Raw genomic sequence first — 141,194 nt, 5'->3', positions numbered from 1 at the left:
TTTCAGATCACCAGCCCTTTCTTCCAAGATGCCCCTGGGTAGACTCAAACCTCCAGCCTTTTGGTTAGCAGGCCAGTGCATTAACTGTTTGCACCACCCAGGGACTCCATATCACAAACAAGCCCCACTGATTGGATAAGGAAGTGTGATGGTTAAGGTTCTGGGTCAACTTGGCTGGGGCATGATTCTCAGTGGTTTAGAAGTTATGATATAGTTTGGCAGCTATGTGATGATGTAATAATCTCCATAATGAAATCTGATGTAATCACCTCCATGATGAGATCTGTCATAAGCAGCCAATCAGTTGAAAGACAGTTTGCTTGGGGGCATGGCCTGCATCCAAGGTGAACTTTCTGGCAAAGCTCATGGGCTTTTGCTTGCTTTGGATCCTGCAGCTGTCTCATGTTCATCTGACCTCCAGTTCTTGGGACCTGAGCTAGCAGCTTATCCACCAATCTTGGGATTTATCAGCCTCTGCAGCCTGTGAGCCAATGGCCTGCTGTCTGACCTGCTGCTCTTGAGTTCACCAGCCCCTGCAGCTACATGAGTCAGGAGAAGCCTCCAGCCTAACCCACGGACTTGGGACTTTCCAGCCTCTACAACCATGTGAGCAATTTCCTTGGTCTAAATCTCTCTCTCTATATATGTATGTTTATATGCTTCACTGGTTTTGCTTTTCTAGAGAACCCTGCCTAAGACAGGCAGGATGCCCCAACATAGGGATCAGGACTTGTCTTGCCTTCAACATGGCAGCAGTCCTTCATTGCCCCCCATACTGGGAGAGGTAGAGTGACTTCAGTAGAAAATCACTCATTTGGCTGTAGCCCATCTCCTAGGGCTACACTCTTGTCCCACCTCACCAATTCCACACCCAGACTGGATAGATTTGCCCTACTCCAGCTTTGCCATGGCTCCAGGCACCTTACAGCTGCCCTAGCCAGGGACAAGCAAAAAAGAGGTCGGAGAAAGAATGGAGCTGACTGCCTTCAGCAGTCCAAGACCTCAACTCCCACCAGTCCCAGGCCACCCCCTGCTGAACTAGTTAGGGCCCATCCATCACACTTCGGAGAATCATAAGGTCTCTGGGTCCCTGTCCTTGCCCTGGTTTGTGGAAAGCTTTGTCCTTCCACCCCCACAGGTTGTCATGGTGCCAGCTGCTCAAACTCTCAATTGGACAGAGCAGCAGAGTGTTTCCATGGCAATAAAAAGAACCTGTGGAGAAACAAATCACCAATTTCATATGGAAGGGAAAGAAACCCCGGATAAGCAAAGCACTACTGAAAAAGAAGAAGAAAGTGGGAGGCCTCACTGTACCTGACTTCAGAACCGATTATACAGCCACAGTAGTCAAAACAGCCTGGTACTGGTACAACAACAGGCACATAGACCAATGGAACAGAATTGAGAACCCAGACATAGATCCATCCACGTATGAGCACCTGATATTTGACAAAGGACCAGTGTCAATTAATTGGGGAAAAGATAGCCTTTTTAACAAATGGTGCTGGCATAACTGGATATCCATTTGCAAAAAAATGAAACAGGACCCATACCTCACACCATGCACAAAAACTAACTCCAAGTGGATCAAAGACCTAAACATAAAGACTAAAACGATAAAGATCATGGAAGAAAAAATTGGGACAACCTTAGGAGCCCTAATACAAGGTATAAACAGAATACAAAACATTACCAAAAATGATGAAGAGAAACCCGATAACTGGGAGCTCCTAAAAATCAAACACCTATGCTCATCTAAAGACTTCTCCAAAAGAGTAAAAAGACCACCTACAGACTGGGAATGAATTTTCAGCTATGACATCTCCGACCAGAGCCTGATCTCTAAAATCTACATGATTCTGTCAAAACTCAACCACAAAAAGACAAACAACCCAATCAAGAAGTGGGCAAAGGATATGAACACACATTTCACTAAAGAAGATATTCAGGCAGCCAACAGATACATGAGAAAATGCTCTCAATCATTAGCCATTAGAGAAATGCAAATTAAAACTACGATGAGATTCCATCTCACACCAGCAAGACTGGCATTAATCCAAAAAACACAAAATAATAAATGTTGGAGAGGCTGTGGAGAGATTGGAACTCTCATACACTGCTGGTGGGAATGTAAAATGGTACAACCACTTTGGAAATCTATCTGGCGTTATCTTAAACAGTTAGAAATAGAACTACCATACAACCCAGAAATCCCACTCCTCAGAATATACCCTAGAGATACAAGAGCCTTCACACAAACAGATATATGCACACCCATGTTTGTTGCAGCTCTGTTTACAATAGCAAAAAGTTGGAAGCAACCAAGGTGTCCATCAACAGATGAATGGGTAAATAAATTGTGGTATATTCACACAATGGAATACTACGCATCGATAAAGAACAGTGACAAATCTGTGAAACATTTCATAACATGGAGGAACCTGGAAGGCATTATGCTGAGCGAAATGAGTCAGAGGCAAAAGAACAAATATTGTATAAGACCACTATTATAAGATCTTGAGAAATAGTAAACCTGAGAAGAACACATACTTTTGTGGTTACGAGGGGGTGAGGGAGGGAGGGTGGGAGAGGGTTTTTTATTGATTAATCAGTAGATAAGAACTGCTTTAGGTGAAGGGAAAGACAACACTCAATACATGGAAGGTCAGCTCAATTGGACTGGACCAAAAGCAAAGAAGTTTCCGGGATAAAATGAATGCTTCAAAGGTCAGCGGAGAAAGGGCGGGGGTCTGGGGAACATGGTTTGCGGTGACTTCTAAGTCAATTGGCAAAATAATTCTATTATGAAATCATTCTGCATCCCACTTTGAAATGTGGCATCTGGGGTCTTAAATGCTAACAAGCAGCCATCTAAGATGCATCAATTGGTCTCAACCCACCTGGAGCAAAGGAAAATGAAGAACACCAAGGCCACACGACAACTAAGAGCCCAAGAGACAGAAAGGGCCACATGAACCAGAGACCTACATCATCCTGAGACCAGAAGAACTAGTTGGTGCCCGGCCACAATCGATGACTGCCCTGACAGGGAGCACAGCAGAGGACCCCTGAGGGAGCAGGAGATCAGTGGGATACAGACCCCAAATTCTCATAAAAAGACCAAACTTAATGGTCTGACTGAGACTAGAGGAATCCCGGCAGCCATGGTCCCCAGACCTTCTGTTGACACAGGACAGGAACCATCCCCGAAGACAACTCATCAGACATGAAAGGGACTGGTCATCGGGTGGGAGAGAGACACTGATGAAGAGTGAGCTAATTATATCAGGTGGACACTTGAGATTGTGTTGGCAACTCTTGTCTGGAGGGGGGATGGGAGGATAGAGAGAGAGGGAAGCCGTCAAAATTGTCAAGAAAGGAGAGACTGAAAGGGCTGACTCAAGAGGGGGAGAGCAAGTGGGAGTAGGGAGTGAGATGTATGTAAACTTATATGTGACAGACTGATTGGATTTGTAAACGTTCAGTTGAAGCTTAATAAAAGTTATTAAAAAAAAAAAAAAGAACCTGTGGAGAAAGGATGTTTGGCCTTGGAAATGAACTTATGGGAACACCCTTGAGAAATGAGTCTCCTCTCTATAGATTCAGTTCCTTAGCCATTCCACTAGACTGCGAAGCCCAGCTTTGTAACAGGTAGTACCAGCTTTCTAACAGCCACAACACAGAGGGTGCCTATTCTAGATCCCTGGCTACATGAGTAAAACTTGCAAGTCAGGAAAGGCTAGTTGAAATACCCATCACCTGTCCTCTTAGTGCTCCACACAGACACCTCTGCCCACCCCCCACACCACACTGCTTCTCCTGGTATCCCTCCTTGCCCTTTCCCCCAGTCTCTAGAGCCTAGCTTCTCTACCACCCTAACAGGGCCCTGGCCTAACTCCTCCCTGTTAAGTTTGAACTGATACAGCCAAAAACAACGCCCCTTGTCCACTCCAAGCAAAATATTTGTGTGTTATTACAGGGCTTTGATAACAAAACAAATGGATTTCTACTGGTCCCCGCAGTCTTTGGTAGACAATTCTCTGCCTCCTATATGTGTCTTTCCCTTCTTCCTTTCATACTACAAAGCTTGGCTTTTGCACAGTTAAGGTTCTTGAAAACTCCTGGTCCCTTTCTAAACCAACACTTGGATACCTACAATTAGGTTGAGCTAGGTTAAGAACGATGGACTATTGTACTCTTGCCTCCTAGCTGGAACTGTTTCCCCATCTACCCCAAGCATTCAGCAACCCGTTATGTTTCCCTATTAATACCAAAAAAAAAAAAAAAACCCACAACCATTGCTGTCAACCCAATTTGGGCTCATGGCAATCCCAGACATTGCAGAATAGAACTTCAGCTTCATAGTGTTTTTGTAGCTGTAATATTTACAGAAGCAGATTGCCAGGACTTTCTTCCATGGTGCCCCCGGGCAGGTTCGAACCCAAACTGTCAACTTTTACGTTAGTAGCTAAGTGTACGTGTCCTCAGGGAGATGAGAAGTTAAACTGTCAGGGACAAGTTCATACACAGAATTTCAGTCACCAGTTCAAGGAGCAGTGCTATAAGAGTAGAGTTTGTCCTTCACTCTTAAGTACAGAAAGAGAGAGGCAATGTGGGTCTGCTTTTCTCTAAAGCGTTTCATTACATTTGCTGATTCCCTTTGACAGTACAGAAAGTTTGTTTGGTTTCAGTTCCTATTTCTAAAGCCTAGGAACGTAATTTCTTATAAAATCCTGCTACACTAAAGATAGGTGTGGCACGCACCATAAAAGATTTTACCTTCGCTACCCTGGGCCACAGCTTCACCCTTCCCAGCGTCCCCAGAGCGCAAAGCTTGCCAATGCTCACCACCATGTTCTAATAGAGCAGCTTGCAGCGGGTGGCAGCCCAGTCCTACTCTCAGTGACACTGGGTCTCTCTTGGGACTTTGCACTTACTAAAAATGAATCAAAGGTCTTTATCAGATACACCTGAGTTCGAGAACAAACTTTGCCATTTATTTCACTGCGTAACTGTCTTAGCTTGAGTTTCTCCAAAAGTAGAGCCCAAGACAAGCACTTGTGGGCAGGTAAATTCTTGGGGATGTCATGTTCATTGCAGCATTGTTCACCATAGCAAAAAGATGGAAACAACCTAGATGCCCATCAGCAGATGAATGGATAAACAAACTGCTGTACATAAACACAATGGAGTATTACCCAATGATAAAGAACAACGATGAATCTGTGAAGCAACTCATAACTTGAATGAATCTGGAGGGCATTATGCTGAGTGAAACAAGTCAATCACAAAAGGACAAATATTGTATGAGCCCACTACTGTAAAAACTCGTGAAAAGGTTTACACACAAAAAGAAACAATCTTTGACAGTTATTAGGTGGGGAGGGGTGGGGATGGAAAAACACTAAATAGACAATCGATCAGTAGTAACTTTGGTGAAGGGTTAGACAGTACACAATACTGGAGAAGCCAGCACAAAGCAAGGTCATGGAAGCTCCATAGACACACCCAAATTTCCTGAGGGATTAAATTGCAGGGCTGAGGGCTGTGGGAACCATGGTCTCAGAAAACATCTAGCTCGATTGGCATAACATAGTTTATAAAGAAAATGTTCTATATTCTACTTTGGTGAGTAGCGTCTGGGATCTTAAAAGCCTGTGAGCAGCCATGTAGGATACTCCACTGGTCTCACTCCTTCAGGAGCAAGGAAGAATGAAGAAAACTGAAGATACAAGGGTAAGATTAGTCCAAAGGACTAATGGATAACATCTACCACGTCCTCCACCAGACTGAGTCCAGTACAACTAGATGGTGTACAGCTACCGCCACCAACTGCTCTGACAGGGATCACAAGAGAAGGTCCCAGACAGAGCTGGAGAAAAATGTAGAACAGAATTCTAACTCAAAGGCCAGACTTGCTGGCCTGACAGAGATTAGAGAAACCCTGGGAGTATGGCCCCCAGGCACTCTTTCAGCTCAGTAATGAAGTCCCTCCTGAGGTTCACCCTTTAGCCAAAGATTGGACAGGACCATAAAACAAAATAAGACTAAAGGGGCATGCCACCCCAGGGGCAAGGACTAAAAGTCAGGAGCGAACAGGAAAGCTGGTAATAGGAAACCCAAGGTTGAGAAGGGAGAGTGTTGACATGTTGTGGGGTTGTTAACCAATGTCATAAAACAGTATGTGTACTAACTGTTTAATGAGAAATTAGTTTGTTCTGTAAACCTTCATCTAAAGTACAATAAAAAAATAAAAATAAAAACAAAACAGAAAAAAAAGTCCTTTGGGATGTGATCTAAGGGGGCAGGAGTGAGGGAGCAGGGAAAGTGAAATGGGAAAGGAAGAAGAGCCAGTTTAAGAATGCATTATGAAGGTCCCTGCTGTGGGAACCACCACTGCCAGTAGCCCTCGAGTTGATTCTGACTCATGGCGACCCCATACATGTCACAGTAGAACTGTGCTCCATAGGGCTTTCAACGGCTGGTTTATTGGAAGTAGATAACCAGGCCTTTCTTCTGAGGCACCTCTGAGTAGACTCAAACCTCCAACCTTTTGGCTAGTAGCCAAGCAAATTAATTGCTTCCACCACAAAGGAACTGCTGCTGTGGGCAAGAGGGGTCAATTCCAAAGGGACTGTAAAAATGTCAGTGTGACATCAGACCTCCTCGTCTAACTTCTGGAGGAGGAGAGAGAAAATCCATCAACCCAAGGCTGAATCCCATGAGGTGGGGGTTAGACATACCTCTGCTCTCCAGCCCGTTTTACCAATTCTGACACCAGCCGTCCCTCCCATGGCATGCTCTACTTCTTTCCTGAGTTTGACAATTTGTTCCAGTGGCCACACAGAAGTCACAGATCATACTCACAATTATGGGGCTTATTAGGGAAGTAACAGGTCACCACTCAGGGTCAGGATCAACTTCGAAGCAACAAGAAGAACTCAGGATACAATTGTTTGATCAGACCGTGCCCACAGGCAGGCCTCTCTGTCAGCCCTTGGCCCTCACACTTGGCTTTTAGCCCTCAGCCCTCGGCCCTCAGCCTGACCTCTGCTCTTCTTGGACAATTATTATGAAGCTCTTTAGCATCCCCAAAAAGAGCCCAGAGGCACTCCACTCAGCCAGAAAGCCTAAGGTGCTCAGCTTTCTCACTCCTTGGGTCAGGAGAGCCTAGCTCCACCAAGTGGCTGGAGGCACCCCTCTCTACCAGCAAGCTTCCTGCCCAAAGGCTCTATCGCATAGACAGTTTAACTTCTTATCTCCCGGAGGAGGAATACACTTGTCTACTATCTTAAAGGAAACCCTGGTGGCATAGTGGTTAAGTGCTATGGCTGCTAACCAAAGGGTCAGCAGTTCAAATCCACCAGGCATTCCTTGGAAACTCTATGGAGCAGTTCTACTCTGTCCTATAGGGTCGCTATGAGTAGGAATCGACTCGATGGCACTGGGTTTGGTTTTTTGGTTTACTAACTTAAAGTTTAGTAGGCTAGACTGATAAAGACCTTTGATTAGTTTCTAGTAAGTGCAAAGTCCCAGGAGAAACCCAGCGTCACTGTGAGTAGGACTGGGCGCTGTCGCTCAGCTGCAAGCTGCTCTAGTAGAACATGGTAGTGAGCGTTGGCAAGGCTCGCACTCTGGGGCCACTGGAAAGATAGAAGCCATGACCCAGGGCAGCGAAGGTAAAATCCTTTATGGTGAGCGCCACACCTAACTTTAGTGTAGCAGGACTTCATAAGAAATCACATTCCTAGGCTTTAGAAATAGGAGCTGAAACCAAACTCCCTTTATCTTCAAAGGGAATCAGTAAGTGTAATGAAATGCTTTAGAGAAAAGAAGACCCACATTGCCTCTCTCCCAAGAGTGAAGGCCAAACTCTACTCTTGTAGTGCTGCTCCTTGAACTGGTAACCGAAATTCTATGTATCAGTGCCAGTCCCATGCCACTACCGTATCACACTGTCTTTAGTGTTACAGCTTTCTCTGTATCTTGGGTCTATGAGGGACCCCAGGTCCAAAGGACATGCTCCACTCCTGGCTATTCTTGATGGTAATAAGGTCTCCCTCTGTCTCTGGGATTGGCTCCCTTTGAACCTAGCAGGATGGCAAAATTGACCAATCCCCTACAAGGGTTTAATGTACCTTATTTGCATAGTCCCACCCCCACAAGGATTCCATGAACCTTATTTGCTTTTATTAGTCAGCTGTCCAATCCTCTTGGTGGGTCACAAGCACCTTATTTTCATAGTCCCACCCAATCATTTTGTGGGAGTCACAAGACCATGGCTAGAAGGGTCATATAAAGTAATCCACCGCACTGTAAGGACCTACCAAGAATCCTATGGAATGTCTTCCAGATTTTTCTACCCAGAGAACAGGAGGCTGGAGCTAGTATCCACTGGCTCCTGTCCCTCATAACATTAACCCTGCACATGTGGACCGTCTTTGTACACAGCCCAGGGAGGCTTTTGCAGAGTCAAACAAGCAAAAAGAGAAAGGACGCAGAATTTCTGAGCCATGAAAGATGGATGAATCCCTGAGACTATTGCCCCAAGATAATCTTTAAACCTTAAGCCAAAAATATGCCCTGAAGCCATCTTTAAACCAAACAATAGTTTAGCTTAAGTAGTGGGGGAAAAAAGAAAGTCTGCCTTGAGCATTACTCTTTTAAGAGCTATCTATATGGAATCAAATTGACAACAGCAACTTGAAAGATTAGATAAGAACCTTAGGGGGCGGTGAATTTATGTTAATGGATGAGGAAAAACTGGGAAAAGGAGGGTGAGAAGGATTGCACAACTCAGAATGTAATCAACGTCACTGAATTGTACTTGTAGAAACTGTTGAATTTGTGAATGTTCTGCTGTGTATATTCTCAACAAAATAAATAAAATTTTTAAAAAAAGAGAGACAGAAACTGATTTGTGAGAGTGTTTGAGGTGAGTCTGAGCTCACAGGGAACTGTCTAGTGGGCTGCCACTGACGTCTGAGGTGGGCCAAGAGGATGTGACGGCACTGGGGCAAGTTACTGAACCTCTCTGGAATCCCAGGTTCTACACAGATAAAATGGGGGGTTTTACTCTCTTACTGTGAAGGCAGACATTGCGGAGCACCTCTGCTGGGCTGTAAAGCTCTGACAGTTGATTTCACCACCCATATTCTCCACCTGACTCCCGTGTCTTTGGCAGGACCCAGATCGGATGGAACTGGAAACCACACAGGAAATGGCTCCTGAGGAACAGGCTTGAGTTCCTAGTCTAGAATACTCTGCCATTTCTCAAACAAAAGACAAGTCTGGGAGCCTGGAGTGCATGAAACTTAGAGAGTAGCTCTAGGGTGGCCCAGGGGGCAATTCCTCTGCTTGTTTTAACCCACTGTCGTTGAGTGGATTCAGACTCATAGCGACTCTATAGGACAGAGTAGGCTGCCCTATAGGGTTTCCAACACTGTAATCTTTACAGGAGCAGACTGCCACATCATTCTGTGGCAGAGCAGCTGGTGGTTTCAAACCACCAATCTTTTGGTTAGCAGCCAAGTGCTTTAACCACTGCGCCGCTGGCTCCTTTTTGTAGAAGGAACAGTTTTCCTATGTGGCTTCTCACTCTGCTTTCCATGAATGTAGAGTCTGAGGAGGGGTTCCCCATAGGCAAGAAGAGCTGGACACACTGGTCTGTCACTTGAAAAAAGGAATCACTCATTCAGAACTCACTCATCCCTCCTAAAAGGACCAGACTTAATGGCCTGACTGAGACTAGAGGGACCCTGGAGGTCGTGGTCCCCAGGCCTTCTGTTGGTCCAAGATTGGAACCATTCCCAAAACCAGCTCTTCAGACAGGGATTGGACTGGACTATAAGACAGAAAATGATAGTGGTAAGGAATGAGCTTCTTGGCTCAAGTAGACACACCAGGCTATGTGGGCAGCTCCTGTCTGGAGGCGAGATAAGAAGGCAGAGGGGAACAGGAACTGGTTGAATGGACAGAGGGAATACAGGGTGGAGAGGAGGAGTATGCTGTCTCATTACGGGGAGAGCAGCTGGGAGTACATAGCAAGGTGTGTATAACTTTTTGTATGAGAGACTGACTTGATTTGTAAACTTTCACTTAAAGCACAATAAAAAAAATTAAAAAAAAAAACCAGAATTCACTCATCCAGTCAACAAACCTTTGTTAAGGACTTTCCAAGTGCCCAGCCCCCTACTGGAGGTTGGAGCTTCAGAGGTGAAAGACAGGCCCGGAACCCAAGGAGCTCAGGTATAGTGGAAAAAACAGAAAAGCCCAACAACACCCAGGCACTGTGATCTGTGCCATGCTAAAGGCTGCTTTGGAGGGTGCGTTCCAGCGAAGAAGACAGCGTGGGCAGAGGCCCTGAGAAAGGGCCCAGCCTGAGGCACTTCTGGGGAAGCTGTAACACATTCAGTAGGCAGGAGGGCAAGTGGTGGTAAACAAATAAATAAAAATCCTGACAAGGGAAGCAGAGGTTAGGATATGAGGGGCCTTGTGTCCACGCAAAAGAACTTGGCCCTCAGATGAAAAGCCATACCAAAGGGCTTATTCTATATGCCTAGGTCCATCCTCGTCATTGTAGAAGCTTTACATCGACAGTGATATTCAGAAGGGAGAATCAAAACTAAACTACTGTGTAGAACCCTCTGTAAATATAATGTTGGCAGCTGCTTAAAATCACCACTAAAAACCAAGCCCTTTACTTCCCCTGGCTTAAAAGCTTGTTGAAAATCATCCACACATTTTCCTGAGTTACCGGGGGATGCTCTTCTCTTTCTCAGTGACTTCACTGACAGAGAAAGTTCATAGCATTGCTGCGGAGTCACAGGTGTACAGTAAATACTGGGTGGACAGACAGACGGAAGGCAGGATAAACAACAGTAATGCTGAGTGAGATGAGCACCTGAGGACGTAAACATACACAGACGCGTGTGCAAGCAGAGACTATCTTTGGAAACAGTGACTGCCTCTGGGGAGGAGAACTGGATTCTAGGGTTCAAAGGTAGAAGAGAGAACTTACCTTTCACTTTTCTTCCTATTGAAATATTTAAGTTTATTTAAAAGTGTTTGTTAAAATAAATGTAAGTGCTATCAATACTCTCCAGGCAAAGACCATCAGGAACACACCTGAAGTGAAATAAAATGGGGTTTATTGACTTGTTTCAATGAGGGAGAACACATGTCATAGGGAACTGTGGGGTGTCTTAGTAAGAGAAATTACCAGTACCAATCGCTATCAATTCCAACTCATGGCGACCCCACGTGTGTCAGAGTAAAACTGTACTCGGTAGGGTTTTCAATGGTTGAATTTTTTCCCCCAGTGGTAGATTTCCAGGCCTTTCTTCTGAGGTGCCTTTGGGTGGACTCAAACCTCCAACCTTTTGGTTAGTAGCCAAGCGCTTGACCTTTTGTGCCTACAGAGACTCCAAAAGACATTAGAAAGGACTTATTATAGGATTTGGGTTTGTGTTAGGTGATTTTGAAGAGGGTTCAGGAAACAAGGCTTTGCTCTGGATTGGATGCTGCCGGGAACCAGGGGTGATTCTATGATTGGGTACTTTAACAATCTGTATCTAGAAGGTGAGAAGAGAGGAACTAAGCTAAAGGTGTGATTGACAAAGCAGCTGCAGTCACTCTTGTTATCCAGGATGGGGGCGGGGGGCGAATGTTCCATCATTTTTACAGTTTGCACAATATTTGTTTCTTTGTCTGTATTCAGGCATGATTACAGAGTGGTCTTGTTTTTTTCTCTATGCTTCAGGGTCACAGAGTGACCTTGTCTGATGTTAGTGTTTCAAGACATTGTTTATGTTCAATAAAGAATACCACACTGTGAGGACCAACCAGCTCCCGGCTGCCAGGGCCTGCTTTTTTCTTTCTCAGTGACTTTCAAACAAAACTGTATAGGTATTATTCAGTTAATTACTTATACCGTACCCTGCATTAGTAGCACAGAAATGAAGTTTTTTTTTTTTTTTGTCTTGATTCAACTCTCGTAAGGATCACTTCAGCGACTTATTGCAAGACACCGAGTCCTTTAATAAATTATGTTAAAGCTGGAGCTGCTGTTGCCTGGGATGCTGGCGGGGCGGGGGCCCGTTGGCCAGCTCTCTGGCCACTCATCGACACTGCAGTGAGGTCATCCAGACATGGGTTCATCAGTGGGCTGGCAGTGCTGGCTCAGCAGTCCTGTGCTGTGGGGTCTTCCTATTCAAGTCCAGAAGCTCCTGCCTTGGCAAAGAGAACTTCTTAGGGGAAGTTCATGTAGAAGGTCAAGGGGGCAGGGCAACCTACCGTGGGACTTTCTCATGAACAAACCCAGACTCAGGATCAACGAATCTGATTTGGGGACCAAGTGTCCCATAAGCACACCCCATTGTAAAATCCCTGCCTACCATGGGCCTCAGTTTCTTCATCTGCAAAACGGCAGGGGAGAGGGAAAGTGAGGCTAAACTAGATCCTTTGTACAATCCCTTCCAGTTCTCTTTTCCTTGATTCTGGGGTGCAGCTGCTTCCAAGGCAAGGCTGTGACAGGCAGGTTTCAACCTCTTCTGGAAAAGGCTAGAGAGACCAGGTGCACTGGAGAGGGACTCAGCAAATGTGGCAGGGAAAAACACAGTTGTCATGACAAGCAAGTGGGCCTGGATCTTATAAATCCTCAGGGGGCTACACCTCCCCACACCTGCATCAGTTCTTCAACACCCACAAATGGAGCAAGGCAGGCAGGGAGCTGAGCCTTGCTGAAAGGCTGCCATTGAGTCAGCTAGTAAATTCAGGAGGATGCAGAAGAGAAGATAGGAGTTAGAGGAAGATTCTGGAAATGGCATATCTGATGTCAGCTGTTGGGATATGTTTTGTCCACGGGTGGTGGATGTGACAGTTCCTTTTGCTTGCCATCTCATGCTCCCTGTCTTCTGCTTGTTAAAAGAAGCTCTCCAGATGTGGACCAATTGTGCACTCAGTGAGCTATTTAATTGGCTGAGGTGACCATGTGCTTTAGATGGAAGGACAGTTCATTTTCTTGATAAAATCTGATTCAGAATGTTCAAGACCCAAAACACCTGGTGTTCCAGTCATGGAGCTTCTATGGTATCAGTCCCAAAGCCCCCACATCTCAGTCTCACACCCAGGGTGCTTGAGGTCATCAGGGACCCAACATCACCACCAGTATCTTTTCTCAATTGTCTCTGGAGCTGGGCTCCCAGAAACAGGGCAAAAGGAGGCCCTGCGTTTTTCCTCTTCTATGTCCTCACGTTGAAAACAGTCCTTGTACTTAGGGGAAACTCAAGGGAATTTTTTAATTAAGTGTATAAATTTTATGGTATTAATTATTACATGTAAATAATTCTATTTTCCTTAAAGGTCCCTAGGTGGCACAAATGGTTTGTACTCGAGCTGGTGGTACAGTAGTTAAGGGCTCAGCTGCTAACCAAAAGTTGGCAGTTCAAATCCACCAGGTGCTCCTTGGAAACCCTATGGGTAGTTCTACTCTGTCCTATAGGGTTGCTATGAGTTGGAATCTACTCAACCACAACAGATTTGGTTTTGGGTTTTTACCAACCTAAAGATTGGCTGTTCTAACCCACCCAGCAGTGCCACAGAACAAAGGCCTGGAGATCTGCTTCCTTAAAAGAGTACAGCCAAGAAAACTGTATGGAGCAGTTCTACTCTACAACACAGGGGTTCACCATAAGTCAGAATAGACTCAACAGCAACAATTTTGGTTTTTTGGGTTTTTTTCTTTGCAAGTAGAACATTCCATTGTTGAAAGGTCTCGGCTCTTTTTTGTGTAATCAGGGTTTCCTCTCTGATCCTCCTTTCCTACCTTCCCATCCTTTTAAGTCCTGTGGTTTCTTCTAGGAACCATATGGGACAGTCAAGTGGACCGATCAAACCGGTCACCAGAGATTTGAGATCAGGCTGTTGCTGACAGTCACCATGGAAGATGTCTTAAGAGTACCCCTTGAGGGAAGAAGGTTGTTATTTAGAGGAAAGAGAGGATTCGTTTCTTCCTGGAGCCTCACAGGAGCAATGGGTTGAGTATTTTCTAGAGACCTTGTAGTGGGCACATTTGGTGCCCTGACTCACGCCTCTTGCCCTCATCTCAGATGTGGCTGGACTGGGCGTGTAGTCATGGAAGAGGAGAGTCCCTGGATAAATGTTCTACCTGCCAGCCTTAGGGTGGACATGTCACTTCTGGGAGGCATTCTGTGATCTTCTTAGAAGATCCTGGGGGAACGGAACCCTGTGGCATGCAGTGACGACATCCATAGCACGCACCTATGTTGGCTTTCTCTGCTTCTCTGACTCACTATTCACTGCCCACTCCCTCGCTCCTGCGCCCTGGGATCTCCTGTCCACCAGACCTTGTCTTAGGCTCTGCTTTCAAGAGAACTAAGAACTAACCAAACTAAGAAAGACCTGCCAGAGAGACTTGGGCTGATAGACTCCTACCTACCGCTTTGTCACGGAAGGTGTTTGGGAAATAGACTTGGATTTAAATCCTATCCTTGCCTCCTACAAGCTGTATTAAAAAACCCACAAGCTGTATATATGTAGGCAAATCAGCGTCTCTGGAGCAGGGAGCAATAGAAGACATCAAAGATTACTAATGACCAGCAATGGAGTCATTTTACCCACTGGGACAGCATCTTTTGGCCTTCAAGGGCTAAAAGGGCGAAAGTCTAAATTTGAGCTCACTCCATGCATACAAACAGCCCAGCCCTGCACAGCCCCTTCAAGTCCCCACACGACCCCAACAGTGTCCCAGCCCTACATGTGAGGAGGCCCAAGGGCACACCTGTGGCTGGTGGCCTCAGTTATGAACCTCTCTCCACAGTCACTCCTTTCCTCCACTTTCGCCCTATTCCCAATCTTTCATTCATTCTGTCAGCCAACAAATGTGTACCTAGTGCCCACTGGTGAAATAGGCAGTGAGCAAGCATAACCATGGGCATTCACCCATTGTCCTCCTCTGCGTACCCCACAGTAATTTTTTTATTGTACTTTAGACGAAAGTTTACAGAGAAAACTAGCTTCTCATTAAATAATATACATATTGTTTTGTGACATTGGTTGCCAACCTCACGACATGTCAACATCTCGCCTTCTCGACCTGGGATTCCCCATTACTAGCTTTCCTTTCCCCTTCTGCCTTCTAGTCCTTGCCCCAGGCCTGGTGTGTCCATTTAGTCTCATTTTGTTTTATGGGCCTGTCTAATCTTTAGTTGAAGGCTAAACCTCAGAAGTGACTTCATTACTGAGCTAAAAGGGTGACCGTGGGCTGTAATCTCGGAGTTTCTCCAATTCATTAAGTCTAGTCTTTTTTTTTTTTTCCTTCATTAGATTTTTGTTCTACATTTTTCTCCAGCTCTGTTCAGGACCCTCTATTGTGACCCCCGTCAGAGCAGTTGGTTGTGGTAGCCGGGCACCATCTCGTTGTGCTTGACTCAGTCTGGTGGAAGTTGTGGTAGATATGGTCCATTAGTCCTTTGAACTAATCTTTCCCTTGTGTCTTTGACTTTCTTCATTCTCCCTTGCTCCCAAAGGGATGAGACCAGTGGAGTATCTTAGATAGCCGCTCACAAGCTTTTAAGACCCCAAATGCTACACACCAAAGTAGAATGTAGAACATTTTCTTTATAAACTATGTTATGCCAATTGAGCTAGATGTTCCCTGAGACCATGGTCCCCACAACCCTCAGCCCAGTAATTTGGTCCCTCAGGGAGTTTGAATGTGTCTATGGAGCTTCCATGACTTTGTCTTGGATGAGTTGTGCTGGCTTTCCCAGTATTATGTACTGTCTTACCCTTCACCAAAGTTACCACTTATCTATTGCCAATTTTGTGTTTTTCCCTCCTCATCCCTTCCCTCCCTCGTAACCATCAAAGATTGTTTCTTTTTGTGTGTAAACCTTTCATGAATTTTTGTAGTAGTAGTCTCATACAATATTTGTCCTTTCGTGATTGACTTATTTCACTCAGCGTAATGCCCCCCGGATCCATCCATATTGTGAGGTTCTTCTCAGATTCATCAGTGTTCTTTATTGTTCCATAGTATTTCATTGTGTATATGTACCATAGTTTGTTTATCCGTTCATCTGTTGATGAGCACCTAGGTTGTTTCTATCTTTTTGCTATTGTGAACAATGCTGCAATAAACATAGGTGTACATATGTCTATTTATGTGACGGCTCTTATTTCTGTAGGATATATTCCTAGGAGTAGGATTGCTGGATCATGTGGTATTCCTATTGCTAACCTTGTGTGTGTGTGTGTGTGTGTGTGTGTGTGCCTGAGATGAAAGTTTACAGCTCAGGTTAGTTTCTCATACAAAAATTTATACACACTTTGTTATGTGACCCTAGTTGCTATCCCTATAGTGTGACTGCACATTCCTCCTTTCCACCCCAGATTTCCTGTGTCCATTCAGTCAGCTCCTATCCCTTTCTGCCTTCTCATCTCGCCTGCAGACAGGAGCTGCCCACTTAGTCTCATTGTGTGATCTACTTGAGCTAAGAAGCACACTCTTCACAAGTATCATTTTATGTCTTACAGTCCAATCTATTCTTTGTCTGAAGAATTGGCTTCAGGAGTGGTTTTAGTTCTGGGTTAACGGAGAGTCCAGCGGCCATGTGTTCTGGGGTTTCTCCAGTCTCAGTCAGACCATTAAGTCTGGTCTTTTTACTAGAATTTGAGTTCTGCACCCTACTTTTCTCCTTCTCTGTTAGGAACTCACTGTTATGTTCCCTGTCAGAGCAGTCTTTGGTGGTAGCCAGGCACCACCTAGTTCTTCTGGTCTCAGGCTGATAGAGTCTCTGGTTTATGTGCCCTCTTTTGTCTCTTGGGCTAATATTTTCCTTGTGCCTTTGGTGTTCTTCATTTTCCTTTGCTCCAGGTGGGTTGGGACCAATTGATGCATCTTAGATGGCCACTCGCAAGCTTTTAAGACCCCAGGCACTGCTCACCAAAGTAGGATGCAGAACATTTTCATAATAAATTTTATTATGCCAATTGACCTAGATGTTCCCTAAAACCATGGTCTCCAGACCCCCACCCCTGCTACACTGTCCCTCAAATTATTTGGTTGTGTTCAGGAATAAACCTTGCACTTGACTCAATCATAGCTACACTGTCTCAGGCCACCCCAGGACATACCTTTGGTTTCAATTCACCACCAGGACCCTCCACCCTGGCCCTCCTGCCAGGGAAGCCCAGCCCCATAGTGGATCCGGTGCAGATACAGCCCAGAGATTTAGTGCAGAGTCACGTCTTTCTCCCACAGAGCGGCTAGGTTCAAACCGTTGACCTTTTAGTCAGCAGCCAAGCGCTTTAACCACTCTACCATCAGGGATCCTTTCCAGATCACTTATCTGGAAAAATAAGAAAAAGCTAGCTCAGGGGCTGCAGTTGGTACCAATTTTTATTCTTAAACCCATTTCACTGAGTCAATTCCAACTCCTGCGACCCCATGTGTTACAGAGTAGAACTGGTTTGTAGGGTTTTCTTGGCTGTCATCTTTACAAAAGCATATCATCAGACCTTTTTTCCACGCAGCTGCTGAATGGGTTCGAACCACCAACCTTTTAGTAGTCAAGTGCAAACCACTTTTGCCACCTGGGGACCTCTTTTATTCCCAGGGGGCCACAATATCTAAACAGGCTAGAAGATTACATGATAGAAAACACTCAGGCTGGAATGCCATCACCCCAGTTTATCATAATGCTGGCTTACTGCTGTCTCTGGGAAACCCTAGAGTTCCTCGTTGCCTCCAGACCTCATTCGAGATCTTTCTTATGGGATCAGATACAAAGGGGTTAACTTGAAATGTATAAATACAAACAAAGGGCTTCCACTGTAGAGTCAGATGTTTGAGTCCCCCACGCCCAACACACACACACACACACACGCACACGAGTCTGGTCATCGTAGTGAGGATCGTCCCTCCCCTACCTGAGAGAACTGTAAGCTATCATTAATATGGGCTCATTTCCTCCTCCTCCAGTCCTTCCCAGGACATAAATATCTCCAAGCCACCAGAAACTCTCTGATATGCCAAACTTGGTTGTGTTTTTGTTCTTTATTTTTCAGTCATTAGTCCAGGTGAAAGAATCTCAGTGCAGCCCCAGGGCTGCTGGGAGCCAAGTAAACACGGAGGGTATTTGTCCTGAGTGGAGCCCTGGGGGCACAGTGGTTAAGAGCTGGGCTGCTAGCCAAAAAGGGTGGAGGTGCAAATCCACCAGCTGCTCCTTCAGAACCCCATGGAGCAGTTCTACTCTGTCCTATAGGGTCACTATGAATCAGAATCTACTCAACAACAGTGGGTTTGTTTACTTGTTCTAAGGAAGTGCTTGTGTCAGGTTCTCCACAATCTAAGGCCCCTGGGCTGGAAACTTGGCCTGACAAAGGCATGGGGGAAAGGGACAGGGATCTCAATCAGCCCTGGTGGTCTCCTTACCCCAGCATAGTCTGGCCGTATGTGCCAGAGCTCTCAGTCCACTTGTAAGGCAGGAGGGTGGCCCAAGGGTAGTGCAGGGTAGAGGGCCCTGTGCAGAGCTGGAGAGCAAAGGCCTCAGGCAGACCCTTCCAGTGAGCACTCTGGCCCTGAGCCTGTGGCCTGGACAAGTCCCAGCCCCAGGGAGACCTAGCTGTCTGTTTCCTCTACCCCCACTCCTGGGTCGCCAAGCTTGGCTAGAAATATCATGTAGCTATGTTGCCTGGTTCCACTATAAATTTACCCTGTGGAACCTGTGTAGGCTCTAGGCAGCTCTTAGATACGCTTCTGTTCAGCCCCGTTTCTTTCTACATTGTGTCTAGCCCAGCAGCTGGTCAAGTCCCCCTTGGACTCCAGTATGCCCGCAGCATTCTGTCATAGGATGACTCATGCCCATTTGACGTATGAGGTGAAGCTGTGCACTGAATATCAAGTCAGAGTCACACGCTTTACAGTCAGAAAGGACTTTGGGGAAACTCCCATTTCTCAGATGTGAAAACTGAGGCTCCTAGATCTTACCACCCAGTCAGTGGCAGATTTGGGACAAGGACTCTATCAGAAGACCTTACTCCAAATTGTGGGATGCCACTCCATCAGTCTTCCCACCAGCAGTGTGCTCCCTGAGGGGCTGTTGGGTGTAGATCACAGCCTCTTCCTGTATTCCTCTAAAAGCCACAGCAGGCTTTACCTCAGGCTCTGCTTTCCGGGAACTCAGGCTAAGAAGGGCACGTGCTTCTGTAAGAATGCATCCCCTGAGCAGCCTAGGAAAGAAGGTGGGTCCATGAGGCTGCCCTGATAGCAGCTGCCCTTCCAGGGCAATCTTTCTTCAAGGGAGTAGTCGGGGTAAAGTCCGTATATGACACCACTGTCCACACAGAAGGGAGAGCTGGCTTCAGGGCGGCTCAGCACAGGAGCTGCAAGCAGACCAATTTCATGAGGAAGAAGGAAGGAAAGAACTCAGAGAGTGAAAAGGGAAGGAGAAGCAGGAAAGGCCAAGACTGTGCTGTCAGAAGACCTTCCTTCACCATCCAGAGGGGTGTCCAGAAGCAGGCACACAGGGGTGTTAGCAAAATTAATCTGTGCTCTTCAGTGAGCAGAGGTCACTGCATACTCTAAGTTACCTTGCTCTTCCTAGCGTCCCTGGGTTCTTGGAAAGGAATGCGAGCCTGGCTACCAGAAGGCCATACCAGGAAGCTCAGGTTCTGGGGCAAGCCATAGACGCCTGTGGGTGTGGGTGTGGGTGTGGGTGTGGGTGTGGGTGTGGGTGTGGGTGTGGGTGTGGGTGTGGGTGTGGGTGTGGGTGTGGGTGTGGGTGTGGGTGTGGGTGTGGGTGTGGGTGCAGTTATCACTCCTCTGCCTGCAGAGCACTGGGCCCTGGCGGAGCAGTATCCAACAGTTGCCTGCTGTGCCAGCCATGAATAATGGGAAGGCCCAGGGGATTCCAAGAGAGAAGCCAGGGCAGCCGGGCCTGGGGGAGTTGGGGGCAGAGTAGGGTAAAATCTTGTTACCACCTGGTATGGAAATATATCCATAGTTAAACCTCGCGGGGCTGCCTCACTCTTGTCTCATTCTGGATGTGGCTCCCCTGTCACGACCACTTGCAAGGGAGTAATTGAAGAGGGTTTAATAAAGGAATAGAAATGTGTGCAAGATTAAAGGAACCAGCAGGGAGTAGTGAAGCAGCTGGGAACTCACACCAGTGGTTCCTAGCTTTTGGGCTAGGGGAGGGGGTTATGACTGGGACCAGGCAGGAGCTGTTTTGTGGGGAGGGGGCAATGCCTAACAGGAGCTGTGGCCTTATATAGGGGACACAGCCACTGCCAAATGCAGCCCTTCAGAGAGGGGACCAGGGAAACGCCTGGCCTCATGCATACCTCCTGCCCCCAGCTGGAAGCCTGAGGTAGGGACCCCATGGTGCAGTATAGAGGTCAGCCTCCCCGGGCAAAGAGCAGGGCAGAGAAGAGGAGAGTGGGTCAGAGTTGGGTACAGGAGAGAATATGCAGACACTGCTCTTGTTCATCACCGACTCTGCTTATTTATGGGGGAGCCCAGATCTGTGCTTACCCCTTCACCATTAACATCAGTCCCACCTGCTCAGATCTTGGCCTTCCCATTGAAAGATGCTTTCCTGGGGCTGCCATACAAAATCCACAAACTGGGTGGCTTAAACAACAGAAATGTATTCTCTCATAGTTCTGGAGGCTAGAAGTCCAAATTCAGGGTGTCAGGAGGACCATGCTCTCTCTGAAGCATCTAGGGGAAGATCTTTCCTTGTCTTTTCCAACTTCTGGTAGCTCCGGACATTCCTTGGCTTGTGGCAGCATCACTCCCCCATCTTCACATGGCCGTCTTCTCTCGGCCTCTCTCAGGCTCTCCATCTCTTCTCCTCTTCTTATAGGACAGCAGTCAATTGGATTAGGGCCCATTATACTCCAGTATGACTACATATTAACTAATCACACCTGCAAAGACTCTATTCCACATAAGATCATATTCGCAGGTCCCAGGAATTAGGACTTCAGCATATCTTTTTGGAGGACACAGTTCAACCCATAGCAGATAGCATTCCAGCAACCCTAATTTTCATCACGTTTAGTTTATTATTAGGCCTAAACTCAAATGACACCTCCTTCAGCCTCGTGGGAATCCATGGTCCTCTGCATGCTAATGACGCTTTGCTTAGGCAACTGCTTACCCCAACTGGATTTCTCATCTTCTCAATGGCACCTGCTTTGACCACCCACTCCTGCTCTCCAAAACCCCTCACCCTACTCTTGGCCTTTTTTCTTTTATATCTATGTATTTACTAACATACTATATGATTTTCTTTTTTAGCATGTTTGTGGTTTATTGTATTTCTCCCCCGACTAGACAGTAAGCTAAGGCAGAGATCTTGGGCTGTTTTGTTCACTGTTGTATCCTAAGGTTCTAGAATAGTGCCTGGCATAGAGTGCCGTTGTTGTTGTTGTTGTTAGGTGCCATCAAGTCAATTCTGATTCCTGGTGACCCTGTGTACAACAGAACAAAACACTGCCGGGTCCTCCATCATCCTCACAATCATTGTTATGTTTGAGCCCATTGTTGCAGCCACTGTGTCAACAGATCTCGTTGAGGGTCTTCCTCTTTTTCACTGACCGTCTACTTTACCAAGCACTATGTTCTATAAAATAAATGTGTTGAATGAATGAACGCACCCTACCTCATTTATTAATATGTATTTTAGATGCTAAGGAGCCCTGGTGGTGCCTTGGTTAAGCACTCGGCTGCTAACCAAAAGGTCAGCATTTCAAACCCACCAGCCACTCCAAGAGAGAAAGATGTGGCAGTCTGCTTCCGTAAAGATTTATAGCCTTGGAAACCCTACGGGGCAGTTCTATTCTGTCCTACAGTGTTGCTATGAGTCGGAATTAACTCAACAGTAGGTGAGTTTTGGTTTGGTTATTTCACTTGCTGAGGACAGTGGTGGTTCAGCGGTAGAATTCCTTCCCTGCAGGAGACCCAGGTTTGATTCCCAGGTGATGCATCTCATGAGCAGCCACCACTCGTCCCTCAGCAGAGGCTTGTGTGTTGCGATGATGCTGAACAGGTTTCAGCAGAGCTTCCAGACTAAGACCAGGAGGAAAGGCCAGGCAATCTACTCCCGAAAATCAACCAATGAAGATCCGATTGATCACAATAATTTAATCTGCAACTGATCCTGGGGATGGCACAGGACTAGGCAGAGTTTTGTCCCATTGTAAATGGGGTCACCATGAGTCGGGGGCTGAACTGATGATAGCTAACAACAATAAGAACAACACTTTACTTGCTGTTTCCCCATCACATGGAAGGAATTGAGGGAGGATGGGTCTGTGTTCTAAGGTGCCTGGCACAGTGCATGGCTTATAGTAATGAATGTTTTTTAACTGAATTATTCTCACAACAGGGATCCATCCCTGGAGGTCCAGAGAGGAGGCATTGGTGGAGGCTTCAGTGAGACAAAGGCCAATGGTCAGGTTGGAAGCCTTGTCTCAAACTTCTCTTTGGGCCTATTCATGAGAGAATATCTGGGCAAGACTTATGGATGGCAACAGAGGCGTCCTCAGGGCTACAGGTGACTGTGCTAAGCCTTGGACATGTACACGCACAGATGGGTGGTGTCCCCAAATATGACTCAAGTCAATACAAGGGGTCTTTTCCAAAAGGATTCTCCTCTTGACCGACCCCCAAGAGGAACTTCAATGCTGGTTACTCCCTTCTATCTGAATTATGAGCTCTTAACCTAGAATTATAAGCAAGATTTGGCATGGCGATTTTACTTCACATTCTCAAAGGTCTGTGTGGTCCAGAAAACTTTAAGAATTACTAGTCTTTGCAAGCAGCTCTCCAAGACACAATAAATGGTCTCTATTCGCCTGAAGCAGCAGAGGAAAGGGACCCAGGAATCAGAGAAGGAAGTAGGCTTCAGGCCTGACTGCCTCCATAAACTACTGCTTCCTTTGCCGTGAGATCAGAAGAACTGGATGGTGCCTGGCTACCATTGCTGAATGATTTGATCAGGGTCTCAGTAGATGGATCCTGATAAAAAGGGGGAGAAATGTGGAACATAATTTCCAATTCTTAGGGAATCCAGAATTAGTAGACCCATTGAGAGTGGAAGAACCCCTGAATTAAATGCCTTGAGATAATCTTTAAACTTTGAACCAACACTATCCCCCGAAGTCATCATCAAACCAGTTTGGTTCAATTATTAAAAAATGTTTACCTTGAATATGGTCCTCTCTTAAGAATTATCTATATGAGATCAAAATGACAAAAATAACTCTAAGCATAGATGAGAAGTTGGGGGGGGGCACTGAATCTTATTCAAAATTGGTGAAATAATTTGGGTAGAATTAACAAAAATTATGACACAATATGAAGAATGTAACCTAAGTCAATGAATTGTACATGTTGAATAAGTGTATGTTTTGCTGTGTATTTTTTCACAATAAATATTAAAAAAAAGAAAAATTACTAGCCTAGAAAATCCCAAGGAGAGCTCCAGGGTCCTTTCACTTCTTTCTGCCACCCCCTACAGCCTCGCTTAGCCTTTGCCAGACCCATCTCAGAGAAAAAAAAAAAAAAAAAAAACAGAGAAATGCTTGCAAAAAGCCTCCTGTGACACAACCGACTCATATCCCCACCACTACCAGTCTATATTGGGCTCAGGGCAGCAAAACAAGGCAAGAGACACTAGAGGCTATATCCTTGGTCATGTTCCACCCTTGCCAGAGGTTTCCAGACTTGAGGATAAATTCTAGTTTATTTTAGGAAAGAAATTTTTAAGGTCCAAATTACAGACAGAAGAAGTCGTGATCCTTCAGAGGCCTGGGCTTCTCCTAAGGTTCCTCAAATGCACCAAGTCCCTGAAGTCCTTAAGTCCATAAGCACCATAACCCCACACTAAGAACCCCACAAGTTGGTAAGGCCACAGCAACTGTATCTACAACAGTCATACAAAATTGAAATTTTTTTTAATTAGAAAGGTTTTATTGTTATTTTTTTTTATTGTGCTTTAGATGAAGGTTTACACAGGAAATCAGATTCTCCTTAAAAAAAACATATTGTTTTGTGACGTTGGTTGCCAACTCCACAGCATGTCCACACTACCCTTCTCAACCCCGAGTTCCCCACTATCAGCCTTCCTGTCCCCTCCTGTTTCCTCATCCTTGCCCCTGGGTTGGTGTGCCCACTTAGTGTTTTTTCGTTTTATGGGCCTGTCTAATCTTTGGCTAAAAGGTGAACCTCAGGAGTGACCTCAGTACTGAGTTAAAAGGGTATCCAGGAGTAATGCTCTAGGGGTTTCTCCACTGTCTGTCAGACCAGTAAGTCTGGTCTTTTTTTTGTGAGTTTGAATTTTGTTCTACATTTTTCTCCAGCTCTGTTTGGGACCCCCTACTGTGATCCCTGTCAGAACAGTCAGTGGTGATGGCCAGGCACCATCCAGTTGTGCTGGACTTAAGCCTGGTAAAGGCTGTGGCAGTTGTGGTCCATTAGTCCTATGGACTAATCTTTCTCTTGTTTCTTTGGTTTTCTTCATTCTCCCTTGCTCCAGATGGGGTGGGACCAGTGGATTATCGTAGATGGCCACTCACAAGCTTTTAAGAACCCAGACTCTACTCATCAAAGTAGGGTGTAGAACAATTTCTTTTTAAACTACGTTATGCTAATTGAGCTAGACGTCCCCGAGACCACGGTCCTTTGCCCTCCGCCTGGTAACTCAGTCCCTCAAGGAATTCGGATGTGTCTGTGAAGCTTCTATGACTGGCTTTGACTTGGTCAAGCTGTGCTAACTTCCTCAATGTTGTATGCTATCCTACCCTTCACCAAAGTTACCACTTATCTCATGTCTAGTTGGTGTTTTTCCCTCCCCATCCCTCAATATTGAGATTATTAAAGGATTTCTCTTCAAGCCTGGCATAAATGAGCCCCCAAATTACTTGCCTGGCATTTCTGAGCTGAAGTTCTAGTTTCAAACTTTGCCCCCAGTGACTTCCTAGACCACCCACCCTCAGTCTTCTAGGCCCAGACCTGCAGCCCCACAGTCCCAGCCTCCTCAGAGCCGAGGGGAGAAGCCAGCCACAATGATGCTCTCCCCAGTGATGTAGCTGGCATCTGAAGAGCACAGGAAGGACACAATCAGTGCATAGTCCTCAGGCCACCCATTCCTGGATGGAAGAACAGAACACAGCACTGATGGTCCTGGGCTCTGGTTCTGCCGCTCCAGAGGGAGCCAGCACACCCTCCACCCCACTTTAGGATTTCTAGAGCACACAGCCACAGGTGAGGTGGGCTCCATGGAGGGACACAGACTCAGAAGAGCTACATGCACCCTCCAGGGCTGTGCTGACCCCCAACTTCAGCAAAAGGAATGGTCAGTAGGAGGAGGTCTGCTCTGAGACAAGCACAGCCTCCTCGACCCACCTGTATCCAGGCCATTGAAGGGTCAAACCCCACTTGCCTCCGCACTTGGTGGTCTTCCTTAAAGTGTTTCCAGGCAGCCTCATCCTTGTGGAGCTGGGCAAAGGGAAGAAATGAAAGAGTCAGTGCAATCTGAAACAAAGAGATGGGCAGGGTCCCGTGGGGCCACCCGCCTGAGCAGCCATGGCAGCTTTGCCTTCCTCAGGAGAAGCATCATATTCTCAGGGCTATCAGACTGGGTCATGGCTGACTTCAGAGGAGAGTGAGGACCTCAGAGGTAAGGATGCTGCTCTGGGACTTTGGTCACCCCTTGACCCCTTAGCCATTTGGGAGGGCTTCCACTCAGCCAAACTGAGGAACAGGGTCACCTCTAGTCCTCACTATTTTGCTGAAGTCAGTCTTGATGATTCCTGGCACCAGGCAGTTCACCCAGATGTCCTTTGGGGCCAGCTCCAATGCCAAGGTCCTGGTGAGACCTAGCAGGGCTGTCTTACGTCATTGTAGGCACCCAGCTCCTGGAAAGGGAGTCAAGAGCATGTTAGGATGGGGGCAGGCAACAAAATGTTATTCGTATTTTTAAGAGTGTATCTGAGGCTTTTGCCCTCACCTACAGAGGGTCACGCCTGCCCCAAGCCCAGAGCTCAGACACACTCTCCCCTAGCCTTCTCTAGGAACTGAAGCTGAATCTGAGGGAACCACATGGACACAAGCCATCCCAGGGCAACAGGAATAAGGCAGAGGTCTGTCCTGGGCACTGTCCCTATGAGCCCCTCCCCCTGTCCCAAACAGGGCAAGAGACCAAGCACACACCACATGTGGTATGTAAGCCAAAACGGAAGAGACCAGAATGACAGCACCACTCCTGAGAGGAGACAGACAGAAACAAGAGAGATGAAGCTGATAGCTTATGATTTATTGAGGTGCTACAAACCAGTCGTTAAGTTAGGCAATCCTCACAATCACAATGCAGGTCCTATTATTATCCCCATTTTACAGCTGAGGAAACTGAGGCTCAGAGAGGCTTAGGAACACAACCAATAAATGGCAAATATGGAATTTCAACTCTATCTCTCTGACCCTGAAGTCCATGCTCATAACCATTATACTCTGGGGCCTCTCTGGGGAAGAGATGAGCAGAAGAAAGCCAAGTGCTTGGGGGGAAGGGCAGGGTGGGCTTGGTGAGAGGAGCTCAGGGCTGAAGGTGAATGCTTGTTAGTGGGCAACCTCCAGGAAGAAGATGAGGCAGGGGAAAATAAGAAACGACAGTCAGGAACTTTTGCTTCTACCCAGGACAGCCCCCCAGATAGTTCCTAAAGGCTGTGTCTATAAAGAAGAGGCCAAGGATATGCTGTGTTCCATGGGAGACAGTGACCCAAGTCCCTAGGGACACATGTGGAGCACAGTCAGGTCTGTAGCATCTGGGAAGAAGCAGGGCCCCTGGAGATCAAGATGCAGGGAATTAGGAGGGGTCCCAGAGAGTTATGGGTGGGGGGCTTAGCCAGTCTGAGATGGGGCTCTTCCTGTGGGGAGAAATGAGGCAAACCGTGTCATAGGATGCAAGCTGGTGAGGGGGTTGTCCAGCTCTGAGAGGTCCAGAGAGTAGGGGAGGGTGAGACTGACCAGCCCACAAGCTAAAGCACAGCCTCTTCCCAATCTGCTGATGTCAAGGCCAAGGCGGGTATGCCTGGGCCCCTGGAACATCCCTCTCATCTCACAACCACTAGATTTCAAAACTGTAGCCACCCAAAGGCTGAGGCTGAGCAGAGGGAGAAGTGGGGATGTAGAGATCCCTAGGGAGATTTCTGTCCTCCACGCCCTCTCAGCTGTGCCCCTGTCCTCTCCAGGTACAACTCCTGCACCTCTGTCTCCCCACATCCGATAGCCCTGAGAACATGATGCTTCTCCTGAGGAAGGCAAAGCTGCCATGGCTGCTCAGGCGGGTGGCCCCACGGGACCCTGCCCATCTCTTTGTTTCAGATTGCACTGACTCTTTCATTTCTTCCCTTTGCCCAGCTCCACAAGGATGAGGCTGCCTGGAAACACTTTAAGGAAGACCACCAAGTGCGGAGGCAAGTGGGGTTTGACGCTTCAATGGCCTGGATACAGGTGGGTCGAGGAGGCTGTGCTTGTCTCAGAGCAGACCTCCTCCTACTGACCATTCCTTTTGCTGAAGTTGGGGGTCAGCACAGCCCTGGAGGGTGCATGTAGCTCTTCTGAGTCTGTGTCCCTCCATGGAGCCCACCTCACCTGTGGCTTGTGTGCTCTAGAAATCCTAAAGTGGGGTGGAGGGTGTGCTGGCTCCCTCTGGAGCCCTAATCCAGGAGATGTAGAGAATCTCAGCAGCAGGTATGGGTCACCAAGGAGGAACACAACTACCAATATATGTCCCTGCAAAAGGACGTAAAAAATTTGGATTCTTGACCCTTATAGAGCGCAAGGACCTAACTGCATGTTCACTGCTAAATACCCAGAAGTTGGGACAGTGCCTGGCACATAGCAAGCACTCAATAAATACTTGCTGAATGAATAAATACAAACAGATGGGAAGAGAAAAGAATGAAGAAAGGCAGTAGGAACCAGTTTTAAAAACACACACCTGAAAGTGGCCTTCGGGGGATGAGTGAGTGGGCAGGCCTGCCGTCCAGTGCCTGCTTTTACAGTAATACCAGGAGGGGAGAGGAGAGTTGTTTGGGTTTTTTTTTTTTGTTTTTTTTGTTTTTTTTTTGCGGGGGGGTGGGTGGTGGAGGCCTCACCTTGTCCCACACCTGCTCACTGGCTCCCAGGGTGCTCCCCACCAGAGGGTTGACCTCTGCATAGCACACCAGGAAGTCAACTCCGCCACAGTGCTCCAGGGCCTGTAGGGAGAGGCCAGCAGGAGGGGTTGGGTGAATGTGGAGATGGCCTGAGAAGGCCTCGCCTACCCAGAGTAGCTCAGGTATGTGGGAAACTCAGGCAGAGCTTGCTGACCAGACGCTGCCTTTGGCTGGGGATGGTCACGTAGCTTCTGAAAAAAACAAACTCAGAGATTAAGGAAAGTGTACCTGACAGGCCCAAGGGCAAGTTCTCCAGTCCTGAGGCCTCGGGGAAGGAAAGCCTTTTGCAGGAATCCCTCTGGGGGCTTCCCTCAACCCTTTAGACCCCTCTGCAACCATGGTTCTCCCAGAGTGTGGGGTGGGGATGTGTGTCCTACCAAAAACAGGCCACTGTCCAGAAAGCCACTGTGAGCAACCAGGTCTGCTCAATTAGACTGTGAGCTATCATGGTCATGGGACTTATTCTAGAGCCTTCCAGCCCCCATGCCCATCCTTTTCTCTCCCAGGGCTGAGCAGTGAGGGAGAGGCTTTGTATGTTCTCTTCTCTGTGTCCTTCCACCCCCTTGGCCCCTCACTGTGGCCACCAGCTGCTCCTGGTCCTCTGCCTTTCCCACATGGCACACGGTGCCTGTCACACTCAGCCCCTCCCCCCAGAGGGTGGCCATCGCACAGTCCACATTCTGCTGCTTCTGGCTGCTGACAACCACATGGGCGCCGTCCTGGGCCAGACACCGGGGCACAGCAAAGCCAATCCTGTGGGCAGAGATGGAGAAGGTGAGACAACCTTAACCCTTCCCCACCACTCTTCCTCTACCCAGCCCCAGAAATCAACAAGGAAGGCTGTGTCCTGCTCTCACAACCAAGAGGTCCTTCTATGAAAGTCAGGGTCAGTGTGAGAGAGTCAAGACACAATCAGGGCACTCATCCTTCAGTGGTCTCTGAGACCACAGCTACTTTATTGGCCAGAAGACCCCGCTGGTCTGTCCCACTGCTGTATCTCCTCACAGAGATCCCTACAAAGGGATGAAACAGGGCCCCATGGACCCTGGCCACCACTTGGAGCATGGAGGCCAGCACCTGGTCTCCTTCCTGCAGAACTCAGCCCTGGGGGAAAGAATCAACTTCACTTACCAGTGACACAATGATTCAGTGAGCATGGTGATAATTATCCCCCAACTCTTCCAGACAGACAAGGCCAGCAGCAGAAAGGGAGACAAAGTCAGGCTGGCCATGGTAAATTCCAAACACATAAGCCCCAGGTCAAGAACTATCTCCAGGAAAATCCCCTAGTTACAAAATGGACAAATTAGAATGTGAGACCCACCAGTCAGTAGACAAGGATCATTTTTCCATTAATCCCATAAGCAAGCTTTGAGTGCTTATAACATGCGAGAAACTGGGCAGTAGATGCTGGAACACAGTGGTGAACTACAGACCCAGCCCCATCATGGAGCTTCCCTGTCCAGTGCGTGTGCCAGCCACCAAACGAATAATTACAAGAAATTTTAGTTTTAATTAATAGTTTCTAGTTGAAAAAATAATAATCAGTACAAACTCTCATTCACTGCTGGTAGGGGTGTAAGCACAACCACTTTGGAACACAGTTTGGCATTCTCTGGGAAGGAGAAATTGAGAATACAGCCTTCTGACTGCAATTTCCCACCCTGCAGAGTAGCGGTCACGTGTGCATGAGAGACAGTACAGAAGTGTTCACAGCAGTATCCTTTATAAGAGTCCCAAACAGGAACAAGCCCACATATCCTTTAAGATTGACGGGATAAATAAATAGGGTTACAAGTATATAATGGGATGCTTTACAGCAATGAAAAAGAATGAAGTGCAGCTATACTGCACAACATAGATAAATCTAAAAAAGCAATTGTTGAGTGAAGGAAGCCAGACACAAAAGAATCCATATTGTGTGATTTCTGCTTTTAACCAAAAAACCAAACCTGTTGCCATCGAGCTGATTCTGACTCATGGCAACCCTATGTGTCACAGAGCAGAACTGAGCTTGGCTGTAATCTTTACCAAAGCAGATTGCCAGGATTTTCCTCCAAGACACCACTGTGTGAGTTTGAACCGTCAACCGTTTTTAGTAGTGGTGCAAATCTGGTGGCGCAGTGGTTAAGAGCTTGGCTGCTAACCAAAAGGTCAGCAGTTCAAATCCACCAGCTGCTCCTTGGAAACCCTCTGGGGCAGTTCTACTCTGTCCTAGAGCGTCACTATGAGTCAGAATCAACTTGACGGCAATGGGTTTGGTTTTTGGCTTTTTGGTATCTTAACCATGTGGTGGGCAAAGCAGAAGACAAGGCACGAGGAGGTCACCAATACCAGAGTGAGCTTTTCTCTCCCTTTTGGGCCCAGAGCCCTCCCAGTGCCTGAAGTCCATGGGCGCTCAATAAAGTTCAGATCCAGTGGGCTGGGGGGAGTCATGGCTAAGGAAGTCATGTATACGAAGTACCCGGAAGGTTGAGGAGGGTTTCGACAGGGAAAGCAGCAGATGCTTAGTCTAAGGGGACAGAATGAGGGAGGCTCTGAGCGGTGTGTGAATGCCCTGGGTGTTTGGGAGAGAGCAGGGACACCAGTGTGCCTGGAGTGAGGAGAATGGGGACTCATCCCTGAGAAAGCAGACTGTGGCTCCACATGCCAGGACAGTGCCCAGGCCCACACTGGAGTGAAGCTACCTGACCTGAGGCCTCATGGAGCCCAGGCCAGGCAGCTACTGTGGGAACCATGTCCTCACAACTGCCCTCGAGAAGAGAAAGGTGGGCTGCTGTAGATAGTGTGAAGGCAGGATGAGGACCTGCTATGCGAGACTCGATATTAAGACGTTTCCCTGTGACTGGAAAAATCTGAGGTGCTTCTTGAGGGGGGCATCTTACACCCAAACCCCAGGTTTATCAGTGCCACATCAACGTTAGCCCAGAAGCTCCTGCACCCCCCAGTGTGAGATTCCAGTTTGCTCACTACCCCCCGACCGGGAACCCTGCTCACTCCTGAGCCTAGGAATCGGATCAGCTTCCTGCCTGAGGGGTCAGGGAGAGAGTGGTTGGAGCAAGGGGTTAGCCAGGACACTCAGGAGCCTAGGGTTCACATTTCATGTGGTGCAGTCCCTGGGAGATGGAAGAGAGGCTGGCTCTGGCAGCTCTGGGTCTAGAGACCAAGAGACAGGAGCTTCCAGGAGGCTCTGTGTGGGATGACTCTGTCCACAGGCCCCTCATCAGTCCCAGACCGGCTCTGGCCACTCCATCACCAAGGGACTCCTGGTTACTAAGCAACCCCTGCCTTACCTTCTGCATCTCCCCTCGTTCCTTAGCAACCCTTGCGTAACCCAGTTCCTTCCAGTTAGGAGTCGGTATCTACGAAGTATAAGAGCATGAGTGCTGCTCAGGAATTGTGGAGCAATTTTAGATTAAATGTTAGTCTGCACTCAGCACCAAAATGGAGCTGACCAAGCATTCTGCTTTGGGATGGGCAGCCTGGGTTTCCAATTTATGTCTCTCCTGGTATTGTATTTCCAAAAACACCCTTAGTAGGCCCTAGCCCTCCTCCCTTTTCTCTCCTAGTTGCTTTCACCCTGCTCATTCTCGCTCTCTTGCTCACTCGCTTGTTTGCTCTTTTACACGCAAGCACTTCTTTCCACAAGGTCAAATTTACAGTCTTACATTTCAAGGGGATGGGGGCTTTCAGCTCCTAATTGATCTACTTTTCCTAAACAGGACACCAGATTGTAAACACTATTATGCCTCCCTGGGGACCCTCTCTCCCCAGCTGCAAGCACAGATTAACCCCGTCGGTGTCAAGGGAATCCGGTCTCCTTGGCCAGGCGGGCGTCAGGAAGAAGAGGACTTGCATTTTTCCGGGACAGAGCACCACCTGCCGGAAAGCCAGGGTTATAGCACTGCAAGAAGCTGTTCCCATCTCTTGGGACATGCTTGGCTGCCCCCTCCCTGGACCACAGCAATTCTCACCAAGACTTGCTTGTGTAAACTGGGCAGGAGACCGTTTGCAGTGAAGCTGCCCTACTTGGTGGTGAAGTGAGGAGAGACCAGTCAGACCTCATCCTTGTCTCCCTGCTTCCCCTTTTTCCCATAAAAAAAAAAAAATTTTTATGAGGCCCTTTTTCCAGGACTCAGGATTGAGCAGCTTCCAAGGTCCCAGGTTCGGGCTCACTCTCCCTGCACTCTCGGTACTGAAGGTCCTGGGGCCTTACAGTGTCCCCACCCGCCCCCTCCCCCATGCCCTGGAGCCTGGCACTGCCCAGTCTGACATCTCTTTCCGTGTTGATCCCCAGCCGAACTGACACTCAAGAGTCCCATGGTCTCAGCACTGGGTCCAAAGAGAGAAGAGGAGGGAGAAGGAAGCGGAAAGAAAACAAAGATTAGGGGAGCAACTGAGAGACATGGAAAAGTTAGAAACACTGAAAATCAGGAAAGAGGGAGACTAAAGAAATGGTAACAGAAGCTGAGTGATCTTGGGCAAGTCTATTGCTCTCTCTGGCTTCTAAGTGCTGCCCAGTGAGATGAGGGACTGGGCTGGGCTATCCTAAGGGCTCTGTTACAAGCAGCAGAGAAGAAATAAAGCCTGAGGTGCAGACATGGAGCCCGGGAGAAAAAAACATTAACACAAAAATTAAAGAGGAAAGGTGGGCAGTTCTAGCTGGCTGGGTCCCAGCCTTAAACCCAGTGTGAGGCAGCCTCACCTGAGCTGAGATGACTCCAGCTCACCCTCACCTGGCTGTGCTCCTGTCTTTCATCCATCCAGGTCAGGAGCCCTCCAATGTGTGGGGCCTGCAGCTGGAGTGTGAGGATATGAGGAAACAGGTTTCAGACACTGCTGGTTATATCTGACAAACTCAGAGATTTATGAAATTTGATGTCCCAGAATTTAAAAAAAAAAAAAAAAGAGGTGGGAGGGGAGAGGCCTCACCTCAGCTGTGGAGAAAGCTTGGGAGGGAGGAGCCTGGGGGAAAGGGCATGACTTACACTCCAACTAATATTCTACGGAATGCTGCACTCACACCATTTACCAGAACCTCAGTCCTGTCGATCTGGCTGTCCCCAAAGACACTCGCACACACAGAAACAGACAGGCCCATGGGTCCAAAGCCCCAGACTCAGGGGGCTCCAGAACTCACATGGTGGAAGGGGATGGGTGGTGGGACAGGCAGTCTAGAAGCACAGCTGGCTGGGGAGGCAGAACTGGATCTGTAGCCAGAAAGACATTGACACCAGCAGCTGGGAAGAGACCTCAGACCTCAGTCCCAAACCTAGTGAGGCAGCCCCTCCCCCTGGGTCAGGCCCATGGCACTGGCTCCTGAAGAACCACAGCTGTAGAGTTCCAGGCTCCCTTCTGCAGCTAGGTGTCCACTCACCACCCACCTAGACCCAAATATTTCATGAGCACCTACTCCCACTAGGTACTGTGCAAGTTCTGTGAACACCAAAATTAAGCATCAATCAGCTTAGAGTCTAGTGGAGGAATTAAATGAATGCAGTGTAGGGTGATACATGTTGTCTTAGTCATCTAGTGCTGCTATAACAGAAATACCACAAGTGGATGACTATAACAAACAGTAATTTATTCTCCACAGTCTAGGAGGCTAGAAGTCCAAATTCAGGGCACCAACTTCCAGAAAAGGCTCTCTCTCTGTGTCAGTTCTAGGGGAATGTCCGTGTCATCAATCTTGCCCTGGTCTAGGAGTTTCTCAGGACAGGGACCTCAGGTCCAAAGGACACCCTCTGCTCCTGGCTCTTGTTTCTTGGTAATATGAAGTCCCTCTCTCTGCTTGCTTCTGTCTCCTTTTATCTCTCGTAAGATAAAAGGTGATATGCAGCCCATACCTCAGGGAAACCCTCCTTATATTGGATCAGGGCTGTGATTTGAGTACCTGTATTGCATCTCACTTTAATCCTCTTTAACATAACCTAATCTTGCCTCCTTAACCATAGGCAGAGATTAGGATTTACAACATAAGGCTGTGTGTCAACTTGGTTGGGCCATGATTCTCAGTGGTTTGGCAGTTATAATGTCGTTTGGCAGTTGTATAATGATGTGATCACCTCCATGATGGGATCTGCTGTGAGTAGCCAAACAGTTGAAAGGGAGTTTCCTTGAGGACTGTGGCCTTCATCCAACATAGGTGGACTTTCTGGCAAGGCTCATGGGGTTTTTGTTCTCACTGGATCCTGCAGCTGGCCCCTGTTCATCTGACCTCAAATTCTTGGAACTTGATCTAGCAGCTTACCTGCCATCTTGCCTGCTGATCTTGGGGTTTGTCCACCTCCACAGCATATGAGCCAGAGCCCTGCTGTCTGCCTTGCCGATCTTGGGTTCTCCAGCCCCTGCAACTACATGAATCAGGAGAAGCCTCCAGCCTGACCCACAGACTTGGAACATTCCAGGCTCTACAACTACATGAGCCATTTTCTTATTATAAATCTATAGAGAGAGAGAGAGAGAGAGATTTATAAGCTTTACTGGTTTTGTTTCTCTAGAGAACCCAGCCTAGGATGGAAAATTACATCAGATCACAAAATGGAGGACAACCATACAATACTGGGAATCATGGCCCAGCCAAATTGATACACATTTGGGGGGACGTAATTCAATCCATAACACATGTCTAAATGGAAATAGGTGTGAGGCTCAGGAGGCACCCAAAGCGAACACAGTAAAGGCCATGTTGAGATGCCTATGGGATATTTTAGAGGAGGAATCCATGCAGTTGGATAATTCTAGATCTCAGGAGAGGGAATTAGCAACCAGGAGGATGATTTGGGAATTATTACTCATAGATAGAAGCAGCCTCACAAAGTGGCTGAGATCTCCAAGAAAGAGTAAATAAAGTGAAAAAAGAGGAGAGGCGAAACTGGAACTTGGTCCCTGAGCAAAACCAACAACTTGTCTGAACTGCTAACTAGGTGGCACCAAGCAGTTTGCACTTGACTACTAATCTATAGGTTGATGGTTCCAACCCACCCAGCAGCACCATGGAAGTAAAGGTCAGGCCCATGGCACTGGCTGCTTCTGTAAATATTATAGCCAAGAAAACCCTATGGAATGGTTCTTCTCTGTAACACATGGCCTCACAGCAAGTTGAAATGTTTTTGTTTTTTTAGCCAGTCTCCAAGATGATCCCCAATATTTCTGCCTGCTGGCCCCTCACATCATAACAGGATTGGTGGAAATGATGGTGTGTCACTTCTGAGATTACATTATAAAAGACTGAGTGTTCTGTCTTTTGGGCTCTTTCTTTTTCTCTCTCGGATCACTCCCTGCTGTTATATTGAAAGGCCCAGATGCTAAGGAACTAAAGTCTCCAGCCTACAGGCAACACAAGATCTGAGGCCTGTGGGTCTGGGGAAGCAAATCCCTCCTCCCCAGTCAAGTCTTGAAATGGCTGCAGTCCTAGCAGACAGCTTGATCACAACCTCGTGAGAGAATCTGAGCCAGAGTCACCTAGCTAAGCTGCTCCCAGATTCCTGACCCTCAGAAACTGTGAGATAATAAATGCTTGTTGTTTTAAGCTGCTAAGTTTTAGGGTAACTTCTTATGCAGCAATAGGTAACTAATACAGGAATTGAGAGAATTAGCCCATTTAAAAGATAGAGAGGAAAATCCTAAAAAGTAAGATTTTTTTTTTTCAATAAAGAAGCCATAATTAAAGCAGTATTGTATTGCCGCATGAACAAATAAACAAACTGAAGGAACAGTAGGAAAAGTCCAGAAATAGACTCAAAAGCCTTTAGGAATTTAATGTATGATAAAGGTAGCATTTCAAATCAGTAGAAAAAAAGATTTATCAATAAATGATTTTGGGACAATCGAGTAGCTCTCTGGGGAAAAAGAAATGAAATTAGACCTATGCCTCTCACATCACACACCAAAATAAATTTCCAATGGGGCTAAGATTTAAATGTAAAAAATGAAATTGTAAAACAACTACAATATTTACTTCTGCATGGAAAAAGGCTACATAAGCAAAGTCAAAAGAAAAGGACGATTTAAATAAAATTCGAGAATATACAAAACAATTTTATAGTGATAGAAATCAGATCAATGGTTGCTTGGAGTTCAGGGACACAAGGAAACTTTCTTGAGTGATGGAAATGTTCTACGCCTTAGTTGGGCTGTGGATGCACAGGTCCCTACATTTGTTAAAACTCAAGAAACTAAACTTACACTGTGTACATTTTACTGTATGTACAGTATACCTCCCACCACCCATCTGTCAGTTTGTCATACTGTGGTGGCTTGCATGTTGCTGTCATGCTAGAAGCTATGCCACCAGTATTTCAAATACCAGCATGGTTACCCATGGTGGACAGGTTTCAACAAAGCTTCCAGACTAAGACAGACTAGGAAGAAAGGCCTGGGGATCTACTTCTGAAAATCATCCAATGAAAGCCTTATGGATCACAACAAAACATTGTCCAACTCACTTGCTTTGGACATGTCATCAAGAGGAAGACATCATGTTTGGTGAAGTAAAGGGCCCGTGAAGGTGAGGGAGACACTTGCTGAGATGGGTTGGCACAATAGTCCCAACAATAGACTCAAACATGCCAGTAATCATGAGGACGACACAGGACTAGGCAAAGTTTTGTTCTGTTGTACACGAGGTCACCCAGAGTCACAGTCAACTTAATAGCAGCTGTCTATCTAACTGTATATCTCAACAGAGTTGGCTTTTTTAAAAAACTACAAACCAAGGGCAAATGCAAGTAGAATTTCTGTTTAAAAAAAAAAGGAAGATCTCTCCATCCATCAGGGTTGATAGCCCTGGATCCTGACCTGTACCCAATCACTTTCTTCTCCCATGGTGATCCTCCAGTCTCTCAGCGGCTCTCTTAAGCCTAGAAAAGTGTGTAATGAAGGACTATCTTCACAGAGTTGAGATTTATACAAAGTACAGCATCACTTTGCTTTTTTTTTTACCTAATTTTTTTAACTAATTGAAGCATTCTCCAATCTTTGTTTCTAAATGAGTTAGTTGGTTGAGTAGTTGATTGGTTCATAAATTGGAGAGATATAAAAAAATGAGAGAGATTTGCCTATAGGCAAAATCTGGAAGAGTGAAGAAAAAAGGAAGAAATATGATATGGGTTTATATATTTGAGGAAGATACTGACAATGGTGAAATTTTGTAAAACAAACATGGGGGCAAGTGTGGGGCCAAGATGACAGAGTAGTCAGATGCTTCCAGTGGTCCCTCTTACAACAAAGACCCAAAAAAACAAGTGAATTGATTACATATATGACAAGTAGGAGCCCTGAACATCAAAGGCAAAGTTAAGAAATCCAACTGAGCAGAAGGGGGAGGACAAGATGGTTCAGAAGCAGTGAGGAGTTCACAGACCTGACTTGGAGGGAACCGGCGCCCTGCAGGCCCCATTCCCTGGCACAACCACAACGGGCTGGTGGTAGCATTTGGGATGCATTTTACACAGTGAGACAGAGCAAGTGGCACAGTCTACTCACGCCTCCAGAATCAGCAAAGGACAGTGCTTTCGGCAAAAGATAAGTACTTGCGTCTAACTTCCTAAGTGGACTAAAAAGCACCCATTTTGAAAGAACTCTCTCCCATTTATCTGATCCCTCCTCCCTCTGCTCCAGGCCCTGAGCTGGCTTCAGTGCTGGTTACTTTCCCTGGGCCTGAGATAGGGTCCTCCTGCGCACGCCCTGAGCTATTCTCCAAGCCTTGGAAAACCAAACCCACTGCCGCCAAGCCGATTCCGACTGATAGCAACATTATAGGACAGAGTAGAACTGCCCCATAGCGTTTCCAAGGACCACCTGGTGGATTTGAACTGCTGACCTCTTGATTCGCAGTCATAGCACTTAACCACTACGCCACCAGGGTTTCCCCAAGCTTTGGAGAAAGAACAAATTAACAAATGGGGAAAAAATAATTTGCTGGCTAAAAAAAAAAAAAACTCTGTCGGCTCTGGAGGAAGGTCCTTGTCATAAGTCTTCCCTTGGTCCGGGAGCATCTCAGTGCAGGAACCTCAGGTCCAAAGGACATACTCTGTTCCCAGCACTACTTTCTTGGTGGTATGAAGTTCCCAACTCTCTGCTTACTTCCCTTTCCTTTTATCTCCTGAGAAATAAAAGGTAATGCAGGCCACATCCCAAGGACTCCCTTTATATTGGATCAGGGATGTGACCTGGTAAGGGTGTTACAATCCCACCCTAATCCTCTTTAACATAAAATTACAATCATAAAATGGAGGATAACCACAGAATACTGAGAATCATGGCCTAACGAAGTTAATACACACATTTTGGGGGGGACATAATCCAATCCACTACACCATACAAGAAAAGTGATTGGACTCCTTGGCTCATATACCTGGTAACAGCTCTGGCCATCTGGTGACGGGACATTAGAGCTTCAAAGGCACCAATAATCAAGCTAGCTCACTTTAGCAACCTATCTGGGCATATCTAAACAAAACAAATCAAGAAGCTATGACACAGTAAGCAAACACAAAATAAATTAATACAATAACTGATAGATGGCTAGAAGACAACAGTCAATATCAAATCACATAAAGACCAGACCATGACCGCTTTGACAAGCTCCCAAAACAAAGAATCAAGGAATCTTCCAGACGAAGATATATTCCTGGAATTACCAGAGGTAGAATACAAAAGATTAATATACAGAACTCTTCAAGAGATAAGGAAGGAGATCAGGCAAAATGCAGAACTAGCCAAAGAACACATAGATAAAGCAGTGGAGGACATAAAGAAGGTTATTCAAGAGCATAATGACAAATTTAATAGGCTGCGAGAATCCACAGAGAGACAGCAACCAGAAATTCAGAAGTTAACAATAAAATTTCGGAATTAGACAACGCAATAGAACATGAGAAGAGCAGAACTGAGGAAATGGAAGCCAGAATTACTGAGATTGAAGATAAAACACTTGGCACCAATATATTCAAAAAGTGGGGAAAAGAAGAAGCAGGGAGAATGGTATATGCACATCCTCTGTAGGGGAAGAAAAGGGATGATGGAGAAGAAACTTCTTCAGGTTCCCCACCACAGGGAGAAACAATGAAAGATATGGGAGGCAGCATGCAATGGCCTGTTACCTCCTCAAGGAAACCCCCCTTGGTAGACTTGGCCTTTAGTAACCATAAAGTAATGTAAAAAGATGGGAATCTCTCTAGAGTGCAGAAATGCAGGAAATGTTACCTGCTTCATTATGATTTCAGGAGAGCTATTATGACCAGGCAAACCTAACTCCAAAGGCTACATTTTGTGGAAGATTTAGATGTGTTTAACAACAACAACAACAAAAACCCTGCTATTGCAACATTTTACAACTTCCCTCCAATTCATTCCCCACCCATCCCCATCTCACCATTACCATGTTGTCTCACAACTTTGACAAGCTGCAAAGGCGTTTATTAGGAAGCAGTCGGCTTGCCAACACAACTTTGCTCATATCTTCCTCTCAGAACTTATCTTCTGGTGAAATCTGGCTCACCAAGGTGGCAATAGCATGCTCCAGTAAGCACCAGCAAGCTGCCAGCGGATCTGGATCTGGACTCTATTCCACATCTTTGGCACCAAAGGTAGCCCTTCGGTCCTCCCCCGTGTCCCCTTTATAGGATTGCCAGATTTAGCAAATTGAATGCACAGTTAAATTTGACTTTCAGATAAACAACAAATTTTTTCAGTATATGTATGTCCCAAATATTTCATGGGACATACTTATACTGAAAAAGTACTTTCTATTTATTTGCAGTTCAAATTTAACTGGGAATCCTATATTTTATCTGGCAACCTTATTCTTTACCTTAGCAATCATGATTCTCCAGGGAACAGTGACAAACACCAGCTCGTCAACTGATCTGAAAAAACATAAATTTGTATAAATTTTACACATCACCCAGTATAAAGGTAAGGACAATATATTCTTTATAAAATACATTTAAATGATACCAGTAATGCATGAATACCTTCTCCTTATAATTTTAAAAATACAGGTAAAGCAAAAGTCCTCCATTACAAAGTCATCAATTCCCTATACCCTTCCTGAAAGTAACTACACAGTTAACTTCTTCTAGAATGTTTCTTTGCATTTACATATGCATATGTAAGTATAGAACATTTAGATTTGCTGTGTGTATATGTGTGTAAACACATCGTTCTGCAACTTGTTACACTTCAGTATATACAGATATAACTCACTGTTTTCGAGAGCTGCATAGTATTCCACAGAATGAATGTTACTGTAGTTTAGCAGTTCTCAAAGTGTGGTCTGGGGATCACTGGGGGACAACATTTAGGGGATTCATAAGGTTAAAATTATTTTCATAGTAACACTAGGACATTATTTGCCTTCTTCACCTTCACTCTCTCAGTTGTATACGATGGAGTTTTCCAGAGGCTACATGACATGTTGATGGCATCATCATTCTGACAGGTGATGGAATGTATATTTGTGTATTCTTATGTTTTCTAAAGAAGTAGATTTAGGGCATAAATATGTGCATTTTCAGAGATTAACTTGGTTTGTTCTTGGACTTCTGCGCTCTTACTAGCTTTCTTCAGTCATAGCTGCTATAATCTCCATTTCAAATCCTCAAGTTTTTCTTGCACCTATGCATGAATGCAAGAAGTAAATAAATCTTATCTTGTTTGGTAATGATACTTTATATGTTTTTGGAAAACTTCTATAAATTTTAATTTTTTAACTTAATAATATTTTATTCTAACATATGACAGTTTATGTTTTTTTATATTTGAGGACTTATCATTTTAGAAAGAGAGGTTAGAAGACTTGCTTTCTCAACCCACAGCTGCACCATCTGCATCTAAAATTGCTGAAAAAGTTGAAACGAAGTTCTCTGCCTGGTGGAAGGAAGGAATATACAGTAAAGAAACTAGGCAAAACTAAATGTTGTTGTTAGGTGCTGTTGAGTCAATTCTGACCCATAGCTACCCTATAGGACACAGTAGAACTGCCTCCATAGGGTTTCCAAGAAGTGACTGGTAGATTCGAACTGCTGACCGTGAACTCAAGATAAGCACTTCAATTGAAGACAAAGCACTTGACACTAACTTATTTGAGAAAAAATCAGATAAAAGAATTTTAAAAGATGAAGAAACCCTAAGAAATATGTGGTACTCTATCAAGAGGAATAACCTACAAGTGATTGGAGTACCAGAACAGGGGGGGAATAACAGAAAATACAGAGAGAATTGTTGAAGATTTATTGGCAGAAAATTTCCCTGATATCGTGAAAGAGGAGAAGATATCTATCCAAGATGTTCGCCAAATCCCACACAAGGTAGATCCCAAAAGAAAGTCACCAAGACATATCATAATCAAACTTGCCAAAACCAAACATAAAGAGAACTGTAAGACCAGCTAGGGATAAATGAAAAGTCACCTACAAAGGAGAGTCAATAAAACTAACCTCGAAGTACTAGCAGAAACCATACAGACAAGAAGGCAATGGGACGACATATATAAAGCCTTGAAGGAAAAAAGTTGCCAGCCAAGAATTATATATTCAGCAAAACTGTCTCTCAAATATGTTGGCAAAATTAGGGCATTTCCAGATAAACAGAAGTTTAGGGACTTTGTAAAAACCAAACCAAAATTACAAGAAATACTAGAGGGAGTCCTTTAGTTAGAAAATCAACAACATAAGATAACAACCCAAGACTAAAACACTGGAGAAAGTGACCAGATATCAATCCAGATAGGGGAATCAAGAAAATAAATCAAAGCTAAAACACTGAAAATAGGGAAACAGAAATGTCAGTATGTAAAAGATGACAACATTAAAACAAAAAAGAGGGACTAAAAAATGTAGTCATACCTTTCATATCGACAGGAAGTCAAAGCGATATAAAGAAATAAAAGATTGGTTTAAACTTAGAAAAATAAGGGTAAATATTAAGGTAACCACAAAGAAAACTAGCAATCCTACACATCGAAATATAAAAAACGGAAAAACACAAAGACTCAGGAAATACAAAATCAACAACAATGAAAAAGATAAAAATACATAAGGAAAAATGACTCAGCACAGAAAAGTAAGTGGAACAAAGAAACTGTCAATAACAACAACAAAAAAAAGACACCAAAATGACAGCACTAAACCCATACCTATCAATAATTATGCTGAATGCAAATGGAGTAAATGCACCAATAGAGAGACAGAGAGTGGCAGAATGGATTAAAAAACACAATCTGTCTATATGCTGCCTATAAGAGATACACTTTAGACTTAAAGACACAAACAAACTAAAACTCAAAGAATAGAAAAAATATATCAAGCAAACAACAATCAAAAAAGAGCAGGAGTGGCAATATTAATTTCTGACAAAATAGACTTTAAGGTAAAATCCACCACAAAGGATAAGGAAGGACACTATATAATGATTAAATGGTCAATACACCAGGAGGACATAACCATAATAAATATTTATGCACCCAACGACAGGGCTCCCAAATACGTAAAACAAACTCTACCAGCACTGAAAAGAGAGAGAGATAGCTCCACAGTAATAGTAGGAGACTTCAACACACCACTTTCGGTGAAAGACAGAACATCCAGAAAGAAGCTCAATAAAGACATGGAAGATCTAAATACCACAATCAACCACTTGACCTCATAGACGTATACAGAACACTCCACCCAACAGCAGCCAAGTATACTTTCTTTTCCAATGCATATAGGTCATTCTCCAGAATAGACCACATATTAGACCATAAAGCAAGACTTAACAGAATCCAAAGCATCGAAATATTATAAAGCATCTTTTCTGACCATAAAAACCATAAAAGTAGAAATCAATAACAGAAAAAGCAAGAAAAAAAAATCAAACACATGGAAACTGAGCAACACCTCGCTCAAAAACTATTAGGGTATAGAAGAAATTAAGAACAGAATAAAGAAATTCATAGAATCAAATGAGACTGAAAACACATCCTACCAGAAACTTTTGGACACAGCAAAAGCAGTGTTCAGAGGTCAATTTATAGCAATAAATGCACACATCCAAAAAGAAGAAAGTACCAAAATCAAAACATTAACCCTACAACTGGAACAAATAGAAAGACAGCAGCAAAAGAAGATTTCGGGCACAAGAAGAAAGCAAATAATAAAAATTAGAGTAGAGCTAAATGAACTAGAGAATAGAAAAACAATTGAAAGAGTCAACAAGACCAAAAGCTGGTTCTTTGAAAAGATCAACAAAATCCATAAAACATTGGCCAAACTGACAAAAGACAAATAGGAGAGGAAGCAAATAACCCAAATAAGAAATGAGATGGGGGATATCACAACGGACCTTACTGAAATTAAAAGAATCATAACAGAATACTATGAAAAATTGTACTCTAACAAATTTGAAAACCTAGAGGAAATGGACAAATTTCTAGAAACACACTGCCTACCTAAACTAACACAAACAGCGGTAGAACAACTAAATAAACCTATAACAAAAGAAGAGATTGAAAAATGTAATTTAAAAACTCCCTACAAAAAAAAAGCCCTGGCCCGGACGGCTTCACAGCAGAGTTCTACCAAACTTTCAGAGGAGTTAACACCACTACTACTAAAGGTATTTCTGAGCATAGAAAAGGAGGGAATACTTCCAAACTCATTCTATGAAACCAGCATAACCCTGATACCAAAACCAGATAAAGACACCACAAAAAAAGAAAATTACAGACCAATATCCCTCATGAACATACACGCAAAACTCCTCAACAAAACTCTAGCCAATAGAATTCAACAACATATCAAAAAAATAATTCACCATGACCAAGTGGGATTCATACCAGGTATGCAGGGATGGTTCAACATTAGAAAATCAATCAATGTAATCCATCATATAAATAAAACAAAAGACAAGAACCACATGATCTTATAAATTGATGCAGAAAAGTCATTTGACAAAGTCCAACACCCATTCATGATGAAAACTCTCAGCAAAATAGGAATAGAACGGAAATTCCTCAACATAATAAAGGGTATTTATACAAAGTCAACAGCCAACATTTCTAAATGGAGAGAGTCTGAAAGCATTCCCCTTAAGAACAGGAACCATACAAGGATGCCGTTTATCACCAATCTTATTCAACATTGTGCTGAGGTCCTGGCCAGAGCAATTAGCCTAGAAAAAGAAAGGTCATCTAAATTTGTAAGGAAGAAGTAAAGGTTTCTCTATTTCCAGATGCTATGATCTTATACTAATAGAAGATTTCAACAACGTATCAGGATATCAGGATATAAGGTAAACATGCAAAAATCAGTTGGATTCTTCTACCCCAACAAAGAGAACTTCAAAGAGGAAATCACCAAATCAATACCATTTACAATAGTCCCCAAGAAGATAAAATACTTAGGAATAAATCTAACCAGAGACTTAAAAGGCCTATACAAAGAAAACTACAAGATACTACTGCAAGAAACCAAAAGAGACCTACATAAGTGGAAAAACATACCTTGCTCTTGGCTAGAAAGACTCAACATTGTGAAAATGTCTATTCTACCCAACGCTATCTACAGATACCATGCAAGCTAGATCCAAATTCCAATGACATTTTTTAATGAGATGGAAAAACAAATCTCCAACTTCATGTGGAAAAGGAAGAGGTCCTAGAAAAGTAAAGCATTATTGAAGAACAAAATGGGAGGCCTCACACTACCTGATTTTAGAACCTATTATACTGCCGGAATAGTCAAAACAGCCTGGCACTGGTACAACAACAGATATATAGATCAATGGGACAGAATTGAGAACCCAGACATAAATTCATACACCCATGAGCAGCTGATATTTGAAGAAGGCCCAAAGTCTGTTAAATGGGAAAAAGACAGTCTCTTTAACAAATGGTGCTGGCATAACTGAATATCCATCTGCAAAAAAATGAAACAAGACCCATACCTCACCCTATGTACAAAAACTAACTCAAAATGGATCAAAGACACAAATATAAAATCTAAAACGAGAAAGATCATGGAAGAAAAAATAGGGACAATGCTAGGATCCCTAATACATGGCATAAACAGAATACAAAACATTACTGGCAATGTACAAACACCAGAAGAGAATTAGATAACTGGGAGCTCCTAAAAATCAAACACTCATGCTCATCAAAAGAGTAAAAAGACAACCTGCAGACTGGGAAAAAAAATTTGGCTATGACAAATCTGATCGGCATCTAATCTCTAAAATCTACAAATACTGCAAAACCTCAACAACAAAAAGACAAATGACCCAATTAAAAAACGGGCAAAAGATGTGAACAGGCACTTCACCAAAGAAGACATTCAGGCAGCTAACAGACACATAAGGAAATGCTCACGATCATTAGCAAATGATTAGAGAAATGCAAATCAAAACTACAATGAGATACCATCTCACCCCAATAAGGCTAACATTAATTCAAAGAACACAAAATAATAGATGTTGGACAGATTGTGGAGAGACTGCAACACTTCTATACTGCTGGTGAGAACAGAAAATGGAAAAACCACTTTGGATATAGATTTGGCTCTTCTTTAAAAAGCTAGAAACAGAAGTGTCATCCCATCCAGCAATCCCACTCCTTGGAATATGTCCTAGAGAACTAAGAGCCATCAAATGAATAGATATATGCACACTCATGTTCATTGCAGCACTGTTCACAAGAAATATAAGAACATCTTTTTAATTAAGGAAAAGCATTCTAAATCAAGGGTAATTCCTGGTTATTATGCGGGGGTGGGGGGCTCTGATTTGTAGATGAGGGAGAAATACAGGGTCACATGCCTGACACTGGCTGCAGGTAAGTCAGGAAGTACCTGAGCATGTCACAAAAGGCCATGCTATGTGGGACCCACTCTGACAAGCCCTGAAGAATCAGATTCAGTAATGTCACAGGTCAACAGAACACACCTGACAGAATGAGAGCATTGAAACTCCCAGGACCTCAGACTTCTCATCTGTAAAATGGAGGTGATGATATCACCACAACTATTGCAAAGGTTTAGTTAGGCACTATCTGTGACGTGGAAACCCTGGTGGTGTATGGTTAAGTGCTACAGCTGCTAACCAAAAACTCAGCAGTTCAAATCCACCAGGTGCTCCTTGGAAACTCTATGAGGCAGTTCTACCCGGTCCTATAGGGTGGCTCTGAGTCAGAATCGACTCAAAGGCAATGGGTTGGTTTTTTTTTTTTTTTTTTGGATCTATGAACCACTGGCAGAATGCCTTCTAGAACATACTAGGCATTCATCAGGTAGTAATTCCCTTCTCCCCCTTTCTAACCCTACATTACCTGGCTGGCCTCAATACTACTGAAGCCACCCCATGTCAGAGTCAGAAGAAACCCCAGTTCCAGACTCACTTGCATGCCACACCGTTGCCGTCACAACTCCTAGACTGCAGGAAATGACTGAATGAAAGCAACCCCACAAGAGATCAGAAAAGGGAATCTGTTGCCATCACCGCCCACTCTCCCAACTTCACCAGGCCCCTTGGCAGAGCTTCCTCAGCTTCCCGTCACTCAGCTCCTGACCCAAGGAAAATTACCCAGAAAGCAGGCTCCTCACACATCCGCCAGTGTCCCCCACCATCCTCCCACCAGCGAAAAGCTCCAACCTCCCCATCCAGGAGACTCCCTGCTAAATGAGGGTCTATCAGTCCCTATCTACCCCTGAGGCTACAGGTCAGACTCCTGGAATTCACGGGGCAGTTAATGGAAATATTGACGTACCCAAGGCTGCCTAACAAGTACCTTACACTATCGCCTTCTTCCCTGCTGATACAATCTCCCTGTCAATCCTAGTTATTGACAAATCATTGCCAAATCAGAAATTGTTCTTTACACAACTTAACAAACAAAACATTCCCAGAACTCTGTCCCACCCTCTCTGCTCCCTCCCACCCCCAGATTCCTTGCTGCTCCCTCCAAGGTTCCCAGCTCCAGGTGTGTTAATTAAGCCTGTGCTTTTAACGATCATGCTTTACACTCTTCTTGAGAGTGGGGCCCTTATTTGTACTGTTCTCTTCCATGTCTCCAGCGCTTATAACAACGCCTGGCAGAAAGGAAGCATCAATAAATATTTGTAGTGTAAAAGAATGAATGTTGTATGTTATTGTTAAGTGCCGTCGAGTCAGTTCTGACTCATAGCGACCCTATGCACAACAGAACAAAACACTGCCCGGTCCTGCGCCATCCTTACAATCGTTGTTATGTTTGAGCTCATTGTTGCAGCCACTACGTCAATCCACTTCGTTGAGGGTCTTCCTCTTTTCTGCTGACTCTGTACTCTGCCAAGCATGATGTCCTTCTCCAGAGACTGATCCCTCCTGACAACATGTCCAAAGTATATAAGACGCAGTCTTGCCATCCTTGCTTCTAAAGAGCATTCTGGTTGTGCTTCTTCTAAGACAGATTTGTTCGTTCTTTTGGCAGTCCATCGTATATTCAATATTTTTCGCCAACACCACAACTCAAAGGCGTCAACTCTTCTTCGGTCTTGCTTATTCATTGTCCAGCTTTCACATGCACATGATGTGATTGAAAATACCATGGCTTGGGTCACGCGCATCTTAGTCTTCAGGATGACATCTTTGCTCTTCAACACTTTGAAGAGGTCCTTTGCAGCAGATTTGCCCAATGCAATGCGTCTTTGGATTTCTTGACTGCTGCTTCCATGGCTGTTGATTGTGGAGCCAAGTAAAATGAAACCCTTGACAACTTCAATCTTTTCTCCGTTTATCATGATGTTGCTCATTGGTCCAGTTGTGAGGATTTTTGTTTTCTTCATGTTGAGGTGTAATCCATACTGAAGTCTGTGGTCTTTGATCTTCATTAGTAAGTGCTTCAAGTCCTCTTCACTTTCAGCAAGCGAGGTTGTGTCATCTGCATAAGGCAGGTTGTTAATGAGTCTTCCTCCAATCTTGATGCCCCGTTCTTCTTCATATAGTCCAGCTTCTCATCTTATTTGTTCAGCATACAGATTAAATAGGTACGGTGAAAGAATACCACCCTGATACACTCCTTTCCTGACTTTAAACCAATCAGTATCCCCTTGTTCTGCCTGAACAACTGCCTCTCGATCTATGTAAAGGTTCCTCATGAGCACAATTAAGTGTTCTGGAATTCCCATTCTTTGCAGTGTTATCCATAGTTTGTTATGATCCACACAGCCTTTGCGTAATCAATAAAACACAGGTAAACATCCTTCTGGTATTCTCTACTTTCAGCCAGGATCCATCTGACATCAGCAATGATATCCCTGGTTCCACGTCCTCTTCTGAAACCGGACTGAATTTCTGGCAGTTCCCTGTCGATATATTGCTGCAGCCGTTTTTGAATGATCTTCAGCAGAATTTTGCCTGTGTGTGATATTAATGATGTTGTTCTATAATTCCCACATTCGGTTGGATCACCTTTCTTGGGAATAGGCATAAATATGGATCTTTTCCAATCAGTTGTCCAGGAAGCTGTCTTCCATATTCCTTGGCATAGATGAGTGAGCACCTCCAGTACTACATCTGTTTGTTGAAACATCTCAATTGATATTCCATCAATTCCTGGAGCCTTGTTTTTCACCAATGCCTTCAGAGCAGCTTGGACTTCTTCCTTCAGTACCATCGGTTCCTGATCATATGCCACCTCTTGAAATGGTTCAATATCAACTAATTCTTTTTGTTATAATGACTCTGAGTATTCCTTCCATCTTCTTCTGATGCTTCCTGCATCATGTGATATTTTCCCCATGGAATCCTTCACTATTGCAACTCGAGGCTTGAATTTTTTCTTTGGTTCTTTCAGCTTGAGAAACACCGAGCGTGTTCTTCCCTTTTGGTTTTCCATCTCCAGCTCTTTGCACATGTCATTATAATATTTATTTTGTCTTCTCGAGAGGCCCTTTGAAATCTTCTCTTCAGTTCTTTTACTTCATCGATTCTTCCTTTAGCTTTAGCTGCTCCACGCTAAACAGCAAGTTTCAGAGTCTCCACTGACATCCACCTTGGTCTTTTCTTTCTTTCCTACCTTTTCAGTGACCTCTTCCTTTCTTCATGGTTGATATCCTTGATGTCATTCCACAACTCGTCTGGTCTTCGGTCACTAGTGTTCAATGTGTCAAATCTATTCTTGAGATGGTCTCTAAATTCAGGTGGGATATACTCGAGGTCATATTTTGGCTCTCGTGGACTTGCTCTGATTTTCTTCAGTTTCAGCTTGAACTTGCATATGAGCAATTGATGGTCTGTTCCACTGTCGGCCCCTGGCCTTGTTCTGACTGATGATATTGAGCTTTTCCATCGTCTCTTTCCACAGATGTAGTCAATTTGATTTCTGTGTATTCCATCTGGCGAGGTCCATGTGTATAGTCGCCGTTTATGTTGGTGAAAGAAGGTATTTGCAATGAAGAAGTCATTGGTCTTGCAAAATTCTATCATTCCATCTCTGGCATTGTTTCTATCACCAAGGCCATATTTTCCAACTACTGATCCTTCTTCTTTGTTTCCAACTTTCCCGTTCCAAGCACCAGTAATTATCAATGCATCTTGATTGCATGTTCAATCAATTTCAGATTGCAGCAGCTGATAAAAATCTTCTATTTCTTCATCTTTGGCCCTAGTGGTTGGTGCGTAAATTTGAATAATAGTCGTATTAACTGATCTTCCTTGTAGGCGTATGAATATTATCCTATCACTGACAGTGTTGTACTTCAGGATAGATCTTGAAACGTTCTTTTTGACGATGAATGCAACACCATTCCTCTTCGAGTTGTCATTCCCAGCGTAGTAGACTATATGATTGTCCAATTCAAAATGGCCAATACCAGTCCATTTCAGCTCACAAATGCCTAGGATATCGATGTTTATGCATTCCATTTCATTTCTGACAATTTCCAATTTTCCTAGATTCATACTTCGTACATTCCAGGTTCCGATTATTAATGGATATTTGCAGCTGTTTCTTCTCATTTTGAGTCGTGCCACATCAGCAAATGAAGGTCCCAGAAGCTTTACTCCACCCACGTCATTAAAGTCAACTCTACTTTGAGGAGGCAGCTGTTCCCCAGTCATCTTTTGAGTGCCTTCCAACCTGGGGGCTCATCTTCCGGCACTACATCAGCCAGTGTTCTGCTGCTATTCATAAGGTTTTCACTGGCTAATTCTTTTTAGAAGTAGACTGCCAAGTCCTTCTTCCTAGTCTGTCTTAGTCTGGAAGCTCAACTGAAACCTGTCCTCCATGGGTGACCCTGCTGGTATCTGAATACCGGCGGCATAGCTTCCAGCATCACAGCAACACACAAGCCCCCACAATACGACAAACTGACAGACATGGGGGGGTTAATGTTGTATAACTGGTTTAAAGACAAAGCCTAACTTCTTGATTATTTTATTTTATTAGGGTAAAATATGTATAACATTTTAACCATTTTTAAGTGTATAATTCAGAGACATTAATTACATTCACCAGGTTGTACAATCATTGCCATTACCTATTTCCAAAAGTTTGTCATCACTTCAGTCAGAAACTCAGTACCCTTTAAGCAATAACTCCCCATTCCCTCCTTTTGCCAGCCCCTGGTAATTACTAATAAACTTTGGTCTCTATACATTTGCCTATCCTGAAGACGTCATATAAGTGGGATCATACAATATTGGTCCTTTCATGTCTGGTTTATTTCACTTGAGCCCTGGTGGCATAGTGGTTAAGAGCTCAGGCTGCAAACCAAAAAGTTCAGCAGTTCAAATCCACCAGCTACTCCTCTGTCCTACAGGGTCACTACCAGTCAGAATCAACTCCACAGCAACGGATTTTTTTTTTTTTTTCACTTAGCAATATGATTTCGAAATTTATCCATGTTATAGCGACCCTATAGGACAGAGTAGAACTGCCCCCATAGAGTTTCCAAGGAGCACCTTGTAGATTCGAACTGCCAACATTTTGGTTACCAGCCATAGCACTTCACCACCACACCACCAGAGCTTCCATCCATGTTATATGTATCAGAATTTCATTTCTTTATGACTGCTTAATATTTGTTATATGTATGTGCCACATTTTGTTTATCCAATCATTTGTTGACGGACGTTTGGTTGTTTCCACCTTTTGGCCATTGTGAATAATGCTGCAATGAACATTGGTGTACAAGTATTTCTTTGAGCTCCTGCTTTCATTCTTTCGTGTATATACCTAGAGGTGGACTTGCTGGGTCATATGGTAATGTACGTTTAACTTTTTGAGAACCTGCCAAACTGTTTTCCACAGCGACTGCATTTTACATTCCCACCATGAATGAATGAAGGTTCCAATTTCTCCACATCCTCATCAACACTTGTTTTCAGTTTTTCTGATAATAGCCATCCTAGTGGGTTTTAGTGGGTTTGAAGTGATATCTCATTGTGGTTTTGATCTGCATTTCCCCAATAACCAATGACATTGAACATCATTTCATGTGTTTATTGGCCATTTATGTATCTTCTGTGAAGAAATGTGTTCTTAAGTCCTCTGCTTATTTTTTAATTGAGTTGTCTTTTTGTTATTGAGTAACAGGAGTTCTTTACATATTGTGGTTATTAAACCCTTATCTAATATATGATTTCCAAATATTTTCTCCCTTTCTATGGGTTGTCTCTTCCCTTTCTTGATAAAGTCCTTTGATGCACCAAAGTTTTTAATTTTCATGAAGTCCAATTTATTTTTTCTTTCATTGCTCATGCTTTTGATGTCTTATCTAAGAATCCATTGCCAAAAACAAGGTCCTATGTTTTCTTATAAGACTTGTATTGTTTTAGTTCTTATATTTAGATCATTGTTCTATTTTGAGTTAGTTTTCACATACACTGTGAGGAGTGGTTCCAACTTCATTCTTTTGCCTGTGGAGATCCTGTTGTCCCAGCACCACTTGTTGAAGAAATTATTCTTTTCCCATTAAATGAACTTGACACTCTTGTTGAAAATCTACTGGCCATAAACGTATGGGTTTATTTTTGGATTCTCAGTTGTGTTCCACTGGCCTATATGTCTATCCTTATGCCAGTACCACACTGTTTTGATTACTATAACTTTATAATACCTTTCGAAATCAGGAAGCGTGTATTCCCCTACTTTTTTCTTTTTTGTCAAAATTGTTTTGTCTACTCAGGCCTCCTTGCAATTCCATATGAATCTGAAGATTGGATTTTCCATTTCTGGGAAAAAAAAAAAAGGCTGTTGGAATTTTAATGGGAATTTCATTGTATCTGTAGATCGCATTGGATAGATTTGACATCTTAACAATATTAGGTCTTCCAATCCACAAAAAAGTATGTAACTTTTTTTTTTTTACATACTTTTTTGTGGACATGTTGTCAGGAGGGATCAGTCCCTGGAAAAGGACATCATGCTTGGCAGAGTACAGGGTCAGCGGAAAAGAGGAAGACCCTCAACGAGGTGGATTGACACAGTGGCTGCAACAATGAGCCCAAGCATAACAACGATTGTAAGGATGGCGCAGGACTGGGCAGTGTTTCGTTCTGTTGTGCATAGGGTCGCTATGAGTCAGAACCAACTCGACGGCACCTAACAACAACAACAACAACAATCCATAAACATGGGAACTAAAGTTGAAAAATGAAATTGTAGTCACTTAGAACACCTGGCTAATCCATAAACAGAGGAAAGTCATGAGGATTTTTGACCATAATTGTTCAGAAGATTAATGCGGCAGTTATCTGTGGGATGCCAAGCAGGCAGTTAGAAATGCAAGGCTAGAAAGAAGTCAGGCATGGAATTGTGGATTTGGGCATTATCTGCAAAGATGTGATTGTTGAAGCCATGGATTTGGATAGGGTTGTTAAGGAAGGGAATACCCAGATGAAAGAAAAAAAAAGGAGGGCCAACATAAGATGCCTAGGAGTTGTTATTTACCTATTGACTCTTATCACTCCACTCTGTGTTCTGGGACTGAAGGCCTGGAAACAACCTCTCCCAGACTCCCATGCCAGCAGGCTTCTTATTAGATTCTGCCAATGAGAGCCACTGGAATGAGTTTGGAAGGAAGTAGAGTGGAAGAAGGGACTTCCTTCCTGTTTCTAGCTCCTGCCAATGTCCCTCCAGCTCAGGGTTCAGCAAAATTTTTCTGTAGGGGGATGAATATTAAACATTTTAGGCTTTGCAGGCCATATGGTCCCTGTTACAACTACTCAACTCTGTCATTGTAACACAAAAGCAGCCGTAGACAATATATAAAGTTTGTAAGCATGAATGAGTTCCAATAAAACTTTTTTTATGGACACTAAAGTTTTTTAAAGTTTGGTTTTTTTTATATTTTTTGTGTATCATATGATATTTCTTTTTTTTTTTTCAACCAATGAAAATGTAAAAAACAGTTTTAGCTTATGGGCCACACAGAAACAAGTGGCAAGCTGAATATGGCCTGTATGGGCCATAGTTTGCTGACCCCTGCTCTAAGGCCCAATTCTTTAGATACTCCCAGCACCAGTCAAACTGTACCTCCTCAGAGATATCAGCACTGGACATACACTATTGTCCCCAGAAGTCCAAACATCTGTCACAGGGCTTCCACATTCAGAGTTCTGAGCATGAACCACGCAGAGGCTATTCCTCTGAGCTTGGAGTCTCCAGTGACATCACCTCCTCTTTTCTGTTCCTCCAAGCCCAGGGTGGTAGCTGCTTCCTCTAGTGGCCGTATCTGGGTTACCGCATCTCCATTTGTTCTTCCAACTCCCCGACACTGGAGTAACCAATTCCCTGTATGAATCTCCTCTGTTTGAAATGCCTTGCATAGAATTCTTTTTCTGACTGAACCCTGACCTACCCAGAAATTCTTCCGTTTTAGAGGTGGGAAGAGGAAAAGGAAGCCAAAAAGGAACAGTCAGAGAGGTAGGAGGCAAATCAGGCATGTCTTGAAAATGAAGAGTAAAGAGATTCAGGAAGCAGGACATGGTGAGCAGACTCTATCACTGTTGTGAAAGGTGAGGAGGATATTAAACCCACTACCATCAGTTGATTCTGACTCAGCAACCCCATAGGGCTTCCAAGGCTGTAAACCTTCACTGTGGCAGACTATCACATCTTTCTCCCTCGGAGTAGCTGCTGGGTTTGAACTGCCAACCTTTTGGTTAGTAGCCAAGAGCTTAACCATTGAACTACCAGGGCTCCTTGAGGAGAACATGAAGAATCAGGAAGCCACAAAGGATTTTCCAGAGGTAGTTTCAGCGTATGATGGGGGACTGGAGTGAGCTGGAGGTAAGAATACGGCCTCTTCTGGTGAGAGTTTGTGAAGGGTGGCCAGCTTGAGGGCAGGGTCTAACGTGGTGCCTCAACCCACTAACTATGCAGGAGAGAAGAATGAAAATGGTTCTGCCTGTGTCAGGACTGTTAATCACCTCACCCTGGGCAAACATGAGACCCCATGAGTTGCCACCTTCTCTCCTCTCAATAACCAGCCCCACCCTCCCAGCCCTGCCTCTGACCACAGAGCACATTTGGGCAGCTGCCCAATGATATCCTTGCGATAAACTCTGCCGTCATCGGTGGGCTAGTACAGGTGAATTCAGACTCACAGTGACACTAGAGGGCAGAGTAGAACCGCCCCATAGAGTTTCCAAGCCTGTGAATCTTTACAGAAGCAGACTGCCATATCTTTCTCCCGTGGAGTGGCTGGTGGGTTCAAATCTCGGACCTTTCGGTTAGCAGTCAAGCGCTTAACCTTGCGCCACCAGGACTCCTTTTCTAAAAATAGGAAGAGAAAATTGAGGCCCCCAAATACAGGCTTGCGCTCAACTGGCTGGGTACAGGAATGACAGATGAAAAGCTGTGGGTCATAGTTGGCCACATCCTAAATGTGAATCAGTAGTGTCACGCCATAGAACAAACCCAAAAGCCAGGAATATACTGATAGACATCTGTTATGGATTGAAACGTGTCCCTAACCCCTATACCTGTGGCTATAATCCTATTTGGGAATGGGGTTTTATTATGTTAATGAGGCCGTATCAGTATAAAACCAAACCCCGTTGTCATTGAGTCGATTCTGACTCATAGTGACCCTATAGGACAGGAACAGCTGGTAGATTCAAACTGCCAGCCTTTTGGTTAACAGCTCAGCTCTTAACCACTGTGCCACTAGGGCTCCAATGTCAGTATAGGGTTATGTCTTAAACCGACTCACATTTGAGCAGGTTAGGCACAGAGAAGTCAGTACAAACAGAGGGCAAGATACGTGCCACGTGGAGATCTCCAAGGAATTAAGGAATGCGGGCTGTGTAGAAACAGAGAGATCTCCCCCCAGAGATGAGAAAGAGCCTTCCCCTAGAGCTGGTACCCAGAATTTGGGCTTCCAGCCTCCTAAACTGTGAGAAAATAGATTTCTGTTCCTCAAGGACAACCACTTGGGGTATTTGTTACTGCAGCACTAGAAAACCAAGGCGACACCTGACACACCAAGACCAGGACACAAACTTTTTGCCAGATGTGGAATGTATGGGGCCTCCCGCCATGCAGTTGCCTTATGTTTGTAATGCCTCCTGCCTGTCCATGCAGCCCAGGCTGTACCCAGGCCTGTTTCCCCCACAATGCTTCCTCTTCACACTTCTCCTTCTCTTCCGGCTGTGCTGTTTAAGCCATCATTCATTCAGTAACTACCATGTGTGAAATTTAATGAAGAGCGCCATGGGAGAGTCTCTGGTAAGCTCTTGACGGTTGAATCCTTTGTTAATTACGCCGAGAGAGCTATGCCTGCTCTTAGCACAAATCTCTCTTGTTAGCCCCTTCTCATTTATCCTCTGAGGGCTTTTCTCCACCTCTCACAGCTGCATTCAGTGAATTTCCTATTCATGAAGCCCTGTGGAACATATAGGTCCCGGGGTGGCACAAACAGTTTGCACTTGGCTACCAACCCAAAAGTTGGTGGTTCAAACCCACCCAGCAGTGCCAGGGGAGAATGGCCTAGTGATCTGCTTCCATAAAGATGACAGCCAAGAAAACACTATGGGGCTCAGTTCTACACTGTAACACACGAGGTCGCCATGAATCGGCGTCAACTCAATAGCAACAGGGTTTTTGGTATGGAGCACACACCCTGTCAAACAAAGGTCTTATCCCTAGCTGAAAATCACTGGATTCCATTTGGGTCAGGACCCATGGCCTAGAGTCGGGGTCCACACAGGTGAAGACAATCAGGGCTGAGGCTGGGCAAAATGGTGCAGGGAGTAAATGTGCCTTCTTCAACTCCTCCTCCCTCACTTCCAAGCTCGGGCCCTACATGAATCAGAACAAGGCTGGGGTGGGGGAGGCCTGAAGCAAGGCCCCCACCCCCGGGCAGGTAATGAAGAGAATTCCCACATGGCTTTGGGTACAGAAAGAATGAAACCTTGAGATTGAAGCCAGTGACTGGCTGAGTCAGGGGGTCTGGGCCAGGTTCCCATCCTGAGGGGGGCAGGGGGAGAACTGAGGACCCTCTCCCTCTTTCAGAGCTTGGAATACCCGAGGGAGGGGTCTATGACTCTGTGTCCAGCCTCCTGCTCCAGAGCCCTAGGCAGAGCCCTGAGGACTGGAAGCAACCATCCAAAGGCTCCAGAGACGGTGGATGGCTAGGGATGGAGACTCCTAACTGGGGATTGAGGTTTCTGATCCAGAAACTTTGGCAGAAAGCCTTGTGGTTGCCCCATAACCTCTAACCACCGGGATCCAGAGAAACAGAGGAGAGGGAGGCCAGGTCCAAGAACCACTGGACCAGTGCCGGTTGCATACTCCCCCACCAGGGACTTTCCCGTGTTTTGCTATTTAATCCTCTTAACAAACTTTCTGGCATGAATGTGCCCATTTTAAGAGATAAGGAAACTGAACCTCAGAGAGGTTAGACAACTTGCCCAAAGACTCAAAACAAAACAAAAAACAGTTGCTATGGAGTCGCTCCAACTCTTGGCTACCCCACACATGCCGGAGTGGAACTGCTCTCCATAGGATTTTCAATGGCTGGTTTTCTGGAAGAAGATCACCAGGCCTTTCTTCCAAGACACCTCTAAGTGAACTCGGACCACTAACTTTTTGTCTAGCAGCCAAGAGTATTAAACCGTTTGCACCAACCAGGAGCTCCTTCCCAAAGACACACAAGCTAAAACTCGCAGAGGCCTGCTTGACTCCAGTACCTGGTCAGACACCACGCTACCCCTCAGCAGCCTCTTTGGGGCCCAGCAACCAGTGAGGAGCCTGTAAGAAAACTCAGGCGTAATATCCAAAGTCCTGCCCACACAGAGGCAGATTCAGGGAGGAGAAAATGGATTAGTGACCTAACAAACCACAAAAGATATTGCAAGTTAAGTGACTTTGTCTTGCTTCCCCTTCCTTCAGGTGCCCTAGGCCTCTGACCACCTCCCCAACTCAGGCCTCTCAGAGCCAAACCCATCTGGTATTGGTATTTAATTGGAAACCCTGGTGGTGTAGTGGTTAAGTGCTACAGCTGCTAACCAAGGGGTCGGCAGTTCAGATCTGCCAGGCACTCCTTGGAAATCGTATTGGGCAGTTCTACTCTGTCCTATAGGGTCGCCATTAGTTGGAATTGACTCAACGGCAGTGGGTTGTGAGTGGGTATTGGTATTTAATTAGCGTGAATTCATTCCAAGGGAAGATAGGCCAGCCTAGCTGGGGCTGCCAGAGGCCTCTTTCCCACAACTGCTGGAGGCCTTGAGCTTTGGGTTCCCAGCTTGTTCTGGGCCTATCTGCCCAGCCCCCTCACCCCCTCATGTCTCCTCTCCTTTCTACTGTCAAATTCCCACACACCAGAGCCTAGCACAGGAATGAATCGTTCCTCAGTTCCCGCCACACTTCCACCGAACCCCATACCCCATCTCCCTTCTCCCTGCCTACCTCTCTCCTCCCAGAAAACCAGACCAAGTGCCTCACACAAAGTCCCTGGGTGCCGCTAATGCTAACAGTGAAGCGCTGAGCCCTAGCTGAAAGATTGGCAGTTTGAACCCACCCACAGGCACTTTGGAAGACAGGCCCTGGTGATCTTCTGAAAGGCCACAGCCTTGAAAACCCTATGGAGGAGTTCTACTCTTCAGCACACGGGGTAGCCATGAGTTGGAATCAACTGCACAGCAACTGGTTTGGTTTCTTTTTTTCCACACTAGGGTCCAAATGGGGCCTGGGGAGGGGCTAGCAGCCCTGGGGTTTTGTGACAGCCTTCAGGTTCTTATTTGTCATTGTCAGACTTTGCTTAGCACAGAGAATCAGCAGCGTCCCCTGCCCCCCCTGAGGGGGAAGAAAGGCGGACACAGCAGGACCAGAGATAATACAATGTAGGAGACTCCAGAGCTGCAGGAGGAACCAAGTCCTTCGGAATTTCAGAGAAGAGAGCGGCTAGCTCTGGGTGGAAGAGTGTGAAAAGTGGTTCAGAAACTGAAGGGAATGTGATGGGGGAGGCGAGTGCAAAGGTAAGTTCCTGGAGACAAAAGCCCAGAAATCAAATCTTAACAAAGGGCAAGGACCAGAGGGGCTGGTGTGTCTGTCATCAGTCAGGGCAAAAACTGTCAGAGGTCTTTCCAAAGTTGTTCAGAGGTCTCCTGGGTAGAGTTTGGGGCCCAACTTACTACTGCCGACCCTTAAACAATCCTTCCTGTCCACAGCCTGAGGTCACCACTGTCAATGATGTCTGAAGGCCAGAAATAGAAATGAGTCCTTTGGCCTTCTAACATGCTTAATCTAATGCTGAATTTATTAAAGATGAAACAAGGGCCTTTTGCAGTGGGAGCCTTACTAGGCACTGGAGATGCTGGATGTAGGGGTGTCTGGGTCTCACCATTTGTGTTCTTTGCTCAGCCCTTTCTACCATAAAACAGGTCATGCTACCACACCCCACCCCAACCCCAAGACTTCGCTCTGGCAGGAGACGGGGCCTGGGATGAAAGCAATGATTTATGCTCCTTTTCCCGCAGCTTATCAGAAAGCAGACACAATGGTGGTTGCAGGTGAAGACCAGAACATTTCACTGGACAGGATTGTGACCTTAATCATGCACCTATGTAATGCCCGCCTCCCTCCCCTGCCCCAAGCAAGATACCAGTGAGCAGGAGGTCAGTTCAAGAGGGGCCTGGCTGTCAGCATCAGGGGCAGGATCTTCAGTTGCCCATGTGGTCTGGGGCATGAAGCCACAATGTCAGACCCAAAGGCATGAAGGAGCCTTAGAGCAACAGGATCACAGCAAGATTGGCAGCCACATGGCCTCGAAGCCAAGCTAGTAAATTACCACTGTTTGCTTCTCCTACCTGCTGGGTAGGCCCAGGATGGCTCCCAACACTGAGGGCAGGGGAGAGGGTGGAGTGGTGTTAGCAAGATATGCACCCCTGACAGAGTGACAGAGCTACAAGGAAAGAGAGCTGGCTTTCTGGACAAGGCCTTGCAGGTGAGAAGAAAGCTATAGATGTGATGAGAGTGGGTAGAGTACGATTGGCTGCCAGCTTCACTCAGTTAATTTCCCCCATCAAAAGCAGGGCTTGGGGGACTCTCCATGGAAAAGTCTGTAATGAGGCACTGTGTGCAGTGGTTTAAAAACACAGGATTTAGAGACAAAAGTAATTGCCCTAAAGTCATGGCTCCAAGCTTAATAGTTGAATGGCCTAGGGCAGTGATGCTCAAAGTGTGGTCCCCGGTCCAGCAGCATCACCATCATCTGGGAACTTATTAGAAATGCAGACCCTCAGGCCCCACCCCAGGCTACTGAATCACACTCAGTAGTGTGTAAGGTGAGGTCTCTTAACAACTCCTGAAGGTGATTCTGCTGCCTGCTAAAGTTTAAGAACCACTGACCTAGGACATAGTTACTTGTCTAATTCTAGTGATTTCATCTGTAAAATGGCAATAATAATATGCCTGCCTCATAGCGTTATGTGAGGATTAAATGAGATGCTGCAAGTAAAGAATTCAGCACAGGGCTGGGAGTATGGTAAGCCTTCAGTGAATGTCAGTTATTATTATCTCCCACTGAGCCTGCAAAACAAAGAGCCTTCTTCTTCTGCCACCTCATCAGTGTCATTTGTCAGCACCCATAGCACTGCTTAGGAAGGACCTTGGCGCATCTCCCCCGTCATGGAATTCACAATGCAGTGAGAGGTAAGAGCTGCTGGGAGGCGTCCTGGGTCAGGCCCCGGCTCTGGAGCTATCAGCTGTATGAAGTGGCTCAACTGTAAAGCCCTGCTCTGTATCTCCACCACATGGAACAGAGCCCATACTGGCTGCTCAGTCCTCACTGAACAGTGAGATGGCCTGCACTACCACGACATATCCCAGGTTGTTGGGCAGGTATACAATCAAAAAACAGATTGAAAAAGTCAATGCATATGAAAACAGAGACTTCTTTACAGAAGTGTGGGAATGGGGCTAAACTCATTGTGTGACCACCCTCGTTCTCCCTCCTAACCCTTGTGCAAGGGAAAATTCTGGCCTCTATGGTTACCTCAGAGCCCTGGTTGTGCAGTGGTTAAGAACTCGGCTGCTAACCAAAAAGTTGGCAATTCAAATCCACCAGATGCTCCTTGGAAACCCTATAGGGCAGTTCTACTCTGTCTTATAGGGTCACTATGAGTTTTTTTTTTTTATGAGTTAGAACCAACTCGATGGCAATGGGTTAATGGGTATGCTTACCCCAGTGGCATAATGGTTAAGTGCTTAGCTCCTAATCAAAAGGTTGGCAGTTGAACCCACCCAGCCACCCTGCAGGACAAAGACCTGGCGATCTGTTCCTATATAGATTACAACCAAGAAAGCCCTATGGGACACTTCTAGTTTGTCACAGGGGATTGCTATGGGTCAGAAATTGACTGGACAGCACCCAACAACAACAATATCAACATGGTTACCAAGGGCAGCCTTGCCCAGGAGGACCTAGAGTATAAACAACAGGAACTGAGTCAGTGGTTGCTGTCTGGAAGAAGGGGTAGGATACCTGCTGATTCCACAGGACAGAAGGAACCTTTACCTAGAATCAGATTTCACAGACACAGGAATCTCTCTGCCTGTTTTCTTAGCACATGGTGTTCCAGACAGTTTTTCCCACTTTTCTGTGAAAATGTCACTACTTAAATATTTTGTGAATGTTTTAAATTTTCGCCAGAGGGAGTCAATTAGATGTCTTCACCTGTTGCCATAGAGTCAATTCGGACTCACAGCAACCCTATAGGACAGAGTAAAGCTGCCCCATAGGGTTCCCAGTGAGCCAGTGGTGGATTCAAACTGCCGATATTTTGGTTAGCAGCTGCGCTCTTAACCACTGCGCCACCAGGTCTCCAAATAGGAAATTTGCAAACTGGAGAAATAGGTTAAACAGAGCAGAAAATATTCTTTGATGGGTACAAGAAGGGGGAGGGAAGGAGGGAGGAAGAAGTGTTTTCACTAATTAGATAAAAAATTAGATAGTAGATAAGAATTATTTTAGATGAAGGGAAAGACAACACACAATATAGGAGAGGTCAGCACAACTGGACTAAGCTAAGGGCAAAGAAGTTTCCTGAATAAACTGAATGCTTCAAAGGCCAGCGTAGCAGGGGCAGAGGTTTGGGGACCATGGTTTCAAGGGACATCTAAGTCAATTGGCATAACAAAATCTATTAAGAAAACATTCTGCATCCCACTTCGGAGAGCAGCGTCTGGGGTCTTAAACGCTAGCAAGCAGCCATCTAAGATGCATCAATTGGTCTCAACCCACCTGGAGCAAAGGAGAATGAAGAACACCGAAGACACAAGGTAATTATGAGCCCAAGAGACAGAAAAGACCACATAAACCAGAGACTACATCAGCCTGAGGCCAGAAGAACTAGATGGTGCTCAACCACAACCAATGACTGCCCTGACAGGGAACACAACAAAGAACCCCTGAGGGAGTAGGCGAGCAATGGGACGCAGACCCCAAATTCTCATAAAAAGACCAGACTTAATGGTCTGACTGAGACTAGAAGGACCCCGGAGGTCAAGGTCTCCAGACCTTATCTTGGCCCAAGACAGGAACCATTCCCAAACCCAACTCTTCAGTCAGGGACTGGACTGGACTATGGGATAGAAAAATGATACTGGTGAAGAATGAGATTCTTGGATCAAGTAGACACATGAGACTATGTTGGCATCTCCTGTCTGGAGGGGAGATGAGAGAGCAGAGGGGGTCAAAAGCTGGCCAAATGGATGCGAAAATAGAGAGAGGAGGGAAAGAGTGTGCTGTCTCATTAGGGGGTGAGCAATTAGGAGTATATAGAAAAAAAGAAAAAAAAAATTTTTTTTTTGAAAAGGGTATATAAATTTTTGTATGAGAGTCTGGCTTGATTTGTAAACTTTCACTTAAAGCACAATAAAAATTTTTTTAAAAAAAAGGAAATTTACAGGTGTTAATTAGCTGGTCTCAAAGTGATTAAGAGCTCAGGCTGCTAACCAAAATCAACAGTTCAAATCCACCAGCCACTCCTTGGAAACTCTGTGGGACAGTTCTACTCTATCCTGTAGGGCTGCTATGGGTTGGAATCGACTTGACAGCAACAGGTTTGGTTTTTTGTTTGTTTTTATTTCCTTCTTAATGAAGAAGTTCTGTGAGAGCAGCAGTTGCAGCTGCAAGAGGTGAAAGTCCCCCATGGGAAATAAAAGGCATGAATCCTGGAGTCCAGAGGAAACGTCAGAAACCAAGAATCCTGAAGAAGAATTTCCTGTATTCCGATGCATATGACAATTGTAGTGTAGCCACTAGGTTTTTATCAGCTGCCTTCTATTCATTTTTTCTATTCATGCAGCAGCCAAGCAGAGGTTTAGACAATGATCACAATTTGCTATATATCCTCAGATTATCTTTATGTACAAATATAAACCATTATTCTGAGACAAAACGGAGCACTGGTATGGGATTTACGAATTTTCATTTTTTTTTTCTTTATATCTGATGTGCTGGGTGACCCTGGCCTTTACTCTCAGCCTCTCCAAGCCTCCAGCTCCTCCTTCTACTGTACGGTAATCCTACACTGATCCAAGAATCTACTGGGCCCTGACCCCCTCCCAACCATGCGTACCGGTAAAGTTAAGACTTAGAACAAATATAGGGAAATAAGACTTAAAGCTGTGCCCTAATAGAAAGCGCCCTGGTTCTGTACTTGTTGAACAACTTGCCCCTGCTACCACTCAGGGCTTAGAGGTACCATCTCCAAGGACCTCTGGCCTGGATCAGCCTTCCTTTCCCTGCTCCTCTGCTTCCCATGCCTTCATTTAAAGCTTACGAATAAGCATCCTTCACTGTGAAGCAGGATACCTCAGTGTACCCAAATCCAATGTAGCCCCCTTGGCTGCCCAGGTGGTTAGAGTACTGCCCACCCCCTCTTCCCCATCCCACCCCACCCTACCCCAGGACAAATTCAGGCTCATTCTCTCAGCTCCATTGGATGATGCAGAAGGTCTAATCCTTTGGCCAGACCCTAAGACCACCACTATCTCCAGCTCCAAGCTACTTCCATTACAGCCACTAAAAACCGAAAAACCCAGTGCCGCACAGCCACTACAGGAAGCAAATGGACTGATGAGGGAAGGCAAGTGCCAGAAGACTCTGCACTTTGCAGGATTCCTCTTTCAGGATCTGACAAAAGCTATTGTTCCTTTCCTCAGGGGGAAAAAAATGGATACACTTGCTCCATTTGCCCAGTTTCATGGAGTTCAAAGTCCCTAAGGCCCATTCTTGGGTCCCTCAATCCACGGACCCCAAGCTAAAAATCTCTGCTCCATAGTGACCCTAATTCCACAGAGACATGTAGACAAGGAAACGGGAGCACTACTTCCCTATACACACACCCCAGCGGTGGTTTCTGACAGGCCCTTCTCCTTGTCACCAAGACAAATCGGGGAGCAGTGAGAGGCAGGGGTAGTCAAACAGGGAAGGACAGCTATTTGGAACATTCTGGCATCATGATCTGAGGAGCAGAAGGGAGCCATATGCCCAGCCGGCAATGCCCAGGCAGAGAAAATGCAGTCTGGCTGCAGGGCATTCTTAGACTCTTTCACTGTCAGGATCTCTAGCCCCATCCTGACCCCTGGTGGCTGCGCATGGGATGAGACGGAAGATCTTCCCAAGCTCCTAGCTGCCCTGGTGGGCGGGGGAAGCTAGCTGGTCCCAGCGCGGCTGGATGTATATACCTCCACCCCACAGACCCCAGCTGATGTCCGCAGGATATACCAGAGTGTTTCCCAGGGTTCCTGCAGGAGAGTTGACTCCAATGGAGACATCAGTGCCTTCTCAATATAATTCTGGCAATCGATCAAACAAATGCATATAAAGATAGCATTTTCACCCGTCTAACTGGTAAAAGGTATATGTGTGTGGGCATGATAAGACTAAAGTTCAGTGCAGGATGCAATGAGACCAGTTCTCTCAGGCACAGCTGGTGGGAGTGTAAATTCCTACGACCTTTCCGGAAGTGATTCTGGCAAAATAAACCCAAAAATCTTTAAAAAATGTTTCTATCCTCTGACCCAGTAATTCTACTTTTAAGAATCCCACTTGAAGAAATCATCAGCACAAATAGATGGTGCCCAGCTACAATCAGCAGCTGCTCTGACAGGGATTACAATAGAGAGTCCCAGACAGAGCTGGAGAAAAATGTAGAACAAAATTCAAACTCACAAAAAAAGACCAAACTTACTGGTCTTAGAGAAACCCCGAGAGTATGGCCCCCAGACACCCTTTTAATTCAGTACTGAAGTCACTCCTGAGGTTCACTCTTCAGCCAAAGCTCAGACAGGCTTATAAAAGAAACAATAACACACACAGTTCAATCATGTTTACAAGACTAAATAGCCACACCAGCCCAGGTGCAAGGATGAAAAAGCAGGAGGGAACAGGAAAGCTGGATGAATGGAAATGGCAAAACTAAGGTTGAGAAGGGGAGTGTGCTGATGCATCGCAGGGTTGGGCAACCAATGTCACAAAATAGTATGTGCATTAATTGTTTAGTGAGAAACTAATTTGCTCCGTAAATTTTCACCTAAAGCAAAATAAAAAATAAATACCCAATATCTATATTAAAAAAAAAAACAAAAACCCCACTAGGGAACATTTCCCCTGTTTGATGCCTTATTGGCTTAACAACACTGTTTATTCACAAATGGCCACTATCTTTGCTCATGAAAATGGTGCTTCTGGATTTCCAAACTCAGACAAAACAGAATAAAAGAAAATGTACTATGTGAACTGTCTTCTTTCTGCTTTTCTCAACTGGAACAGACTGCTCCCATATTAAGGAAATTATTTTGGTGCAAGGAATACTTCAATGCAGAACAAAATTCAAATTAAAAAAAAAAGACCAGACTTGCTGGCCTGATAGAGACTGGTGGAACCCCCAAGACTAAGGCCCTTAGACACCCTTCAAACCTGGAACTGAACTCACTCCTGGAGATCATCTTTCACCCAAACAATGGACAGGTGTATAAATCGTTGGATGGGAAACTAGTTTGCTCCATAAATTTTCACCCAAACCACAATAAAATGTCCAAAAAAAGGAAATCATTTAGACTGGCCAACTACATATGGAAAGGAAAGAGGCCCCGGATAAGCAAAGTATTACTGAAGAAGAAGAACAAAGTTGGAGGCCTCACATTCCCCAATCTCAGGACGTACTATACAGCCACGGTATTTCAAAACAGCTCAGTACCGGTACAATGCCAGACACATAGACCAATGGAACCGAATTGAGAACCCAGAAGTAAATCTATCCACCTATGGACAGCTGGTCTTCAACAAAGGGTCAAAGTCCATCAAATGGGGAAGAGACAGTCTCTTTAACAAATGGTGATGGCAAAACTGGATATCCATTTGCTGAAAAATGAAACAAGGTCCATACCTCACACCATACACAAAAACTAACTCAAGATGGATCAAAAAACTATATATATAAAACCTAAAACTATAAAGATCATGGGGAAAAAAATAGGAACAATGCTGGGGCCCTAATATATGGCATAAATAGAAGCTAAAAATGTACAAACAGTAGAAGATAAACTAGATAACTGGAAAATAAAACACTTAAGCCCATCAAAAGACTTTGCCAAAAGAGTAAAAAGAGAACCTATAGTCTAAGGGGAAAAATTTGGCTCCAACATATCCAATAAGAGTCTAATCTTTAAAATTTATAGAAAACTTCAACTCCTCAACAACAAAAAGATAAATGATCCAATTAAAAAATGGGCAAATGACCCTAGAGGTAATGGTCCCCAGATCTTCTGTTAGCCCAAGACAGGAACCATTCCCAAAGCCAACTCTTCAGACAGGGATTGGACTGGACTATGGGATAGAAAATGATACCGGTGAGGAGTGAGCTTCCTGGATCAAGTAGACACATGAGACTATGTGGGCAGCTCCTATCTGGATGGGAGATGAGAGGGCAGAGAGGGTTAGAAGCTGACTGAATGGACACGAAAATAGACAGTGGAAAGAAGGGGTGTGCTGTCTGATTAGGGGGAGAGCAACTAGGAGTATATAGCAAGGTGTATATAAATTTTTTAATGAGACACTGACTTGATTTGTAAACTTTCACTTAAAGCAAAATAAAAATTTTAAAAAATAAAATGGGCAAAGGACATTGTTATAGATTGAATTGTTTCCCCCAAAAATGTGTGTCAACTTGGCTAGGCCATGATTCCCAGTATTGTGTGATTGTCCACCATTTCGTGATCTGATGTGATTATTCTATGTGTTGTAAATCCTAACTTCTGTGATGTTAATGAGGCAGGATCAGAGGCAGTATGTTAATGAGGCAGGACTCAGTCTACAGGATTAGGCTGTATCTTGAGTCAATCTCTTTTGAGATACAAAAAAAAGAATCAAAAGAGGGGAGGGACCTCATTACCACCAAGCAAGAGGAGCCAAGAGAGGAGCATGTCCTTAGGACCCAGGGTTCCTGCACTGAGACACTCCTAGACCAGGGGAAGACTGATGACAAGGAACTTCCCCCAAAACCGATTGAGAGAAAAGGCCTTCCCCTGGAGCTGGCACCCTGAATTTGGACTTCTAGCCTCCCAGACTGTGAGAGAATAAACTTTTGTTTCTTTGAGCCATTCATTTGTGGTATTTCTGTTAAAACAGTACTAGACAACTAAGATAGACACGAACAGACACTTCACCAAAGAAGACATTCAGGAGGCTAACAAACACATGAAAAGCTGCTCACAATCGTTAGTCATTCGAAACCAAACCCATTGCCATTGAGTCGATTCCAACTGATAGCAGCCCTATAGCACAGAGTAGAACTCCCTTGTAGGGTTTCCAAGTAACAGTGGTGGATTTGAACTGCTGACCTTTTGGTTAGCATCCAAGCTCTTAACCGCTGTGCCGCTAGGGCTCCCATTTGCTGTTTAAAAAATCAAAACTACAATGAGATACCATCTCACCCCAACAATAATGGCACTGATCAAAAAAACAGAAAACAACAAATGCTGGCGAGGTTGTAGGGAGATTGAAACTCTTATAAACTGCTGGTGGGAAAGTAAAATGGTATAACCACTATGGAAAACGGTATGGTGCTTCCTTAAAAAGCTAGAAATAGAAATACCATATGACCCAGCAATCCCACTCATAGGTATATAACCTAGAGAAATAAGAGCCATGATGGAAATAGACATATGCACACCCATGTTCATTGCCGCATTATCGGCAACAGCAAAAGGATGGAAACAATCTAAATGCCCATCAGCAAATGAATGGATAAACAAACTGTGGTACACATGCACAATGGAACACTACACAAAGATATAGAATAATGACGAATTCTCTAAACATCTCCCCTCATGGATGAATCTGGAGGGCATTGTGCTGGGTGAAATAAGTTAGTCACAAAAAGATAAACATTGTATGAGGCCACTATTATAAAAAGTCAGGAAAAGGTTTACACACAGAAAGAAACACTCTTTGATGGTTACCAGGCTTGGGAGGGAAAATCACACACACGTTAATTGTAGTGAAGGGAAAGGCAATACACAATAAAGGGGAAGTCAGCACAACATAACCAAGCCACGCAAAGACATCGAGAGGTGTGCAAGAATAAAAGGCAACTACAGTAAATACTTTAACATATATAATCCTGCAAGGTGTGGGAGGGCACGTGGGAGTACACCCACATGCATATATAGGTTTGGCTGTGGTTATTTCTACATACGTATTTGTATGTGCTGCAAGTATATTCATAGATATAATAGAGCATATAGTGGGCACAGTCATGGAAACTTCCTAAACATAACCAAACACCTCATAGGACTGAACTACTCGGGCTGAAGGCTAAGGGCCATAGTCTCAAGGGATATCTAGGTCAATTGGCATAACATAGTTCATAAAGACGGTGTTCTACACCCTACTTTGGTAAGTAGCATATGGGGTTTTAAAAGCTTGGAAGCAGCCATCTAAGATACAGCTATTGGTTTCCTTCCATCCAGAGCAAAGGAGAGTGAAGAAAACCGAAGACTCAAGGAAGCGATTAGTCCAAAGGACTAATGGAGCATGGGAAAAACAGCCTCGACCAACCTGAGACCAGAAGAACTAGATGGTGCCCAGCTACCACTACCGGCTACTCTGACCAGGATCACATTAGAAGGTCCCAGTTACAGTGGGAAAAAGATGTACAGCAAAATTCAAATTCATAAAAAAAGACCACGTAGAGACTGGAGGAACCCCCGAGGCTATAGTCTTTAGACATCCTTCTAACTTGGAACTGAAGCCACTCCCCGTGATCACTTTTCACCAAAATAATAGACAGGCCTACAAAATAAACAATAACAGCTGTGAGGAAAGTGCTCCTTAGAACAATCATCTACATGAGACCAAAAGGGCAACATCTACCCAAAACCAAAGATGAGAAGGCAGGAAAGAGCAGGAAAACCTGAGGAATGGAAATTGGGAACTCAGAGTGATAATGGGAAGAATGCTGACACGTTACGAGGACTGCAACCAATGTCACAGAACAATTTGTATATAAATTATCGAATGGGAAACTAATTTGCTCTGTAAACCTTCACCTAAAGCACAATTAAATGTTCAAAAAAGAAATCATTAGATTGGAATAACATGATACCTTGGATCTGAAAAAATAGGGGAGGAGGAAACAGGGTTTTATCCAAGACTGATCATTGCTGAATGTGGGTGACAGGGACATAGGGGTTCTTTATTCTGTTCTGTCTACTTTGGTATATATGTTTGAAATTTCCCGTGATGAACATTTTTTTTTTAAGAAATCATCAGCGATGCTAGGGTTTTACACAAAGATGTTAATTTGAAATACCGAAAAATTGTAAGCAACATAAAAACGCTATGCTAGAATGGTCCAGCAAATTATGGTGCATCCAAACAGTGGAATATTATGCAGCCATTAAAAACCGAAGGGTGTTTTAATGACGTGGAAAAATGCTTACAATGTAATGCTAAGCAAATAAGTAGGATACAAAAATGTGTATGTAGCATTTAACTAATTATGTTAAAGTGCACAGAAAGGAAGACTTTATGAAAATATACTAAAACGTTTTGTCTTCCTTCCTAAAATATTTTGAGACAATGGGTGATTTTTATTTTTATTCTTGATATTGTGCTATATTTTCTTAATTATACAATGATCATGTTTTACATTTATAAACAAGCCAGAAAACTACACTTATTAAAGCATACTGATTTGGGAGTGTCATATCTATTCAAATCCACAGGCTGCCACATAATAACTCTGCAACACTGAGCAAATTAATTAACTTCTGAATCTCAGATTCCTCACCTATAAAACTGGTATAATGCTAACCTATTTTTCAAGCCACCACATACTGGGCATTTACTTTGTGCTGGGCCCTATGTCAGGTGGGTTTTTTCTTCCCATATATCATCATACATTTTATTCATACATGATAATCTCAGCCTTCACAATACACTGTGAAATAGTATATATTATTCCCATTTGAGAGATATACAAACTGTGGCTGAGAAAAGTTAGGTAAGGTGCTCAGGTTTACCCAGCTACTAAATGGTACAGTCAGGATTCAAATATCGTTCATCTTTGAAAGCTCAGTTCTTGGCCTCCACCCTGGACTGCTCTCAGTTACAGTTCTGTTGTAAGGATTGGATGAGGTAATGCAGACAGGGTGCCAAGCCCAGTGCCTGGCACAGAACTGCTCTATTTAACGTAAGGTCCCTTTTCTGAGGTACCTGGACAAAATGAGCCAGTGCACCCTGTGAAAAATTGTGAAAGAGGGGATTGTGGGACCTGTAGGGACAGATCAGGAAGGGGCTGGAAGACTGGCTCACCCAGGGAGATATGGGGGCTGGGACTGTGTACTTCACATGTTCCATGACAGTTCTACACCTTCATTTGCAGCTCAGAACACAGAGTAGAGTCACTCTGCCAGCAAGCCATCCTCCCCGACTTTCCTCTTCCCCGCCCCCCCTCCCTCACCACCACTCTTCTTCCCTGAGGGCACAGGTCACCCCAGACCCACAGACTGGTTTTTCTTTTCTTGTTTTTCCCCTTCTTGGGGAAAACAGGAGTCTTAGGGGCTGAGTGAGACAGGGCACTGTGTGGACGAGGAAGGACTGATGCAACTGGGACTGGCCCAGAGCTCTCTTCTTGATTCACCTTAAATGCCTCTTTTCCTTGGAAGCCAGTCTGAGCTAGGTCCCATCCGTATTCTCTATTTCCATCCCACAAATTCTTATGACACTAACCACACTAGAATTGTGTGTTTAGTTGTCTGTCTTCTCTACTAGATAGTAAGCTCCACAAGGGCAGGAACCACAGCATTCTGTATCTCTAGAACCTGGCAATGTTTCTGGTACTCAATAAACCACGTAAATGTTGGATGAATGGAGAAATGATGGATGGATGGATGGGTGGATGGATGGATGGACTCTCCACCAACAGCCATGTTCCAAGTGGGCCCAAATGTGTTATCCCATAACTGCCCTGTCCTGTGCTAGGCACTTAGAACATGTGGGTTCTGCTTTGGAAGCTTAAATTTTACTCGTTCCTTCAACTTCCTACCTACCTTTCAGAAAACACAATGCAAGGGAAATTCCTGTTTATTCCAAACCTCATACTCTTTGCTTTACTAAAATACCCAAAGTGGAGCTCCTGAGTCTAAGGGAGGTTCCCAAGTACATGGAATCCTGGGAAGGGCAGGTGGTTCAAAGATCTGGTTGCTACGAGTCGGATTTGACTCCATGGCAAAGGGTTTGGTTTTTGGTTTAACTCCAACTTTGCCACCTCTACTGTGTGACTGCTGGTGAGTGACTTCCCCTCTGGACCTCTGTTATCTTCTCTGAAAAATCCGACTTTGTATGAAAATAAAAGCAGCTGAGTGCATTTGACTATTTACCCCACAGTGTAACTGGACACAGCGGCATCTTCCCCATGTCCTTGGGGGCAGTGATAGAACTGGATGCAGAGTCTGGTAAGCTGAAGCAGGAAGAAGGAGAGTGTTTGCCTGCTTCTGTCTGGAAACAATAAGGCCAAGGATATGCTGCCCCTCTGATAGTTGGACACAGAAGGGTGGCGGGCTGGAGAGGGCCTTGCCTCACTAAGGGCCCACCCAAACATATCTATGTATCTTTGCTCTAGGTTTGCAAAAGAGAGGGGAAGGCTCAAAACCCTGAGATCTCCGTGGCACTGCCAAGGATGGCCCTCTGTTTCTCATTCAAAAACAATACATCCCTCATGCCACCCCCTCACCTTCACAGGCACAACTCAGGGAGAATTTTTTTTTTTTGGCAGGGGGTGGCTGAGGACTGGAAAAGGACTAGTGGGGCCAAGCTTCTTGGCAGGACCCTATTTCAAGCTTCCTCGGAAAGTACAAGTAGGTGAGCCTCTTGGTTGGCCTCCAGCAGCATCTTTAGGGAGGACAGTGGACTCAGGGGACACAGGCATCCATGCCCAAAGGCTTTCTGGAGTCAGTCCAAGCAGCTGGCAGGTCTGGGTTTCTCCTTTCTCCCCAGGGCCCCACAAACACCACTTCCGGTTCTCCTGCCTCTATCTGGGCTCTTCCTCCCTGAATTTCTATACCCACTCCTACCCTTCCCAGTGCAGAGATTTCTCCCTCCCTCTCTCAGTCTCCATATCTATTTCTTTCCCCCTCCTTCTCCTCCTCCCCTGCTCCTCTCCTCCTTGCCATCCCTCACCAGCCCCAGAATGGGTCTCCCTCCCTTCCTCCCTCTCCTGCTGTATCTCCCCCCTCCTTAGCTCTCACCCCTGCACCTCTTTCTTTGTATTCCTCTCGCCCTCTCCGGGCCTCGCCAGCATCTTTCCTCCCCCGCCTGGCTTCGACCTCCCCCTGCCTCCCCATCTTCAGTTCAGTCTCCTCCCCATCGCTCCTCTTCCCTCCTCTGGCCTCACCCTACTCCCTGCCCCCATCCCATGGTTTCCTGCCATCCTGGGGATGGGGGGGTGTCTCTGTGCCTCCCATTCTCCTCTTCTAACTGCCTCCTCCCTCTCCGAAGGGTTCGCGGTCATCCATCCTTTTAGGCCTGGGTATCCCTCCACCACCCCCGCCTCCGTCTCTTCTTCATTTATCTCCTCCGCCCCCGCCCCTTTCCTCTCCTCTCCCTGCCCCTTTAAATCTGTCGGCCCAGCCTCCCCCGTGATGCTGGGATGGAGCAAACATTGATTTGTGCTGGGATGGAATCGGAATTTTGATTTTTTTTTCCTCCCCCAACCATAAGAAGAAAAAAATAATAAAAACACCCCCTCTTAATAGCCCCCTCCCCCTTCCCACCCAGCTTTCAGATCCTCTTCCCTATCTCCATCCAAAGCAGGTTTTTTTTCCTGCACTAGTCTCGTCTCCCCCCACCCCTGCCACTACCCTGCCCCCCCTCCCCGCAGCCTGCTCTTCGCGCTGGGGAAAGAGGGGACTCTCCTCCCTCAGCTTTCCCACCTTCGCTCTCCGGGTTGGAACAGCCTCTCCGGAAGGGAAGGGGGCTTGGCTTGTCCGGGGTGAAGTGGGAGTGGAGGTATCCAGCCATGGATGCTATGCCTGGGAGGCAGCCCGAGCCCCAACCCACATGGTGAGTAGCCTGCCCCCTCCCTTCCGTCTGTCTGCCCATCCCGGTCCTCGCCTTTTCCCTGCAGAGCCTCCTCCATCCGCATCCTTTCCCCACCAAACCCCCTGCCCACCTTGCTCCAATCTCCCCGCTACATTCTCAACATCCCCCACCCCCCGGCTTTGCCAGGGAACCCAAAGAACCCCTGCAGGGAGGTCCTAACAGCAGCCAGGAAAGGGGTGGCCTAGGACCCTGCCCAGCCACCTCTCAGGACCCCCTAAACTGCCATCTACACTAGGCACTCGGCACTTTGGGGTTCTGGGTTGGAGAAGTGGGACTCCCACTTGAGGTTGAGCCCGAGTCCTGGGAGGGCCCTCTACAGGGAGGAAGGGTAAGGGGAGCCCCCAGTACCCCCCAAAGCTTGGGAGCTGCTAGAAGATGCTGCTGGAGGGTGGGGGAGGGCGCTGATGCCCCAGAGCCACCCGGCCTGGGAGCGGCGGGCAAAGAGGAGGGGCCTCGCTCGACACTCCCCCCCTTTCTCCGCAGCCACTCAGGATGAGGGTCCGGCCCTGCCTGCCCGCGCTGGGGCTCCCCCGCCCGGCCCCGGTCTAACTGCCCCCGCCCCCAGGCCTCGCCCGGCTCCCAGGCCCCCAGCCGGCTCCCAGCCCCAGGATGCGCTGAGCCGCCGGGGGGCTGAGGCCGCGCCAACTATATGCATGTCCCCCGGGGGCAAGTTCGACTTTGACGACGGGGGCTGCTACGTGGGGGGCTGGGAGGCGGGGCGGGCACATGGCTACGGCGTGTGCACGGGGCCCGGCGCCCAGGGCGAGTACAGTGGCTGCTGGGCGCACGGCTTCGAATCACTGGGCGTCTTCACCGGGCCCGGTGGACACAGCTACCAGGGCCACTGGCAGCAGGGCAAGCGCGAAGGGCTGGGCGTGGAGCGCAAGAGCCGCTGGACGTACCGCGGCGAGTGGCTGGGCGGGCTGAAGGGGCGCAGCGGCGTGTGGGAGAGCGTCTCCGGCCTGCGCTACGCCGGGCTCTGGAAGGACGGCTTCCAGGACGGTTACGGCACCGAGACCTACTCCGACGGAGGTGCGGGGCCTGGCCCACTGTCTGTCTGCTCGTCCGCGTGCGCCTCCCGGTCACCCTGTTCCGCGTATGCCTTCCCCATCAGTATGCCCCCCGCGCCCACCGTCTGCCTGCTCCCCCACCCCCACCCCTACACACACGCCTTCATTTGTCTGTCCCCAGGCTGCCTGTTTCTTCCTGTCCCCAACCAGCCTGCCCCACCCCTTCCCCGTCTGCCTGTCCCCATACCTCCCCAGTGTGTCTGCCCTCCACACCTCCCCTCTCTACTGCCTGTTCCCTCACACTTTTTCATTCAGCTTGCCCCTCATAGATAGTCCTGTTTGTCACATGCGTATCTCATGCACAGCTGTCTGCCTGTCCTTCACACCTATGGTCCGTCTACTTGTCCCTCAGTCTTTCATTGGGCCTGCCTGTCACACTTCCTCTTTCTATCCCTTATACCCCCGTTTGCTCATCCAGCTGCCCATCCCACAACTCCCCTGTCCGCCTGTCCCTCCCCTTCCCCTGCGAAAATCCACGGTCCTCGTGTTGCCTGCCTGACTTCGTTCTGCTGTTCCACGCCTTTCCACCCAGCCTGGCCTGGCCTATCCCAAGCTCCTAGTGGCCTTCCCGGATCCCCAAGATAACTGCATCCACCTCTCGCATCCGACACTTTGGATGCCAGGGGCGTTTGGGACGTGGGGTGCAGATGGGGCGGGTCCTGACTCTCCCCACCCTCCACCCCTCACCTCCCGCAGGTACCTACCAGGGCCAGTGGCAGGCCGGGAAGCGCCACGGCTACGGGGTGCGCCAGAGTGTGCCCTACCATCAGGCGGCGCTGCTGCGCTCGCCCCGCCGCACCTCCCTGGACTCGGGCCACAGCGACCCCCCGACGCCACCTCCACCCCTGCCCCTGCCGGGCGACGAAGGAGGCAGCCCGGCCTCGGGCTCCCGAGGCGGCTTCGTGCTTGCCGGGCCCGGGGACGCGGACGGCGCGGCCTCTCGAAAACGCACCCCCGCAGCCGGGGGGTTCTTCCGCCGTTCGTTGCTGCTCAGCGGGCTCCGGGCGGGCGGGCGCCGCAGCTCCCTGGGCAGCAAGCGGGGCTCCCTGCGCAGCGAGGTGAGCAGCGAGGTGGGCAGCACGGGACCCCCGGGCTCCGAGGCCAGTGGGCCCCCGGCCCCAGCTCCGCCTGCCCTCATCGAGGGCTCGGCCACGGAGGTGTACGCGGGCGAATGGCGCGCTGACCGGCGCAGCGGCTATGGCGTGAGCCAGCGCTCCAACGGGCTGCGCTATGAGGGCGAGTGGCTGGGCAACCGGCGGCACGGCTACGGGCGCACTACACGCCCCGACGGCTCCAGGGAGGAGGGCAAGTACAAGCGCAACCGGCTGGTGCACGGGGGGCGTGTCCGCAGCCTCCTGCCTCTCGCCCTTCGGCGGGGCAAAGTCAAGGAGAAGGTGGACAGGGCTGTGGAGGGTGCCCGTCGAGCCGTGAGCGCTGCCCGCCAGCGCCAGGAGATCGCTGCTGCCAGGTGGGTGTGCGGCCTTGGGCAGAGGCCAAAGCTGGGCTGGGGGGGGGGGCGGGGAGTACCCTGGGGACAGGGAAGGCCCAGGTGGCTAAAGGAGAACTGAGATCCACAGCCTAGGGCCTAGTAGAGAAGAGCAGGCCTAAGGCCAAGAAGTTGTGGCCCTGGGTATTTGGGATGTTTATACCTGAGGCTACAGGTGGCTATTGGTACAACTGTGGGTGGCTGAGTATTTGAGGGGAGAGGTGAAGACTCTAAGTGTGTCTCAGTGTCTTTTGTGGAGATGTATGTCTATGGAATTCACTTGTGTGGGGGAGTAGCAATGTGTATTGCCTTGTACAGGCCCAGATACCTCTTAGAGCTCAACATGTCCCTAGTCTTCCTCCTCTCCCAGCTGATCCAGCCTCCGGGCCTCAGGCTGGAGCAGCAGACTGATAAGCATTGACTCAGGGCACAAACAGGGACTGTCCATTCCTAGCCACGTCCCAGCCTGCCCACAGTCTGATACCATTTCAGCCTGGGGCAGGTCTAGCAGACCTGAAATGACAGTCCCTCCCAGCTTTGCCTCTTCTGCTTCCCTTTACCCAGCTGATAAGATTTCTGAAAATTTGTCTGTAAATAAGATTTTCTTTCTGTGAATCAGATTACATTCCCATGTATCAGGAGCCTTGCTATCAAAAACAGTGCTGCCTAATAGAAATATAATGTAAGCCAAAGATGCAACTGTGAATCTTCTAGTGGCCACTTTAAAAAAAAAAAGTAAAAGAAACAAGTGAAATTAATCTTAATATTTTTAGTTAAACTAATATCAATATAAAATTATCAATGAAATATTGCATATTCTTTTATTTTTTTTTAAGTAAGTCTGAAATCTGGTGTGTTTTATACTTACGGCACATCATCGCAATTCAAAGTACCCACAGTTCAAGTGCTTAATAGCCACGTATGGCTAGTGACTATTGAATTAGATAGCACAGACCTGATGGAAGTCAAAAAGCCCTTTGTAATGAGATTCTTCGCAGGCCCCTGATTTATACAATCACACATTTGAATTTTAATATATTGAATTTTCTTTAAAAAGGAAGGTGGCACAGTTGAGGGATTTTGTGTTTAAATCTTGGGCTGTTTCAGAGGGTGTAGGTCAGGCTATGTCTAAATGTGCTTCAGTGAGTATGTATAATAGTTGACAGGTGTGCGCGTGTGTGTGTGTGTGTGTGTGCGTGTGTGAATATGAACATGTCAAATCCAGAGAATGCATCTGTAGGTGTATCTGATGTCTGAGTGGTTAGAGTCCAGCTTTTTAAGCCAGGGAGGGGGGAGGACAGAGCACCAGGGAACACTTTATGCTGGATAGGGAGGGGGGATGTGCAAGCAAAACTGCTCTCAGACAGCGGGAGGAGGCTGGTTGGTCTCCCCAGCAACAGGCCTGGCAGCCCTAATTGGCTGCTGGCTGCCATGGAAACAGCACAGCCTCAGCAGCAGGTGCCTCTGCCAGGTAGCCTGAGCCTGGCCTGATGCCTGAGCATAGACTGAATCGAATGCCTAGGACTTGATCATCCATATCCTCTCTACACAAAAACACAGGCTCTTACCAGTACCCTAGTTTCATGGCCACCAATAGAATGCAGTACAACCCAAGGCATCTCAGTTTCAGGACAGGGCTGGTCATATAGAGTCAGAAAACCCTAGGACAAAACAGGGTCATCTAAGATCCCTCCAAGCAGGCTTAAAGGTTCTTGACCCACCAGGTTTGAGGGGAAGAGGCTAACTGTGTCTCCCCAGGAGGTGGACTAAGGCTGTGGTGGACATCACCACTCTCCCCTCTCCCCCAATACCCAGATCTACCTCCCCAGGCTAGATAAACAGGCTGTGACCAGAGGAAGTTATGGGTCTTGATCCATTCAAGCCCATGGCAAGTACATCTGATTACCTCTATCGTTGATTCTTTGTGCCTCACCTTCTGTCAGAATAACAGCTAATTTAGTGATTACAAGGCATCTGGGATTAATAGCAGAGAGTGAAAGGGAAGAGAAAATCAGGGAAGCATCTGACATCAGAGGAAGAGCTGAGATGCAGCCATGGAAGAAGGGTTCATAATGCTTCATGCTTACCTGTACCTAAGTAGCAGGTCAGGATGGGATGGGGGTTGTGGAGGGGAGACTAAGTGCTTAACCAACAGGTATGCTCGCAGTGGTGAGAAAGCAGGCACCTTAGCAGGGAGAGAGGATATGATCACAGCAGAAAGGAAGGACCCCTTTCCCCAGTTCCAGAACTCAGAAAAGGAAGAGATGGGGTGGGGGGGGGGACAGTGGCAGTGATGGAGTGGGGAGAATGAAGGGATAACAGAAGAGACTGCAGAAAGCAAGATGTAAAATTCTCCTGTCAAGAAATCTGCCCTTGAAGAGGTAGGATTAAATAATAAGGTGGGATGGCAGGGGTAATCATGAGAGCAAAGGCTTCTACCACAGGGGAGAGGGGGACCAGAACAAGGGGGCAGGGGAGGGGCACGGCTGCTAGGAGGGCAGGACCACAAGGGGCAGGAAAATGCCCTGGAGCCCTCAGAGAGGTGCGCGGTCCAAAGGGGGGGCAGCAAGAATTATCGATGACAACAGGAGGTACCCACAGCAGAGAGGGCGGCAGACTTAGCTTGGAAGCACCAAGTGAGGGCAGCTGCAGAAGGATGTGCTAAGAGAGTGTGGTCTCAGTTGTCACTGAGAAGGGAACAGGACAGGAGTGAGACAGCGGAGCCGAGGGCAGCCATTCTGGGGCGGGGGGGGACGGGCCTGGCCCCTGCAGCTGGAAGGAGGGAGGTGTTACTACAGGACTTAACAGCAGAGGGGTGTGAGAGAAGCGGGAGGGCATGATGGCATTAAGCTCAGCCCAGGTCTGGGACAGGAAACCGAAGGGGAGCTGCCCTCACCTGCTGGGGAAGGAAGCAGTTGGCCAAGTGTGAGGAAGGGTGAAGACTCCAGAGGGGACCTCAGGTCGGGAGGAGGCAGTGTTGTGGAACACAGGGCCGGGGCTGGAGTACCTGAGCAGGGGCTCAGTTGAAGTAAAAAAAATTTCTAAATCCCCATCCCTGGGACCCACAGGGCAGCAGATGCCCTCCTCAAGGCAGTGGCCGCCAGCAGTGTTGCCGAGAAGGCCGTGGAGGCAGCTCGAATGGCCAAACTGATAGCCCAGGACCTGCAACCCATGTTAGAAGCCCCAGGTGAGGTGTGGACAGCCTGGGGCTGGGGGGTGAGCCCCCTGGGTGCTGGACAGGCTCAGGTTTGGGGGAGGGGGTTGGGAATCCCTGCAGGAGACTGGGGATGGGAATAACCAAGGTATGAGGGTCCGAGGGGACGGAGAGTGGTGCCAGGCCCAGTTGTTGGGAAGTGGGACTGAGAATTTGTAAAGAAAGGTAGTAAGAATGGGGGAGGGGAGCTGGGGGCCAGCAGTGAGAGGTTATAGGCCTGGGGATACCAAAGTCCAGGCCAGTTAGGCCTCTCTGATTCTTAACTGTCCCTGCCCCAGGCCACAGACCCAGGCAGGATTCAGAAGGTTCCGACACAGAGCCCTTGGATGAGGACAGCCCCGGGGTATATGAGAATGGACTGACCCCCTCAGAGGGCTCCCCTGAACTGCCCAGCAGTCCGGCCTCCTCTCACCAACCCTGGCGACCCCCTGCCTGCCGGAGTCCACTGCCTCCTGGAGGAGACCGGGGTCCCTTCTCCAGCCCCAAATCTTGGCCTGAGGAGTGGGGGGGCCCAGGTGAGCAGGTGGAGGAACTAGCTGGCTATGAGGCTGAGGATGAGGCCGGGATGCAGGGGCCAGGGCCCAGAGACGGTTCTCCACTCCTCGGAGGCTGCAGTGACAGTTCAGGAAGTCTTCGAGAGGAGGAGGGAGAAGATGAAGAGCCTTTGCCCCAGCTGAGGGCCCCAGGAGGCTCGCAGCCTGGGCTCACAGTCACTCCAGTCCTGAGGGGCACGTCCTCCAGGGGTCCTGATGCTGGGTGCCTGACGGAAGAGCTCGAGGAGCCTGGTGCCACCGAGAGGCCTGCCCAGCCGGTGAGACATCCCCCATCCCCACTTGTACCCTCTGAGTCTCAGCTCCTTCCCTCCCGCCCTTTCCAAACCTGTCTGATCCCCCAGCAGGCTCTGATTTGGACTCAGCTTCCTCTCTCCCTGCCCAGTCTTGGACCATATACCCAGCTCAAAAAAAAAAAAAAAAAAGAACTTTAAAGCTGGAAAGAACCTTAGAGACCTTCAAGTCCAACTCTCTCAAGTGACAGAGGGGGGAACTGAGGCCCAGAGCACTGAAACTAACTTGTCCAAGGTTACAAACTAATAATTACTGGTAGTGCCAGAACATCTCTCCTTGTTCTCCTTCCATACCATTCCCAGCTCCCAATTTCCTACTCCACCCCCACCCCCGCACTTTCTCTCTTTGGTGCCCAGAAATAAAAAAGGAAAAGATTGTTCCCTCCCTACCCTGACTCTTCCCCCTCTCCTGGAAAGAAGGGAAATAGGAAAGAAGGCAGAAAACTGGGAGAGGCGGAGTTTCCCCAGAACCCTCTACTCTGATTGGACTCCAGGTCTTCTCCTATTTCCTAGCAACCACATCCTCACCCCTTCATCCCTCTCTGCCTTACTGCAGTAACAGCTGCTGCTGCCAAAGTCTGCTACTAGGGCCAGGCACAGCCTGTCTGGGCCACGTGACATGCTAGTGGGTGGAGAGGAGGAGGAAGGAGAGAAGAAGGATGGGCTGTCCCTACCTTGTGGGTGCCTGAGGGAAGGTGGGCCCTGACCTGGAGAAGAGGGATGTTTTGCAATCCGAAACAAAGGTCGGAGGCCCCTCCCTGTTTCTGGCCTCTTCAGGGAGGGGAAGGGAGAAGGGATCATGGTGCCTGGGACTCTTCAGCTTTGCCACCTCAGCCAGGGCCCTTGGGCTGAACAGCTCTGTCCCCAGGAGGGAGGCACCAAGAGCCTGACCTGGTCCTCAGAGACTGAGCCTACCTTTCTCTGTCTCTCTAGGGAGCTGCCAGCCTCCTGGTGGTGGGAGCCGTGGCCCTCCTGGACCTCAGCCTGGCGTTCCTGTTCTCCCAGCTCCTCACCTGAGGCTACTTCCTGGCCTACTTCTGGCTTTGGTGGCTGCCTCTTCACCCTTGGACCTGCCTTTTTCTCTTTTCCTCCTCCTGGTTGTTGTTTCTATCTTTTTCTCTTCTCCCTTTCCTTTTCTATTCCCCTTTGTTTTTGTCTCTTGCTTTTTCTTTATCCCTCTCGCCTTTCAGATTATCTTATTTATTCTGGGTCTGTCTCTGTCTTCCTCACTCCCTTCCCCATCCCCACCCCTTCTCTTTCTCTAGATTGTTTACATATGAAGGGCTTTTCTCTCTCAGAGTTGCTTTCTTCTCTGAGACACACAAATCAAGTCAGACCATTGCCCCATGCCCTCCTCACCTTTTCTTTAGACCTAAACTTCACTGAGGGTGGGGTTTTGGTGTCCTGAGGAGTCTCCTGGAAGCTGAATGGAAAGGAGGAAAAAAGTGGAGAAGGGGTGACTGAATGCTGCGAAGGCACTGGCTGAGCTGCTATCACTCCCTGACCCAAGGGGCCAGGTGTCCCTCTGAGGCCTAATGAAAACTGGAAGTTAGCCTTCACCTCTGATCTCGGAGGATCTTAGCTTCAAGCATTGAGCTTGGCTCTTGCCTAACTCAGTCCTTCCCTGAGGGAGATATGGGAATTGAAAAGTAGAATGACTCTCTAACATCTCCCTTTCTTTCCTCAAAAGCCCGCCCCTCCTCAACCCCCTCTGGTGACATGGCAAGAGCAAGTGTAAAAGGAACAAAAAAAATCCAGTGCAACCAAGTCCCCTCCCCCTCAACTTCGCCACTGACCTCTCCCACCCTTCTGTTTCCCCCTAAAAGTTTGGATGGTCTGGACTCACTTGTGGCCTTTGATTAAATTCCTAAGGGACCTAAAGAAGGTGTTTCTACTGCAAAGGGTTAGAGGCACTTGAGCAAGGGCCTCACTCCCCAACTCTGTCAGTTGTGGTGAGGGGAGGCACTTCTGGGAGATGGAACCAGACAGGAACTCACAGAGCAGCGTAAGCTGCAACACTTTTAGTCACTGTCAAAATGGGTGATGTCCCTTCCCCCTTCACATGGGAATATGGTGAAATGGGAAGACAACAGAAGGAGGGGATCAAAAGAAGCTGACCCCTCACGCACCTTCCAGGCAGGGCAGAGGTAGGAGACAAACGTGGGGTGAGAGAGGTGGGTGGAGAGCCCTGTTTGAGGTTGTGCCTGATCCCTGGTACTAGCTTTCCCCCCTGGGGGTTAGGAAGCCCTCGGAAAAGGGGACTGTAGGACCCCTCCCCTGCATGAGGCAGAGGCAAGCTGCCTGCCAATCCCCTCCCTCAAGGAATGGCCTTGCCTGGGAATGCCCACCACATACACCCTCTTTTTTTCTAGTCAAACTGTTTATTCCTTGGCCTGCCTCCCTCCTTCCTACCTTCTCGACCTTTACTTCTGATTTCTATTTCATGGAATTTGGGATTGAAGTTAAACTACAACAGTGCCGCAAACATCAAGTCTTGCAGAAAAAAAAAAAAATTAACAAAAAAAATATATTAATAAAAAAGTTCAAAAAAGGGGGGGGATTGTCATCTCCTTTGGGGTGCGATGGCTTCAACCCCAAGCTGAAGCTCTCCGGGTGGTGATGATGTACGAGGTGCCCCCTAGGGGAACCCCAGCCTCTCCATTGCGAATAAAACCTACTTCCCCTAAACAGCGAAGCCAGAAGTTTAAGCAGGGCGGGCCAGGAGGGGCGAGGTCGCGTGATGGGGGTGCGGAGGGGGACGGGCCAGATGAAGCACCGCCTCTCGATCGGCCCTGCACCAGGAAGTCCTGGGGGGTAGAAGAGTGGAGTTGAGACGGGAGCCAGGTGAGGCTGGTGTAAAGGGCTGGCTCCTGGGGTGGGGAAACTGAGGCTGCCTGAGATGGCAATCGGAGAAGGAATCACACGGAAGAAAATGCGCGGGGCCGGGAAAGAAAAGGACAGGCTGAGCTAGGGATGGGAAACCAGGTGTGTGGGGGGGAGAAATGGGCGGGGCTCTAGCGCATGCTCAGTAGGGGCAGGCGGACGGGGGCCGAACGCATGTGTAGTGAGGTGTTCCCTGGGGCGATGAGGGCGGAATTTGGAGACCCGTGTGGGGAAAGGTAAATGTGTGCTCTGTTGTAGGGTAGCAGTGGGACACGGACCCTCAGATTCTTGGCACAGAGCAAGCCTGGGCAGAAAGGGCAGGCACATTCGGCTAGGGAGTGTTAAAGCCCTCTCTATTCCCGAGCTCTGCCCCCCAGGATGGTGGTGCCTTCGCTGAAGCTTCAGGATCTAATCGAGGAGATTCGTGGGGCCAAGACGCAGGCCCAGGAGCGGGAGGTGATCCAGAAGGAGTGCGCCCACATCCGCGCCTCCTTTCGGGATGGGGACCCCCTGCACAGGCACCGCCAGCTGGCCAAACTGCTCTACGTCCACATGTTGGGCTACCCTGCCCACTTTGGACAGGTATGGAGCAAGGACGCCTCCTTCTTGAATTTGTGGGGCGCAGGTCTCGGAATCCCTCACGGACCTCAAGTTTGTCATTCTGCAGTCTCTGAGCTCTCACAGCATGCACCGCTAACCTTCCCCATCCTAGCCCCCATTGGCGGTGAGCTGGCCTGAATCCTTCATTCTCTGGCCAGTCTCGTTCAGGGCACCTTCTCTCCCATCCCAAGGACTCCTAGTTCCTTGAAACTACCTACAAATGCCTGAATCTCCTAAGCCTCTCCCTCTTGTTGAAAGGAGGGTGATGGGTTATTGTGCCCCACAAGTCAATCTGGTGTTAAGATGGAAGATGGAACAGGGATGTTAGTGCCTCTGGTTTCACCCCTTCTCTATAGATGGAGTGCCTGAAACTGATCGCCTCCCCCAGATTCTCAGACAAGAGAATGGGCTACCTGGGGGCCATGCTTCTACTGGATGAGAGGCAGGATGCCCACCTGCTCATTACCAACAGCATCAAGAAGTGAGAGGGCTGGGGGTGATTCTAGGAAGCACTTGGAATCAGGGAGATGGGAGAGTGGGGAACTGGGAAATGCCAAGGGGCTGCCTGGTATAGGTACTGGGAAGGATTGGTTTTTTCAGAGGCTTCACTGACCCTCCTCCCAACCCTGCAGTGACCTGAGCCAGGGGAGTCAGCCAGTACAAGGTCTGGCCCTGTGCACTCTGAGCACCGTGGGCTCCGCTGAGATGTGCCGGGACCTAGCCACAGAGGTTGAGAAACTGCTCCTGCAGCCCAGCCCCTACGTGCGCAAGAAGGTGAGGCAGCAGACTCTAGGCACTTGCCTCTCAAGAAACCATCCCTGGTTTGCCACGTGGTAGAGGTGTGCCATAGTACTTGATGGACCCCTGCCCTGTCTGAGCTCCCTGACCTCTGCAGGCTGTTCTGACTGCGGTGCACATGATTCGGAAGGTCCCTGAGCTGTCCAACATCTTCCTCCCACCCTGTGCCCAACTACTTCAAGAGCGCCACCATGGTAAGGCCACGGGGCTCCCCATCCCCTGCCTCTGCTCTTGCTGTGAACCGAAGAAGTGAAGGTTGTGACGGGAATACCAGCTCATAGGAGAAGGGCAGCACACACACCTATACACATGCCGTAGACTTTCCTTTGCCCCTGCCCTACCCTTTGCTTCCCCCACCCTGACCCCAGGCATCCTGCTGGGCACCATCACGCTGATCACAGAGCTCTGCGAAGGAAGCCCTGCAGCCCTCAGGCACTTTCGAAAGGTGGGCTGCTGAAGAGCAGGCACTGGGCCAGAAAAAGAGGGACAGTGGGGAGGGATGGTGCTGGAGGTTGAGAGGGTAGGAAGAATGCCTAGACACGGCTGTGCCCTCCCTCCAGGTGGTACCCCAGCTGGTAGAGATCCTTCGGACTCTGGTGACATCGGGATACTCTGCAGAACACAGCATATCTGGAGTCAGTGACCCCTTCCTGCAGGTAGGCTGAACTTTATGAGCTGTATCCCTCGAACAAAGGGAGCTTAGAAATAAGACCACAGCCAGCGCCTACCTCCCAGAAAACACTTAGGCTCAGTCACTGTTTTGGGCAGGAAGGTGGCAGGCATAGGATTGCCTTGGTCATCCCAGCACCAGTGGGGGGAGGGGGGGAGGTGAGGTGCGGGGAGTACCATGTCAGAAGATCCAGTTTGACAGCCATAAAAAAATCCTATCCCAAACTCCCCAGGTGTCGCAGACTTCTGGTACCTTTCCAGGACCCCCAGGGACCTGTGGAGCTGAAAGGGAGGGGCAAGGAGGCTCTAGGGAGCCAACCAGACCCCTCACGATGCTCTCCTCAACGTTGGATTTTTCTCCTCAGCCCCATGACTCCTTACCCTATGAGCTCCTCCATCTTTCAACCTTTAACCCAACCTCAGGTCCAGATACTTCGTCTGCTTCGGATTCTGGGCCGGAACCACGAAGACAGTAGTGAGACCATGAATGACTTGTTGGCCCAGGTCCGGGACTGGGGAAGGGGCAGTGGTTAGGTGTGTTGCTCTGTGATCCCACCAGCCGTGGGCATCCCTCACATGACTACCCTCCATGAGTGCCTATATCATCACCTCTCTGTTACCCTCAAGACTGTGAACTCCATGAGGGACACAGTCTGTCTCAGTGCTGTAGCCCAGTGTCCAGTCTGGCCCTGGTACATAGCAGGGGGCTAAGGGAACTTTGTTGGATGGTTGAGGGGTGGACGGACAACACAGAAGAGACCTGAGGAGAGGACAGAGCCCTTTGCAGTTGTATCTCCTCTCTTAATCCACTCAGGTGGCCACTAACACAGAAACCAGCCGAAATGCGGGTAACGCGGTCCTGTTGGAGACAGTGCTCACCATCATGGACATACGCTCTGCAGCTGGTCTACGGGTATATGCCTCTCCCACTGTAGCCCTGCCCACCACCCCAGCCAGGGTTTCAGGTCCTGTTCACTGGATTCTGCCCTCTAACCCAGTAACCAACAGTGCCATCGAGTCTACCCATCATCATATGCCATGTGGCCCCTACTCCTGAATGAGCAGGTATGCGTTTCCTGACTGTCCCCAACTTCTGCTTCCCATAGGTTCTAGCCGTCAATATTCTTGGCCGCTTCCTACTCAACAGTGACAAGAACATTAGGTAATAGTCCTAGTGTCTGGCTGGGTCTGTGCTGTTGAGTCCCAGACCCTCTGCCCTCCTTTTCCCAGAGTCCCTTGATCTGCTTTTACCCTGTACCCAGGACAGCATAGGGAGTGGAGGCTGATGGCCATGGCATGCTAGGGTCTCTCCCATGCTAACCAGGTACGTAGCCGATGGCCATGGCATGCTAGGGTCTCTCCCATGCTAACCAGGTACGTAGCCGATGGCCATGGCATGCTAGGGTCTCTCCCATGCTAACCAGGTACGTAGCCGATGGCCATGGCATGCTAGGGTCTCTCCCATGCTAACCAGGTACGTAGCCGATTGCCATGGCGTGGTAGGGTCTCTCCCATGCTAACCAGGTACGTAGCCAATGGCCATGGCATGCTAGGGTCTCTCATGTTAACCAGGTACGTAGCAGACAGCCATGGCATGCCAGGGTCTCTCCCACGCTAACCAGGTACGTAGCCCTGACGTCGTTGCTGCGGCTGGTGCAGTCTGATCACAGTGCTGTGCAGCGGCACCGGTCCACTGTGGTGGAATGTCTGCAGGAACCTGACACCTCCCTCAGCCGGTGAGCGGGGCTGGAGGGGATAAGAGGGCCCGGCACCTGGCGGCTAAGGCCCAAGCCAGGTTAGAGCAGCTGAGTGAGGCAGCTAAGGGGACAGATGCCTGGGAAAGGGGAGGGCCTGAGATAGGAAGGGGGTGACCTGGGTTGCTTTACATAGATACTTGTATTTCTCTATCAGGCGGGCCCTGGAATTGAGCCTGGCTCTGGTGAACAGCTCCAATGTGCGATCCATGACACGGGAGCTCCAGGGCTTTCTGGAGTCCTGTCCCCCTGATCTACGGGCTGACTGTGCGTCAGGCATCCTATTAGCAGCAGAGAGGTGAGGTGACGGGTGCCCAGGAGGCAGAGGGGGTAGAATTTGGGGAGGGTAAGTGCCAGGACTGATGAGTCATATGTCCCCCAGGTTTGCCCCAACCAAGCGGTGGCACATAGACACTATCCTGCACGTGCTGACTACGGTGAGGTGGGCTCTGGCCCGAGTGAGCTGGGTGGGAATACGCAGCTTACCACACTGGCTTGGCCATGTTCACTCCCACCCTCAGGCAGGCACCCATGTGCGGGATGATGCAGTAGCCAACCTGACCCAGCTGATTGGGGGAGCCCAGGAGCTACACGCCTATTCTGTCTGCCGCCTCTACAGCGCCCTGGCAGAGGACATCTCCCAGGTACTCTGCCCACCTGCATCCTGTGTGGTTAGGTCTTGTAGTTGCAAAACTTGGCCACCAGAGGGCGGTAGGCGCCCAGTTGCCAGGACAGAGCCAGGTGACAAAACTCTTAACTGCTCTCAGTGCCAAGGCCTGTCCCTTTCCACACCCCTCCAACCCTCACCATACACTGGTCCAGCAGTGTTTCTCATCCCATGCAGCAACCACTGGTACAGGTAGCTGCCTGGTGCATCGGGGAGTACGGGGACCTTCTGTTGGAGGGGAGCTGTGAAGAAACTGAGCCTCTTCAGGTGAGCCCTGCATTGGGGGTACACTGAGGGAGGGACTCAGGGGAGGCAGGGCCAGCTTTTGGGGTCACTGCCTGTGTCCACCTCGGAAGGTGGAGGAAGAAGAGGTGTTGGTGCTGCTCGAAAAGGTGCTGCAGTCCCATATGTCCCTGCCAGCCACCCGAGGATATGCCCTCACAGCCCTCATGAAGCTCAGCACCCGGCTCCGTGGGGACAACAAGTAAGAAGGGGTCCTAGCCCCTGCCACAGGTCCCCCTCTTGGAGCCCCTGGTAAGAGATGCCGTTTCACTGTGCCCACGAGTTTCTGAACTTCTCTCCAGCACACACCCCCTACTCCCCCCAATCCTTAGGCTCTTGCTTTTGAGCCAAGTATCTCAGGTACCTCCTTGCTCTGTGGGGTCTCTCCCCTGCCATGTCCTGGAGCTGAAGGGCAGGGTGGACTCCTGTTCCCACTTAAACACACCACTGTGGCCCAGCCGCATCCGGCAGGTGGTATCCATCTACGGGAGCTGTCTAGATGTGGAACTGCAGCAGCGGGCTGTGGAGTATAACACACTTTTCCGGAAGTACGACCACATGAGGTGCGTTTGGCATTCTGCCTCAGCGTGGGGCCCAAACCCCGCCCTCTCCCTAAATGCACCTTTCTGGGTACAAGAGTTTCACCCTAACCAATGTCCTTCCTCATCCTGGGTGAGAGCCTCCCACCTGCAGTTCACTGAAGCTAAGCTGGCTTCCAACTCCCCTAGCTCATCTGAAAACCGGCAGCAGTGTGCCATCTGAGGAAATCAGAGGGGCACTTCTGACTTGCCATGTGCCCAGGGCTCTCCATGTTCTTGCCCCTTCTCCAAGATGCCTCTTGTGAAAGGCCCGGGGTCCACAAAGATGGTATTCCAAGGGGACGCACTTGTACTCCATCCTTTCAGGGCTGCCATCCTTGAAAAGATGCCTCTCATGGAGCGAGGTGGCCCTCAGGTTGATGAGGAGGCAGAGGAAAGCAAAGAAGCCAGGCTTTCAGAAGCAGCCCCTGTCCCCACAGAGCCCCAGGTGAGGCGGGTGGAAGCTCTGGAATGAGGACTAGGCCCGTGTCCATACCCAGGCCTGACCCTTGTACCCTTTTCCCCAGGCTTCAAAGCTCTTGGATCTGTTAGATCTCCTGGATGGCACTTCTGGGGACTCCCAGCATCCTCCTCTAGATCCCTCCCCAGGAGGTACCTTAGTACACCTCCTTGACCTGCCCTGTGCTCCTCCAGCCCTGGGTAAGTCTCAGCAAAGGCAAGGAGATGTCTGGGAAGGCTGGAGCTGAGAGAAGGAGAGGTGGGAATGTGTTGCTGCTTCTTAGCCAGGGACTGGGGTTCATGTACCCTCTTCCCTCCTATATGCACCTCCCCTCAGAAGGTAAAGTGTTATAGATTGTGCCCATTCTCTCCTGGACACCCTTCAGTGTCTTCCCTTGTTCTAGATTCTGCAAAGCCCTGCTTCCTCCCCAGCCTCATCTCATGCCACTTTCCCACTGCATGCTCCACTGGCCCCTTTAGCTCCTCAAGCCCTCTCACCTCAAGCTTTCGGCATTTCATTTTACATTGAATGGTCTTTTCCAGCACATCACATGATCAGCTCATTCTCATTCTTCAGGTCTCAGCTAAAATGGCAGATGCCATCACCTATCGCCCCTCTCTAAGTTAGGTCTTCCCAGGTACACTGGCATAATTTCCTTCATAGCATCTGTTATAGTCCTTGATTATCTTGTTTGTTTTCATTTACTGTCTTCCTCCCCCACTAGACTGTAAGCTCCAATAGGCCAGGGACCTCATTTTCTTGTCCACTCTGTCATTAGCATCTTTAGTGCCCTCTACCCAGTAGGTACTCAGTTGATTTTTGTTGAATGAATGAATGACCTTGTTATTCCAGAGGAAATGCTGAGCTGCCCGTCTCTTCTTACTCTAGCTCCCATCCCAAATGTCAAAGTGTTTGAGCGTGAGGGACTACAGCTGAATCTGTCTTTTGCTCGACCCTCTGAAATCCCTGCTTTGCTTTTAATCACTGCCACTGCCACCAACTCCTCAGGGAGTGATGTCACCCACTTTGTCTGCCAGGCCGCTGTACCCAAGGTTTGTATTAAACCAGAGTTCAGAGGTGGCCTGGGCAGTCCAGGAAAAGAGGCCATTAAATGGAAGAGGGGGTGGGAGAGGGTGAGATGGCAAGGGAGTGGTGTGCAGACACAAGCATTGGGGAGTTAGGGAAAAGGGTCTGAACTATTGGGTGTGGAGGGTTGCCCAAGCCCAGCTGGCTGCCTTACTGTGCTCTGCCCAAACCTCCTATGCTCAGAGTATCCAGCTGCAGCTCCAGGCCCCTAGTGGGGACACAGTTCCAGCTCAGGGCGGCCTTCCCATCACGCAGCTCCTCAGAATCCTCAATCCCAACAAGGTGAGTCCAGAGGCCCCCAGAGATAAGACCCAGAGGAGGGAGAAGTCACAGGTGCTAACCCTGGTCTCTGCTCTTCTGTTCCTAGGCCCCCTTGCGGCTAAAATTGCGCCTTACCTACAACCACTTCGGGCAGTCGGTGCAGGAGATCTTTGAGGTGAACAACTTGCCCCTGGAGACATGGCAGTAACAGGCTCTGCCTCCAACCACAGCCTCAAATCCTATGCTCCAAGCCCCAGGGCTCCAGCAGCTTGGAGTTACCAGCAGGTGGCGCGCTCGCTCTGTGCATCCCACTGCAAAAACCGATGGGGCTTGCCCCCCTCCCCCACAAATAATGAAAGCCCAATAAAAGCTGAGAGGAGTGGGGAGACATATTTGGGTATATTTGAGGTATAAAATGTGCATGAATAACAACAAGGGAAGAAGCGTTCTTACACAGAAATTACGTTATCTTCCCCGAGCCTTTGAAACCTGTTTCTACAAGGAGGGTTTTCTTTCTTCCCAGCCTGGGGGGCAAATTTGTCCCCAAACTTCCACAGGAAGTACTCACCTGCTGGGGCCAAAGCAGGGCACAATTGCAAAATCAAACCAGAATTTTTAGATTTCCAACAGTGATTCCCACCCATTTCCCCAACCTGCTGCTATTCCCACACCCCAAGGCAAGGAAATCCCTGCTGCCTCCCCTGATCTCTAACTCAGCTGTAAGGTGGTTTAGGAGCCGCTGGCAGAATCAATGGCATCGACCAAGGGAGGGGAGGCGGCAAGGGATTTTCCTGTGCTTAACTACTGATCACGGCTAAGTGGAAATCCTATAAACACGAGCAGAAATCAATGGAGGCTGCTTAGCGGCCAGGGGAGAGGGGCGGCCCACAGATTGCATCTGACGGATGAGGGAGAAGAGGCAGCCAGGGAGGACTGAAGGAAGGTAGCTCAGTAGGTGAAGGAACAGGCAGAGCTGGAGACAGAGAAGTCACTGTAGGAAGGGAACCCAGGATAAGAGGCACAGTGAGCCCAGGAGTGAACCCCATTAGACCCCGAGCTTTCTTCCCCCTCTAGCAAGTGACATCCCTAGCCCAGGCTACTGTCTGGATGTTTAGTTTCCTGTAGCTTCTCTCTGAAGCTGTTCGATTCTAGCAGGAGTTGATAGTCCCGAGGCCGGAAGCGCTGCAGGTACACGATCAACTTGGCAGGTGGCTTCTCCTGTGCTGGCACACCTACAGGCAAAAGGACAGTGAGGAGAGAGCCAGACAGGTCCAAATGCTTTGACTGTGCTTCCCACACACCCAGCCAGGACCCCAGAGTTACTGAGGCAGCACTGGGATTCTGAGTGCCACCTAACAGCTTCCATAACCCAGTCCCTTATTGGCCTGTGGAACTGCGGGCTAAAAGGGCCAGTTCAGACAGGGGTGTAGCTGGGAAGCCAAGCATGCGGCTCTCCAGGAAGGAGAAATGGTAAAGAGGCACCCAAGGTGCCATGAAGACAGAAGAGTGCTTCATTTATTGTTTCTGTCCCTCAATCAAGATTAAAGCCTATATGAGTCGGAATCGACTTGACGGCACTGGGTTTGGTTTTGGTTTTTAGGCAGGCCAAAGCTCATTAGCTTGGTAATGAAGCACATGCAGAGATGCCCACACAGAGAGAAACCAAGGGGTGTCCAAAGAAGACTAGAGAAAAAGCTGTAGCTGTGGGGCAGGGTCCGCATAGAATCTGCCCTCCATCTGGTATTGTGCTGCCCATTGCTACTGTTGGTTGTCAGTGCCTGGCAGCACGCTGGCCACACAGCAGGAAATTCAGTGTATGTTTGCTGAGAAGGCAGTAAGAGCATTCCAGGCTGTGATACCCTGTGGGATGCACAACCCTATACCTGTGTGGATGACTGTCTATAAGGAAGCTAAGCCTAGGAAAAGAAGAACCCACCAGAGCTTACCAACATTCTTACATTTTACTCAAAGCCAACAGGACAATTGAGAATCTAGGTAGTTGTGAAAATGAGAGGAAGGGGGCTGTGGAGGGGGAGGAAGGAAGGACTGAAGTAGGAATGGATAGAGGCCTGACAAATGGAACTGAAGGAGACCTGCAATGGCTAAAGATATTCAGCAGAAAACTAGATGAGACACAAAGCCTGGGATAAAGACTAGAGACACGTGGAAGGATTAAATCTAGCTGGATAGCTACTATAAAAGCAGAGGAAACCAGATTTGATAGTCAACCCTAAACCAACTGGGTACTCTAGGAAATGAGTAAAACAATTCCCATTACAGAAATAACCCAAGACCCTCCCCTACTACATGGTTCAGTGGGTGCATCCAAAAGAAAGTGGAGAGCAGGGAAAGCACAGAGGGGCCTGTTTCCCTCACCAAGCAGGCTGCTGAGGCTGAGGATCTTCCCCAGGGCAGTTGGCACCTCAGCCTCCTCATGTACCAGGGTCTCCACCTCACCCACAGCGTAGCCAAAGTCAGCTGTATCCAAGTCCACCTTGAGTGGCAGCTCCTCTTCAGCCCCTAAGAGGACCAGCTTCCAGGCACTCCGCTTAGTCACAAACTTAGCTACTTCCTGCAGCCCCAACGGACCCAGCAGAGCAGCCACGCCTCCAGCCCCCAGGCCCTCAGCCCCCAGGCCCTCAGCCCCCAGCACCTCACAGAGCTGGGCCACAATTGCAGGCTCAGCTGTGAGTTCCCTGTACTCAGTGTGGGGTCCTGAGACACCTGCTACTCCAGGACATTTGAGCTCCCATCCGCTACCCTCTCGCTGCCGAAGCCAGTGGTTAGCCTTCATGAGGCACAGCTCAGAGGTGTCATAGTAGCTGTCTTGGAAGGTGATCCGGTGCTCCAGGGTGCCCCCCAACTCCTGCAGCCGCTCCTCTGTGTCAGGCCCAGGGACGAACTTTCGCTCCACCTCAATCAAGCCCTGGGCCATGCTACCTGCAATCAGTCAATCAACAAACATTTGCTGAGCTCCAAAGAGTGCAAGGTCTGGGTACTCAGCCCTGCAGGGAGACAGTTCAGGACAGTCCCCGACCCTGGAAAACTTAGGAGACACACACACAGTGGTGCAGAGCTCGCTGCCGAAGCTACAGCCCTTTCTCCCTACCATCGGTGATGGATGGCCCAGACCAATGTTTTAAGGCTCCACAAAAGTGACAGGACCCCAATTAAATTCCTTCCACTGCTGATGATGTGCTCAATCCAAAGGCCTCCCTAGAAAAAAGACCGGCCGTGTAGCAGGTGTTCTTTCAACGCTCTCTCTATATACCTTGGTACCCCCGAAGGCCAGTGGCTCACCGTCCAGGATGACCCTGCCCTTCCCCGACCCAGTCCCGGCCGGCGGAGCCTCGGGTCTCACCTCAAAGCCCGAGGGTCTCCCTCTTGCGGGACCCGGAAATGGAGGGAGGGAGCCCAGGCCTCACCCGCGAGGAATGCCGGGAGCAGTCCCTGGCTCCGGACCTCCGCCCGGCTCTCTGCGCACACGGCCAGTCGCAGCAAGAGCGGCCATGTTAAGCCCGATGCGGTTGTGCATAGAGCAGACGGGGGCCCAAGTGGCCTTCTAGGTTAGGGGGAGGCGGGACTCCTGCAGTGGGCAGGGCGGCGACGCCGTCACCTCTGCGCCTTGTTCCCCATTCCCGACTCCTCCTAGTTCCCGAAGGTCCGTCCGGGTCGCAGGCCTCAGCCTAAGCCCGGGTGCCCTGGGACCCGGGTGCATGATGGGAGATGTAGTTCAAAAAGGAGACTGCTTTCTCTCCCCACCCGTCGCTATGGTGACAAGAAAGCTGCAGTTAGTGCCTGCGGGGCTCTACCTAAAGCTGAGCCAAGACAGGGAGGCGGTGGGAAGAGCCGGGTGGAAGGAGCTAGGCCAAAGTCCCGTCTCCAACCCTCTCACTCCGTAAGCAGATGGGCCTGGAATATAAGCCACTCAGACACTGTCCGACAGATATTCGACCATTTACGGTGGCCCTCTAAGTGCAGGCCAGTGGTAATGGGCTGAAGAAAGTTCGGCTACTCTGGAGTTTTGGAGGGGATTTAATATATCTGGCACGCATGTTCAGGGTAAGGGAGATAGGGAACTTCCTGTGGGAAGAGGAGGTGATATTTTTTATTGGAACTAAAGACATGATGGGATTTCAGCAGTTAAAGACCCAGATGAAGAAAGCAGCAGTATGAGCAACGGTCCAGAAGCTGGACAGCACCTGGGCAGTGTGTAGGTAGAGGGAGATTAGGCTAGAAGTGGGGCTGAGGGAGGGTCAAACTGAGGAGTTTGTCCGTGAGTTTCCAGTGGTCCCATTTAAAATACAGGAAGGCATGGAGGTCGCCCCTACTTCTTTAGGAGACAAAATAGAGACTGCTCCTTCTTACTCCTAAGGAATATCATTATTGGGAGAACTTAACTGTATGTCAGAATCTCCAGATGAAGTTACTCGTTGAGGAGAGTAGCTCTTGTCAACCCCTGGGCTCCCTCCTGCCAGGCTCTCAACAGCTGCCCTCCCCCCAGTGTGTTTCTGGAAACACATGTCCAGTGGAAAGTACCTGGGGAGGACACTGGTTTACAGACAGGGCATCTTGAATGTGGGATGTCTTAGATGCATCCCTCCCCCCACCCCATCCCAAGCATGGAGGTATGGAGGGAAGAGCCTTCAGCTCCTAACTCCTTTCACTGGCTGACTTGTCATCCATCCTTTGCTTTTCAGTTTTGTTGCCCCAAGAAGACCTGATATCTTCTCCAAGTCATAAAGGTCAATCTAGTGGGGCCAAGGTATCAGGTTAATGGAATGGGAAGTTGACTCCCAGCTCCACTTTCTAGGTGTTTGGACTTGCACAGGCTACTCCATTTCCCTAAACCTGTTTTCTCATTGGTAAAATGTGGGCTGCTTCACAGAGTTAATAGTGAGGATTCAATGACAAACTATCTGAAGCATAATAGAGATTCAAATGTTAGTTCTTTCTCCTTGCTTTTTTCCTGTGAACTCTGGAATTTTTCTTTCCTTCTTTCTTCCTTTCTTTTTTAAAGAGAAGTAGGCTGTAGCAGCTAATGTGACCACTGGAGCCAGACCACGGAGGTTTAAATCCTGCAGCTGTCACTTATTCACCATGTGACCATGGACCATTTAATTAACTTGTTTGTACTTTGGTTTCCTTAAGTGTAAAAATGGGACTAATAAAAATCGTATCTATCTCATAGGATTGTGAGGGCTGAAAAAGTTAATATATGTAGAAATGCTTGGAACTGTCCCTCTGCATTCAATAAGTCTTTGCAATTGTTGTTATTTAGAATATAGGAGACCATATAAATTGGTAAACTGAAGGTGAGAACAAGGAGCCAGAAGCCACCGGCCCCCTGGCCCCCCACTCTTGCGACTATGTGACCCCGTGTAGGAGACAAGCTCCCAGAGACTTCAGAGGAATTGCTGTGGAGGAGAAGGTTCTAGTACCCAATCAGAAGGGAGGGGGGAATAGGACAGGAAGAAGGGAGTGAAAAAAAAGCCTGGGGCGGCTCTGGGAAGCTGGTAAAAGCCAGGGCTTGCTCTCGAGCGGATTTAAAACAACCCAACAAACGTACGGTTTCTGCAGGCAAGAGAAGGAGGAGACAGAAGTTTAAAGGAACCTTTTTTACCCCGTTGGTAGGCAGGCACCAGCTTGCTACTGGTGCTAGAGCAGGGGAGCCCTGCCTCCAGCCCTAGCCCTGGCTCCGGCCCCCCAGCTCCCGGACGGTGGGCGGGGGCGGACGGACTACATCTCCCGGCATGCGCCGCGGCGGGCGGGCCGCTGCACCTGCTCAGTGGGGCCGCCCCGGGCGCCTGGGTATTGATTATTCCATTGTGTGGGACGCCTCGGCTCCAGCCAGTGAATGAGGCGGAGGAGTGAGGGCGAGGAGGAGGAGGAGGAGGAGGGTGAGGAGGAGGAGGAGGCAGGGAGCGAGCGAGTGCCCAGGGTGAATCAATGGAAACCCCCTCACGAAGCCGGGAAAACACTTCAGCCGCAGCCAAATAGCATTGATTATTTTCCTTCACTTCCCTCACCGCCGCGAATTTATTTATTTATTTTTTCCATCTCCGTCCCCGACGCCCCGGAGCGAGTGCTGGAGGGAGGGAGGAGGAGGGGGAAAAAAAAGGAATCAACACATCGGAGAAGTCCCTTCCAAGAGCCGCCCCCTCCCCTCCCCGCCTCGCGCTGCTCGGCGGCCGCGGTTCGACTCCCGTCCCTGCTTCCAGCTGAGGTGTAAGTGCATCGATTTCCGATGCTGCTGGGTTGGTTTTTTTTTCTCCTCTCCCTCTCTCTCTTCTTTCCTTCCTTGCTCTTTGGAAGCTCGAGACGGAGGGGAGAGGAGGCGCTCGGAGGCTGCCGCTGGCGTGGACGGAGAGGGACGGGAAGGGGGCTGGGGGAGGGGGCACGGACGGACGGACAGACCTAGAGCCCAGGGAGAAGGAGGGGCAGGGGTGTGGAAGGGAGAGGGCTTGCGGGCGGGGATGGAGGGAAGAGAGAGATGCAGGGGTGGAGGGAGAAACAGGGAAGCGAAAGGCATCGAGGCTGGACCGGGAGCCAGCCGGACAGACGGAGGGTAACGAAAGCCTAGACGGACTGCGCGGAGCTGTGCGGGGAACGGGGGTCCCAGAGGGAAGGGGAGGCCGGGTGAGTGCGGGGGCTTGGAGCTGTCAGCCGGAAGGGGCCTGGGTCTCGGCGGCCCCCCGCCGGCCGCGGGTTGAGGTTTGGAACCGCAGCGGGCGGGCTGATGGATGGTCTGTCGCGCTGGGGCGGAGGTACAATGGGGGGAATGTGGATACCCTCAGTCTTCGTTTTTGCCTGAAGTTGAGCTTTTTTTAGGAGGACGGTGCGGGAGGCCACAGCCCCAGTCAAGGCGAAGCATGTCTGTCCGGGCCCCCCAACTCTCAGTGCATTCTCATCTTCCCCTCTCTCAGGGTGGCCCTATCATTCTTGAGCACTCAACCACCCTTCTTCCTGCGCCTGTAGTCCCGCTGATCTCTGTCCATGTGTCCCTGCCTCTTGGTTTTCCCATTCTTCACCCATCCACCTCTGAGTCTGTCTCCGTGTGACCCTTCCCATCCGAGTGATCCTCTCTCTGTGTGTCCCTGTCACTATGTGTCAAGCCTTGGCCATCTGACTGTTCTGCCCGTCTAGGACTCCATGCCTTCTCCTTCACGGTGTGTGTGGATATCTCTGGCCTCTTCAGGCTACTTTGGAGTTTGTTCATCAGTCATGATTGTGGTGTCACTGGTCAGGGGTCCAGGAAGAGTAGGGGAATGGAGTAGATGTGTTTCCCCCAAGGACTCGCGTGCCCTTTCAGCATAGCCAGGATGGCTTCCTCTCAGAAGCTTTGGAACTTCCTAGCATTGTTGACGGTCCCCTTTGCCATGTGCCTGTCTCCCTCATCAGGACCTCGCCTCCTGGCCTGTGTCATCCGCCTCTCCAGGAGCTTCCCCGTAAACCTCTTCCTTGCTGACTTAATTTTTTGCCCTTCCCCCACTTTACCATTGTATATTTTTTCATACCCCCATTTTGTCTCACCCCTTCTTTTCCACCCTTTTCTCCCGTGGTCTTCTTTGCTTATTCTCCACCTTTGTTCCCATAATCTACCCTCTTCCTACCTTTTCTCTCTGGTCACTCCAAGTTCCTTTTATTATTCCTTCTCTTACCCAGCATTTTAACCGCAGCATCCCTGGAACCAGAGAACAAGGGGCCAGGGGAGGTAGGGGGTAGGATTTGTAAAGGCACAAAAACAGGACAAGAAATCAATTTAATGGGTTTCCAGGGGCATATAACCCCTTCATCAGTTGGTGCAATTATGTCAGTTAACTGTCAGCTTTGATTTTGTAAGGGGATGTTCTTTAGGACTGAGCTCCACTCTGCCCGGTTGCCCTCGCCTTTTGGTTCATTCTAGATTTCAGCAGCTTTCTCTTCACTTCCCAGTTCATCTGCTTCCTGGGCCCAACCTGTCCTTCAGCTACTATTACCATATTTGAATTCCACACGATTCTTTACTAGGCATTTTTATTAGGGTGATAAATGTTATCTTTTGCAAAAGGCCAGGTCCCTTCAGCCTAAAGAATGGTAAAGGTGGATAAAGGGTCTGGAGAGTTTACTTTGATTTTAAGCCCATCATTGTTTTTCCAGACCTTGAGGAGCTTGCAAGGGTAAAAGGAGGAGGTAGATATGGGCCGAAGATGGAAGATTTCAAAGGTGAACAGAATTACGGAAAGGAAGGGGAGGCTGGGTGCAGTAAACACATGGTGTAGAGAAATGTATGACGTGAGGAATGTGCAAAGGAAAGGAAGAAAATCTATGTGGAATGGGGGCAGGGGAGGAACTGAGGGGTGGCTGATTAATGAAAAATTGGGAGAGTGAAATAAAACATGATTTAATAGCTATACAGAGGGAAAGAGAGAGAAATCTTAAAGAGGAGGTCAACAGAGAAAGCAGTATGTAATGAAGGAAACTGATGAATGAGATGAGATAGAGAAAGAGTGTGGTACAAAGAAGGTAAATGGTTGGCAAAAGGAAGGGTGCTGAAGCAGATCACAGCTGCACAGAGCATGGTGGGGGAAAAGGCGAGGACAGGTATCAAAGGAAACAAATGTCTCAGTGTGAGAAGGACACAGCGTGACCAATGCAAAGACAGAACTGCAGGAGGGGCAATTTGGAAAAAAAGGGACATTAACAAAAATAACCACTGGGCGATAGCCCCAAAAGAGAGAGATGCTAAGTGAGAGGGGGAGAGTGCAGAGACATCAGGTGCAGAGAGAGGGAGAATGAACCCCACAGCATTCATTCCAGTGGCCTCGTTACTCACTACACCACCAAAGGCCTTTTCACTTCATTTGCAAGCCAGGAGAACATGAGCAAAGACATGAAAAAGAATTCCCATTTACTTTAGCTGACAGGAACTTGAATCTTCTCAGCCCCCTGAGAACTAAAGACCTCAAGCGTCTGATGTCATAAATTGCTGGTGTTGCCTTGGCAACCTGACAGGGCTCTTCCCTCTATGATGTCAGAGGCAGCTGGTGTTACCTGAGACCCATACAGGAACAACAGGGGCTTTTGGGGGAGCTATATCTCAAGCATGGGGCCTAGGCCTGAGGCAAATCTGTAGGATTCCTGGCTCTGGTAGTTTGACCTTGTCCCCTTAGGGCTCTTCTTACCTCAGAATGATGACCTGTTCGTGGAGGCCTGAGGTTCACGGGAGCCTGACAGAAGCAAGAGGAAGGGACCAGAGGAGACAGGGCATTAAGGATGGGATGGTAGGACTAAAAGGCAAAGAAGGAAGGGAGAACAGGAAATGTTAGTTACCAAATATGAAAGGAGCAGGGCTTTGTGAGCAGGCAGGAGAGTTACTGAAGATGTAAGATGAACCTGGCTTTGGGTTTAGGAATGGAGGCTAAAGTTGGAAATGGAGGGTAGAGGGGATCAGAACTGTATGGGAGTATGAACTGATGCAGGCATAAAGGGGAAGGATTCTGAAATGTCAGAGGACATAGTAGAATTTGGCTGTAGAGGAAGAAAAAAAAGGGACTCTGGGTTGGAAAGGCCAAGCTGTCAGATGGGACACCCAGGGTTAGTTGTGATGGCCATATGAGCAAGGGCCAGGTCTGTCTGGCTTACAGTTGTTTCCCAGTACCTAGCATGGTGCCTGTAACGCAGAAGATGTCTAATAAATACCTATTAACCAAATGTGGAATTAATAGGGAGAAGCTAAGGAAAAGAGTTGCCCATCATCTCTCCCCCCAGCCCCCCAGGCCTAAGTCTACACAAATGGATAAGCTGAGAAATTAAAAACTGGAGGAAAGGGCTGGAGGGGAATTAACCCAGTGACAGTGAGATCTGAGACAGAGAGAGGAGAGACTTTGGGTCAGGGACACATATGGAGGCAGCCAGGGCAAACATGGGCCGATTTGGGGTAGTCTTTGAAGAGATAAAGGGAGGACAACATGAATGAACAGTCCAAGAAGCCCAAGGGGAAGCTGTGGAGGGGGGTAGAGGCAGTTTCCAGAAAAGGTTGAGCGTTGTTTCCAAGGAGAGTCAGCAGATTTGAATTAGAACTAGCATCCTTACCCCATTCCCAGTCATGAAACCGCAGTGGAATCAGTCACATCCATATAAACACTGGTCACAAACAGAGTTCATAAATCAATACCAGACCCATCCTAAACACTCTGTCCCAAGTCCCAACCCAGGTAATTACAAGTCAGCACTGACCAAGTGAGCCAAAAGGCAGAGGGAGGCACAGGTTACAGCTGCACAGACCTTGATGTAAGGAGCCCTATGAGATAGGGTCTTGATGTCTGACAGCCTATTGTTGAATAAGCCCAGAAGGATCTAGAAGTCAGGGAGGCGAGAGATGCAGAGCTCACGCCAATTCTCAAAGTGAAATCTGCAGACAGAGGTCTAAATACAGAAGCCATAGGGGAGAAAGGTACACCAAATCAGGGATTATAGCCAGTCCTGTGCTAAAGAGCCCAAAAGACTCTGAACAGGTTGAAAATCTGGGCAAGAAGACCTAAAGAGAGAGCAAGCTGAGAGCCCTGGGGGAGAGAGTCTGGCCATAAGAAAGGCCAGGGCAGCTGGAGAAGGTGCTGGTGGGAGGGGGCCTGAGGGAGCATGGTGGCTGCTATATGCACTGTCAGCCGCCGCCATGGACTTGGGCAGCTCATATTTTGCAGCAAGCGACAGGCTGTCGACACGGCGGTCTTTTACCTCACCGTTAGAAACTCATTTCATTGATTTTTCCATCTTTCTTCTCTGGCTTCTCATACTAAGCTCAGTCATCCCACCACCCACTCCCCCAGAGCCCCTTGCCTCTCTGGGGAAAGCCTCAGGCAACAGCCCACCCCCTCCTTCATCCCAGGCTGGTGAGGCAGGGGTGAAAGACTGAGAGGTGCTTTCCAGTACCCTGAGATAATCCCCACTGGTTCTCTGCCACCTTCCCCCCCACCCCCCATGTAGAGAACTAGTCCAGAGAGCAGGACCTCCGTGTACGGTTGTTCAGGGTGCTTAGTTAAGGGGTGGCGGGGCTGAGATCCACCTGGTTTCCTGTCACCAAGCTGTACCAATGGCATGCGTGCTGCATACACCTGGAGGAAGAGAGCTTTTTCTAATTCTGACTGAGACTGCTCTGCACTCCTCAAGTATTTTTTCCAAAGTCTGTTTTTGACTGCCTATACTTGCCTGGAGGGGGTCAAACGAGAGAACAGGAGCCCTCCTCTGTGCCTGGGCAGGAATATGGGATTACATTAAAGCTAAGGTTTCAGTGAGGAAACCCCCATGTGGATGGTGGTGTTGAAGGGCCATCCACTGGAACGGTGCACACGTCGGGGTGTGTGCAATTAGGACATAATTGGCATGAGGTGTACAAGAGCTCCCTGTGGGGAGGAGAGTGTCTGTGTGTCTGGTTCTGCGTAGCATGTTGACGTGCAAAGTCAGTGGGGCAGGATGGGTGTGGGTGAGAAAATTTGACTTCATGTGTGGATATTTCTCTAGTGCCTCCTCCAGTCACAGCCAACTACCCCCTCAGCCTCTCCCTTTGGGGCTGGGATTGGGCTAAAGGTCAAGAGTCAATTGCCAGTCATTTGGCTTTTCAGTGAAGGAGGGCAGAGGGTGGGACGGGAGTGTTAGAATGTTTCCCTGAGGAACTGATGGGGTCAACGCCATTTCCATCCTCAGATTTTTAGTTTCTTGTTTTGCTGGGTACCATTCCATCCACTCTCTCCCACCCACCCCTAATCTCAAGCCTAAGGCCCTCTGCCTCTGTCCTCCTTTTTCACTGGTGTTGGTGAAGCAGTTTCTCTGGGGGCCAGAGTGTCTTGGGTGTCTGAGTCTAGATTCTGCTGCTTCCCCTGTGGCTTTGGCCTGTGGCCTCCATCGCAGTTGTTTCTCTTCCTACACAGCCCCCATGTTCAGTTATCACTGCCCTGACTGGGGCTTGGGCCGCAAATGCCTTTCTTCCTCTGATTTCCAGCTTCTTCAGTATGTATGGTTTCCAAAACCTAGAGATAAGCCCCAGTGCTTTAGGGAGAGGAGCGCACCTGAGGTTGGGAAGAGAGAAAACCCAGGAAGGACAAGCAAGAGGTTCAGAATATACTGGGTAAGGAGGAGTAGGGAGAAGAGAGACCGACTGAGTCTGACAGAGATTGAGGGAGTCAAAGGTTAAAAAAACATGTGACTTAGTGATGGAGGACAGCCCAGAGAGTCGGCCACAATTTAAATGGGGGGCGGGGGGCGGGGGCGGGCAGTGAGAACTAAGAAAGAAATTGGAGCGAACTGGGAGCCTGACCCCTGCAGGGAAATAGAAGACAGCTGAGGAGGAGGGAGGACGAGTGGTTGTCTGAGAGGCTTAAGGCAGAAAAGCCAGGCTATGGTCTCGGCCTCTGCGTCAGTCCTGAGTTCAAGCCGTGCTGGCTTTGACCCTTGTGGGAGGAACTGAAGTGGCAAATTAACGTCGATAATGAAGTCACTGCTCCTTGTTTGTCTTTGCTGGTTTCCCCTTGAGATTTGTCCTCTGGCCAGACGGGGCAGTGTGGGGGAGGGGAGGGACAGCAGCAGTGCAGGGCGGCGGAGGGAGAGCACGGGCAAGAGGATAGAGAAATAGAGATGTGGAGGGTAAACAGGCATGAGGAAAGAGCAGGAAGAGTGCAGTATGAAGGGAAGAGGAACCCAGGAATGGAGGAGAGGAGAAAAGAAGGAAGATATGAAAAGACAAGGGGAGAAGAGTGTGGAGCGGAAAGAGAGATAGGGAAAAGAACAATGGGGGAACAGGAGAGGGAAACCTGGAAGGAGAAGCAGAAAAGGAGGAGGGAGGAGAGGTGGTAGGAGAAATGGCGAGCCAGAAGGAAAGAATGTGGCCAGGGATGAAAAAGCTGCAGCTGGCGGGGCCCGTGGGCGGGGCCTCATCTCCATCTCTAATGGCTGTGAAATGAGGTTAGCTCCATTAGAGGCGGCGAGAGTGTAACGAGATCACACTCATTAGGGCTGGGCCATCCCAGTAATTACCACCACCCCAAACACGCCCGCGCGCCAGCCGGGCCACCAAGCACACACAGGCACACAGCAACACACCCACACGGGACAGACCCGCTGCTGAATGGGAAGCCCAGAGCCCGCACAGGTATAACCGGAGGGCCTTAGGGAAACCCAGCCGCACGCGCGTGTAGAGCAACTTCGCAGGTTCTCTTCCACAGACACAATTAAAAGCAATAAACACACACACACCCCAACGCAGGAGATAAGGTACGCGGGTGAATGATTATCGTTTCTATTTATTGATCACATCCAACGTGCCAGTCTCAATAATGACCATCTCAATTGACACAACTCTATGAGGTACCATTCTAGAAATGAAGAAACTGAGGCTTAAAAGAGTTTAAGCAATTCATCTGAGGTCATTTACATATTAAGGAATAGAAATAGAATTTGATTCTAGGTCTGCATGACTGTAAAAGCTGTGTTTTTGGGTAATACCATACTGCTGGTCCGATGAAGTCTATATGCTAATATGGATACACATGTGTAGACTTTCAACTTTAAGAAACTGTCACAAATAGACACCTGCATCATTATTCAAATAACCTGAACTTCTCGCATGGGCTTGACTGCCCTCCTGCGCTTGCTCACTCTCTTGCGCACACGCACACGCTCTCGCTTTCTCTCACACCCCCGTTGCTGTCGAGTTGATTTGGACTCAGAGCGACCCTGTAGTTGAGAGAACTGCCCCACAGAGTTTCCAAGGCTGTAGTCTTCACGGAAGCAGACTGCTATATCTTTCTCCCGCAGAGCTGCTGGTGAGTTTGAACTGCTGACCTTTCGGTTAACAGCTGAGCGCTTAACCACTCTGCCACCAGGGTGCGCTCTCTCTCTCCCCGTCCCTCCTTAGTTTTCTCCCCTCCACACACACACACAATTCATGGGCTCTGGCCAGGGCCACTGCCTAGGCTGCCATGTGAATCGCTTCCCCCGGCGTTGCCAAAACAGTGGTCCTGTTTTTCTGGCCCATCTTATTTATACTAGATAGCTGTGTAGAAGGAGCCCTGGTGGTGCAGTGGTTAAAGCGCTCAGTTAACTGAAAGGTAGGTGGTCCAAACCCACCAGCCTTTCCTTGGGAGAAAGATGTGCCAGTTTGCTTCCGTAAACATTTTACACCCTTGGAAACCCTATGGGGTAGTTCTACTCTTTTCCTATGGGGACCCTATGAGTGGGAATCCACTCGATGGCAGTGGGTTTGGCTTTTTTTGGTTTATCCATCCAGCACCTTCAAGCTCAAAGTGGAGCATGACCGCACGTATGCTCAAGACAACATCCATAAGGGCAGAGTAATACAAACTCAAAGATGCATACCAGCCAGAGTTCAGAAGCTTACAAATTAACCCAAGAACAGAGATGCTGGGGTCAGGCTACCTAAGCCCCGATCATAGCTCTACTTTTTAGTGGGAGACCTTAAAAATCACTTAACCCATTTAAGTCTGTTTCCATGTTTATAAAATGAGAATGAGTAGCTGTTTCTATCTCATCAGACTGTAGTGGAGAATTAGGTGATACCATGCTTGCCGAGGGCTCAGCACAGCACCTGGCACACGGTAAGCGTGCAAAAGATGTTACTACTGTTTTATTACTGTTGTGCTGATGTTGTTGTAATAGTATTTAAATGGAGTCTTTACATCACCTGGGCTGATATACAATCAAAGAACCAGAGAGACTGATTTATATATAATCACTTACATTATTCTTCCAGATAATTACAGAATTGCGTGCAGTTCCTTCCAAGCTCAGGGAGATTAAAGGTCTACAGAAGTCCTCCCATGCCAGGATCAGATACAGTCTTGAATCTGAATTCAAGGGTGCTCTCTTGAGTGCTCATAGAGAAGGGTCCATACCTTGCTTCATTGGTTGTCCAAGCCCGAGGTATGTAGAACATGAGAACCTCTCAAGTCTGCTCAGTGCACCTGCAAGAGACTTCTATTCCTGATCACACAGGTCCCAGATCCCTGCACAGAGCAGCTCCACACTGCCGTCCTAAGACAGGCAGAGTCATCAGGAGATGCATGGGCCAGGAGACTCCTCACCAGGACACCCACCCCAACCCACCAGCAGCAGGCACCCCGCAGCACACCACAAACCCATGCAAATGTGGATGTATGGAAAACACGCCAGTTGCGGTTCCAGTCCACAGCTTTCCTTTTTACTCCCTACCCTGGTGGCACAGGTTAATTTGTAAAAGTTTGGTTGCTAACAAAAAGGTCAGCAGTTCGAATCCACCAGGTGCTCCTTGGAAACCCTATGGGGCAGTTCTGCTCTGTCCTATAGGATCTCTATGCATCAGAATCAACTGGATGGCAAGGAGTTTGTTTTGTTGTTATTGTTGATTACTCTCTCCCAGCCCCCCAGCTTCTTCTCTCAGCGTCTCCTATTCTCCCCATAGGATTCCCTCATGTACACCTTAAGCATCTTGCAAGGTGTAAGACATAGCCTCCTCGCTGTAGCCCTCTCACTGGGGACAGGCCAATTTGCCCAATCTGGTGCCACAGCTGGGAGGCCTGGATAAGATTAAATATTTACATATGCAGATCAAGACCCAGCTTCCTTCCCCTCTCTTTTCTCCTTTCCTCTCCCTCTCTCCTTCCCTTCTTCCTCCTTGCCTTTGCCTTGGCTTTCTCTCTTTACCCTCTATGACCATCCTTTTCCTCCCCCTCTGCCTGTCTTATCTCAGTATATACCCTTTCCCTGCCATACTCTCTCTTGGACAAAACTTACCTTGCGTAGAGTAAAAAGCACCCCTTAAATATTTGTAGGAGGGGGAAAAGAGATTGGCGACAACAGGTTTGGTTTTGGTTTTTAGGAGAGATAGGTAGAATAAAAATGGAGGAATATGATTACTGTTTTTTATTTTCGTTTTATGTATAAGAGGTTAAGATTTAAAGACAAGCAGAGAAAATGATAGTTTTAAAGGCAGAGAGAGGCCATAGTAGTTTTGATTCCAGCATTAGCTGCTGTGCACCTAGTCCAAGTGTCAGCCTGGCCGAAGCTTCCACTCTCACCTGGAATAATGGGGTTTCTCTAAGCCTAGCAATCAGGAGGGCCAAGTGAGAAGTGAACTCTGCTGCCAGACAGAGTAGATTCACATCCTGCCCTCCTAAGAGTCTGCCCTAGGTTGAAAAGGGTAGAGATTAGAGGATGAGTCCTGGTCAAGGAAGGGGCAAGGCAGAAGGAAAGTTGTCAGCTTCCATGCAAACACCATGCCACGCTCTGTGGGAGGAGATAATCAGGAGAGAAGGAGAAGAATCACCTCACTGAGCACCCACAATATGCACTTCTCCCATGTTATCTAGTCTTCACAACAACCTGGAAAGGAAGGTATCATTCTTGCCATTTTTACATATGAGGAAACTGAGGCTCAAATAGCTTATGAAGTTTAGGCAGGTAGTCAGTGGTGAAGCCAGAATTGAACCTGGATCTTCATGAGTGCAACCAAAGGCCGTATTCTTCCACTGCCTTGAAAACAAAAAGTGCTCATCAAGCTAGAATGTATTTACTGTTTACATCAAACAGTTCCTCCTTGCACATACACACTCGATTGTTTCTGGTTTTCATCCCCTTCTCTCCATGACTGTCTTTTTTTTTTAATTATGGTAAGTTTATATATGTGAGTTGGTTCAGTGGTAAAATTCTTGCTTTCTGTATGAGAGACTCGGTTCAATTCCCAGCCAGTGCAACTCATGCAGACACCACCCATCTGTCAGTGGAGGCTTGTGCGTTGCTGTGAGGCTGAACCAGTTTCAGCGAAGCTTCCAGATTAAGACAGACTATGAAGAAGGGCCTGGCCTTCTACTTCTGAAAATCAGCCAGTGAAAACCCTACGGATCACACTGTTCCAATCCCATTGTGCAAGTAGCCAGCATGTGGCAGCTAACAACAAACATGTATATAATAAAATAAAACATTTGCTTTTTTAACATTTGCTGCCTCCTCTTGAAAGCAACAGGTTGAGACAAAAAGAGAAGAAAAGCAAGGGCAGAGGGAGTGTGGAAGAGAGAGCAATGCCCTAGGCAAGCCTTTCAGAGAAAAGAAAGAAAAGATCCTAAAAACTGGCTCCTAAAGAGTTGGAATCGATTCGAGGGCAACTGGTTAAGGTTTTTGGTTTAAGGGAGAGGGGGCAGATTGAACAATTTGAAAAGGAAAAGGCAAAAACTGTTTGGAAGGCAGATGTGGAAATCATTGTATGAAAATTTTAAACAAATGTGATGCTGCCCTCTGGCAGCCTTTGCTGAGAAAGCTTTTACCTGTGATGTTGGATTTGGAGAAAAGGAGGGAGAGAGGGCTTTTGGGGTTTTGTTTTATGGAGGGGAAGCAGCAGGGAGGAGAAAGTATCCTCCATCAGGCCTTCCTTCTTTGTCATGTTCCCTCTGTAACCACTAGGGAGCAGTCGTGTTTCTTTTCTCTGCTGGTCTGCCAGAGGTGGGAGGGGGACTGTATCCGAGGGGAGTCCTGGTTTTGCTGGATGCTCCCAAGGGTGCGCCCCTGGCCCACTCTGCCTCCAGTTCTGCCAGCTAAACTGAACCACGTCCTGGCTCATCCTCAGGAGCAGAATTATCTCTTTCCTCACATCTCATTTTTTTTGGTCCTTTGTCCTTGCCCCCTTAGCTCTTAAAATTCTCTGAGCCATCAAGTCTCACTGTATTTCCTGTCTTGCTTGGTCTCAAAGTCTGCCTCTTCAGCTTTCCACCTCTGTTTCTGCATCTTCATATCTGAGCCTTTCCCTCTTACATCTCTTTCCCTGTAACTTTCTGCCTCCTAGTGCCTGTCTTGGTACCTCTGGTACCTCTTTTTTCCTTTTCTAAATACCTTGTCTCTGCTCCCTGAACAGGGAGCATGCATCAAGGAGGAGTTCTTGGCCAGCTATTTATGGGTGCCTTTTTTTTTTTTTCTGCCTACCAGGGATCCCTGGTGGCGCGATGGTTAATCGCTCGGCTGCTAACCAAAAGGTTGGCAGTTCAAACCCACCAGCTGCTCCGTGGGAGAAAGATGTGAGTCTGCTTCCGTAAAGATTAACCCATTACCCATTGCTGTGGAGTCGATTCTGACTCATAGCGACCCTACAAGACAAAGTAGAACTGCCCCATAGAGTTGCCAAGCACCGCCTGGTGGATTCAAACTGCTGACCTTTTGGTTAGCAGCCGTAGCTGTTAACCACTATGCCACCAGTGTTTCTGAGCACCAACCAGGCCCGATCCTGCTTAGCTTCCGAGATCAGACCTGGCGCATTCAGGGTGGTACAGCCTTGGAAACCCTATGGGACGATTCTACTCTGTCCTATAGGGTTGCTATGAGTTGAAATCAACTCAACTGCAAGGGGTTTGGATTTTTTGGTTTGGTTTGGTTTGGTTTTCTGCCTACCTCCCATGGAAAGAATATTTGCAGTTCAGTGGTTGTGACTCGATGTTTGCTTATGGGGCAGTAACTCCCCAGCTGAGGAAAGTAGGCCTTCTGTCCTCCCTTTCTCATCTTGAGAAATAATCGGAAACCCAGGTCTGGAAGGAAGAAGTATCAAAAAAAAAAAAAAACCAACCACCTCTGATCTCTGCATAGCTTTCTCTGTTTCCCCTTCCTCCCCCCTCGCCCTTGTGAAGGAGTGAAGCGTTAGGAAGGGGGTGGAATGAAGAGGCTGCCGGGAAGCAGTGGAGACTGAGGGCCATTTCAGAGCTGACGATTCACCTCGGGATGACTACACCCTCAGAGCTTTCCTCCCTCCCTGGTCTCCAGGCCGCCCTCCTCCCATCCCCCTCAGTGGCAGCAGCCGTGTAATTTAAAGCTCTCTCTGTCGCCTCTAATGTGATCCTCTCATTTTATTGACTCTCTCTGCCGTCTGTGGCGCCCCTTCACATCAATCTCCTCTCTAATCACACCGCTGCCACCGCCTTCTCTGTCTCCCCTCACCCCTCTCCTCTTCATAGGCCCCCGGCCCTTGCCTCCGCCCAGGTCTTCCTTTTGCCTGTCCCCTGACCCCATTCTATACCTGATCTGTCCTCTTCTTCCTTCCCTCCTCCAGAGGCAGGAGTGTAGGGTCTTTGAGAGGTAGCCTTTCCCTTCACCCAAGTCTACAATGTGTCCCAAGGGAGAGAAGATACCCTTGAGGAAAGTCAGAAACTAAAGGGAGGAGTGGCGATGGCTCTGAGGAGAACAAGAATCTTGGCCTGGGAATGGGAAGTGGGGGTGACTTTTAGTCCTGTTATCTGTTCCTGCATCGTCTCCAGAAAGAGATGAAAATGGAATTCATGGTAGGAAGGGCAAAGAAAGGGACAGAGATTCACAGAGGGAAGGAAGAAAAGATTAAGAAGGGAAATGGAGGGAGAAAAAAAGTAAAAAATAATTGCTGCAGCTAAAGGTTTGCAATAAATAGTGGGTGATGGGAGAAGCTCCAGGAAGAGGAAAGGGGAAGGGGGAAACTGGTGGCGGCGGGTGGGGGTGGGGAGGGATGCACTGAGGCAGAGACAAATTTGCAATTGAAATTCTTTCCTGAGGAGGAGGAGGGGTAGGTTGGGAGGTGGGGAAGAGATTTGCAATTTTAAACAGCTGCCGACCTACCCTCGGCCCCTGAACTGGGTCTCGCCCACAAACTAGCCAGAAGCTCTCTGCTCCTTCGGTTCCTAGCTAGGAATCAGCTGTGTCTTTTTCCAGTCCTGGGAAGTGGAAGCTTTGGTGAGAAAATCTGCGAGGACCTGCAGGATTTGAGGCTAGGTCTTCCTGGCCCTCCTGTGAAGTTTGATCTAGAGTTTTGAGTCGGGAACCAGGAGGAAGCAACGGAAGTAGGTTGGTGGAAGTAGGCAGGGTGGGCTTCACTGCTGGGACTACGTGTGTTCAGCCCTCTGTGACAGGGCCCACAATGGCCCCCTCTTGCTCAGGCCTCAGTTCTTCCCACTAGGTGGGGCAGTGAAAGGGCAGGGGACCCCCACTGTGGGGGTGACAGTAGAAGGTCAGACCCTCACCAGCCAGCACACTTATTTTCCCCCTCCCTTTGAAGGATTCCATAGGAGGAGTACCTTTCTCCCACAACTTACAGGGCCCCTGGTAACTAAAAGGTAAGCAGTTTGAATCTACCAGCCTTGCCTTAGAAACCCTATTGGGCAGTTCTACTCTGTCCTATAGGGTCACTCTGAGTCGGAATCGACTTGAAGGCAACAAGTCTCTGATTTGGTTCTCTGGTTGTCTAGGAATAGGCTCCCCTCCATCCAATTCCCTCACTTCTCCTTTTGGTTCTCTAACTCCCCCACCTCTCCAACTCCTCACCCCAGCAGTCCGCTTCTTTTCCCAGGTGCTGATTTGCATTTTCATTAGCATGCTAATCCAGCCCCACTCTTAGCTCCTTAATGGCTCTGACTTCACGCCTGGCTAGCCCCCCGAGGAGAAGGAGGGAAGCCAGAATGGGGGCCTGCAGGCTGGGCCTGGCCAGACCTAGGACCCATCTGAAATCAGGGAATCTGGAGGTGAGGGTTAAGTGGCCCAAGGAAGGAGGAGAGGCCATAACCTTTCAACACCCTCCTCAGTTTCTCTGAAGCACTCCGGCCAGAGCTCTAAAGTTTCAGTCATTAGAGAGCTACTGGTATCAAAAGCCAGAGAGAATAGAGATGGGCCACTTGGAACACTGAAGGAGTATAGGGTGGTGAGTCCTGAGAAATTGGTGAGTTTGAGGAGGAGAATCAAGATAAGAAGGTTGGGAGCAGCATGGGAGGCTTGGTGCTTCTAGTCAGCGGGAGGCAGCCCAGGAATCCTGATTTCTAGTCCTTTGGAGGCTCATGTTGCCTGTACTGTGTCTGAGGAACAATCCGACTGGATGGAGGAGCCCAGGCCTCAGCTTTGGGGTATAACTGTCACGAGTGCCCCACCAGTCCTTTTCTAGTTCACCACCTCAGAGCTGTGTGATCTCCAGCAACTTAACTTCTGTTTCTTGGTTTCCTCATCTGTAAAATACAGATGCTGTGAGATTAAATGAGACAACTGATATAAAGCATTTAGCACGATGACAGGAACATCATATATATACTTCAATAGCTATTAGTAATATTATTATTGTTACTTATTTTTTTTAATCTCTTTGGGAGAAGGGGGCTAATCACATATGAGCTGCTGTCTTTCAACTGGCCAGGGAAGCCCCTGCCTACCTATTCCTCATGCTAGTGACCAGAGATAGATCTGGGAGGCATCAGAGAGCAGCATGGAGTCTCTGTGTGCCAGTGAAAATTAGTCATGCCAAGACAACCTTGACTTGGGGCATTTGCCTCTTCAGGTCGTGGCCACCCTTAGCTCATTTCTCAGAATCTGTTCATTCAACTGACATTTACTGAGCATCTGGCAGGCATCATTTTCAGTGCTAATGATAGAACAATAACTAAAGCAGATCGAATCTTAACTTCTACAAGGGGAAGTAAATAAGTATACCAGCAAATGGGGTCACCAGGAGTCTGGGGCGTACTGGACAGCAGCAAATAACAACCAGAAAATATCAGGTAGTGATAAATCTATGAAGAAAGTAAGCCAGGGTGTGTTTTAGTTGCCGTGGAGAGAGAAGGCCTGTTGCAGGAGGCAGAGACCTGAGTGACAAGGAGCCAGCCATGCAGAGATCTGGGGGAAGAGCATTCCAGGCTGAGAAAACAGTCTGGGCAAAGGCCCTAAGATAGGAATGAAGTTGGGGTGTTTGAGGAACAGAAAGGCCAGTGGGGAGGAGGTGGGGAGGAGAGTATAGGATGTACTGGGAGGTAGGCAGGTGTCGATCAGATAGGCCCTTTGTAGATCATGGAAAAGAGTTTGGATTTTATTCAGAATGCAGTGAGACATCGTTGATGGGTTTTGAAGCAGAATAGAGTACAATTTACATTTCAAAAAGATGATTCTTGAAATTTCTTCAGAACAATACAGGAAGGGGACGGGGAAGAGGATATAGAGGAAACAAGATTGGCCACGAGTTGATGATTGTTGAAGCTGGGTGATGGGTATAGAGGGGTTCTTTATACCATTTGGTCTACATTTGTATATGTCTGGCGTTTTTCATAATTGAGAATTAAATAAAAGATCATTCTGGCTGTTGGGTGGAGGGAGAATACATTGTAGGGGAAGCCGGAGGTCACTTTGGAATGTGTTGAATTAATTCAGAAAAGAAATGATGATGGTTTGGACTAGGGAGTCACTAGTAGAGATGGAGAGAGGCAGGGGTGGGGGGGTGGGACACATGTTTAGATGTTGCTATGGAATTGGATATGGGGTGAGGGCAAAAGAAAAATTGCCAGTTTTTGAGATGGGAAAGATGGGGAGGAACAGGTTCCAGGAAGAAATAAAGAGTTCTGATTTAGGACATGTTACGTTGGACATGAAGTGAAGCTGTCAGGTGAGCAAATGGGTATCTGAGTCTGGCGCGTAGGGAAGAGGACAGGGCTAGAGTGTGCACTCAAACACCTAGTTGTGTCTCCCCTGCAAGCTCAAGCACCGCTCTTCCCATGTCTCCCCGCAGGGTACTGGCTGTCACGCTGAAATGAACCCCCAGCACTCCTCCGACTACCATGGCCACCCTTAACTCATCCTCTTCCGCTGGCACCACCCCCTCCCCTGGACAAGATGCCCTGTCCCCACCTCCGGACACCTCCTCCTCCCACACCCCCTCTGATCCTGTCACCAAAGATCCCCCTGCTGCCCCCTCCACCTCTGAGAGCATAAGGCCCTCAGAGCCAGGGGGGCAGCCCCTGGAGTCAGGCTGTGGCCTCGTCCCACCAAAGGAGATCGGGGAGCCCCAACGAGAGCCTGGCTGTGGTCTCTTCCCACCAAAGGATCTGGGGGTGGAAGAGGACAAGGAAAAGGAGGAGGAAGGAGAAGGGCTCCCTCCCGTGGACCTAAACAACCACTTATTCTTCACAGCTGGCGGTGAGGCCTACCTGGTGGCCAAGCTGTCCCTGCCAGGTGGCAGTGAACTCCTGTTACCAAAGGGCTTTCCCTGGGGTGAGGCAGGCATCAAGAAAGACCCCAGCCTGCCCCTCCTTGCCCACCCACCCCCCACCCACCTCACTGCCCTTCACATCCAACATGGCTTTGACCCAATCCAAGGCTTTAGCTCTTCTGACCAAATTCTGTCCCACGATACCTCAGCGCCACCTCCGGCCGCCTGTGAGGGAAGGGATGGAGCCTTCTGGAGCTACCAGCTGGCTCCAAACCCACCCGGAGATCCCAAAGATGGCCTCATGGGGAGCAAGGAGGGAGACCACAGGGCACTCTTCTGGCTCTGCCTTCTGTGCCGCCTGGGTTTCAGCAGGCCCCAGGCCTTTATGGGCCACACACAGTCTCATGGAGTGAAGCTAACTCCTGCCCAACATGAGGGCCTGCCAGGCAGCCCAGCCATGCTCCAGGAGGGGGGCAAGGGCTGCATGGCCCTTATAAGCTTTCTGGAACCAAAACCCCCTGCTTGTCCCCCTTTTGAGATACCCCTTGACAATAACAGCACAGTGAACCTGGAGGCCAATGTAGCCCAGACAGAGGATGGTCCCCCTGAGGCAGAAGTCCAGGCCCATGTCCTACCCCCTGAAGAAGTCATGGCCCTCAGCCCACCTTCTCCACCCACAACCCCAGCCACCTGGGACCCCAGCCCAACCCAAGCCAAAGAATTGCCAATGGCAGCAGGTGAGGCAGGGCCAGATTGGTTCCCTGAGGGGCAAGAAGAGGATGGAGGGCTCTGCCCCCGACTCAACCAAAGCTCACCCACCTCCAAGGAGGGGCCCACTCGCCCCACCCCAGTGGGCTCCCCTGAAGACCCCAGTGACCCACCACAGCCCTACCGCCTGGCTGATGACTACAGCCCAGCCCCAGCAGCCTTCCAGGGCCTCAGCCTATCCAGCCACATGTCTCTGCTACACTCACGCAACTCCTGCAAGACACTCAAGTGTCCCAAGTGCAACTGGCACTACAAGTACCAGCAGACCCTGGACGTGCACATGCGGGAGAAGCACCCCGAGAGCAACAGTCACTGCAGCTACTGCAGCGCTGGCGGTGCCCACCCCCGCCTAGCCCGTGGAGAGAGCTACAACTGTGGCTACAAGCCCTACCGCTGCGACGTCTGCAACTACTCCACCACCACCAAGGGCAACCTCAGCATCCACATGCAGTCTGACAAGCACCTGGCCAACCTGCAGGGCTTCCAGGCAGGTCCTGGTGGGCAGGGCAGTCCCCCAGAGGCATCACTCCCACCCTCAGCAGGGGACAAAGAGCCCAAGACCAAATCGTCCTGGCAGTGCAAGGTGTGCAGCTATGAGACGAACATCTCCCGCAACCTTCGCATCCATATGACCTCCGAGAAGCACATGCAGAACGTCCTGATGTTGCACCAGGGGCTGCCGCTAGGCCTGCCACCTGGGCTGATGGGGCCGGGCCCCCCTCCTCCCCCAGGGGCTACCCCTGCCAACCCTCCTGAGCTCTTCCAGTACTTCGGGCCCCAGGCCTTGGGGCAGCCTCAGGCTCCCTTGCCTGGCCCTGGGCTGAGGCCAGATAAGCCCCTGGATGCCCAGCTGCTTCTCAATGGTTTCCACCATCTTGGAGCACCTGCCCGCAAGTTCCCCACACCTGGTAAGGCTCCCTGGCCTCTGCTCCTCTCTCCCTGTCTCCTCCCCTCCCCAGGGCCATCCTCTCTTCCCTGCTTTCTCCCGAAGGCCAACTCCCTGCTTAGGTAACCACGAAGCCCTCTGAGGACTCTCCTCCTTGTTAACCCACCTCCCCGCATTCCCAGAGCAAACCCACCCTGCCCCATTTCTTCCTTGGGCCACCAATCTGCCTCTGTCCCCCAGCCCCTGGCAGCGTCTCCCCCGACGCCCACCTGCCTCCAAGTCAGCTCCTGGGTTCCTCGCCTGACGGCCCGCCTGCCTCACCAGCCCCAGATGATAGCCCGTCCCTGAAGGTGTTCCGCTGTCTAGTGTGCCAGGCCTTCAGCACCGACAGCCTGGAGCTGCTGCTTTACCACTGCAGTGTGGGCCGAAGCCTCCCTGAAGCCGAGTGGAAGGAGGTCGCTGGCGACACCCACCGCTGCAAGCTCTGCTGCTACGGCACTCAGCTCAAGGCCAACTTCCAGCTCCACCTCAAGACAGACAAACACGCCCAGAAGTACCAGCTGGCGGCCCACCTGCGGGAGGGGGGCGGGGCCGTGGGCACCCCCTCACCAGTGCCCCTAGGAGACGGAGCTCCTTACGGGTCTGTCTCCCCCCTGCACCTGCGCTGCAACATCTGTGACTTTGAGTCCAACAGCAAGGAGAAGATGCAGCTGCACTCCCGGGGTGCAGCCCATGAGGAGAACAGCCAGATCTATAAAGTGAGGGTGGGGCCTACGGGGAGAGGAGAGGAGAAGGGGATGGGGACGGAGGGGAGAAATGCAGAGTGGAACAGTGGTAGAAAAATCCAGAGTGGCAGAAATGAAGAGAAAGGGAAGTATGCACCAGGGTAATAGGCTATCTGGAGACAGACCTGGAGAAAGGCCAAAGGAGAGTGGCCTCTGAGGACATGAAGCTCATCATTTACTCAGCTCTTCTGGCGTTTCGGGCTGGAGGGAGGGGTCCATGTGAGCTCAGCCATCCTGTCACCAGAAGTTCAAGAGGATTGAACCAGAGTCCATTCACATCCTAGGAGGGAGTCCAGATTAGCAGGAGAAAAAGGAGATTGGAGGAAAAAAGCAATAATACTCAGGTGTTATAGGGGGTGGAAGGGATGGGTAGAGAGGGGTGTGCTAGTCAGACTCCCTTAGGGACAGCAAAGCAGGCCTGAGATCTAGGGTTGTCCCTGTGGGCCTGAGCCTTCTCTTCCTGTGCTTCTAGTTTCTGCTGGAGATGGAGGGAGCTGAAGCAGGGGCCGAGCTGGGGCTCTACCACTGCCTGCTGTGCGCCTGGGAGACACCCTCCCGCTTGGCTGTGTTGCAACACCTGCGTGCACCTGCTCACCGCGACGCCCAGGCCCAGAGGCGCCTGCAGCTGCTGCAGAATGGCCCAGCAGCTGAGGAAGGACTCTCAGCTCTTCAGAGCATCCTGAGCTTCAGCCATGGGCAGCTCCGGCCTCCTGGTGAGGAAAGGGGAACTGGAGAGTAGGGGCTGGGCAGGGAGGGCGGCCGGGTACTGGGGAGTTGGGGGCTGATGAGAAAGGATGTGAGGCAGAAGTGGGTCTGTGGGCATCAATAACAAGTGGAAAGAGGGTGTCGAAGGGTCAGTAAAATGGAACGGGGTTTTCAGGAAAAGGGGGTTGCTAAGCAGGGAGGGAGAATAAGAGGCTGCTGGAGGGAGGCAGAGAAGGGCAGGGATCTTGCTGGGTGGAGAACAGAGAACAGGAAGGGAGGGAAGGAGGAATCAGTGATTCTGAGTAGTGACTACTGTCCTGGAAATACTGGGGGTGGGGGGGTGGCAGGCTAGAGCTGGTCAGGAGGAAAGAGAAAAAAAGAAAAGGGAAGAATCCATTTCATGTGGGCCAGGACATACTGGAAGGAGACGGGAGCTGTGGGGATGGTCCAAAGGCAGCTGTGATGGGAAGAGGCCCCTGACAAGCTTCCCAGCCTCTTCTTGTCTCCTAGGAGGTCTTCAGCCCTAAGGCTGGGCTTAGGGTCCCCCTTAGGCTGCTGAGGCCGTACCAGCAGAGGCCAAGAACAGCCAGGCAGGCGGATGTTGATCGGAGGGGGCAGGAGAAGGGCCTGGAAGGGGTTGTCAGAAGCGGACATGGGTGTCAGGGTTTTGTAGAGGCCAGGGGTGGGCGAGGGTGAGGGCATTAGCTGCAGGAAAGAGGAACAGGCCGCATTGACTGGTGCTAATTGAATTGCCAATATGCTGGCTGGAGTTAAGTGCCGGAGGGGCCCAGATCAATAGCTAACGATCCTGGCGCAGGGCTGAATGGAGTTAAGGAACTTTAACACTTTAATTAGGCCGCCACCGAAAATAAATTCCTACACATCTGTCAATTCTTACTTGAGCAGTAATCTCCTCTCCCAGCTAGTCCTGCAGCCTCCTGCTCACCGCAGCTGCTTCCAGTCCATCTCTACTTCCTTCTTTAGAGCTCCTCCCACCAAATTTCTGGGGACTCTGCTTCCAGCTGAGTTTAGTCCTGTTTCTATTGCCTACAGCTGCACTTATTCCCTCATCTACAAAATGAGGGGGCTGGACTCGCACGAGACAGTCTCTTAGTTCCTACCAGTTCTAACACTGATTTTTCCTTACCCTCTGTCTGAGTATTTCTTCTTGGGGTCTTTTCTCCGTCTCCTGCCTGTTGAGTCATCCCTCCATTCTGTCCTAATTTCTTCATTAACTGGCTGCTTGTCCCTCTTTATCCTGTGTCCTCCCTTCTCTGCTGCTTCGTCCCTTTAAGCTGACTCTCTACCCCACCCCTACACAGGGAAGGCTTCTGTCACCCCCTTAGCTGAGCCACCCACCCTGCAGAAAGACACCCAGAACAAGACAGAACAATTGGGTGAGTTGCTCTTCTGGCCTGTTTTCCCTTCATCCCTTATTACACCCTCCCCCTGCCCCATCATTGCACATTCTACCATGTTCTCGGGACCCTACAGAAATCCATATACTCAGCAAGGCCCCCTGTGCTTGAAGGTACACAACTCTGATCAAAGAAGTCCTCATCAGAGGGTAGGGAAGCCACACGTTAGCGTTTGAGGACCCAAACCTGGCCATCCTGCTAACCTGGAGTCAGCCCTTATACATCTGTACCGAGCAAAGCCCAGTGGTTTCCTGCCCTTCCTCCTTTTCCCTAGAGCCCAACGCCCTTCCCTGGGAGCTCTGTACTACAAATCAGGGCATCTTGAGGATTGGGGAGTCTGAAAGGAAAAGGAAAGGCTGCCAGCGTCTCTGAAATCTCCTCTCCTTTCATCCTCAGCTTCTGAAGAGGCAGAGAACAAGCCTGGCCCTTCAGGAGACAGTGCCAACCAGACCATGGTCAGAACTGGGGTAACTGGGAAGAGCTGAGGGGGGTTTGGCTTTACTGAGATCAGTTTGTATTCCAAAGGCAGAAATTCTAACCAGTGCAGAGCTTTACACATTTCAAACTAAAGGCAGGCTTTATTTATGCCTATCACTGACTTCACCCAAACCAAAAAAACCAAATCTGTTGCCATCAAGTCGATTCTGACTCATAGCAACCCTATAGGACAGAGTAGAATGGCCCTTTTACCCAGGAGGCCACATTTAAGAAATCCCACCTGGGTCCATTCACATAAGCTCAGCATCATGTGAGGCCCCTGCGTGCCAGCGGGAAGAACTGTCCCAAGGCTGGCACATAAAGGAAGATAACAAGGAAGAAATGGAAGGAGTTTGAAGGAAAGGTGAAGAGAGAAACTGCGCTGAGGGTAGGAAAGATTGGAGGGAGGTGGGGGGAAGGAAGAATAATTGAAGAGAAAGGAAAACAAAAACCTGCTGTACAGCTCTCCTTCACTCTGCTAGAAACAGAAAGACAGCTAGACACATGTTCAACTCTGCGGAAAGCTCTGAGCCTAGATGGAATGTCCTGGCAACTTCTCCCTCCTTCCTGGGGGACTCCAGGGGGTACAGGCACCAACCCACATAATTTACGCAGACAGCAAGCCCCACAAATCTCTAACCCCTCGGCCCTGGGCCTCTGGCCTTGACGCGTGGATTCTGAGGGTATTCCCAGCCTCTGTTTTTGAGCTGCCATCCTGTGCCTTGCAGCTCTTCAAACTGGATGGGATGTGGACAAATCCTGATCTGCAGGGTCTCTGCAGTAATGGCTTGTCCTCAGGTTCCCTTCTTCCTAATTTCTATTCTGCCTGTGCCAAGGGCTAGGCACATTAAAATGATCATCTGGATATCGTTTTTCCCTTTATGCCCCCCCCGCCCCCGCAGCCCTGGGGAGGCACCCAGACCTGGACCAATGGCACAGGCAACAGGAGACACCACAGCCTGATCTGAGGTGGCAGCAGTCAGGTGACTGAGGCAGAAACCCAGGGGCCTCCCGTGGCCCCACCCCAAGCTCCCTCTGGAGGCATGGGCGTGAATGAGCCAAGAGACAAGGCGAGACCAGAATTTTCCTGGGCCACTGGGGGAGCTGTGGCATTTGTTTACATTAAAAATAAAAGGGAAGGAAAAGAAAGTGGGAGCTGCTGAGCCTCTGAGGGAGAATGAGCTGGCTTCTGGGTAGACAGGTAGGCCCCCTCTTAGGGACAAACTTCTCAGCTCAGGGACCTCTGTGAGGCAGAGTGGGCAGTGATGAGGGAGCCCCTGGGCCTGGAAAGTGCCCGGCAGAAGCAGAGCCATTTCAAGGAGAAGGGAGTGGGTCAGAGAATAAAAGCAGATCAGGGCGGAGGTAGGTACAGGGCCATACTGTCAGCTAGAACACTGAGTAGGGCAACAGTGATAGGGAAAGAAAGACCAAGGAAAAATAGGCCAGGATGGAAGGAGAGGGCCAAAGAAGGAAGATGAGTAGCAGCCTAGGGCTTTGTCCCAATCCAAGGGAAAAGAAGGAAGAGCTGCTTTTGGGACGTGTGGGTGGTGGCTGGGTCCTCTCTGATGCCTTCCTATGGGGCTCGCTCTTCCTAAACGGGGATTAAGAGATAGTGCTATGGCCTAGAAGCCAAAGGACTGTGTAATGGTGGGCCCCACCCTCCCTGACACCTCCTCTGCTGCCCTCTTGTGCCCCCAGGTATACTGCTGTCCGTACTGCAGCTTCATGAGCGCAGAGTCCGACCAGGTGAGGGCTCATACAGTCTCCCAGCATGCAGTGCAGCCCAAGTACAGATGCCCACTGTGTCAGGAGCAGCTGGTGGGTCGACCTGCCCTGCACTTCCACCTTAGCCACCTTCACAACGTGGTACCCGAGTGCGTTGAGAAGCTGCTGCTTGTGGTGAGTACTGGCTGGGTGAGGACCGCCCACCAAGGTCTTGTCAGTGCAAGGCAGGAGGAGAGGAAGAGGCAGGAGTGTCAGTAGCTGCCTCTACTCATGGATGAAGAAACTAAGCATTTCTTCCACTTCCATCAAGTCCTGAGAAGAGCTGTTCAACAGAAAACATGGGCCTGGGGGTTACCCTCTTCAGGCCCATGAGGGCCATGGTGGCCTCAAGGAGGGTGGCTTTTGGCCTGGGAAAGAGAGAGCCAGAAAGGAGGTAGAGCAGCCCAGGCCCTCACCTCTGTGGGGGAAAGCAGAAACTGGGTGGGAGGTTTGTCCAGAGAGGAGGCTGGATGCATGGAAAGACAGCTGGGCACAGGTATAGAGCAGAAGGGGTCAGGAAGAGCCAGGACGTAGGGTGGGGGGTGTTACATCATTGGGATTTCTTCCATTACAGGCTACAACTGTAGAGATGACCTTTATGACCAAAGTGCTGCATGGGTCCAGTCTAAGCCCTGTGGAGGAAGGCCCAGAGCCCCCCATTCCCGGGCCAGAGCCTGCACCCAGCAGAGACCAGGCGTTAGGTAAGGAAGGGAAGGAAGGGGCAGTACACTTCACAGGGTAGTAGGAAAGGAGAACTGGGCTCCGTGAACCAAGAAGGTCTGAAGGTAAGTGAGGCAAGGGTCAGTTGCCCAGGATATTGAATGAGTGGGATCTGGCCTAAGTAAAGTTCCCTTCTCACTGTACCCTTTTCTCTCTTCCCTAGGAGAAGGCCCTAACCTGACCCCAGAAGCCAGTCCAGATCCTCTTCCTGAGCCTCCCCCACCCTCAGCTGAGGCCCCAGACAAGCCCATGGGAAGCCCTGACCAGGCCCCTTCTCCAGCCCCATCTCCAGTTCCCCGGCCTGATGCCCAAGCTGAAGAAATGGCTCCTCCACCCACCATGGCTGAGGAGGAAGAGGGGACCGTTGGGGAGCCCCGCCCTGCAGAGCCAGTTCCAGCTGACTCTCGCCACCCTCTGTCCTATCGGAAGACCACCAACTTCGCCCTGGACAAGTTTCTTGACCCCGCCCGGCCATATAAGTGCACTGTGTGTAAGGAGTCCTTCACCCAGAAGAATATCCTCCTAGTTCATTATAATTCTGTCTCACACCTTCATAAGATGAAGAAGGCTGCCATTGACCCCTCTGCCCCTGCCCGGGGAGAGGCTGGCGCCCCACCTACCACCACTGCTGCCACAGACAAGCCCTTTAAGTGCACAGTCTGCCGAGTTTCCTACAACCAGAGCTCCACACTGGAGATCCACATGCGATCAGTTCTGCATCAGACTCGCTCTAGGGGGGCCAAGACTGACGCCAAGGCTGAGGGGCCAGAGCGCAGCCAAGAAGAGCCCAAGGAAGGCGAGACAGAGGGGGAGGTGGGCACTGAGAAGAAGGGCCCTGACTCTGGTGGCTTCATATCTGGATTGCCCTTCCTGTCCCCTCCACCCCCTCCCTTGGACCTCCACCGATTCCCAGCCCCGCTCTTCACCCCACCAGTCCTGCCCCCCTTCCCTCTGGTACCCGAGTCACTGCTTAAGCTCCAGCAGCAGCAGCTGCTCCTGCCCTTCTACCTCCACGACCTCAAGGTGGCGCCCAAGCTGGCACTGGCTGGGCCTGCACCCATGCTGTCCCTGCCAGCTGCCACCCCTCCACCCCCACCCCCACCCCCCAAGGGTGAGCTGGCCGAGCGGGAGTGGGAGCGGCCCCCCATGACAGAAGAAGGGAATGAGGCAGCACCCTCCTCGCCACCCCACCCAATGCCCAACGAGGCAGCCCGCACTGCAGCCAAAGCTCTTCTAGAAAACTTTGGCTTTGAGCTGGTGATCCAGTACAATGAAGGGAAGCAGGCTGTGCCCCCGCCCCCGACCCCACCCCCTCCAGAGGCCCTGGGGGGTGGGGACAAGCTGGCCTGTGGGGCCTGTGGGAAACTCTTCTCCAATATGCTTATTCTCAAGACCCACGAGGAGCATGTCCACCGCCGTTTTCTGCCCTTTGAGGCCCTGAGTCGTTATGCTGCGCAGTTTCGAAAGAGCTATGATAGCCTATACCCACCCCCTGCAGAACCCCCCAAACCTCCGGATGGGCCCCTGGACTCACCTGCTCCCCAGCTAGGCCCACCCTTCTTGGTCCCAGAGTCTGAGGCAGGGGGAACCCGTCCCTTTGAGGAGCGAAACCGGGCAGGAGGACGCTGGCCCCCAGAGGAGGAAGAAAGCTCCAGAGGAAATTTTCCTCCCCTGGTGCCTGCAGGCCGCCGGTTCTCCAGAACCAAGTTCACAGAGTTCCAGACCCAAGCCCTGCAGTCTTTCTTTGAGACCAGCGCCTACCCCAAGGATGGAGAGGTGGAGCGGCTTGCAAGTCTCTTGGGCCTAGCTAGCCGCGTGGTGGTAGTATGGTTCCAGAATGCCCGCCAGAAAGCACGCAAAAATGCCAGTGAGGGTGGGCCTGTGCCAACTGGAGGAGGAACTGGGGGAACCTCTGGCTGCAGGCGCTGCCATGCCACCTTTTCCTGTGTTTTTGAGTTGGTGCGGCACCTCAAGAAATGCTATGATGACCAGCCCCTTGAAGAGGAGGAGGAAGAGGCAGAGAGAGGGGAAGAAGAGGAAGAAGAGGTGGAGGAGGAAGAAGCAGAGGAGGAACAGGGCCTTGAACCGCCAGCAGAGCCTGAGGGCCCATCGCCAGAGCCTCCAGACAGGGAGGAGCTGAGCCACACAGAGGCAGCAAAGCCAGGAGGCAGAGAGCCTGAAGGGAAGGCTCCTCCCTCCCCTGCCCCAGCCCACACCTGTGACCAGTGCACCATGTCTTTCCCCAGCCAGGACCTCCTGACCAGTCACCGAAGACTACATTTCCTGCCATCTGCACAGCCTAGTGCTCCCCCACACCTCTTAGATCTGCCCTTGCTGGTGTTTGGGGAGCGTAATCCCCTGGTGGCAGGCACTCCACCAGTGCCAGGGCCACCCCTCAAAAGAAAGCATGAGGATGGCAGCCTGTCCCCCACAGGCAGTGAAGCTGGGGGCGGAGGGGAGGGCGAGCCCCCCAGGGACAAGCGTCTTCGCACCACCATCCTGCCTGAGCAGCTGGAGATCCTGTACCGTTGGTACATGCAGGACTCCAACCCAACACGCAAGATGCTTGATTGCATCTCGGAAGAGGTGGGGCTCAAAAAGCGAGTGGTACAGGTCTGGTTCCAGAATACCAGGGCCCGGGAGAGAAAAGGGCAGTTTAGAAGCACCCCTGGAGGCATGCCCAGTCCAGCAGTCAAACCCTCTGTCACACCCACTCCAGCACCCTTCCCCAAGTTCAATCTCTTGTTGGGCAAGGTAGATGATGGGGTTGGGAGGGAAGCCCCAAAGAGGGAAGTACCGGCTTTTCCCTACCACCCGGTCACCTCTGCTGCTGGAGCCCTGCCTTTCCTACCACTGGGGAAAGAGGCCACCACCCCAGAGCTGCCTCTACCTCTCCCACTTCCCCCTCCGCCCAGTGAAGATGAGGGCCCAGAGGAACCGTCTAAAGCTTCTCCAGAGAATGAGGCTTGCAGTCCATCTGCAGGGGATCTGAGTGACTCATCTGCTTCCAGCCTGGCTGAGCCAGAGTCCCCTGGGGCTGGAGGGACCAGTGGGGGAGCAGGAAGTGGGACTGGGGTTCCAGATGGCATGGGGCAGCGGCGCTACAGGACCCAGATGAGCAGCCTGCAGTTGAAGATCATGAAGGCCTGCTACGAAGCCTACCGCACCCCTACCATGCAGGAGTGCGAGGTGTTGGGGGAGGAGATTGGGCTGCCCAAGAGAGTCATCCAGGTCTGGTTCCAGAATGCTCGTGCCAAGGAAAAGAAGGCCAAACTGCAGGGGGCAGCAGTTGGGGGCTCTGGGGGCAGCAATGAGGGCCCCCTGGGAGCCCAGCGCACAGACTGCCCCTATTGTGATGTCAAATATGATTTCTATGTCTCCTGCCGAGGCCACCTCTTTTCCCGCCAGCACCTGGCCAAGCTCAAGGAGGCAGTCCGAGCACAGCTGAAGAGTGAAAGCAAGTGCTACGACGTGGCCCCAGCACCCGAGGCACCCCCAGCAACCAAGGCCCCACTAACCACCACACCTGCTTCCTTGCCCCTTGGGGCTGCGCCAGCCCTGCCTCGCCTGGCCCCAGTTCTCTTGTCCAGCCCAGCTCTGACCCAGCCCCCACTGGGCAGCTTAGCTCCTTTCAATTCAGGTGAGTCGGGAGGTTGGGAGGAGTTGGACCTCAGAGACATCCTACCTTTTCTTGCTTGACTCTCCCCATCTACAGTCTCGTCCTGTGGCCTTCCTTTGCTTCAGGCTCCTGGGGGACAGAGGTAGTGGGAAGGGGGGGTGGAAGCCAGGTGGTGAGAATGGGTAAGTGTGTAGCTAGAGGTGGCCTACAGCAGGAAGAATGATGGGGCAGGAGGTGGCTAATCCTTCATCACACGTCTTTTCATCTTCATAGGCCCTGCAGCCTCCTCAGGCCTCCTTGGCCTCGCCACTTCGGTCCTGCCTACAACCACAGTGGTCCAGACTGCTGGCCCAGGCCGCCCCTTACCTCAGAGACCTGTGCCTGACCAAACCAACACCTCCACAGCAGGCACCACTGACCCTGTCCCAGGCCCACCAACTGAGCCCTCAGGGGACAAGGTCTCTGGTGAGCGAAAGCCAGTCACAGCCCCCACCAACTCCTCCAATGATGGCCTCAAGAACCTCAAAGCATTGAAGGCCACTGTGCCAGCTCTGCTGGGGGGCCAATTCCTGCCCTTCCCACTGCCTCCTGCAGGGGGAGCAGCACCGCCAGCTGTCTTTGGCTCCCAGTTACAGGGAGCCTACTTCCAACAGCTCTATGGCATGAAGAAGGGGCTATTTCCCATGAACCCGGTGATACCTCAGACCCTCATTGGGCTGCTCCCCAATGCCCTCCTCCAGCCACCACCCCAGGCCCCTGAGCCCACAGCCACAGCGCCTTCAAAGCCACCTGAACTGCCCGCTCCAGGGGAGGGGGAGGCTGGTGAGGCCGATGAGCTGCTGACAAGCAGCACTGGCATTTCCACCGTGGATGTGACCCATCGCTACCTGTGCCGCCAGTGCAAGATGGCATTTGATGGGGAGGCCCCAGCCACTGCTCACCAGAGATCCTTCTGCTTCTTTGGGCGGGGCCCTGGGGGTTCCATGCCCCCTCCACTACGGGTGCCCATCTGCACCTACCACTGCCTGGCGTGTGAGGTGCTGCTGAGTGGGCGTGAAGCCCTGGCCTCCCACCTGCGCTCCTCGGCCCACAGGCGCAAGGCGGCCCCACCCCCAGAGGGCCCACCCATCACCGTCACCAACGCGGCCACTGCTGCCACAGCTGCTGTGGCTTTTGCCAAAGAGGAAGCAAGATTACCTCACACGGACTCCAACCCAAAAACTACTACTACCTCTACACTTCTAGCTTTATAAACAGATAAACCAAGATGGGGGCAGAGGGGAGGGCCTCAGGTCTCCCTCTCTTAACCCAAGGGGTGTTTGGTGGGAGCTCAAATCCCTCACCCCAATCCTTGGCTCTGCCCACCTCACGGGAATCTTTCAATTCCCGCCCTCAGTGGGCTTCACACACACCCCACCTCCAGCAGAGTCCTGCCTCCTCCCCTACCCTAATCCTCAACTCCTTGCAGATGTACCCCTTACCCTTGTGTCTTCGGAGACACACACACACCCATCTTGTCATCCCAGTTATTCATACATGTCTACCCTGCCCACCCCACCACATATCTATCATTGGTTCTGTCTTCCTACAGCCTTCCTCCACTGAATTCCCAGCACCCCACATCTATAAACACACGTGCACACGTGCAACACGCATATACATGTTAGCCCATGCTGTTCTACTGACTGAGAAACACCAAAAAAGAAAGAAGAAAAAGAAGAAAGGAAAAAAGAAAACCCAAGACAAAGAAGGGGGAAGGAAAAGAAACCTTACCACTCTCCCTCCCCTTCCCTTCCCCCTTGAGCGCCATACCGCTCACAAACTCTTTTCAAATACCCAGTTGGCTCCCAAAGTTGGAGCCTGGAATGGGCAGGGAGCCCACAAAACTCTAACCAAACTGGAGGTTGGCAGGGAGAGAAGCGCTCCAGGCTTACTCTCCCTGCCCCTCCCTCCTAGCACTCTCCTGCCTGGGAGCCCCTGTGGCCTGGACTCTAGGGGAAGCCGCCGCCGCCAGGAACCCCTTTGCCAACCCCCGGCCCTGCACCCTGGGAACTGCAGTAACTTATTCTCAAAGGCTTTAAACACAGAGATCCTCTCAGCAGCCATGGGCCGCCTCTTGTCCCAGCCCTGCCAAGTGGGGGTCCAGCCTCCGGGACTGGCGCTGCCCACCAACGGCAAATCCAAAGTTCTTTAAAAAAAAAAAAAAACTGAAACACACACAACCAAAAAAAAGAGAGCGAGAGAGCGCACCCATGCGCACGAAAGCGAGATGGAGAGACCAGAGGAATGAACTAAAGAAAACATAAACTTGGAAAAATACAGAAAAAAAAAACTCTCCCATCAAACAAGTGGTTTTTTTCCTGTCTGTGTCCTGTCCCCCTCCCCCCATTTTAAGGGTTTCTTTAAACCACCTCAACTTTGGAAGACAAATGGCTTTAACTCCTTGCCATGGGTCTGGTGATCCTCGTGGGACTGAACCAATGCAGCCCTCCCCAGGCCAGGCCCGGTCTCAAAGGCAGGAGCTGGTAATGGGGGAGAAGAGCAGGGAGACTGGGGAAGACCCATCCCTGCCCCCTGAATTGAATATTTAACAGGACAGGTAACATCCCCTCATTCCTAGCTGTGAATTTAAAAGTCAGTATCAGCAGAAGTATCTTGGCAGTCCCAAGAGGAAAGGGGTAGATGGGGCAGTTTGGTTTTTAAATCCTGGCTATGCTTTTTTTTTGTCTACCATCATTTCCTCTCACTTCTTTCACAAACCTCTATCCCTATTTCCCTTTCTAGTGGCCCCTTCACATTTCTGCCACTTCTTGAACCTTCTTTGCCCTTGCTAGGTCCCTTTTTCCCCATCTGTTTTTCTTCCTGCTTATCCTCTGCCCTTGCTCTTGCTCCCTATCATATCACAAACCAGCTGCTCCATTAAACAGCAGCTGCTGGAGGCATCCCCAAATGATTCAGGGCCTGACCGTTAGGCTCATGGTTGGTGGAGGCGGGGAAGGTCCAGAGTTGATGTTAGTTGAGGGAATGGATGGGCAAGAGATAATTTAAGCACAGAGTGAATCTGGGAGAGGGTGATATCACCAAGGGAACCAAGAGAAGAGGAATAAACCTAGGAGAGGGTTCCCTGCCCAATCTATTTGTTTCTGTTAACCATCAAGTGGTAATTTTGGCAACCCCAAAGCCCAGCTAAAGTGGCATAGGATGGAGAAGCAGGTATTTTATTTTAGCCAAGGAGAGAATGCAAAAATGTCTCATGTCCTCCAGATTGTTTATCCTACTACTCTTATCCCTAAGACCACCTCTTCCAAGGCATTCTCCTTCCATCCTTCCTCCCTTTCAGGCTGCTTCTACTACTACCATCCATTTAATACTCACAAAGTCAGCCAGCCCTGGGATTTAGGTTTTCCAGTTTGTCAGTCACTCCACTCTGTAACAGGTTAATATTGAAGCAGTGACTTATGTGCAGAAGAGATGGGAGGGGGGCGGGGGCCATTCAGCTCAGTCCCTAGTCCCCACATATTTTGTGACACTCATTTCCAGTCCCGTTCACTTCTAAAAATTAAAAACTTCAGCAAATCAGGGGTGGGGTGGAATTAGTTATTCTGATGATGCCAAAAATGCCAGTTACAAACGTCGGTAGTAGGAGAGAAATTGACCCACTGTGTGGTCTTGCTCTTGCTGCCATCTTTCCCTGCCTTTCAACCTCTCTCTTGCTCCCCTCCCTCCCTATCTCCTTCTCTCCCCCATTGGAATTCTGTGTATAAAACTATTTTCTTAGCAGCATGTATATGAAAAAAGAGGCTTTTTCACTCTGCTTTCTGGGAATGTGACTTTGTAAGAGGTTGAAAACAAAATTAGAACAAGAAAAAGAGAAAACACTTTAAAGAAAACCTTGGCAAACACTTGGCATGAGATGATTATTTTAGGGATTTATGGCCAGGGTAGGTTGGCTTTAGTTTGAACTATGCTTATTTTCACCAAGGGTTAATGTAGCCAAAAATCCCCCCTCCTCCTGCCATTTAGCACATTCTGTCTCTTACACCCAAATGCCCTGGCTTGGAGACACCACGTACATTCACAGTAGTAGACGAACTGACTCTAAGCAACTGTACTTACCTGGGACCCTGTAATTTGGGGGCAAAAGACAGCCTGACTGACTCTGCTGATTTAGATAAATCGGCATGCTTCTTGAGAATGTGTCATCCCATGTTCTCAGTGGCTGGAAGCATTCCTTCCCTACTACTTCCTCAGGCTGGAAGTCCTCAGCAGCAGTGCTCTGACTCCAAAGAGAGAAGCACTGTGGGCCATTTTGGTGGGCAGAAGGCTGGGTTAGCATGATGCAGAATGCCAAGTCACCAGGATTAAATCATGTTGCTTCTCCTGTGGAGTAGAAATAAACCCAGTGCGAGAGTTGGGCACATCAACAACTTATAGCACCTTCCATAACCCTGAAGTGAGCCTAAATCAATGGCTCATAAGATTGATCTATTATGGCTTGGAGCAAAGTCCTGGGGTTTCTGACATACCTGGGTCCTAAAGAAGCACCCAAATTCTGGCCTGCCCTACTTACATAAGGATCAGTATAGAGCAGCAGAGAGTAGAAACGACCTTGGCTGTCCTTGCTCCAAACCAGAGTCAGTGTAAGGATGGCTTGGGGTGCCCAATTCTCAACTAGGAGCAAAATTAAAGTCTGCTTGAAGAAGAGAAAATCTGAAGCCATTGTGGTCACATGAGACAGAGTCTGTAACAGGCAAAAGAGAACCCTGTTCTTCCCCCATGCCTCTAGTCCCTGCAGCGTATATATTACTTATGCACACGAACCAGAAAAGCCAGCTATTCCAGACAGAAGAGCACCAACCTGCTTAATTCCTTCTATTAGTTCCTTACCCACTTTCAAGACTTACAGAGCTGATCACAGATTCCCTGAAATCTCCACCACTCTGTTCTTTTCATCTGTTTTAAGACACATTCATTCATCATTTATCCCTGTACAGATATTCACACCTGAAATACACAGCTCTTTGTGTGTATAGCAGCACCACAGTAACAAGCAAGTGCTCCCTCAGAAGCAGTAGCAGAACCAAGCAGAGAGCCCTACAGGGATACGTGGAAATGCCAGCAAGGATGCAGCCCCATGGGCACGTAGGCAGGAGAGACATGCTCCCAGAACCAGCACCTACGTAGACTCCCTTAAGTAGAAACACCCTCCAATATATACTAATTTTCCTCATATGACAGTAGGTAGGGAAAACTTATAAACAGAAATCCAGAAGAAAATCTAATCAATATTAGGAAGAGTAGCTAAATGTTGAGCACTAACCCTTGGGGAAAGGACCTTAAATTCTTCCAGAATGTGATGCTGTGGCTCAGGAGAGGACAGAGGTAGAAGGGAAATCAGGAGGAAACCTGTGGGGAAACTCATGACATCATCCTGAAACAGGGATAAACTCAGCTGGGACCTGTGTAACAGGAAGGGACAGGTACTAAGGAAGCGTTTCTAGCTGTGCTGGGAAACTCAAACGATCGGTAGGGAGCAACGAATCTGACACTTTTAAGTCATGAGCGTGTCATTTTTAGAGGACTGAGTTACCAAGGAAGGAAGTTCCCATACCAAGAAAGCTCTTGCTCTAATGAGAAAGGCTATAGACCCAGCTTCAGGGTCTCTAGGATTATAGCTTGGATACATTATGAAAAGATCAGACGAAAGAAAATGCTTACAGAGAACACATTTGTAGAACATCTAAACCATGGCTCATCAAGTTTAGAGAAAGATAGAAAATCATTCCCAGGAAAGGACATAAAATTTGGTGAGGACTCACCCAGTCACTCCCTTTGAAGTAAAGGATCTGACAGCACTCCACACAAAGGACAGACAAGGGTTAATATCATTATTCCCTGCTGATAGTCTGAGCCTAGTGTTTCTTAGAGCTCCCCAGCCATGGAGAAGCATCTGACTAAAATCTAGTGGGGAAGCAGGTTAAGCGATTGTAAGTATACCAGAAAGGTGAACTTGGTCCAGAGAAAAGGGGACAGGTGATGCAGCACCTGGGATTGACGCATATCCCAATCCAGCCATACACATATTCTTGCACACATGATGGCTAAAATACCAAAACAAGTAATCATCAGCGGGGGCTCAGCAATGCCCCACATCTACAGGCCCTGCCTGATATCAAATCTTGTGCTGTCTTCTCAAGTGGACTCAAAGAATGTGATCTATGCTGGGCTCACTTCTGGATACCCGAACCAAGTGCTCAAACAACAGCATCATCTGCAGTTTGCTAAGTATCAGCAGTAGGCTAGGCCCTGTACTTTGCTGACCCCTACTTCCAGAACCCAGGACTCAGATCTGTCTCTGGGAAGAAGTGTGACTAGGATCCACCCTGTACCTAGCCACAAAATCCACAGAAATCTGACTGGAACATAGAAAACACTGTGGCGATACTCCTACCTAGTTCTCAATGGTGTGAGGTTTCAGAAACACATGGGAGCCAGCCATCAGAAAAGAGGGTGAAGGGAAGAGTGAATTTTGAAAATGCTTCTTAGGGGATTCTTCTGTGATTACTGCAGTCAATAAGAATCATCGTTTTAACAAGTTACATTTGACCTCAAAATATCTACGTTTCTCCAGCTACCCCCACCCATAACATGCACACACACACCCCACAACACTTATCACATGCATGACAGCATAAGAAGTGAATATAGTTGGAGAGCAAGTAAGAAGAAAGATACAAAAAGCATGGGAAATCCAGACCAGATCAACTGCTGTACGAGGTGACTGCCATCTCAGAATTGTGTTTCTCAAGGTTTTGTCTACGGACCACCTGCATCATGGTCACCTGGGTGCTTGTTTAAAGTGCACATCCCAGAGCCACACCTCAGACCAACTGAACTAGAAACACCCAAAGTGATTCTGTGTTCTCTAGAGTTTGAGAACTACTGGCCTAGAGAACGAGCCCCATATACATCTGTGACCTGCCCAACTCTCCTGCACCTGGGGCTCAACCCTGCTACATCAGGAGATACCACACAGTAGCCTATCATCACCTCAGATTTATCTTCTTCATCACCCTGACATCACCCCCATCTCCAACATATTGTAAATCTGCGTCTTCTACTTGTGTTGGCCATTCTTGGACAGGAGAAAAGATAAAAACATTGACCACTCACCCCCTTAGCCAAATGCCTCGTTGCTGTCACCTCTGCTGTGGAAACCACCTTGCTTCTTTTGAAGCTGCCATCCACTTCCAGAGATGCTGAAATCAGAAATCTCCCAGCCCTGAGCAGCTCAGCCCATCATGGACAATGGCTTTCCTTCTCTCTGGGCAGGTCCTATCTCCCATCAGAGCCATCCAGTGTCCCCCAAACATCACCTAGAGCCAAATCTTCTGCTCAAATATATTCCTAGTCACTGACCCACAGCCTCTGGCTACCCAGGTAACAGGGACAGATCAACCTGCTAGCAGTTCTTCCTGTTGAGGGTCCAAGGTCCAGTTTTGTGGGATTACCAATGGCATTACCTCTGGAGATATAGGGAGATCTTTATTACCACAGATGCTGGGGATTCTCCCCCTAGGGCCTTTCCCTTTCCCAGGGCTCAATGCTGATCCTCAGTCTCCTTTCCAGTAATGGACTTCAAAGATACTGAAATTTATCCAACTCCAGTTGGGGGGCCATTTGAGGAACTCCTAAACACAAAATCTCTTTGCACAGTCTTTCTGGAAGAACAGATCCCATGAGCCTGTTTCTCTAACATCTGCCTACCTCTCTAGGCTTAGAGCACCTCCGCATCTTTCTAGGAGTGCTATTGAACATGGGCCTTTTAACAAGGGAGAAAGAACCAGTTGATCTCAATCACAGCCCAGCCAATTATAAGGCACAAGGCAGAATGAAACATCTACAGTTATAAACCACCTCACCACCCAACAGCAAGATCCGAGGGGCTCTCCTTCCTACTTCTTCCCTTCCCTATCTCTTGTGGCATCATTTCTGTGACAACATAGCTGGCTGACCTCTCTCTAGGTTATTTTGCCCTCTTAGGTTTTTTCTCTCCTTGATGCTCAGAGAGGGGTATAGTCCACTGGCCTGGAGCCCTGGGTGTGGCTACAGCCACGCCCCTGTCCCTCTGTGCTCCAATTTCCCTTTGCATAGCTGCTCAAACACTGTGAATGTGGTATCATCTACATTTCTTTCTGGGTGGCAATGAGGGCAGGAGAGAGGTGGGTATCTAGTTGGGAGGAGGGTGGAGTTGGGGTTGTCTGGAAAACACTGACTCAACCCACCTGTCAAGGGTATCCTTTCATGTCGCTTCCCAGCACAGAGCTCCACCCAATGCTTGGCACTCCTAAGCGCGCCACCCCTTCTCTTACTGCCACAAAGTGGCGGTCGTGAGCATGTTTGGCGGCCTTGGGTTTGCTGCAGTGCCAGGATCCAAGACACTGTTCACATGCCAGTGCAGCACTGCCAAGCGTGGCGGCATCCAGTTGGTTGGGTGCCAAGCAGTAGGACCCAGGTGGTGATAGAGATGAAAAAGGGGTGGGGTGAAGGAAGGGGGAGAACGGCACCAGGGAGAAAATCAGACCCTCACTTGTTAGAGTGGAGAGTCCAAATGGCACCTGCAGAAAGGTGCCCTTCCCGTTTGAGACCCCAGCCCAGCAAGCAAGCCCTTCCCTCCCCCACCATGCCCGCAAGAGTGACATATACAGACCAGGCACGAGGATTTGGCCCTCTTCAGCAGGGAACTGGCTGAGGGCCAGGCAGGACTGCCAGACGCTCTCCATCCTTCTTCCTTGGGGTCTTGGCAATGGCGTGCTTCCTCCTTTGTGTTCTCATGCCTCTCTCCGTCTGTCGCTCCATTCCCCAAGTCTAAGAAGGACCAGGAAGGAGATCCTGGCAAAAAAAAGTCTTCTCCCAAATAACACACAAACACACATACACACCCAACGTCTTACTCCTCCCTCTCATCTTGGCATAACTACCCTCTCTACCAGGTTGGCAAGAGGCACCGCCACCCTCCTCCATTCCACACAATGCCAGAGCCCATGCCAGACTCCATGGGCAGTGCCAGTGCCCACCCACCTCACGCCCCAGTCCCCTTGCTGTCTCCTTCAGTGCTTTGACAAAGGGCCAGATTATCAGCCCAAACGAGTTCTTCCCAGGTAGCGGTGGCACAATTCCTCCTCCCTGGCTCTTAGACTCTTTCTTGGCACTTCCTTGGCTGCTTGCCCCACTGCTTTACTTTACCAGGCTGGAAGAGAACTAGCCACCTCATAGTCCAACCATTTCTCAAAGCTGAGCTTCTAGAGGAAGAGCAACATCAGCAATACATCCCTGCCCCTCCTCCCTGCTTCCTGAGTCCCCTTAGTCCCCACTGCCCCAGCTCTGGGCATCAGCCTGACAGATGTGATGCCAACAGCTCCAATGTACTAAGCCTTCCCCCAGAGCATTGGGACTCCCGCTGTTGCCCACCCCCCGACCCCCACTCGCCTCCTCCCATCTCTGCGGGCACAAGGGTGGCAGCTGCAGTCCCAATGCCTATAAGCAGACAGCATGAAGCAACTCATGCCCCCTCTTTGCCCCTCCCAGGCCCCCAACCTCTCCCCTCCTTCCTCCATGCCATCCTTCTGTCCTTCTGGTTGGACACTGGATTGGCATCCGCAATGCCAACCCCCACCCCGTGCCCAGGAGGCTCACATACAGCACACGCGTATGCGTACATGTACACGCACACACACACATACACACACACAGCCCCGTGAGTGCCAGGCAGCGGTGGCAGACACACAGCAATGCATAGTGACTGGTACCCGAGGAGGCAGCCAGATTCGGCACCTGATCCAGCACCCGTTTGGGATTGGGTGGGTAGGCGGGCAGGCGGGCGGAGGGGTGATGGAGGCAGACGATGGCCCTAGGTTGGCAGCGGATGGAGCTGGGAGAATGGAGGGAACAGATGCTCTTTGCCCAGCCTCCCTCCCTCTCTCTCCCCGAGATCAGTGCCAAGCTGGGGGGATGGGGAGAGGGGAGAATGGGGGAAGGGTGGCATTTGGAGAGCTGGCAGGCGGGGGAAGCTGGGTCCGCCCAGGCTGGGCAGTGCCGGCACTGGCTGCCGCCTCGCCACTCTGCCATCTGTCTCGCTTCTCTACCCACCCCCCCCTTTCTCTCCTTCATCCACAGCAAAACGGAAAAACAGGGTCCTCATCCCGCCCACCCCCAACCTCTGCCAGACCCCCCTCTCTTCCTCCCCACAACTCACCACACCACACCACCACCAAGCCATCTGTGCTCTCTCCTGGCTCAGTTACCTTCTTTCACGCGCCTTCACCCTCACACCAAAACTGGTGCAAATTTTAAAATATATATATATATATGTGTATGCATATATTTATATATTTAAAAGCAACTTAAAAACTATTTTCTTTGAGAATGTCCTGTCCTTCTGAGTCTGGGTCCTCGGTGCCAATATTTATGGCAGCGAGAGGGAGGGGACCCTGTCCTCAGCTGGTGCCCATGAATCCCATGCCAGGGAGGAGGGATGGCTGGGGTGGGGTGGGGGTGGGGTGGGGTATCGGGAGAGCTCTCTTCTCTCTGCGCCTGTGGTTGTTTTTTTTTTTTTTTTTTTTTTCCTCCTCTTCCACTTCCGGAGCAGATTCAAATTGATCTAGAGCCTTCCCCACCCCCAGCCCCAGTTCCCAAGGCCCCGTGCCCTTCTCTCTGTTCTCCATTTTATTCCTTGATCACTCTTTCCTTCTGTGTGTGTACGTGTGCGTGCGCGTGTATGTGTTTGCATCCATGGCGGTGGGCACCGTGCCAGCCACCGCACAGCCATCTGCGATGCCTTCTGCAGCCTCTGCTATTTTTCCCTGCCACCTCCAGCCCCAACCCCCCGGCACCCCAGCTCCCCACCTCCAGTCCCCAATCATTAATTAGCTACTGAATTAATTAAATTGTGAATGCTAATTAATATTCCTACAGGGCAGGCTGCCAGGCTGGAGGGGAGAGGGGGCGTGAGGAGAAGTGGAGATTGGGATGGGGGAGGAGGGAGGAGAGCCCCGCTGCTTAGAAGAACAGGAGGGTGATGGAAGGAACGCAAAAGGAGGAAGGAGAAAGAGGGCAGATGATGACGGGCAGGTGGGGCAGGGTGGGCAGGGGCACAGAGAAGGGGGTATAAAAACTGTCTGAAGTCCAACTGGGTACAACCCAGCCTTTCCTGCCCAAATAAGACAGTCAATTTCTGTCTCCCAAACCTACATTTTGCCCCAGCCCAGCCCAGGGTGCAGAGCCTTGGCATATCCTGGGGAAGTATGTACTCTAGGAGGCGGGGGGGGGGGGGGGGGGGGGGGGGGGCGCTCTGGCAGTTTTTTTTCTGTGTCTCGAATGCAACAGCATTTATCAGAGACTCATTGGAGCTGCCTGCAAGGCTGATTTAGGAAGACCATGGCAGAAGACTGTCTGTCTTGGGGTCCCAGAGGTGGAAAAGTTGACACTCTACCCACCTTGCAGGTCAGGAATGTAGGAAAATGTGAGCAAGGGCCATCTAAGCCCTCGAGTTGTCGTTTTTAAAAAAAGAGAGGGATGCCAGTATAGTGAGACTTTTTTCTGGAAGGCGCTTTATGAAACACTAATCTGGTGAAATGCTCCTCAGAAAAAGGGTTCCATGATCAAATTAGTTTGGAAAATACTGTACATTCCCCATCTTAAGAGATCCACAATACATGCTGGTGTGTTAAAGGCTCTGAGAATTTTTGTAAAAAAAAGAAAATTCTTAAAACTTAGCTAGCCACAGAACCCCAACTTTTTTATTTAAAATCTTCATTTTATTCCCACAGAAGCAGTGTTCCACTTTGGGGAAAGCTCTATTAAGTGATCAGGGTGGCTCTAGGATGGAGGCTGGCAGATGGATTAACCAGCCCCAGGTCACCTTGATCCTAATATCCCACAAAGGGACGGCAGTGTGTCCCTGACCTTACAGATGTAATGCAGGAAGGCACCGAGTCAGGCATGGGGAGAAATGTATCACTCTACAGCATCATAGACCAATACTTTCAGAGCTGGAGAGAGACCTTAACAACCCCGTAATTTTACAGGTGAAGCACCTGAGGCTCAGAGGGGTGAAGGGATTTGTCGAAAGTCACAAAGCCAGTAAATTACAGCATTGATATTAGGACCAAGATCTCCTGACCTCCAGCCTAGCATCATTTTCTGTTGCTAAAACTCTGGAACAAGGCCAGCATGGGAGTTATCAGCCAACTATGGTTCTGATGGCTTAGTGGTTAACCATTCAGCTAGCAGAAAGGTTGACAGTCGGAATCCACCAGCTGCTGTGCAGGAGAAAGTTGTGGCAATCTTCTTCTATAAAGATTTCAGCCTTGGAAACCTTATGAGGCAATTCTACACCGTCCTATAGAGCTGCTATGAGTCAGAATTGACTAAACAGCAACAGGTTTGGTTTTGGTTAAGGCTCTTAAGGAATCTCATCCATATTCCATGTTCCTCTGCTGACTAAGGCCTGTTGCTGAGTGCCATGGCGTCGATTCTGACTCACAGCAACCCTACAGGACAGGGTAGAACTGACCCATAGGGTTTCCTAGGCTATAATCTTTACAGGGGCAAATCACTGGGTCTTTCCTCCAGTGGAGCAGCTGGTGGATTCGAACCACCAACCTTTTGGTTAGCAGCCGAGCACTTAACCATTGCACCATCAAGTCTCCTTTGACTAAGGCCTAGGCCTGGTCTTTTCCACCCCTGCCCTTTCCCTTCACCCTCACCTTTGGGGCCCTGCAGAAAAGACCTGCCTCTTCTGTACCCCTGGCCACAGTGAGGGATAGAGGCAGGAATGTGTGTTATACAAAATTTCCCCAGGTGTTCCCAATATTCCAGATTCCCCTCACCCCCAGCCCGGCCCCCATGCTATAAACTGCGGGTGTCAACCCAAAGCGCCCACTCCCATCACAGCCTCCATCCCATTCTGGTCAAGAAATCCCAAATATCTCCTGGGACATCTGCTGTATTTCCTGTTGCTTTGTCATCTGGCAACCCCAAGGTCACTTAACCTCTCATCAGAGTCCTCAAGAGGATAAGCAGCCCTGTCTTGAAACTACAGGGACATGTAGAGTAAGGAGACCCCAGAGCCAGCCTTGGAGACATGCCAGGATCCACAGCCTCACTGAGCTTCTCAACATCCAACTTCGTGAGAGATGACTTTCTTTCTACCACAAGGTAGGCCCATTTTTTCTCGTATAGGCCTGTATGGAGCTGGAGAACAATGGAGGTAGGTGGAGACCAGCTCATTTCAAAGGTTGAAGAACTTTATTACATTGTTATTGCCTCTGGGTCCCATTGTATGGCCCACCCGATTTCACATTCACCTTCCCAGTGCACAAACTCCCCACAACTTAACAGAGTTGATACTCTAAGATGATTCACCATACCATTTTGATAAGAGAATAGCTTTGAAATACAATTTTGATTTGCCAATAAGAGATATGCATCCAAATTGCCAGAAATGATGAGGTCCCTTTGTGCTCTAAAAGTCTATGACAGCTGTCTGAGCCCATCTCCTCCTCTCTATAAAGCCTTGTGTAGAGGTTCACAGGACAGCCCTTTGGTATTGGGCTGACAAGGGCAGTCCAGAGTTGTGACCCACTGTCCACCTGCTGACTATTCCTCTCATTGAAGAACAATATGATAAAGCGGCGACAAAGTGGGGTCAGTTACCCAACCTGAGAGAGCAGGAGCTAAAACCTCCACGCTTTTTACAGGACACATTTTTTAAAGAAAGCATTTCAGGGCTGCTTTTATCCTTGGGTGGCATCTTGCTAAATTATCCCCTCTCAGTGGCCAGTGACAGGGGCCAGAGTCCAGCCTTTCAGGGTCATGGATTCCAACCTGGTTCACTTTCCATTCTAGAACCCGTTTTCTCTCTCTAACACCCAGGCACTAAGCCGCTGTCAGTAGCAGAGGCACTCCAGAGCTGGGATACAAATGATGATTATTGTATTATCAAATAACATTGCCAAGCCTGGCCGGCTCCCTACAACAGTGGCAGTGGAGGCGAGCTACAAAATTCAATATTGATGAACTGTACATTGTCTTCTAGAACCATCACTCTGCCTGACAGCCACTCTCCAAGCCTCCCACCATTAGCAACAAACAAGAGAGATACTGGTTAGTGAAGGCCCTGGGGGTGCAGAAGCTAGGCAGAGGGAAAACCAGAGAAGCCCAGGAAACCTTATGGAAGATGAAAAGCCCTCAGCACCCACCACGTCTACAGCCCCCCAGCAAAAACCAGCCTACATTGACCCTTCAGGCTGTGCCCTGCCTCAGTCCCTCTGGAGGGTTTATCTCAAACACCACTGCCCAGAAAAATGTAACACTAGTGAGCAGCAACGGGCCTAAGGTCTGGTCCCATCTCTGCCACTAAGTGCTGTGAACCTACAGTGTGACACTCAACTTCCCTGCATTCCTGTTAAAAAGAAAGTAATGTATCTAGGGTTCCTTCCAGCATTTCTAGGGAAATGGTTAAGATTTTGAACCCCAGACTGAAGGGCACTCAAGATGTGTTCCCCACCTCAGAGCTCTGCATTGCTGTCCTCTCGCCCAATGTGCACTTTCCCAAGGTACTGCCCAGCCAGCACCCTGCCTCCTGCTCCTGGCTCAACGAGGCCTAGCCTGACCACCCTATTTAATATTGCAACTTGCCCTCCACCCCACCCCCATGCTGCCCATTCCTCTTACCTGCTCAATTTTTACTTTTTCCCATTACATTTATCACCTTCTAACATACTATGCAATTTACATACCTACTATTTAGTGTTGATTTTCTATTCCCCACCTCTGGAATGTAAGCTGCACAAGGCAGAGATCTTTGTTTTGTTCACTAATATGTCCCAGGCACCAATAATAGTGCCTGACACATAGCAGGTGCTCAATAAATATTTGTGGCATGAAAGAGGCTACGGTTAGATGGTTACATGCTTTGCTCAGACCCATCTGACTAATTCTGTTATTTGGCGCTGGGGACAGGGAGAGATGGGTCTTTGTTTCAGTGCTCTCTATCTTGGGGCAAGACAGCCCACGCAGAGGACGTCTAGGAGATGCAATGCCGCCATATGGTCCTTTGTCTCCATCATAGCCTCAAGCCCATGCCGGTCAGGAAAACTGGTGTTTAACTGGAATATTTTCTGCTGAACCCCAAGCGCCTTCCCAACTTACACTCGATAAAATTGCTTAGCCTTCCTCCACAGGCCATGCCAGATTATAAACCCAACTTTAGTAAGCATGAGACTCACCTGTGAGCTTGCTTACAATTCTTATTCCCAGGGCACCTTCCAGAGATACTGATTCAGGAAAACAGGAGAAAGGCCCAGGAATATGCGTTTTAAGACTCCTCCCCCAGACGACTGTAAAAACAGGTAGTCTTCAGGCCAGCCCTTGAGAAGCTTTGGTGCAGACGGACAGCTAGGCGGCTTACCATTAAGTGAATCTTATTGCTGTTTCTTCTCTGATTACTTACCTCCAGTATGTGCCTCTACTCAGGATTAGGACCAGAAATACAAATGGACCCAAGAAATAGGCTTGTCATTTTCTTTTCCACCAGAGATACAAAAAAGTTAAATAGCATTTGGAGAAACAGTGAAAGAAACTGAGGAAGTGGAGGAGGGCAGTGTTACAGAGCTAAGGTGAAGAGCAGCTCATGGGTAAGGTCAGAAACCCTAGAGCAAATAAATAGGTGCTAAGTTTAATAATCTCATCTTGGAAAGTAAGCAGATAAAAAGGAGCATGTCTAGAACATGGAAGTAGCTCCCTCTGTCCATCAAAAATCAGGGGAGTAGGAAGTGAGATGTATGTAAACTTATATGTAACAGACTGATTGGATTTGTAAACGTTCACTTGAAGCTTAATAAAAGTTATTAAAAAAAAAAAAAAATCAGGGGAGCGGACTGGGCCTGAGCTCAGCTGGAGTGCTTCCAAGTGCTGGGCTCAACATAGGCTCTTGCCCAGACAGGCCCTAAGGCACAAAACATTGAGAAGCAACTCTTCCTTTCCAAGAAGGGCAACTATTAAGCAGATGTTCCCAAAGGGATGACACAATGATCATCAATACACCTCAGCACAGAGGTGCCTTGATTCCCTAACATAGAGGTCTGGGAGGATGGAAACAAGCCAAGGGCAAGACTCTGGCTGGCTCAGCGCACCGTGAGCAACACAAGGACTCTGGGAGCCCAGAGGTCAAGGCATCAAAAGGAGTACGATGCAAAAACAGATGGGGAACACACCATTACAGGTTTTCTTTCACCTCTGCACTCCGTCTTTTTTGGCTTTTCCACTTATTCCTGCCCATTCCATAGACAGGGAGAACCAAGACACTGAGATCTAATATAGCTAGCTCAGACCCCAGGACCAGGGATTGAAAAGAAGCCCTGGGTTCCCTCTACCTCCACCAGGTAAGCTCATAATTGTCTGTCACCTGGAGGTCTCCCAAGGTCTACTGTATTTCCTTCAATAACAACAATAATAGCAACCAGCACTTACTCGGCATTTCCTTTATTATCAAGTACTATAATAACTCATCTAATTCAACAACTCTGTGAGATTGGGACTATTATACCCATTTTAAAGATGGAGAAACTGAGGCAAGGAGCAGTTAACTAGTAAAAGGAATAGCTGAGGTTCTGACCAGGCAGCCTGGCTTACCCACTGACTCTGGGCCTAGAAATTGGATGTGAGCTGCCCAAAGTGACAGAACCAAGACTAAAGCTAAGTCTCTCGAATCTCAGGACGGTGCTAAAACTGAACCAAGAGCAGAGAAGTATTTTATAAAGTCAGTAACTTCACACACATCAGTTAGGGGAATTTTAAGGCTCGCTAAGTAAATTAGTTCCCTGATATCCTATTCTAGAAGATCTGTGAGCTCTGAACCTAGGATACTCCTAGTCCAGTGGGTTTGACATTTATACGTTTCGCTATCATTCAACATACAACTAACGAGCATATACTCTTGCCGGACACTGTGCTGGGCCTGCAAAAGAGCAGTGGTGAGCACGAGGAACTACAAGCAGATTGTCACTGCACAGCATGGAGTGGAAAGCACAGATTTGCGGGGCCGTGGGTGTATGTCACATTAAAGAATTTAAATGTTACTCAGAAGGC

General features: G+C 48.9%; 5 protein-coding genes across 8 annotated transcripts; 3 read left to right on the top strand and 2 right to left on the bottom strand.

Annotated features, from left to right (window-relative positions):
* Positions 1-25,070: 25,070 nt before the first annotated feature.
* Positions 25,071-29,347, bottom strand: DHRS2 (dehydrogenase/reductase 2). The gene is given in 8 exon segments (XM_023540058.2): positions 25,071-25,182; positions 25,476-25,531; positions 25,817-25,932; positions 25,935-25,950; positions 26,246-26,349; positions 28,191-28,290; positions 28,824-29,001; positions 29,159-29,347. Coding segments are annotated over 8 exon segments (837 nt in total). The 5' UTR covers positions 29,314-29,347.
* A 44,628-nt stretch (positions 29,348-73,975) lies between these two features.
* Positions 73,976-81,865, top strand: JPH4 (junctophilin 4). Its single transcript, XM_064292323.1, has 5 exons — positions 73,976-74,354; positions 75,089-75,860; positions 78,947-79,065; positions 79,371-79,903; positions 80,870-81,865. The coding sequence occupies exons 1-5, from the start codon at positions 73,976-73,978 to the stop codon at positions 80,951-80,953; spliced, it is 1,887 nt and encodes a 628-aa protein (XP_064148393.1). The 3' UTR covers positions 80,954-81,865.
* Positions 81,866-82,977: 1,112 nt separating this feature from the next.
* On the top strand, positions 82,978-90,212 carry AP1G2 (adaptor related protein complex 1 subunit gamma 2). Of its 2 annotated transcripts, none has more exons than XM_064292321.1 (21): positions 82,978-83,401; positions 83,776-83,900; positions 84,052-84,193; positions 84,315-84,411; positions 84,586-84,662; positions 84,778-84,873; positions 85,148-85,390; positions 85,701-85,799; positions 85,993-86,048; positions 86,509-86,622; positions 86,798-86,938; positions 87,023-87,077; positions 87,162-87,284; positions 87,485-87,574; positions 87,664-87,791; positions 88,048-88,152; positions 88,495-88,615; positions 88,695-88,827; positions 89,516-89,679; positions 89,897-89,995; positions 90,081-90,212. In XM_064292321.1, the coding sequence occupies exons 1-21, from the start codon at positions 83,198-83,200 to the stop codon at positions 90,180-90,182; spliced, it is 2,514 nt and encodes an 837-aa protein (XP_064148391.1). In that variant the 5' UTR covers positions 82,978-83,197; the 3' UTR covers positions 90,183-90,212. The 2 variants fall into 2 exon arrangements, with proteins under 2 accessions (XP_064148391.1, XP_064148392.1); XM_064292322.1 differs by having other exon boundaries at positions 82,979-83,401; positions 85,310-85,390.
* THTPA (thiamine triphosphatase) lies at positions 86,000-93,671 on the bottom strand. Of its 2 annotated transcripts, XM_010600518.3 has the most exons (4): positions 93,336-93,671; positions 93,084-93,190; positions 92,351-92,914; positions 86,000-91,206 (listed from the first exon to the last, which is right to left on the bottom strand). In XM_010600518.3, the coding sequence occupies exons 3-4, from the start codon at positions 92,907-92,909 to the stop codon at positions 91,061-91,063; spliced, it is 705 nt and encodes a 234-aa protein (XP_010598820.1). In that variant the 5' UTR covers positions 92,910-92,914; positions 93,084-93,190; positions 93,336-93,671; the 3' UTR covers positions 86,000-91,060. The 2 variants fall into 2 exon arrangements, with proteins under 2 accessions (XP_010598820.1, XP_003421000.1); XM_003420952.4 differs by lacking the exon at positions 93,084-93,190 and having other exon boundaries at positions 93,336-93,669.
* A 2,145-nt stretch (positions 93,672-95,816) lies between these two features.
* On the top strand, positions 95,817-125,335 carry ZFHX2 (zinc finger homeobox 2). 2 transcript variants are annotated; one of them, XM_064292319.1, is made up of 10 exons: positions 95,817-96,202; positions 112,482-114,577; positions 114,796-115,313; positions 115,813-116,053; positions 117,368-117,442; positions 117,860-117,918; positions 119,639-119,839; positions 120,279-120,405; positions 120,588-124,064; positions 124,317-125,335. In XM_064292319.1, the coding sequence occupies exons 2-10, from the start codon at positions 112,531-112,533 to the stop codon at positions 125,294-125,296; spliced, it is 7,725 nt and encodes a 2,574-aa protein (XP_064148389.1). In that variant the 5' UTR covers positions 95,817-96,202; positions 112,482-112,530; the 3' UTR covers positions 125,297-125,335. The 2 variants fall into 2 exon arrangements, with proteins under 2 accessions (XP_064148389.1, XP_064148390.1); XM_064292320.1 differs by lacking the exon at positions 95,817-96,202 and having other exon boundaries at positions 112,185-114,577.
* The last annotated feature ends 15,859 nt before the right edge of the window (positions 125,336-141,194 follow it).

This window comes from Loxodonta africana, chromosome 10 (assembly GCF_030014295.1).
Source record: "Loxodonta africana isolate mLoxAfr1 chromosome 10, mLoxAfr1.hap2, whole genome shotgun sequence".
Taxonomy (NCBI): Eukaryota; Metazoa; Chordata; class Mammalia; order Proboscidea; family Elephantidae; genus Loxodonta; species Loxodonta africana.
Note: the sequence above shows the minus strand (reverse complement) of the source record. Positions and strands in the feature narration are given on the sequence as shown.

Excerpts from the sequence above, each read along its gene's own strand:
- JPH4 (XM_064292323.1), top strand. The coding sequence starts at position 73,976 with ATGTCCCCCGGGGGCAAGTTCGACTTTGACGACGGGGGCTGCTACGTG. Across the intron at positions 75,861-78,946 it reads CAGGAGATCGCTGCTGCCAG|GGCAGCAGATGCCCTCCTCA; the intron begins GTGGGTGTGCGG and ends TGGGACCCACAG. Across the intron at positions 79,904-80,869 it reads CCGAGAGGCCTGCCCAGCCG|GGAGCTGCCAGCCTCCTGGT; the intron begins GTGAGACATCCC and ends CTGTCTCTCTAG.
- AP1G2 (XM_064292321.1), top strand. The coding sequence starts at position 83,198 with ATGGTGGTGCCTTCGCTGAAGCTTCAGGATCTAATCGAGGAGATTCGT. Across the intron at positions 86,939-87,022 it reads ATCCTATTAGCAGCAGAGAG|GTTTGCCCCAACCAAGCGGT; the intron begins GTGAGGTGACGG and ends TATGTCCCCCAG. Across the intron at positions 87,078-87,161 it reads TCCTGCACGTGCTGACTACG|GCAGGCACCCATGTGCGGGA; the intron begins GTGAGGTGGGCT and ends TCCCACCCTCAG.
- THTPA (XM_010600518.3), bottom strand. The coding sequence starts at position 92,909 with ATGGCCCAGGGCTTGATTGAGGTGGAGCGAAAGTTCGTCCCTGGGCCT. Across the intron at positions 91,207-92,350 it reads CAGCCTCAGCAGCCTGCTTG|GTGTGCCAGCACAGGAGAAG; the intron begins GTGAGGGAAACA and ends TTTTGCCTGTAG.
- ZFHX2 (XM_064292319.1), top strand. The coding sequence starts at position 112,531 with ATGGCCACCCTTAACTCATCCTCTTCCGCTGGCACCACCCCCTCCCCT. Across the intron at positions 114,578-114,795 it reads CCGCAAGTTCCCCACACCTG|CCCCTGGCAGCGTCTCCCCC; the intron begins GTAAGGCTCCCT and ends TCTGTCCCCCAG. Across the intron at positions 120,406-120,587 it reads CAGCAGAGACCAGGCGTTAG|GAGAAGGCCCTAACCTGACC; the intron begins GTAAGGAAGGGA and ends TCTCTTCCCTAG.